Genomic DNA, 121,896 nt, shown 5'->3' with positions numbered 1-121,896 from the left:
CTCCTCAAGGCAATAATATACACTGAATCCAATTTCTGGACTTTATCTCCATTTTTTTTATACATTATCGTATAAGTTTCTCTCCATAAAATGCACTGTTGCATAAAAAGGGAAGGTAAAAGAGGATGAAGAGCCTGGGAACTTGTTTTTATTTCTGTGCCTGTTTCTGCTCAACTTCATGTTTTTTTTTTACTGTTACTTAGAAACTAATATTAGCAACTGTTGACTCAGTGCTGATGCTTGCCTTTTGGTCACATTTGAGCCAGACTTCATTTGCTGCTACATGTTCCTCTATCAGTCAGTTTTGTTTGACTGATTTCCATTTCTTTTCCCACATAGAGATTTTGAACCATTGTGACTCTGATATTTTTGGTACTTGAGACTTCAAAACGTGACCATCAGACGGCAACACAGGTTAGTGGACTCTTATCCATCTTTGAATAAAATTGTGTTTTCCTTTGAATTAATGTGAATGTGGTTTTGGATTTTCTTTATTTTAAGATTTAGATTGAAAAAAATAAAATCAAATTCTGGGCAGAATCGACCCAGTAAAGACACCAATCATCACACTGGGTGGCTCTGTGAAATGTCAGCTGTATAAAGGCCTCCACCATGGTACTTCATACTACACCAGAGTCATTAACTGATAGATCAACAAATAAATGGGAGAAAAGTTCTTATTTTTTCATTATCTACTACAGACAATTCTGAAAAAGGGACATCTGTCAATTAACAAAAACTTTGTTTTATATTTGCATGACATCTGACCAATGAGCTACTAGAACCATTTATTTAATTTTACACATTTATTTATTCATGACAGACACATGATGATGATTTCCAAATACCAAATTTTTGTTATCACTCAGATGATAAAAACCTGATTTGTGCTTTTATCAATCCTGTCTTATTTAAACAAGTTTAGAAAGGATACTGTTACACACTGCTTACTATAAAGTGATCGTTAAGTCAAATCCTTACTTCTCCTCAGCAGTTTCTGGGAATTGTAGCCACCAAAAAGGTAGACAGCATTTATTTTAAACAAAAACTACTCCAAGAGTGCAAACCTCCACCAAGGCAGCTCACTCTCGGTAGTTTCTTACTTTTAAGGAAATAATATTGTGTTTTGCATGTATTTGTTTCGTTTGAAACCCATTTTAATATACGTGACATTTTTTTGAGTATAATTATTTTTTTCTTATTTGTATTCATGTGGGTGCAGTACATGTGTGGCATTTATTTTTGTTGTTTATTAAAATTCATTTAAATGTTTAGTGATAAAGTTAGTTATTTGCAAATGACTGGACACAAATCACTTAATTCTATTATATGACATTATACTACAGTATATATCTCACGAACTTGACTCCAAGCATTATTATTATATGCATTTTGGAGTCAATGCTGTATTGACTCCAAAACTCTTGAAAAGAAAGGCAGATGTGAAATGTAATTGTGAGATCAGAGGTCAAATTTGCAATGATATTTGGATGCAAACTATAATGTGATCGTTAAAATCCCACAACATCAGTATCTTTCCCTAAATGTTGGCAATACGAACAAAAGCAGTAGAATATTAAACATAGTTTTAAGCATATCTTCTGACTTCTTCTTCAGTGTCAGACATCCAAGGTAACGTGATATTTAGAATCCCCTTCTTTTCAATTTTTGATCAATATTGTTAATTATTATTAAGTTGACCTTGATAACCCTGGTATATGTAACCAAATTATAATGTATTGTTAACATGACTCCACTTTTTAACATTACAAACATTTATCAGAATTTATTCAAATCATTTTGAGCTATTATATTTACAGACAGAATGACACACAGACAAATGCTACCCGTTTAATGGCTATATTTTCTTATACAGGCTACAATGAGGGTCACAGCAGCCGTACTCTGGACAGCAGCTGTGTTGGTGGGACTTCAGAAGAGCGCTTCATTCCCTGACAACTTTGTAGACCGATCATCCCAAAACCTCTCCTCTGTCCCAACTGACCTGCCACAGACGACTGAGTTTTTAGACCTCTCTCGCAACTACATACGTCAGCTTCACAATGGAGACTTTCAAAAAACCACTCACCTTAGGTTCCTGAATGTGTCATGGAATGATTTGGAGGAGATCGATCCACAGACTTTTCTTGACACGCCTCTCTTGGAACATCTGGACCTGTCGCACAACAATCTCAAGAACCTCTCAAGTCAACAATACCTGCTACACACAGTGAACCTCCTGGTGCTAAACTTGGCCTTTAACAGATTTCTTACCATGACATTGGGGAGTGAGCTCAGCTCTCTTGTAAAACTGGAGAGATTAACAGTTGGAGCAAAAAACATCAGTGTGGGTGATTTCAAGAACATTGCTAAAGTGAAACTACGTACATTGACGTTATTACTAGAGGATGAACTTTATTATGAAGCAGGCAGCCTGGAGGATGTTCATGCTCAAAGGCTGCAGATAGCCTTTGGACATAATCAAAAAATTGACCGTAATCTGACTGCTGATGCTCTGTCCCTGTTTGCTGAAGTGGAGATGATGAATATGATAGATGGCTACAAAGACCTAAGTAAGCAGCTAAGAGAGACGGTGAAAATCCACACAACGAGTTTGTATCTCACCAACATAACAATTAAATGGCAAGACTTTACTGAATATGTAAATGTGGCTCTAAATACAACTTTGAAACATCTTGATGTTTCTGAAATGAATCTAAAGAATCCTCCTCAATACACAACTGAAGTGATCAAAACATCACAGGTGATTTCTTTCACAGTCAGACGGGCAGTGGTAACAAGTTTCCAATTCTCACAGGAGGCTTTATACAACTTTTTCATCAACATGCCAGTGGAGAGTGTTGCGATTACTGACGCACCAATAATACACATGACCTGTCCCAAGTCACAGAGTCTAATACGCCAGCTGGATTTTTCCTTTGGTGCTCTGTCTGATTCCATCTTCTCAAGTGCGGTGGGTAAAAACGTAGTTGAATGTCAGAACCTGCGTAACCTGAAGAACTTGACTCTAGTAGGCAACAGTCTTAAAAAACTTGAGATACTGAGCCAACGTTTTCAATATATGTCGTCCCTGCAACATCTGGACCTCAGTGTCAACTCCATAGGGTATGACCAGTCATCACAGTGCATCTGGCCAGCAAGCATCACCAATATAAATCTGTCTTCTAATAGTTTGACTGAGTCAGTTTTTCAATGTCTACCAAATGGGACACAGATACTGGACCTCCAGAACAACCAGATTTCGGTGGTTCCGCAATCCATCTTCAAACTGAGAAACCTTTCAACTCTGAATCTAAATGCTAACCGGCTGCGGGAGCTGCCAGGTTTTGGCACTTTCCCCACACTCCACAAGCTTCTGCTCAGGTCAAATTCTCTCCATGCCCCATCTGTGAACATATTGGAAAGCTGTCCCAAACTGCATATCCTAGATGTCAGTTTTAACCCCTTCACCTGTATCTGCACTCTCAGAGGTTTCATAAAGCTCGCTATCAATTCTGAAAAGAACAACAGCCAATCAGGAATTGAGCTGCTGAATTGGCCACAGGGCTATTACTGCACATACCCCGAGGACGTTAGAAACTCAACTTTAAGAGACATCTCGATCCCAGAGGTCTCCTGCAGCATTGGCCTTCTAGTGGTTGCAATTTTGGTACCAGCAGGGACACTGATTATTTTTGTTGTGATTTTGTGTCACTGTTTGGATGTTCCCTGGTACATGGGCATGATCTGGCAGTGGACAAGAGCCAAACATCGTGCAAGAATTCAACAAGCTCGGCCCGAGGATCTGGTGGGTCTGGAGTTCCACGCATTTGTGTCTTATAGCCAACACGATGTTGACTGGGTGCGCAATTCCCTTCTTCCCAACCTCGAAGGCCCCGCAGGAGGGCTTAGAATCTGTCATCATGAGAAACATTTTGTGCCGGGAAAGACAATCATTGAGAACATCATCAGCTGTGTGGAGAAATGCAGGCGCTCTGTGTTTGTCCTCTCTGCTCACTTTGTCAAGAGCGAGTGGTGTCATTACGAACTCTACTTCGCCACCCACCAACGTCTCACTCTGGGCTCCGACAGCATTGTGCTGGTACTGCTTGAGCCTCTGCCTCAATACCTAATCCCATCCAAGTACTACCAGCTGAAGTCCATGATGAACCGCCACACATATCTGGAGTGGCCTCAAGACAGGGCAAAACAAAGGTTATTCTGGGCTAACCTCAGAGCTGCCCTGCAGACTGACCTGCCAAATGCTCCAGTCACACAAGTACAGGAGCATTGGGCAGAGGAAAGACTTGAAGCCTTCTTCACAGATTAACGGGGTAAAAAAGGGCTACAAAAGCATTTGGATACACTGGAAATACCCTGCACCTTTAAAGACCGGGCACCTTTTAGGGTTAATTTATCTCATTTGTTTAATTAGCATTTAATGACCATCTGATATGATTGCAATATATAAATTATGAAATAACACATAAACCTGTTTAAACCATTCAAGTAACATTTAATGGAAACATCCATACAAACTAACAATTCGATTCAAGATTGTAGCAAAAACATTAACCTAACAAAAAGTATCAAAAATGCACTAAGTTTTCTGTCATTACTGACTCCTGCAAGACATCACAATATGAAATGTGGTGGTTATTTATGTTACCATCTCAACTTTGTACCACTGATGAAGAAAAAATACACATACTGTAATGTGAAAATGAAAGCAGTTGTCTATCAGTATTGTTGCTAACACTCTAAAAAGAGAAGTTCACTATGAAGGTAAAGAATAAGCCTGCATGTTAAGAGTTCAGTGCTGGCTGAGAAAGACAAGAGAGCTGGAAATGGGTCTGCAGAGAATCAGCTTTCTTGGTCATTAAGTCAGTCCACTTGCATTTAAATTGTGCCTGAAACCTCACAAGCTAAAGTCCAGGTGTCAGGGGAGCGACTGGATGATGATTATTTTCTCATTAATGCAGAAACGGTGAAGCACAGCGAGCAAGTTTTCCCCACAACGCGACACCTGCCTCTCCATGGCCAGACGGAAATCCTCCTTCACTCCTTTGGTGATTCCTCGAGTCACTGTGTGGTGTCTGGAAGAGGAAAAAAAAATAAATGCAAACATAGACATGGTCAGAAATAGGGTTTTATGAGATACCTTAAAATAAACAGAGGCTTAGATTATATAACCTATACAATAAAAATAACTCATAAATACTTCAGGTTACATTTTCCTTACACACACATAAATCAGCCAAACAGCATTTTTAGTCTTTTCAAATAAAACATAAAATAAAACATTCCATTATAATAATAATAATCAAAACCACATGAAACATGTCCACACATGAAATGAGATCAAGTGTTATGACAAGGCAAAATAACTAAATTCACTATACAAAAACACCAACATTGTCTTCTGTAACAACAACAGTGATGACCACAGAAAGGCGAGTAATGGCTCAAATAAACAAACGCCGACAGAAATCAAAGAACGACTAACTCTTGATGTAAAATGACAGGCCCAAATTAAAACTGGGGGATGACAAGCCTTGAAGCTGGGGATGAAGGAAGGGTGACTGGTGGGGTGGTGGGGGCGGGATGGGGACTGTGGGAGGAGGGGCCTGGGGTACCTGTCCATCGTCTGCACCCCTTGTAGCAGGAGAGTATTTAACTCCACCCCCAGGGCAGGGCTAGGGTTCCTGAGGGACAGCAACATTCAACAACTCTGTCAGTGAGGGTGCATTCAAACGTCTGAACTTCTACAGTAATGAACGAAGGAGTCTGAAAACAGTTTTTTTTTTTCTTCACTTAAACCATGAACTCCTTCTCTTTATAAACGCCCACTCCATTTACAGCTTTTTCAGTTTAAAAGGTCAATTTTCCCCACAGGCCTTGTCTATGTAGATCAGTCAGTAGCACTGTCCTCTTTTAAAAGCACACCAACAGAAAGGGAGAGTGCAGTCACGATGCCAACTAAAGAAAAGCTCATAATGGGAAGGAGGTTGCTTACTTGATCAGCATTCCCTGATTGGGCAGCAGCTCCAGCTGAATTCTACCTCCTTCTGGAGTACGCAGGTATGCAAACTCTTCCAGCATGTCAATGTCTGAGAAAAACCATGAGTTTAAGGAAACCAACATCCAACACATAAAGGAATCACAAAGAGAACTGTCTATTTACACCAAAATAAAGGCAAGAAATGAAGGCAAAAAGGATACTGGTGACATAGTTGAAGAAATTCTCATACTGGAAGCTGCCTTGTTGGCAAATTTTGTCCACTGCCTTTAAAAACAGCATCTCGCCCTGTGGCCAGTCGTACTGCAGGAGCACCACCACGTGACCAAGGGACAGGTCGTCACGACTGTCGGTGAAGGCACGTAGCTGATTGGCCAAAAAAGGGGGAAAAAAGGAAACAAAGATTGTCACAGTCTCATTAAGCCTTACAGCACGGAGCATGTCTCCTCAAAGTCTGCATAAGAAAACATATCCAAGCCCTTGCACCCACTTATTTCCACAGATGTATCCTGTCTATGTACCTTAAAGCAGGCAAGCATCAGCTGGAGACAGAACGGCAGCACAGATTTGCTGGTGCACGGAAGTAATCGCAAGTCATTCCCTGGTTAAAACCAAAGAACAGGGAATGTTAACAGTACTCAAAGCAACATATAAATACAGACGCATGCAACATTGACTCTGTATGAAGACGCCACAAACGTATTAATATCTCAGATTAGCAAAAAAAAAAAAAAATCAAAACTGTTCATAAACAGAATCAGTGAGTAGATTCAGGAAACTTACCTTTCCTCGTTTTGGTCTTGACTCTAACCGGATCCTCTGGGGTCTTTGGTGCTTCCTGGTTTGGGGGTACTAGGCCACTGACAACTTCAAGCAGCTTCTCACAGGCCATCTGTCAAAAGAAACAGCACCATACAAAACTATTACACAAAATTTGACTGGACAAAGGACATGTTGTTAGGCCAAGAAACTTTCTAAAACTTTTATTGATGAGCAGAATACTAATATAGTAAAACTGACTAAATGACAGAGCTGTGATGGACCAGGTCTGTCAGCTTGGTTTAGAGAAAATTAAATAAAAGTGATGCAAGTTGTTCTAAACACCTGAATTTAATCTAGGACATTTTAACCCATTTTAACTATAGTGCCACCTTCAGGCCAGTTGGTGTCACTGATATGTTTTTCATACGTGGCCTGCAGAACATTTTATTATACAATCACATATTTTAAGTAAATATATATGTAAAAAAAATAACAAATAAATTATATATGACCAATTATAAACCAAAAGTTTCAATGTGAATCAATAAATGTTACAGTAGAGTATATTTCCTGCCAGCTGTGCTTTCATAAAATAAAAATAAAAAAGTTAAAATATTCAATCAATTACTGTCTTTATTTTCTTTATTTAAGTTTTCTGCCTTAATATTGTGTGCACATTCCCAAATTTAGTTCATCATTCTCTCAGCTACATTTGTTTTAAAACATACTGTATAAATACATTTGATATGATTTATGAAAAAGAAAGGCATATAAGCATATGCATGTCTCCTGACAAAACCAAAATAATGTATGCTAAGAGTGTGTTTGTGTGCATGTGTATACCCTGTACTCTCCCAGGGCGTAGTGGCAGGATGCCTGCTGTATGAGGGCCCTGTGGTGCTCCAGACTGGCCTGACCTGAGGGACTCTGTGGCCCAGGCTGAGGCTGCTGCACTGCAGCCATCTGGTGCAGGCTAGAGAGGGCCTTGCGGTACTGTCCCTGGAGATAATACATTTGCACATAATCAGTATATAACCAAAGACAACTTAGAAAAGATATTATATCCAAATGTTGATTAATGTGTTAGCTTAAGTGTATTTAAATTATATTAAAATAGCCAGTTTCATCTGCCAACTTCAACCAGTTGTGTTTAGTTTTATTGCGTGCATTTGCCTCATTCTTTAAATTCTATATAACTTAAAATGTACACTCTCCAGCCACTTTATTAGGTATATCTGTAGGTCAGAGGCGAAGGTCCAGATGGCTTTGAGCTGATAGGAAGATGATGGTAACTCAAAAAACCCCAGAGAGGATCATTTAAAAGCCACAGCCTAACTGAGTACTCTTGCTGACCATCTCCATCCCTTTATTGCCACAGTAGCCATCTTCTGATTTCTCTGGTTGTTTCCAGCAGGATAACATGCCATGTCACAGGGAATTTTTGAAGGCAAAGTGGTCAGTGAGTGCCTGCATTGGTATAATCTGTTCTTTCTTATGCAATAATTGCATTTCCCAACATTGATCAGGGCTATTTAATTCAAAGCAGTATTAAAATTATGGCATATTTTGATCCTAAAGCTAAGATAACAAGCTAAAGATGCTGCTGCTAACAAATAAAAGGGATGCAGATGATTTGTCACAAACAGAAAAGGTAAATTAAAAACGACTCTTGCCTGGTATATAATCATGTCGGTGAGGAATATTCGGAACCACAGCCAGCTGTCCGTCTTCCACGCAGCGCAGATCTTCTTGAACTCTTTGAGAGACATTAAAATGTACAATTAATGCAGCTGTTCTGATAACAACCTTTTGATGTAGTGACAACATGACTGAACAGCTTCAGCTCCTACCAGCTTCCAGACCATCATGGGAGTGAAGAAGGTCCCAGCTTTCTCTCGCTGTGCGAAAGCTCTCCAAAGTCTCTGACCAGTTGGGCATGTCATTCTTGTTTACTAAAATGTGTCGACCACGGCCTTTCCCCAAACCTTCCTCATCATCTGAGCTCTATAATGACACACAGATCCAAATGTAATCAAAAGAATTTCCCAATCTGGGATAATTAAAGTGTCTTACTTATATCTAAACTTTTCTCACCATAGTCTTCTCTCTTCCATCTGCTAGTTTGCGTTTCTTATGCGCATGTTTCAGTGCTCCTCGCTCCACCTCCACATCACTGTACACTGAGCTCAAATCCTCAACAAGGATCCACGGCCCGGAACTTAACCCACTGATTCCTAAAAAGAAAAAAATAACACTGAAACCTGTTTGTAACATTTTACTCAAAAGATTACCGTAGATATATTAAATGAAGATGGAGATCTACAAAGGTAGAAGCTAACCGTGGAACAGTGCAGGCTGTACAGCTGAGACGTAGAAGAAGGCACTACGGAAGAGGACAAGTGCAGCACAGATGACCACCTGACTGCAGCACCGGGCCCTCGTCTCTCCTTCTAGACCAGGCAGGTAGCGACACAGCTCCTTCACTCTCTGCAGCATCTCCATATAACTCCTACAGTGCAAATAAACACATAAAAACATTCCTTTGAAAATTTTAACTTTAAATAATCACTTCAAAGTCATTGAACGATCCACATTTTAACCATCTATTATTTACATTTTACATGTGGGCACATTATATTTGTTCTACTATGTGGTTTTTTTTGTTTGTTTTTGATTAAATGAAGATTTTTTTTTACTTATTACCCACAATGTAACTCATATGTAATTTTAAAAAAGGCATTCCCTTAGCTTCTTCCTGGGGTCCTTAAACACTCAATCCAACATTTACAACACATGAACATAAAACAAGAAGGTAGCAGATAGCATTCAGTTTCTCAGAGAAAACATAAATATCTCATAAAAAGCTCAAAGTATAACAAAGCTCATGAGAGAAAACCAAAAAGACACAATCAAAAGAAGCCATAATTGACAACTGCAACAGTATTCCTGCATCATTTATAATTCTGCATCACATATAATGTAGTAACAAAATTCAACAATGCCACTTGCACAGTGTACTTACTAAACTAATGGACTGATAACCACCCTTCTGGCTGAGCACTCAAAGTGCTCTATCAAATCGCACAAACATTCATACAGCCCTTTTACCTATGCCTAAGTGCTTTCTAGCATTCACACACCAACCAGCACTCTGATGGACGCTCTGACAGAAACTTGCGATTCAGTCGATCCACCGATCTTCTGATTGGTAGATGACCCTCTCTACAACCTGAGCCACAACCACCCAAAGGTCATACAGGACCTGGTTGTAGATGACCCTCTCTACAACCTGAGCCACAATCACCCAAAGGTCATACAGGACCTGGTATTCCCAGGCAAACTCTCCAGGCCTGACCCCACTTAGCGTCCAAGATCAGACAAATCAGGTATCCCTGAGTAAAGTATCCTACACTTTATGTCACCTTTGTGTAGGAACAACAGCAGTAGCTAAATAACAATGTGACAGGCCGAGTGATAGATTACCTCTGTCCCTTGTCTCCCTGCCACTCACATCGTGCCCCAACCACAGCAAGAATATCCAGCAGTTTCTCCCAAGGTTCTGCCACCACCGACGATTTTTCTGTCAGGCCATCAATCACGTAACGCTGGGAAGCACGTGACACACTCGGTGACTTCAGAGCCCCACCTTCTTGAGAGCCTGAAACAGAAAACAAGAGAAACAAAGTAAATAGAAAAAATAAATACTTCAAAGGCTTCACTATAAAGCCCACTAGAGAACTGAAACTTTTAAGAGTGAAAGTGATCCCACTGTGATAGCCCTAAAATAGAAAACAAAGAACAAGTTCATCACAGTGTATCTTCACCTTGTATCTGTCCATCCGGCGAGGGTCCACGGGTAACATAGCCAATGTAGAATTCTGCTGCTTTCAACATGTATTTCTGCATTAGGCTGGCAGGCAGGCGCATATCCATGTTGTTTATAACCAAAGGAAGCACATCACACACTGTAGGAGGAAAAAACTGTATGAAGCGAGTGTTGTTTGTTTTTTTCAGATGAAATAAAATGGATTCAAAGACAGTATGTACTCACCAAAAAGCTTCCTGAAGCAGTTGACAGGAGTCTCCAAATTCTCTGATGCCTCTGCTTCCAGCAATGTCTCTCCTAAATTGACCTAACAGCACATCAGGTTCTTTTATAGCTTTTAACATTACATATAGTTTTCAAAAGACAATGCAAATACTAATATTACGCACCCCATGTTGAACCACAGACTCTGGAAAGCGCTTCAGCAGTAACAGCAGCATCTCTGCCTTCTCCAAAGTGTTGAAACACTGCTCCGTGGCTTTCAGCAGCATCTCACACTGCACTCGACCAGGCAGTGTCTCAAAAAGTCCTGAAAATAAAATAAAAAAATACTCTTTCGATTTTCACAAGAAGCATTGTTCATTGTCATACTTTTTAATGCATGCAATGAAGGGTTAAAACCCTCTCACCTCTCAGAAACTGTGCCTGCTTATCCTGAGAGTCACTCCGCAGGGCAGCTGTAATAACACTGATCTCACGCCAAACAATGGGCTGATCTGGAAAGTTTATGAACCTAAAGGGAAATCAAAACTAAGTAAGAGGTCAGACTCAGGATAGGAAACTTGACATTAACGCTAAAAATGTAACTCACATGTCGTACAGCAGCCGCCCGGCTGAAGCTGTCTTTTCTGCATTACGTTCAATGATGTACATTTCATACTGTAAAAACAGGTCCAGAAACACGATGTGTAAGAAGATGTTTTTACTGACAGCTTTTGCAGCTAGAGGAGATGATTTGTGTTACCTGTATGTTGAAGTCTGCAGGGTAAAGGGTCCTGGCAGTGATGAGCCAGGCTTTGGCAGCACAGGGATCATCAGAGACCAGCTCCCGGGCTCTTTTCACCAAAAACTCACAGTCCTTTTGGGCTGACATTCTATACTTCTGGGTTTAGGTGCCGGATGTGACAAAATGTCAAAATATGCATGCGTGTTTTAATGTAGCAGCCAAATGTAACGCTACAGTTAGCCACATTAGCTAGCTAGCGTCAGCTATTTGGTTTTCAGCCGGCATATTTACAATAACTGATCATCAGACCACCGCCTATTATCCAACTATTCTATTTCAATATAACTACCACACTTATAATGAGAAGCGAAAGCAAGTAAAAGATAAATCTCTATTTACCGACGCACTCACTAGCTTTACGATAGTGACGTCACGACGCGTTGTGTCGTTTTACGACAGCTACGTCGAATGGCTACCGGATCAGGTAAAATACAACAACAAAAATAAGAACAATTGTAACACGACTATTCTGATATGACGTACTTAAAAAAATCAGGAAAATTTAAACAACTAAAGTTATTGAGGTTTGCACTGTTAAATACAATAAATTCTAAAATAAATCCCAAAACTACCTCCGAATCAGCCGTTACCCATGCATACGGTTTCGGATCGACAGCAGTGCGCAGGCGTGGAAAAGCGCTGCTGTCACCTGCGTTTGTTAGGACTGCAGACACGACCTACAGTAGTGGCCCAATTACCCAGCAGAAAGCAGCGCTCTACCTGTCCAGGGATAGGACAGCGGCTGGTTTCACTGCAGGTAAAGGTTCAGTTGTGGGCCAGGTCCTCATGTGACCAAAACTACGCGACTCTTCTTTTGCCTGTTGACTTTCAGTGGCAGCGGACGATATTTCCAACCAAACATGGATCAACACTTGTCCGTTTGACTCTCTTCTTGCTAGCCACTTAGCATGCTAGTTGGACAAATGTCTTTGCGTAGCATGCAGTGACTATATATCTCATCACTTCCTCATTTTATCTTAAACGTAAACGTAAGCGAGGGGTGCAGGTACTAGCACCGTTGAGCTAGCGAACCAGTCCATCATTTCTGTGTGGCTGCTACGCTAAGCGTGCTAACTCCTCAGTGATGTGTTTGTCCTTACTAAGTAATTCATACAGAAAATAAGTAATAGTGTTTCTATGTTCGAGAGGTCTTGCTATTTGTACCAGACTTGGAAAAATCTTGTTTGCGCAACCGACATGATGCGACACGTTACTGAATCCTAAAGAAACGGTACACAGAGGGCGTGTTCGCCTAAGATTAGTTTGTGTTAAGATGGTTTGTTTCCGCTCAAATTTGAGTGAGAATATCAAGATCTAAAGATTATGAGTAACAGTTTATTTAGTGCGACAATAATACCTTATTGTGTTAGATTATGACTTATTTTAAAGTAAATGTAGAGGTTTTAAGCAAGAAGGTGCAGTCGAATATCCAAAGTAAATGTAATGTACTGATTGATATAGTTATGCAATAACATGCAAGATGCAGCATAATAAAAGGGATGGTTGGACTGTATTTCTGATTAGATGTCACAATTCTAACAGTGATCTGTATGCTTGGATATGAAATGTCCGTTTTTCATCGCAGGGAAGTTGGGTAATTTCTTCTAAAATATCATGGAAGAAAATCTGCAACAAAGAGGAGCAGAGACACAAAAATATTGGTTACTTAAAACTTGCAGGTGTTTTCAATGTCACAATGCAGTTTCATGCAAAAGCAGCCATGTGGTCGTCTCGTGTTGTAATACTGACTTAAAACTGTGTCAAGAGTCTTTTGGTAGATTTCCTTTGACCTCTCCTGACCTTGCACCATTACCACCACTTCTCCTTTCTGTTGCTTTATATACTAAAGATGTTTTTGACAATTTCTTATAATTTTGGTGGGAACATCCATTTGTACTGCTGTTATTGTATGTCACAGGATGTATGCGTTGCATGTTTTGTATAAATAACTAAACTTAATGCTCAAAGCAAATAAAGGGTGTAGTCCAGCGGTCCCCAACCCCCGGGCCTCGGACCGGTACCGGTCCGTGAGTCGTTTGGTACCAGGCCGCGAAAGTTGAGGCTCAGGTGTGAAATGTATCGTTTTCAGGGTTTTTATCGGTTTTCAGCGTTATTTTGTTATCGTTTTTATCGTTAACTCGGTTTTCCTGGGTCTTTTCACGTGTGTTATGAATAAATCTTCTGTTTTTCGGTACCGGTACTAGTTTTATTTTGTTGTATTTATCCGCGACACCTTAAAGGCCGGTCCGTGAAAATAATGTCGGGCATAAACCGGTCCGTGGCGCAAAAAAGGTTGGGGACCGCTGGTGTAGTCTGTACATAACAGGTTTGCTTCCCTCATGATGTAGCGTGCACGTATCAGGCTGCTAAGTTGTGTAATACTCTTATCAGTTGGCAGTTGTTGCAGTGTAATTGTAGAAGTCTAAGGCAGGTTATTGAGTTGGAAATGTTCAGCCAGCTTTAGGCCACATTTAGAGAATATGAGCCACAGATTTATTTTTTATTTGTACTTCACAAATAATGTCATACTTAATATCTTTGTTTGGGTGAAGAGATGTAAAAAAAAAACACCTGCTGATATTTCTTCTTTCTAATGTGTTTCATAAATTTACAGAAGTGTGTTGATGTGATGCTTGAGGATAAGGCTGTGGTGCACCGGGCCTCTGATGGCTGTTAGCACCATGGACTCCGAGTCAGCGCGGACACCTCAGACCCAAGCCCTTACAAAAGGAGGCCATTCCCTGTTGTCTGCTGGCATTCTGACCACCAGGTTTGGACCTCAAGGGAAGCACTATGTTTGCGGCTCCCTTGCAGCTTTTACCAATATATTGTTGACCTTTCCGATCCAGAAAGTCCTCTTCCGCCAACAGCTGCATGGCGTGTTGGCCATCGATGCGGTGCGACAGCTCCAGAGGGATGGACTGAGGAATCTTTATCGGGGCTTACTTCCCCCACTTCTCCAAAAGAGCACTACAGTAGCCATCATGTTTGGCTTGTATGAGGACTTCTCTAGAGTCTTACTAGACCATGCTGGGAGCAGTGGCATGCCAGAGCTGATTACAAGAAGCTTTGCTGCAGCTTTGGCAGGAACTGCAGAGGCCATCCTTACACCGTTTGAGCGTGTGCAGACTCTCCTACAAGACCACCGGCACCACGGGCGCTTCAACAACACAGCACACACCTTCCGGACACTTGTGACAGAGTATGGTGTGAGAGAGTGCTACCGTGGCCTCGTGCCCATACTACTGCGCAATGGCCCTAGCAATGTTCTCTTCTTTGGGCTCAGGGGACCCATTAAAGAGCAGCTCCCAGAAGCTACTAGCAAGGCAGGTAACTTGGTTAATGATTTTGTTTGCGGAGGGTTGCTGGGGGCAGGCCTTGGCATCATGTTCTACCCGTTAAATGTAGTCAAATCGCGGGCTCAGTCTCAGGTGGGTGGAGCCTTCAATCCTTGCAGAGAGGTGCTGTTAACAGTGTGGAGAGAGAGGGGTGGCAGTATAGCCATGCTGTTCAGAGGAGCCCATCTCAACTACCACCGCTCTCTCCTCTCCTGGGGGATCATCAATGCCACCTATGAGCTGCTGCTGAAGCTCTTATGAGAAGAGGAATGGAGAGGACAAATGAGATCTAGAGTGGAAGAGAAAGTGTTTTAAGGGAGGGGTGTTGAGCGGAGGAACAGAGCCAGTCTAAAGTGACAAACGAGAGGTTGTAAAGTTAAGTCGGTGCACTTGCTGTCCAACATTTCCAGAACTAAAAAATAACAGCCAAGTTGTACTTCTGACTGGGGCCAACAGTCACTGTAAGATAACTGCCTGCTATTGTTACTTTCTGCTGTTGTCAAAGTGTTAAAAGCAGGCAAAACTTGTGCCAGGGTCCAGTTAATATGCCCGTGTTTGGTCTGTGTTGTAAAGTTTGAGGACGCACACAAAACTCCATCAATCTTTTTGAAAGATTTAAAAGGAAACTTTAAAACTTGAGTGATTTCCTGTTTTGTGGGAGAATCCCTCTCTGTGGACATGCTGTTTGCTGTGATGTTTGTTTGACCAAGAGCGCCGCCTCCTGTGAAGATAAGTTCTGCCACTTAAACAGCTTTGTGCTTTTTCCCCATGTTTAGAGCATTGTTCTTGTGCTCACCAGTTCAGATTGAAGTAAGACATAAGAAGGAAAATGTTTAAGTGACTGTTGAAATCAGTATTAGCAGTGCACAAAGTCTAGGAATTTTCAACAAAAGGAAGAAAGAAATAAGAAGTTTTTTTCCCTTTTTTCAATTTTTTACAACAAAAAGGTCTCAGTTTTCACACGTGAGTCAGTTAATTGACATTTTTGTTAAATAATGTTTTGTCTTGATTTATTTTCTGAAGTGCTATTGCCAGTGTGTGGTTTTTTTTTCTTTTCCTTTTTTTTGGTTTTGTGGTTTTGTTTTTGTTTATTTAGTTGTTGTTGTTTTTTGTGTGTGTGTGTGTTTTGATAAGTGCCCTGTGGTGTACTCTCTTGTCAGTTTTTTTTTAAATTGAAATACAGGGAGGAAAAAAAACAGTCTTGATGTGTAAGATGGCAAATAGGAGAAGAAGACCTGTGGTTGAGCTCTGCATCACTACTGCTCTTTTATTGGCTATGAGACAAATGTTCCTCACTGGTTGTTTCCTTTTTTAAAACTTACTGCCATTTATTTTATTTATGTATCTCTTCCCCCTTTTGCTCTCACTTTAATATCTTCTCTTGTCACGCTTGCTCTCCCCTCTGTCTGTAACATCTGTTGACATAATGGGCTCAGATTTCAAGCTTGAGTAGCTGCAGTCACCATACTGCAGCTCTTGCTGAGTTCGACAGCCCGAAGAGGAAAGGCATGCCGCTTGGACACTTGAGAGAGAGGCTTCAGAGTAGTGGCACAGAGAGAAGACGGGGACAGAGGGTAATGTTCAGTGGCACAAAAAGCTCAAGCTGCCATGTAAATGGATCACTTGGCCTATTTCTTCAAGTCTTTTCATTCTAATATCCTCTTCAAAAGTGTATCAAATAACACTGTTTATCACTTTCCTGAAGCAAAAGTTTCTGGATCACTACAAAAATGAAATGTCACGTTAGTAATTGTGCTAAAATGTTTTAAATCTCAGTTAAAACCTGAATAAATACAGACGTACTTCAGGAAAAATGAGCTGACTGTCATTTTTTCACCTAGAGAGAAGAAAGATTTTCCTTTACGTAACTGAGACACACATATGTTATGAAACTGTTTTTGTGTCTGTTTTGTGACCTCTGTCTCATTGCTCTGTACCTATGAGTCATACAATGATAATGTGTAAACTATCGGACCTGTTTTTCCCTTTTATTAATTATAATCCCTTCTTTGTAAGTGACAACACTTAAGCAATGTGCGTAAGTGTTGTCAAGGATTTTTGTTTAAAAGAAATGACATCAAGTCGGCACTGTGAGACTGAGTTTTGGGTCAGCGCAGAGTACTACTTTCTAGCTTACTGTGTCAAGAAGTCTGACAGCAGATAATGATCAGATTAAGGACAATCTGACAGAGGGACTTTAGATCAAGAAGCGCTGAACTGCTGTTGCTTCAAAGCCTCTCAGCTCTCTTTGCACCACATCAAGTGTTCTTCTGACTGCTGTCTTAGATGAAATCTAACTTTTTTATGTGCAAATTTATCTAAAAATCCGTTTTAATCATACTAGCAGAAATATTGTTTGAACTCTGCTAATTGGCTCTCCACATAGTTTGAAGACCAGTACCAAAAAAAGCAAAAAGGGGAGGGGGTGGCCTCATGCATAGATAAACACTGCCATCTTGAAACTGTAGGAAATTAACACTGAAAAAACAGTCCTACAATCTTCATTTGTTATTGTACTGTGCAGAAATCTTGAGCCACCCCTCATTTCTTTATACTATGCTTCTAATAAACCAGATTTGTTATATTGCTCTTGAGCAATCGTTCTCCAGGCTTTGTAGAGGTAGTTTTTGATGTCAGCTGCTTTTGCTCTTATCTTCAGTCCAGTCCTTGTACCTGACCATTTTCAGGCCAATGTTTCTTTTTTATTTGTTAAGCTATCTAACCTATGGATAATTCAAGCATTAAAATGACAGCAAACTTGAGAAGTGCTAAGCTATCTGACAGACAACTTAGCAAAAACCAGTTTTAAATTGTATCTTTAGCAGCGTTGTTATTAGTAGCCTTTTGCAAAACCACATAATTTCCTCAGTTAAATCTGTGGAAAACAGCAGACAGCATAGTTTGACAGGTAGTAAACAAGGTATTCCCAAAGAGCTATTAGAGGAATACTTGGCATATCTCTGCAAGGTGTGGAGTGTGTAAACGTGGTGGAGTCTCTCATGGTCTGGAACATTTCAGCCAGTTGTGTTGGGGATCCTGTCAAAATTGATGGATTTACAAATGCAGAAAAGCCCATCATATTTTGATCTGCCATCTAGAAAGCATCTCAGTGGCAATAGCTTCATTTTTAAGCATGGCAATTAACCCAAGCACACAATGGAGCACCATTAGTCATGGATTGACCTCCGCAGAGCCTGGACCTCAACATTATTGAAGCAGGGTGGGATCATCTTGATACAGAAGGGAGCAAAAGGCACCTAATAGCCAAATCAGAGCTTTGCTATTTCTTCAAGAAGCCTGGAGAACCATTCCTGAACACTACTTAAAGAAATTACTCTACTAAGAGAGTTCACACTATGGTGAAGAATGAAAGTGGTCACACCAAATATTGACTTTGAAGTTAACTAGAATTGTGCAAAATCAGTTTTTGCATTTTATGCTGTATGTTTCATGTATCTTTACATACATTTCAATAAATTGTTGCACCAATTTACAGTTTTCCTTACAACATATAAAGAAATAAGGGGTGACCCAAGACTTTTGGAGGCTATGAGATTCATAAATATTAGTTTATCTGCTGAAGTGAAATATTCACCACAGGGTTGAATATCGGTGTGCAGTGATATCTCTTATGATCTCATAAATAACACTCGATATTTGTGAATGGAGCTTCATGAATTGCTTGTTGGTAAATGAAAGTACACATAGTTCCCAAATATTCAAGACAGCATTATTAAGGTCAGTGTTTCATTTATTCCCAAACAATACATTTCTTGGTACATTAACTTCATGTTTTATGTGGGGATGGAAAAGTGGCTGCTTCTGTAGAAACACAGTGGACTCTCTGACTATGAAATGCTGTTCATACAATGTTCCCGTACAGGAAAGAGTTAGTGACACAGGCACTCTTTACTGATGGAGCCAGCCTAATGAACAACAGGAGACCCTCCTGAGACACAACGTCTTGACGTTAGCACGGTGATGGACGCTGCACAACTACCTTAACAAAATTTCCCTCAGTCATCAGTCTGGAAGATTAAATACACTACCTTTCCCCTCACCAGCTGTCTCTCAGCACTTAAGCAGTCTTTATTTCAGCTAATCCCCTTATCATATTTGAATAAGCAACCGCTGACTGATTTGGCTTAATTAGCTTCCTGTTGTTTGTAGGTGGCTCGAGTAAATCCTTCAAATCGGATGGCGTCATGTGATATGGAGGAGCTGATAAGTGAACACTGTACATCAGCAAACCGATTGAGCAACGTAGTCCTTTTACTGAAAGTTCACAGACATCAGTATAGACAGAAATCTTTATATTGACAAAATGCTAATGCCATGCAACCTTGCAAAATGTTGCATTCCTTAATGCAGAAAGTTTTCCAGAAACAAGACAAAAACCAACATTCCAAACAAAGAAAGCATCCATTATATTCAAGCAAACATAATGCAGCTGCTGTTTGTTTTTAATGTTAGCGCAGAAAAACAACAGAGTATGTGGGGGGGGGGGGGGGGTTGAGGGGTTTATGTTTGCATAGCCATAAACTAAAGTAGGGACAGAATAGGACACAGAGATATAAATGTATATCTACAGTTCTGACCCCAGCATTGACCATCAGCCCATCCATCAGTCAGTACTCAGTTAATAAAGTGGTGCACCCAAAGACGAAACAATGGCAGGGAACAGTTGTGGCTCAGTGTTTTAAGACTTTGGATCTTTGCTACATCTGGATAGAGTTTAACAGTCACTCTTGTGCCTCGTCAAAAAAAAAAAACTACATAAATAAGGTCCCCTGTTTGGGTGGACCTCACCCACACATTCCCAGAAAATATATACTGTATGTAGTGTCCTTTGGATGAAAACTAGAGTAATATTATAATACTGCATACGATTGGGTAATGGGGGTTATATCCAGGAAGCATTCACACAAAGTCAGGTATGGACTGGGAAGGGGTAGAAAAACAGTTTACACAAGGGTACATGTCTCAAAAAAAGGTGCAATCTGTAACAGTCAAAAGTGCTCTCCCTGCTGTGTAATGGTATAGTCGTGACTGTAATGTTGAAAAACTAAATCCTTACAAAGGTGCAAAACCTGCACATATAAAACAAATCAGTTTATTACTATATTTCGCAAGTGAGATACAGAATAGTTCCTGTAGTTTGTCAGTAAACGTACCGTAATCATAAACGTAGAAAATGACAATTTACAGATTACACCTTGTGGAGTGGAGCAATATTTAAAGCAGCAAAAAGATAACGTAATACTGTCTCAAAGGGGAGGAAAAAAAAAAAGTTCCAGTGACATCCATAGTTCTTTTTTTCCTCACCAGAGACCTGCCAGTCACAGATCATGGTGCAAATATTGTAAAAATAAATACATAAATACATACATGGGTAATTCATCATTACATACATACACATATTGTATCATAAAATAAGAGAATTATAAGATAATTATAAAATTCATATGTACAAATGCATAGTCCGTATGCGTCCAAGGAGAGGTTTAGCAACGAAGTGACATCGCTTCGTTTTAGGGGTGTGTTTGGTGTTTGTGTTTCAATGTGGGTGTGTGTGTGATGTGTGTGCTGTGGTGTGGTGTGCATGGCACTTACTGTACAAGAACACAAGCGTTACACACCAGATAGCTCTGTGCTGCTTCTTCTTGTCTTCACCTCTAGAGTCAGTGCGTTATTAGTGGGTAAAAGTTCACAGATCAAAAGTTTAGAGGTACATGTCCGGGTGTGTCCGAGGGCTCTACCGTGGGTGTCCGGAAGAGCTGAGTGAGTGCGAATACAGACGAGATGAGCACAGTGCATCGTTTGGCTAGCAGCCTTACCCCGTCGCCCTCTCCCTGACCCTGTACGGTCCCATTGACGCCCCCGCTCCTACCCCCTGCGCCAGTTCCAGCTGTCTCAACAGCCCCAACAAACTCCCGATACAGCTCCACTATCTCTTTCAGCTTGTCCATGGCCTCTTGGCCATCATTGTCCTCAACTTTTTGAACCAGATTTGTGTTATGGCACATGTCACAACCAGTGCACGGGTTTGTTTGCAGACAGGCTGCCGACAGCTGTACCAGGGCACTAAAACTATTGGATAAAGAACGCAGGGCTTCATCGGGCGCCCAGCCTACCCGCGTGGCTCGTTGACATCCAGATGCTAACCGTCGAGCCTCAGCCTGAAGAAGACTCCTCTCGGCCTCTGTCATGGTAGCAGGTGTCATCCTATTACACTTTAGGCTTGCTTCTGGGGCAGGGCTGTCTTCGGTTCCATTATGATTTAGATCAGGCCCTACTTTTAACTTTGTGCTATCTTGCTTTGCATCTTGGCATGATGTTTGCTTTGTTTGCTCAGGTGCACCTCGTTCTAAGACCAGAAGAAGCTGATCTATATCGTGACGCAGAGAGGCAAAGCCGCCTTTCAGCCCACCATAATTCTTGTTAGTTAGGGAACGAAGCGAGCCGCCGAATGAGGTTGTGGGTGAAACTGGACACGAAACAAGAGGACTGAGTTCAGAAGAGGTCGTAGAGAAAGTAGACAGCGGGCGAGGGTTGTCCCTCAGCAGTGAAAGAATATTGGGTTTGAGAGAGGGTGTTGTTGTAGGAGATGGAGCAGGTGCCGGCTGGACAGGTTTGGGGCGTATGCGACGGGAGAACTCATAAACTGTGAGCTCATCATCAAAGCTAACGCCATCCTCTGTGTCTCCGCTGAAACAGTTGGCGTAAACAGTGCGGCAGCCACAAGCCTCCCGGTGTTGCTGTGGAGGAGTGCTGTCTGCCAGTGAGGAGGTCGGTGAGTCACCTCCAATCTCCATGCTGGACACACCTCCCAACCCGACTGCTGAGTGAGACCGTGATTGAGGCTGCTCTGATGAAACGCTGCTGCTACGTGCAATATTTTCTCTAAAACTTAGATTAGGGTGGGAGCCGTTTGTTCCACTGGCCTTTTTCATGTGTGCCGACAATTCTTGGGCCTCTTTGATTGTTGCTATGACAACTTCAGCTCCATCATCTAAAATGGTCCCTTTGATTCCTGATTTTGAGGGCACACTCTCTTTGTCCTTGACAGGAGTTTTGTTTAGGTCTGATAAGCCACTGGCTACAGACAAACCAGAGCCAAATCCAGATGTGTCGCCATTGATGGAACTAGTGGACGGATAGTCCAGAGTTCCTAATATCTCCTGGGAACGGGTCATGTACCAAGGAAGGGCCTGAATCTTCCCTCTCAGGGCTGAGGCAGGTAGTCTGCCTCCTAGACTGGAGGAGCTGGTTCTCAGGTCAGATCCTGAACCAGATCTTCCAGATTCTCTGCTTTCTAGGCCCCCTTTAGAATTGGTTGAGGTCAGCGAGGTGGTAACCGTAAGAGGCGCATCTGTATTTTTGGGTGAAAGGCTCTCGTGGCTCAGAGAGACCCTTCTAGGTCCTGACTGGATGCTCCCATTACGACTGCTCCAAGGGTGAATTCCATTTGGAGTACTGACGCCATCCTTACAGATCCCTTTGCTTGGATCAGTAGGAGAGACGGGAGAGCTGGCAGGTAGCGATAAGGGGTGAAGATTGCTTGGTGAAGTGGGTTTGGGAGGCACTGGAGGGGGTATTGTTAGCTTAGTTCCTGAATTAGAGCGAGTGATTGGGGTTAGGCTTGCTGGCCTCTTTGTTAGCAGGTCAGTTCCACTGCTTTTCCCCTCAGCTTCAAGAATTTGCGATTCATCAGGAATGTATTTTTCTTTTTTGGAAACAGCACGCGCTCCATTTTCTAGATCTTTACTTTGTTTTGTGCTGCTTTCCTGCCTTTTTGTCTTTTCTTCATCTTGTGATAGCGATTGCTTGCTATATCGCACTGCTGTGATCAAGGATGACGACATAGGCAATCCACCTGATGTGACCGACTTGAACTCCATGGTGTCTGGCTCCATTTCAAGGAGTTCCGACGACAAACGTCCAGAGGCATCCCCATTGCATTGGGCATATGATCTCCCATGCTGGGGAGACTTGGGAGGAATGATCTGAGGTTTGGGAGGCAGCTGTGGTTTCGGTGCCAATGGTGGTTTGACCTTAACATCAGGTTTCTGTGATGGCTTTGAAGGACTGCCTTGCTGGTTGTTGAGTTGATTCGAAGGGTCTTTAAGTGTATCCGCTTCCTTCTTGGCTTTATAGGATTGGCTTTTATTGGCAAGTGGAGATGACAGCTCTTTCCGCGCGACACCTGGAAGACTGTTCCAGGTTCCACTCAAACGATTAGCATTGCGTCGGTCAGCCAGCTCTGCATCTGTGAGAGAATGAGAAAAATTAAATGAAAACAACAGAAAGAGAGGTATTAATGGACCGACACACATCTTCTCACAATTGTCCCATCTCCTTTCAACATATCTTAGTCACAGTGCTGTCACATGTCACCAGTACACAGATAAATATACCATCACAGACAAGGGACTAAGTTATCAAGCATGCTGTAAACAAACCTGAGAGATCAGGAACTGGAGGAGTAAATCTCTCTTGTGCATCGAAAAACTCATCCTCAGAGTCTGAGACATTGTCTTTGACCAAAAGATTCGGCTTGGGGTTGGGTGAAGGTGTCAGAAACATGCTGTCTTCATCCTTTGATAGGCGGTTCTCAGCCTTTCCTGCTTTGCTCCCAGGAATTGAACTTGTTCTTACTGGGACTTTGGGAGGGGTCTTTTTCTTTCTTTTAATAGGTGATCTTTGAAAGGGTATGCTGTCAATCATTCTCAAATCTCTTGAACTAGGAATCTTAGAAATACGTCTAAGTGTCTCAGTGCCCCGATCTTCCTCCTCTTCATCGTCATCATCGTCATCACTGGTAGCCCCAGGCGGGCTTGGTAGGAAGTCAGACTTGGAGAGGTCAGCAAAGCAGAGGCAAGAGTTGTCATTCCCACGGTAATTGAGGTTAGTGGGTCTACGTGGCCCTTGATGGCGTTTTGGCTCCAGGAGGTAGGGGTGGTGAACATCAAAACTCGGAACATCCTCGCCTACGTGCGGCCCGTGAAGGCGAGATTTGGATTTGCTGGCAGCACTGCTCTCCTCAAGTGCAGTGCTCAAGGAACTGCTGGACAAGCTGGAGAAGCTGCTGGTGACTCGCAGGTCAGTGTGGTACCAGGAAGAGTCCAGGTTCATTTCTTCATCCATAACACTGAATTTATGCAGACCACTTCCTGTTGCTCCTCCTTCATCTGGACTCTCATTTCCTATACCTTCTGTTGTCACTATTATCTTCACTTCCTGTTTGCCTTTGTGCTCCTCTCTCTCTTTTCTTTCTTCCTCTCTCCTCTTCTCTTCTTCCTCTCTTCTCCTCTCTTCCCAGTCCTGACTTGCTGGGTCTGGGCGTTTGTAATTCTGAGAATCCATCGGGTCATCCTCATCTGTTGAGTCGTCTGAGTCACTGCAGCAGCGAGACACATAACCTAATAAAACCCAGAAAGTGCACAAACACCAGACAAGCATTGCGAAAGCTGTGTTAGTGCATTCATAAAGGAGAATAATATAAAATTTTTGATAGTAAAAAAAAAAATGACATCTTATCTTTTTTTTTTATCCGTATCCGTACTGGATGGTGACATAAATAAACATGTGAGGTGAAAAAAAGGCTATCAAAAAGGCCAAAGCCAGAAAGTCATAAGTTTTAAGTGAAACAGTTTTTGCTCACTTGATAGGGATTCATAGAACACGCCCTCTATTACGGCGAACCTCCCACACACACCTTCTTCAGCAGGAATCCGGTGCACCCTCACTTTTGGGCGCCCCAGACGGAAGACGTTGACATTGGGATCCACCAGGAGTTTGCAGTAGCCTCCCAGCAGACACCCTAAGTCTTTGGCTGCCAGAGAGTCCATCAGTAAGGCAAATGGCTGAGAGGGGGAGGGTATTGCAGAAAAAAGGTAAAGTAGTAGTGTTTAAAGCGAAAGGGTAAGAGGGGAAAAGTGATGGAGTGGGAGAAAGAGGGAGAGACAGTCACCTTTGCATTCATGAATTAACATTATATATAGCTAGCCTTAGGCTGTATACTGTTATATATCGCATGTATAGTAGAGAAAGAATGCTTGACCTATATTTAGTGTCATGTTCATAAATATATTGTGGTGAATGAACATCTGTGTCACGTCTATATGTTTACGAATAATACAGCCTTGCAACTCGATGAACATGTATATCCCAACCTAAGGCCTCCTCACCTTCATGTCATGCAGCGAGATGCGCAGCAGGCTGACTTTGTCCGACTCCGAGAGCAGCTCCACTCGGCTGATGCTGCTGAACTCGACCAGCGTAGAGATCACGTTGAGCTTGTGGTTGATGACCTGACTCATCCCATACTTGGCTCCCACCAGCAGCGTGACCAACACTTCCCTGTCCTGAAGCTGAAAGGAGAAGGAAGAAAGAAAATAAGTGTTGCAGTCATTTTAATTGGTTGCAATTTCCATCATTTAGCAAATGGATCCACCAATTTACATGAGGCCTTTAGCCCTTACCATCATTGTGGCTGTGTACGACCGTCCCCCATAAGAAATGAGCTCTCCCAGCTGAGTGAGGTAGGCCAAACGAGCCTGATTGGCAGATATTACCTATAACACCACAGAGAAGATATACAGTATGAGCAAGACAGACAAAAAAGGCGGTGGGTGGCATTACCCAAGCCTGATACTGACTATTCACCTTTTTAATTAGCCTCCTACTCAGCATCTATTTTTCCTCCAAGCTGCTGTTCTTCCATATACCGCTTTAAACCTTAGGAAGATTAGCAGTCCTCATACATCTCAGCTAAAACTTAGCCTGAAGTCACTGCTGAACTGTCACTATGTGTCTCTTTACACCTCTCACATTTTCCTTCCACTTATCCATTTACCTTCTGGCGTGGCTCTAGCAGGGACTGGATCTTTTTGAGGTGGTAGCTAATGGCTTTCCTCAGGTCCTTCTCTCTCATGTTGCCCAGCAGCGTAGGAGAGATGAAGCTGTCCAAGCCGAACTCCTTCCTGTCAACGCCACATTTGCAGAGGCATGAAAGTACTCAGTGAATAAAATGTTACAAAGAAATGCATGAAAAGTGAAAAGAGGTTGTAATGTAAGGACAAAGATACACTTAGTATCGGAAGTTAAATTCAGATTTTTCACTGAGCTTTATTTCTTTAAAAAAACAAACCAAAAAAAAACTACCAGTAGATATTACTAAACAGTCATATTTCATCTTTCAGTCCCATTAATTGCAAGTTGTCTTCACAATTATAACTTGTGGGATAACTGTTGTATAGAAAAGTACAGATGACTGCTCTGTACTACAATATATAAATGTAACAATGTATGACAACCAGGCCGCAATCCTTTGAAAAAATGGATGTTTGCTTTGCATTTTGAGACACTTCCACTCTCAAGTAATGGGGCAAATATCCTGCACACACCCACTAAACCTCTCCCATCACATTAATAGATTAGGCATTTAGTGAGCTGCCTCATCCTAGACAAATCACAGTAATTGCAGCAGTGAAAAAATGTCAAGGCCCTATTACTCAAAACCTATAATGAGAAGTACCACAATTACAGTGTCCTACTAGTGTGACCCCTAAACGGAAACTCTCCCACGCAAATGACTCACGTAATACTCTTGATTGAGGTTCTGGTCTGTCCACAACTATCTAGTCTCTCATGCATGTGCAGGGCTGCCAGGCGGAGTGCAGTGTTGCACTTCATCTCCACCGCGAAACGCTCCCGTAGCACATCGCCAACACTCTGCAGGCAGAAATAATCACAGTTTTAGCATTACATAATACACACGCACCTTACAGTGACCTGATTTTTGTCCCAGCACACTCTGCATGTCAGACATTGCAAAGCACGTAGCTCATCAGCATATCTGTAAGTAAACCAGCGACCTGACACTGACAGGGAAAACACAATCGGCGAAGACAATGAAACAGTAAATTGGCATGACATAAGCGGCACTCCCCACTGCTTTAGTGAGCAACAAAAACATGCACAGGCCACATGTAACAATTTCAAGACTTAGCATCATCAGAGCAAGTATGTAACTGCTTTGTACAAAAGAAGGACTAAAGAATGTGAACAACGTGTTATAGGGTTAAGGCCATGAAGATATAAGGAGGGGCTGCATGTTGACTTCAGAGCTACTTTTGCAATATTTTCGAAGAATTTCAGAGCACACTCAGCATAAAGTGGGTACAAAGTTTTATTTTCTGTACATACGCAGAGAAAGGACCAAAGTCTAATTGCGAAATAATTCAGAGCAAAAGTCTCTGAGATGAACAATGTATGACCGTAATGGTGACAACAAATAAAGGAGCTTCTCTGACCTGTAAAAAGAAGTACTCAAAGGCAGAGGGGTCATCCTGCAGTAGGTCTCCTGGGTCTCTGGGGATGAAACAAACCCTGAACAGACACCTGTAATCGTGGGAGTCTTTCTTTTGCACCACCTGGTGAAGACAAAAGATAGAGGTGGAAAGTTGTAGCATTTAATCTTCATACATATCTACGAGATATCTCCACATGGATTCTTTTCCTTCACCCTCTGAATGAGCTCATCTTCATGCAGTAGCAGCAGTTTGGTGATGCTGTACTGTTGCTCTAGCACCAGGGCGAAGTACTCGATGGCCCGGATGGACAGCTTATCCTTCAGAGTCAGAACAATGTCCTGGAATGACAAAAAAACCAACGGCTCACACCTCTTAGACAAACATGTTTCATCCGCTGAGGGCAAAGGGACAAATCTGATTCCCTGTCTCAGATTTCCTTCAGCTGGGAAAACAAACAGAAATACAAAAGCTGCTGTAAAAATAATACCCTGCTCATAAAGACAGAAGCATGTACCTACTGATGGTGACTTACTGACCTTTTCATAATTTTCTTTTTCAGAAACAATATCTCCCAATGAATTACAACTGTTATAGCCAACCCACACTGTGACACCTTTGGGGGAAATCATACCTTAGCTTCTGGTGCACTTAATTTCAAAATAGTCCCACCTGGTCCTACCAAGCATCTCACAGCTACATTCACCTGTGTGCTCAGTCTCGTGGTGGTTTTAAGAAACTGTGTGGGCTTTTTATTGGCTCATAAGAGGACAGTCTTGAGTCATTTCTTTATATGTTGCAAGGAAAATGGTAAGTAGGTGCAGCAATTTATTGTTATGTATGCAAACATACATGAAACATACCATATATAGGGCAATAATAGAGTTTATACAGTTCTAATGAGCTTGAAAGTCAATATTTGGTGTGACCACCCTTATTCTTCACCATAGCCTGAACTCTCTTAGGTAGGCCTTCCTGTAATTTGTTAAGTTGTCTTCAGTTCTCCAGGCTCCTTGAACGACGTTCAAAGCTGTTCTTTGGATGTTGGCTTCATTTTACTCAGTTCTCTGTCAAAATGATCCCACACTGCTTCAATATTGTTGAGGGCCACGCTCTGGGGAGGCCAATCCATGACTGATAGACTTGAACTGTGTGTTGTTTTATCGAGGTATGCTTTGGCAGTGTATTTGGGATCATTCACCATTGCTAATTGCTAACAGTTCACAGATGGCTGTAACTCCTGACCTCCTCCATACATATGAGGACCATTTGAACCAAAAATTTAAAACTTGGACACTGGTTTTCGGTCCAGCTCTTGTGTAGTTTGGTGTACCTCAGTCTTTTCTCCCTGTTTCCTTTCCTTATAAATGCCTTCTTGACAGCCATCCTTCTACTGAGACCATTTCTGATGAGGCTACAGTGAAGAGTAGATTAAGACCCTGTTTCCTCAGTTTCTTTAAGGGCACACTGCACACCATGGTGCGATATGCCTTGGTTTTGGCTAATTGTTTTTTTTGTTGGTGCAAAAATACTATTTTATGCCAGTCAAACTGTGTTATCTTCTCATAGATTCAAATTCAAATTTGAAATTGGTCTATTCCAAATTTTCTGCTGTGTGTAAAGACACAAGGACTAGACTGATATGAGTGAAAAAGTCCAAAGGTAAACTTTGAAAGACCTTTATAAACCCAGAAGAACTATTTCTCAAGACTACGCTAAAAATAGCTGTTGTCAGGCTTCTTATTACTGGGGCACACTGCTGTTATGTAATAAAAATGTCAACCATGAATGATGTAGGGATCTCTTGGGTCACTTAGTTACTATATCTATCAAAAGATAAACAAGTAGCAACTCTTGTGTCCATCAGGCCAATGAGTGAGCTACTTTCAGCTGTTCTCCTATTCACGAGGGCTTCCAGAGCAGGTAGTTTTGCGTGTTTGATATGGCCATTTCTAACATAACCCTGGATGGATTTGTCTCCTCCTGCCCCAGGATCAAACCCCTTTTGCTGGTTAGGCGAACGTGTAACTTGCTATACGATGGAGCCACTCAATGAAGCCACCAAGTAAAAGCTCTAAATGCTCTTTTCGGGTAAATCTTTCTACCTAGGCCGGTAATCCTGTTTATTACATACCTTGACGGTGGTGTTGTTGTCAAACTTGAAAGCCTTTGTCTGTCCGTTCTCTAAATAGACTTTCAGAACATTGGGCAGGAAGAGAAGAGAGTTTCCCTGGTGGAAAGAAGTGAGAGATGTGGTCAGACAGAATCGATATCAGATGAGAAAAGATCAAATATTAAATGATTGCAAGAAATGTTAGCCCATAAGCCCTAATGAAGAATATTTCATTATGTGGAAGACTGAATTGAAAGTCATCCAACAGCGGCTTGTAGCCTTACAGTAAATGCTTGTTTTTTGTTTGGCAGCCTCCTTCTGTATCAGATAAGGTTTTCTCACCTGAGTGTGCCCATTGACCACCACCTCCTCTGCAAAGCGCACTTTAACTGGATTACTCCTCAGACGAGCTCTCTTCTCTGCTGACATAATGGATGACTTGGGATTCTGTAGCACACACACACACACACACACACATCAGCACCATTACTGTACATGAAAGATGAAGCATGGGCTAAGACACACATGAGTAACACTGACGCCAGCAGGCTTTAAGATGCAAACATTCAGAGCTGTACTCAGACGGTCGATACATACATCACAGCACAATGTAAAGTGCTTAATCCTGTCAGAAGATGCAAGCTAAGAGTCACATGCTTGGGAGCACACAGACAGCTTATGTTTAAATGAGCGATGGCATAATGACTGTGTAGTGAGGAGCTTATTAATGTCTTCTTTGTACTCACTGTCATGTGCCGCAGGATAGTCACATTGATACAATCCTCCAAGTTCCTGAACACAGAGAAGAAGCATTCATTCACACAGACGGAGGAGGGATCATAACCTTTCTGCTCAGCTATTAAGTCAGCATCTTCTGCTCTGACCTCTACCGCTAACTCACTAAGCCTTCTACACCCGCAGTCACACATGAATCAGCGTCAAAATCCCAGAAAACAACTAAAATAATTGTCACTGATTTCTTTAATGACTGTAAAAAACGAGAATAGAATTTATTTTGAATTTTCTCTAATTTACACATAATCGAAAGTACACATACAGGCTGAAATGTATACATACAGTCCCTTAAATCTACAGTTTTCTAAGAAGGAGAATTGGAGATTTACACAAGCTGGAAAGATTTCCAAACAATCATCGATCCTAAGTACAAATTATTGAGATGTGTCACCAATTTGGTCTGGAAGAAGACCCAAACTGTCACTCTCAAACAAGAGGAAATTGGTGAGGATGTTCAGGAAAAACCCAAGACCCAAGGCTCAATCTTGAACTGATAACTGCTGAAACACCTTGAACTGGGAGGGTGGCGACCAAGAAAGAGGCAGCTGCCCACATAGACAAGCCAAACACTTCAAAAGTAGTTTTGGAATGTAAACCAGACCATTTATAATAACCAAAAAGACTGGTCAAATATCCAGAATCATGCCAGAAGATTGTGGCTTGATACCTAAAGCATCTTGTTGAACTACAAGTTGCAGAAGGGACATTTAACCAAATATTAGTTGGGCTATATATTTGAGCCTGTGTGGATACCACTGATCCTGTGTGATTTAGAAAAATGGAAAATAAATTAATTTTTTTGCACCCAATTCTTGCTTTCAAAAGTCTTTAAAGGCATTAATTCAACCCTGGAAAAAGAAAAGTTCAAATAAAATATTAAAAGCCCCAAATTACCCTGAGATTCATGCCCATGATGAGTGCATGGAAACTTCTGACCACAACTGTAGATAGATAGATGGATCTCCTCACCTTAAGACATTTTCCACCTGCTCTTCACTCAAATCCTCCATCGCTGTATCATTAATCTGCAGCACCTGGTCCCCTGGGAATAGTATCCCATCTGCAGGACTTCCTAAACACACGCGTTCCCATCAACACACACACAGATGCACAAATTCACACAATGAAAAGAGTGAGTGCTTGCATAAAACAAAAAAACCCACAGCTGCGTACGTGGAGACAAAGGGAGACACACACACACACACAGAATGACACACATGCTTGTTCAATATGGCTGACTCAACAGCGTTCGGCTGAGCTCTCCGGGACGTGAGGGGTTACGGTTATTCTGGGTGTCTTCCAGCCTGGCTCGGCTCTGCTTTCTGTAGCTATTTATACTCATTTGTCTTCAGGCAAGCGAGCACGACTGAGGCACAGCAGTTTCATCTTACTCTAACACACAAGCACACAGACATGCTGAGCATCTGTGCACGTAAACACATGCACCCACAAATTTTCACACACCCAGTCTGCCTGGCAAAGCCCCGTCTGTCCCTGATTTGTGACCCACTGAAGGCGAGCCGTACAACATGGCAAGCTTTTGCACACAAACACACACACCCAAAAGCCAAAGTCCCCTCCTGTTAAGCTTTCATAATAGCGATTCCTCCTCTTCCTCTTTCTATCCTACTTCATCATCCTTCACTTTCCTTCATCATCTACCAACATGGCCTCTCTGACTATTCCCAATCCCTAAGTGTCACCAACTGTTCATCCCCTCTCTACTTTCTGTACACTTTCACACTCATTACTTTGCTTTCTTTGGCCATGTTTGCACTTTGGTTGTGTATTCCCCTCTGGGTCTTCCTGCTGGCATCTTCTCTCTCAATTAAATCTTGTCTTCTGTTATCACTTCCCTCTCCCTATCTCATTCGTCTCTCCTTTTCCTTGGCAGCAGCTACAGCGCTAGTGGCAGGGTGGGACCCTCCTCACTGCATTTATCAGCTTATTTTACAGGATAGACATAAAGTAATGGATCAGCATCTCTCCCTCTCTCTCCCCTGCACTCTGTCTCTCTTTATCAGTCTCTCTATCCCCCCATCAAAGTTGCATAAATGAAAAGTGATTGAATTTAGAAAGGATGAGCAGGTGGCTCTGTTGTTTCCGTGGCTTCTCTGGCACCGTGCCCCGGGGCCTGAATGCCAGGAATGTGTGTGTGCGTGTTATGTGTGTGTGAGAGAGAGATAGAGAGAGAGTGGTAAAGTGTAAATATGCTTGCTGCACGTGGAGAACATTGCATAAAGCAGGTGGCAATTTGGTAACACTGACTCACAGCCACTGCACGGCCGATGTACCTGTGGCGATGTCCCTGACCAGCAGGGGTGCGTTTGTGGTGAGGGTGAAGCCATGTCCAGTGCTGCTGTCCAGGACCGGGTCCCTGGTAATCTGCAATGTCAGCTTGGCCTGGAAGTTCTGATTGGACAGACTGTTGGAGCGCTGCGACCTCCCATCGCCTAGCAACCGCTCTCTGAGGAAGTCAGACAGGGTGATGGGTTATCCAACTGACGACAGCCATGAAGAGATACTATGTATTCAAGTAGTGTATTCAAAGAGGAGAAAGTTTACTTTTTGCTCTTCCAGATCACGTTTCTTATTTGTTCCACAGTGACTGCTGATTAAAACGTAGCACAGAAATCCTGTAAAGCGAACCTTCTCTGCGGCGTTACACAGTATTTCCGGCTCCACAGTTCAGACAGCTCGTATATATTTTAGGCCTCGATGCAGCCTCTCATTTCACTCACTGTCTGAAGACAACTTATTTTAGCTTCTCAACAGTTAAGTCAACTTTCTTCTGATTGGCTGTTCCTCACAAAAGTGGGGTTGCTACACCCACGGCGAGAGCTGCAGTAGAGAGAAACTTTCTAAAATCGAGTGTTTTGATCATTCAGGTCAGGAATACTCTCTATTTAACCTCTTTATTTAGAAACTTGTCTAAATGAACGTTAACCATCATAAGAGTATATATATAACCAAAAATAATGGAAAAGCATGCTAGGTTCACTTTACAGGTGTAAAATAACAGTCACAATAAATACTGTGGTGTAGGATTTACATTTTCAAGGCAATGGAAGGTCAAAATGATATAGAATTCAAGGCGACATGTTGTTGTCTGTTCACTATTATTAAATACACTTAATTTATAAATAATTAGAGAAAAGTATCATATAATCACCTTTCAGAAGCTGTATCTGTTATTAACACTGATTAAATGACACCAACAGATTAACGTACATCCTTAGCTTGAATGCACCCTGGAAATAGGTTTACTTTTGAATGAAAAAATGTCTGACGTTTTCACAAAGGCACGTCAGACATTGGCACTTTTATTGAATCGGTTTAGGTTTTGCTGTGATCTGTGCGTTTTACAACCTCAACATGATTAACAAAAACAGGCCGGGAGAATATTGTGAAACTGCCAAAAGACCATTGGCACCAACTTGATAGATCTTCACTGTGTTTTGGCAACTAAGACCCTGTCACAGGGCAAAGGTCACTCTGGCAGGCCTTCAACGCCCTCTTTATGCAAAGCTTCAACACAAGTCATATGAGAAGGCTGGGGAGGACTAAAGCAAATAAATATATGAGATCATTTGTTCTGTCAGCTGTTGGATTGCTAAACAAGCTGCAGGCCAGGGTAGTACACAGTTTTTAACTGCGGACTTTCAGTGCATTTGCAGCTCTCTTTATGATTGCATTTAATGTATGCTTGTCGTTTATTTATGATGTGCGATGACAGTGATGACAACTATTTGTGAACCGAAATTCCCCTCGGGGACGATAACGAATATCCTTCTCCCCAGGAATTCCCAGGAGGAAGTTTACTGGGATTTCTCAGCAACGCGTTCATTGCTGAGAATGAGTCTTAGTGGACAGCCAAATATGAAGGATTCTTGAAAGCATATTTGTGGTTTGCTGTGGGACAAGTTTGTGTATGAGAGAGGGACAGTCAGGCAGTTCGGGTTTGAATATGTACTTAGCTATGTGGCTCAGTGTGTGGGTGTAGGGAGGAGGTTTGGTTTGTGTCTTAGTGGGTCCATAACAGGTTGAGAAAGGCAGCTTCTTCTTCAGTTTTTGCCTCTTTTTTTTTTTCACGTGCTGTTTACCCTTTTTTTTAGCTATTGCTAACTCACAATGAGTCAGTAAATTTCCTCAGCATGCTGAACAAATACACACCTGCACTTCCCACATTTTTCATTTTTGTGTCACTCAAGAATCTGGCACCAGGCTTAGAAGTACTTAAAGTTCCTCTTCCACTCTTTACACATTGTTTAGTTATTTTTAGCATATAAGTTGGCGTTTGTTTTTTTTTTTAAACTCTGTCATACTGCATACTCAGTTTCTTCCCATCAAAATCCAGCCTCTGAACACCTTTGCACTGATTTCACCACAAAAACATCTTCCCCCTCAGCTCAGACTCCTTTTAATTCCGTACCTGCTAAGTGACTCTCGAGTGCGTCGTATTATTGTCCCCACCACCTGCTGCACCCGACTGGCCCTCCGAGCCGGAGACCTGCTCCTGCATCGCTCCTGCTCCTCCATTTATCTGAAGCGACAAAGAGAGAAAAGTGCATGAACACGCAGAGGGACAGGGAAACGTGGGAGGAAGATGAAAGGATTCAGTTGGAATAAATGAAACTGAGCTCAGAGCTCAGTTCTGTCTTTTTTGGACTGTGCAATCAGTGCGAGAATTGTGCTCCAGCTACATTTGCATCTAGTCGGGCCCTTTTTTATATGCACCGCATGCAGCCTGCCTCGAACGCTATGAATAATCAGATGTGTGAGCAGAAAGCAAAAAAAAAAAAAGGCTGTGAGAGAAAGGGGTGGAGTTTAGTCAGCATGAGCAGCAAAACATGGCGAAATGACCTGATTCTCAAAAACAACAACAACTGCATCATCACACAATAAAAGGACTCACAAGTATGCCTCAGTATGAACGTTCACAACACCACCACTCTGCAGCTGTACATTTTCTGCTGAGCTTGCCCCTTAAACAAGGCAGTGGTGAGGACATAAAGAGCGATGGAGGGCTCATTTTAACCCTGGGGAGTTCGACTGAACGCAAACCAAATCTCAAGACTTACTACGCCCCTCAAAAGGGTTTTGTTTCTTTCAGCCAATCAATACTCTGCAGCTGGAAGAGGCTTGTAGAGCGCCTGATAATTACTTGACAGCCTTTATTTGCGGCATGAAGGGGAATTAAGTTATGCTGAGTTTTGTTTTCAGCAGATACTCCCTCGTGATATACTTCATCTGCTGTTTGTGGCCATGCTGGGCGGTTTCACCCACTGAAAGAGGGAAAAACAAAGGGGAAATTTGGCAGGGACGGGAAAAGCAGTGACCTAGATCTGATCTGTTTGGCTAACGATGATGAATGCCCTCCTGAAACTTAATGATCCATACCTTGGCCTGGGGGAAACCAATCCAAGTGCTCAGTCTGACCGGCCTTCGGAAATATGGAACAAACTGCTGCATGCCAACAGTTCTGTGAAGAGCTTAAAAGAGGCAGGGCTCTGGCCGTCTGCCACACTTGTTCCTAGCATTTTAAAAACATGCCTGTGTCCAATAAATGAGGAAGGATGAGTCATTAAAGTAGGAATTACCTCACAGTACTTCTGAGTTATGCAAAAACAATGCACGTTGTGCTGTAAGCGGTAGATATTAAGCAGTACTACTGTGTGTAAAAGCACATTTATGGGATAGAATTTGTCCTTTTCTTCACATTCACTCAACTTTCTCCCACCTCTGTTTCAGTGTCTCTGCTGAATGGAGGCCAGCGCTGACTAGCCCTCCTTAATGGTAGTAAAACATGCAGTGTAGGTTTGTCCTTTAAGAGGATTAGAGGTACTCGCTCTGCACAAGCCCACACTGGTCAGGGTGTCACTTTAGCACCTCCTGCTTATCCGGATAGAGCCAGATAAACATGGATGAAGAAGGCTGAGTGAGAGTAGGTAGTAGACAGATGCACACGAGGAACCAAGTGCACTTAGTATTACATCTGCTCCCCCTTTGATCACTGGAAGAAACATTCACTATGTGTTAAACGTGCAGGTGTATGGATGGGCAAATACGTGCATGTTCAAGTGCTGGGTGAGATGATTCTTCCTCTCTTCTGTCTGTCATTTTCTCCCTCTTTCTCTCACCTTCATTGCCCTTGCAGAGTCAGGTAGTCATCTCCAGTGACAGTCTCTGTGGGCAGCACTTTTTATATACATACACAACCTAAGCACTCGAGCAACGAGTTTACTATCTTGGCGATCATCAACTGCAGCTCACATTTGCAGCTTTACTAGTAAAGCTAGTCTAGCAGATCCAAGAGGAAATACACTGTGACTGCACTTCCCTCATAGTTCTAGAAAAAAGGAGAGAAAGCAAACAGCCCGGTGTTTCACATTTTCACTGAAGACTCAGAGAGTGCGTGACTCACCGTGATGTAGCTTGTCTCTTCAAGACTCCGGAACAAACATACCCCCTCGCCCTCTGAGACATCAGCTCTGGGTAGGTTGAAAAGAGGTGGAGAGGGGTTGTTGCGATCATCAGGGCCGATGCCAATCTGGAGCTACACCACCTGTGCAGAGCAGAACACTATCAGGGAAACCTGTCAAAACACATCCACGTGACAAGTTTATAATTAGAATGAAGCAGGAAACAACCGGTTTCTGGGACTGATTAACCTCTATTAGCTCAATTTTTAACCTGTTCATTAAAAGAAAGTGAATTCTACTCAAGTAGTCAGTATATTTTCTTGTTAACACATAAGTGTGTCAGGCAAAGCAGATGTGAGCATGAAACAAGTATCTGGTTGTGGTTTTCCAAAAAGGCTCCTCCTCTAGTCCCAGAGGCTCTCTTGCTCTCATCCACTGACTTTCTCTGCTCCTCCACAGCCTCAAAAGCTCATGGCGATGGAGAGAGGAGGCACTCCATCTCCGTCTGGTTGTCTAAATTAAAATTTCATACAGCCCAGTTCAGTTAACAGTTCAGTTAACTGGGTGTGCTCTAAAAGCAGAGAGGACAGCCTGTGAATCCCGATGTGCTGGAGAGAGAACCACTGCCAGGCAAACAGCGATCTTGGCCGATATTAAAAGGGGACAAGTCTTTCATGTGAACATCAGGGCAGATATGTTGGAAACCTAAGCCAGACTCTGGTTTTCAGTGGAAATAAAGGGCTTTGATGTGTACAAGCCCGGCTTTTGAATTAGGAGAAAACACTGGATAAACATTCTTGCTCTCATCTAAGGAAACCACTTTATTCTGCACTTGAATGTTGTTTTATGATGTAAACGCTCATTCTTTGTTGCTTTCTTCTACAAGAGGGAGCAGAAATCAAGGAGCTGATAGTCCCATCACTGTAGCTCTTCCATCGGGCCCTGTGTCCCACACACAGAGCTCTTTCACGAGGCCCATGTGTCCCTCAGACAAGGCAGAGGAGGACCTGGACCCACACAGACTGCAGGGTACATGAATAATGCATGGGGCTAATGCAGCTAGCTCAGCCTCCAACCGCCTCCTTCTGCCACTTTGCCAACACAGGCCAGGAGAAGAAGAGCGAGCACAGAAGGAGAGAGGGCGAATGGGGGTTGGAAGCAGGGGGAGAAAGGAGCGCGGGGGGGTGGCTCTTAGGGGGCTGAGAAAAGGGGCAGGGATACAGAAAGAGAATTGGTCAGGGCAAAGAAAAGAAAGAAAGGACAGGATATTGAAGAGGGAAAAGAAAAGGGGGAGAGTTTTAAAAAGGGTGAAGAGGGCAGCGGCAAAAGAAATGAAAGGAGAAAGCTGCTGGAGAGGACGGGGAAATAAAGAAGAAAAAGTGGAAGGTGACAAAGTCCGTTCATCAGGAGGAGCGGGCGAAAGGGTGGTCAAGTGAAGGCGAGGTTTTTTACCACCGTTTGAGAGCAAACAGTGAGACAGAAGGAGCTGTTAACAAACAGATAGACAACACTCAGACCTGTAGCGTTGGTAGAACCCTCCTCTCTGACTGTGAGAGATCGCTTCAGTTTTCTCAATATGTGCCAGCATCTTCATTTTATCCAAACCCAGCACAGTGGAAGACGGTGACGGGTCTGCTCCTTAATCTCTCTCTGAATCAATAGCGAATCTTAAATGCCATCCTGCACTGTCACGTCCTGAAATCCCCGAGCTCACCATGCAAACAACTCATCAGTAAGCCTCAGAGCCTGCCTGGCCTTTCACTCAGCCTCCCTCCTCTTTTTCCCTTCACCTTCTCACCCCTACACCAGCCTTCACTTTACATGGCGAACGTAGAAGAATGCTGTTAGGTAATAAAGTCTGTCTTCCCTCTTTTTTTTCTCTCTCTTTTGTCTGTGTCTGATTTCTCTAAGACAATCCCTCCCCCGTCTGCTCATTTTCCTCACACAATGTCTCTCTGTCTCTGACAAAACAGCCAGTTATTTAATCCCAGTTGGAGGACGCATGCAGTTCATAGAATTGAGCTTCTGCACTCTATCCTCAGCGGGGCTGAGAGGTGGTACTGAACGGGCAGTTCCTGTGCAGTCAGCTGAAGAGAAAATGGTTTTAAGCCCAATTAGCACTGCTGGGCTAAACCACGTCAGTACAGAAAAACCTGAACGTGGCACAGAGAAGTCGCATCAGGGCATGAATCCACTGACTCGACAACAGATTTTATTTAGAAAGGACCGGTTGGGTGTTTTGGACATCTTGTTCCCAATCTGTCCCGTGCACACATACGCACCCCAACCCCCTTCCCAAGCCGAGCACGACACGCCGGATACAGCTGCACCACATGAGGTGCAGGACAGCGGCAGCAGGGGTTGGTTCAGCAACTCCACATTTCATTTTGGCTCACAGTTGTTGCCAATAAAGTTGGACACAGACTTCAGGGAACATTCAGTCCAACAGCAGCACGCTTGGCAGAAAATACTGCGTGTTTCAATACTGGAGGAGGAGGTGGTGGTGGTGGTGTTTGGAGGGGGGGATTTAATGTGAGACAGCTGAAATGATTCAGATTTCATAAATGCAAAGTTGTAAACGTGAAGAACAACAAGCAGAGCAGACAACACAACCCCCCAGAGTCAGTCAGGGTGCAGGATTTGTTCTTTGTCTTTTACTTAGTGCAACAAGATACTTTACTCATACTGAAGGACTTTAAAAATAAAGTAAATAAATGCTTGACTGCATATATAAGGTGGGGAAACGCTCACAATGTGTTCTTAGAAAGTCAAAAAAAGTTGATTATTTCATTAAATTTGCTAATATACGTCTTGAATGTCTAAATAAAAAGACGCTTTTGAGTGCTCACTGCAGCTCTATGCGTGTAAGTAAGGAACTGTAAGTCGCTTTGTGTAAGAAGCTCAATATGTGGATGTTGTATAACCACAAAACTCTAAAATAATGTTCAACTTTGGTTAAAGTAATTAAAAAGCGACTCCATGATGAATCATCAGATGCTTTTCATTAACTCTTTTCTCCATAAAGACGACATTTGACGACCTTCCCGCACCCTTAATGACAGCTTTTGACACCTCAGTATATATCAATAAAGCTGTGGTTTGACTGCCATTAGAACAGTTTCCGGCCTTTTCCGAGGGTAGCTGCAGAGGCAGAGACCACCCTCACTAATTTCTGATACACACCCAGTAATTTTGTTCTATAAGCAGGCCTGAGATATGACAGAAGCTGCTCAGTTCAGAAAAGTGTTTCAAGTGTTGCTCTTAATAGACTTTCAGGGGGTAAAGAGTTAAAGCGTGTGTATTTATATGGTATTACACATACATACATAGATTGGCAGAGGTTTTTGGAGGTGCTTTAATATCCAGTAAAAGGATACAAAGTAGCAGGAGGCAGAGATCAAACCACCAAACCTGTGAGACGCTCCTACATAGTCTTGTATTTTTAGCCAGATTGGCTGTGGCTCTGTGGGCACCATGATGTGTCAGGCTAATCTATGTCTACAAATATTACCACAGAATTTGGTGGAGACTCTTGAGGCACATGGATGATGAATCCAGCTGACTCTGGAGAATCTCTGACTTTTTGTTTAGTGCTACCATGAGTCTGATGCTTTCTTGTGCCCATTAAATATTTAGATTCAACATCCACTAAGCATGCCAGCATAAAATGCTGCACAAAATTTCTAGGTGATGGTCTGCCATAAAATTAAGTAGAAACATCATCAAAGCTAGCTGTATGGGTTTTTGTTGACTTTCTATTGGTGGAGGTTGCTTGTTTTCCTTATATGATGCGACATGTGGCAGTGGTCCATGCTATGCAATTGCAAAAAATAAGAAGGAATAAAATCACTGATAAGGTCGATTTTAAAAGGAACAGCTTGTTTGCTTGTTTAACTTCACGGCATGTTGTGTTTTGCTGGTTGTTTGTTACTGCAACCTGTCTTCCAGACATAATCCCATCTTCTGTTTCTCATTCCGTCTGTCAGCTCATTCCATTAGCATTATGGAGACCGAGCTCACCGTGCACCGCTTGTTTCATTCCCCCTTTCATCAGCGACCTGGCAAGGCTTGAGCTCCCCTGTGCACTATTAAATAATGGGTACGTTGTGCTGTGTCACAGATCTATATCAATGGTTCTCATGGTTCTAAAGAGAAGGAAACATGCAGACAGACATAAAAAGAGAGGAGATGTCTGATGTCTGAGGAAAGCTTTTGGTTATACCAGGGTGATAGATGTAGCAAGTCTGGAATTTCTGCAACACTTTTTTTCTTTTGCTGTTTGAGTCAATTTCCTTCAAGTCAGTGATCCTTAAGAGGAACACAATACAGGTCTTATCTTTAAGTAAAAGCAATAAGAGTTCAGTCTGTTTGCTACAAGCTATAATAATGCCTGGGTTCTGTAATAACGCAGATACAGCAGGCTTTCAATATTTCATATCACAGCTAAGAACAGAAAACCTGATTATTAAGAGCCGATGATTTGCTTGGGCTTTTAAGGAAAATTCTTTTCATTCTCAAAGTCTTTTGCTATATGTTCACAGGAATGGGGGGTTGTCCTACATTAAGATACCACTGCCAGTCAGTGGTGGCATCACCAGAGAGCTGTCACATGAATGAGGTCACGTCTCCTGTTTCCTCTGGCGACAGCTCCAGGAAGAAACAGGTGTAAAATACTCAATAATAAACCCATCCCTATGATGCATGGATATAGCCCTTCATATATCCACCAGAAACAGCCTCTAAAATCACATTAGGCAACCTGTGACCTACTAATTAGCTGAAATCTTCCTCTTTATAATAACATGAACTGAAGATGAATTCTTGAGCAGGTCAAGTACTGGTCAGCGTATTGGGAGCAGGAGCAGCAAAACACCAGCTCAGCAGCAGCACAGTCTGCCCCGGAGACATGGAGCTGAGACTAAAGATGAAGAGAGAGGGAGAGGATGGTAGACTGGCTCTGGTTAAGTGGGACAGAGGAGCAGTCAGCAGAGAAGATCGAGGATGATGCAGCCAGGCATCAAGTCTTTCCTGATGTGCAAGTTCTGCCCGTCGCTTTTCTTCTCTGGCGGAGTGACCTCAGAGCAGCAATTCCCATCACATGCTTCAGCATACATCCCTGAGTCATAGCACAAAGCCTGCAGCGCTGGCAGGAGCGCAGGCGGCGTGCTCACATGCATACACGCTGAGTGAAAGCAGCTTTATGTTTAGGATCCGCCAAAACGCCATACGGACCGCAAACAGAAGCATGAAAAGAATATATCAATGAGAAGATAGCAATGAGTGGAAGCTGCATTACTACACACGTCTGGGCCGCAACAAAGCGGTCACGTTAAATCACGCCATGCGTTAAACGGAGGGCCCCAGAACAAGCGAAACGCATTGTTCCGGTCTAGTTATGTTGCGCTTGTCATGCCCGACACGACACGGGAGCGTGAGAGAGAGATAGAGCAGGGAGAGAGATGCATGGCCAAAGGACACGAGCGAAGGAAAATCGGAAGAGACGACTGTCTCAGGCTGGCTGCACATCGCCTACGCCCATTCATAGTGTGCGTGTTTTACTACCCAGACTCCTGGCATTCCCCCTACCCACCCCCCTCCTCCTCTGATCAGCCAGGATTTAGTCCGTGCATTTCCCATCTGTAGCTAGTGACGGTGATTTCACTGCGCACACGACAGCGTGGATTTCCAATACCGATGCATAACACATGCGTTTGAGAATATGGTGAATTATAGACCGAGCACTATTTTGTTGAGATTTTGCTATAACTGTATATTATATTGTGTTGATATAATATTAATATACTGGGGGTTGTGAGATTTAACCTCAGCGCCTCTCTCACAAACCCATCACGAATGCCCCTAAAAGCATCGATATCTGCCATCTCACAGGCCAGACACTAACTTTGATCAGCCATGCCCCTCAATCCAGGGGGCTAAACAAAGAGAGAAGAAGAAAAAACGTCACTCTTTTGTTGTTTCCCTTACAGCGTAATCTTAATCGGATTTAAATCTCCGCCACCTCCGTCAAATATAGGGTCCCGGGTGTAGCCCGCGGGTGATGTGAAAGTGACCACGAGTTAAATTATTTTTATTCAGATGATAATCGGTGCAAATGGCAGGACTGTCTGAACGCAAGGTGCCGGTCGGCGCCTGAGTAACCAGCCGGGCGCTCCTGTCCTTCATCAGACAGCAAACGCCGCGAAATAACGAAAGGACTCACCTCGTGGTTGATCGGGAGACAGTCGGACCGGGAGTCTAAGGAGGGGGGGATTGGTGGTTAGGCTTCCCCCCTCTTTTCTACTAAAAGACGAGAGATTTTATACGAGACGAAATCCGTTTCTCGAAAATATCCTCCCGCGCCAGATGATGATGGTGATGTGGTGTGCGGGGGGTTTGGCTAAAAGCTGGATGCTGTCATCGTACTGGGACTGCTCCCTGCCTAATTCTCGGCCCTGAGCTCAGAAATAACCCACCCCCTCTCTCTGCTTCTCCCTCTCTCTCTCTCTCTCTCTCTCGCTTTCTCTCCTTCTCCACCCCCTCGCTGCCTCCATCGCTGTCTGTCCGGGAGGACTCCCCCCCAACCCCCGATCATCCCACCCCTTCTCCACAAGGTCAGTTAGTTACAGCAAATGAGTTATTATAGTCATTGTAGTCAGTAAGCATTCATTTGGGCGTTTCTGATAAGTTCTTCGGTTAGTATGTTAAGTGAAGAACTTATAGAGCAAATCAAAACCATAAAATTAGATTTACTGTCAAATAAATCAACATATAATAATAATAATAATAATAATAATAATAATAATTATTATTATTATTATTATTATTATTATTATTATTATTATTATTATTATTATTATTATTGTGTGTATGTGTGTGTTGAAATAAGATTAATTTTAAAAGCAGCCCACAAACACGGATAGACTGCTGTGCTATACAGGAAATTTGCCAGGGGCCCCAAACGGCCGGGTTCCCAAAGGGTTCCCGATTTATTGTAGGCTATTTCAGCTGGCCTCAGGTAATTTAGTTAATTACAACTTTGCCTAGCATCTGCACCCCTCATACACATAATCACTCAGTTAAATAACAATTGTCCCAAAGCGGAGCCTGTGCTGCTTCCACTCTCAAAAAGATCTATGCACTTACTAAATTAAATGTTTTTAAAGCTAATCACCGAAAAACAGGGTCAAATTGACCCTTGTGGATCACACCCGAGGAACCAACATTATTATTATTATTATTATTATTATTATTATTATTATTATTATTATACGTTTATTTTCTTAACATGATTCTATTATGTTTTAGCAGAAAGACAATTTCCTGAGGAGTATTAATTCTTCTGCATTACACTGGATAAGACTATTTTAAGTATCCAGCAGAACATACATAAGAATAATATAATAAATAAAACATAATTATAAATAACTAAAATAACTAAACTATTCCAATTTTAACTAAATATACGATAAAACTGCTAAAGTCTAATAAAGGCGCCACTATACACGTTCGCGTTCTGATTCCTTTGTATGGTTTGTCCCTGTGTAGGCACCGTATTTCGTCGTAAATTCCGGTGTTGCGTGTTTCCGGTTTAGCTAATTCGTCCATGCGCCTGAAACGGTGAATTTTTCAGGCGAACCAGACCGAGTAGAATTACAGCAGCAATGTTTAAACTTGAAGGGCTGGGACCCAAAATGGACCCGGAGGAGATGAAGAAGAAAATGCGACAAGATGTCATCTTGTCTTTACGAAACTTCCTTATTTACGTCGCTCTGCTTAGAGCCAGTGAGTAGCGTCAGATGACATTGAAAGTTAGCTGAGTAGACCGCTTACGGGTTGCAGCTCATTATCAGTAAACGGTGTCATTTGCTCACCTTCTCTTTGTAATAATCATGCATGTGAAGTAACCCGAGCACATCAAAATGTTGCCCCAATCAGGTATATTATGTTGTGGTTTACAGTATTTATAAATCACATACACCTCACGTGCCAGGGAGTACTGAGCTTGATACACAGTACTGTGGAGTGTAGGTTCATCATTTATTCTTTATGTATTGCTAGGCAAATGGGGGAAATTGTGCAGTGATTTAATGAAACATGTGGAAACATACATAGAAACGGGGTATATAACAGAAAAACACAGGTAGTTAAATTCTAATGAGTTTGAAAGCCTCCACCGTGTTTTACAGATGACACTTGTGTAGCTCCTGACCTCCTCTGTAAATACTGACAATGATTTGAACACAAAATGCCAAATTTGGATTAGTCACTCAATACTTGTGCACAGTACTGTATATGTTAGTGTTGGTGCGTGCTTCTGTCTTTCCTGTTCTCTTCCTATAAGAATTTGTTTACCTGTAGCAGGTAAGACGGTGTCTGTTCATCTGTACCTGAGAGCTGTGTATCTATTTGGACTGGTGCTGGTGGAGCTAATATGACGTTTGTCTGTGTTTACAGCGCCGTATGTGTTAAAGAAGCTGGACAGCATATGAGCGGAGCAGCTGGTCTCCTTCTCCTCCATCCATTCACAGAGAGCTGATTGCATCAGAGACGGCATGGATCTCCAGAAGCAGACGGCTGGTTCCATTACAAAATCACAGCGGAAAATTACCAGCATTTGTCCATCACTGCAGTGGAGAAACCGGCTCACACACATTCAGTTTTGTTTCACTTTGTAAACGTTTTTCTTTTTCTTTTTTTAACTATTATTATTAAAACACATTGTCACCCTTTGTTTATACATGTTTTGTCCTTAATAGTTTCTTCCAGATGTCATAATAAAGTCAATCCATGTTTATGTTGCCAGTGTAAAAGTGTTTCTTCAGCAACTAATATTTGAGAGATATACTTAATACACAGCACGTATTAGTAGCACTAATATGTATGTAGTATGAAACTATAGATAATATACAACTATTTCTGGCTCTCTGAAGATAAATTACTGCTGTATTGTTGCTACAATTTAAAAACAAATACAAATTTGTGATCAAATATTTTGGCTGGTTTGTGCCCGCACTTCCTATATCGTACCATGTGGGGGCGCTGCTACGTAAGTCTGCGGACTAGTGAGACTGCAAGTGATGGAGGCATCAGCAATGGACGCTAAACCGGGCTATTGTGTGTGAGCTCTGTGGCTTACCAACCGCGTAAGGGTGATCACGCCTGCAGTTTGAGGTTCGTTTTGGTGAGGAGAGCATCAGCTGTGCGCACGCGGGATCCTTCGCGTTCCTCCGTGTTACCGTTGGACCAGGCCCGCCCATACTCCAGAGCATCTCTAGAAAAGCCGGTAAATTAGACAATAACGCTCCAAGAGGCTGTTCGCAGCGGATGAGGAGATAAGCTCGGTTTCTTATCGATCGACCGGCCCGATGGATTCTCGATGATAATGTGATATCCTTAGTGTTTAATAACCAGCTCCATTGGCCGTGATGAACTTTCCAAGTCACTTCCAGCATATTTTCAAGCAGCTCAACCACCAGCGCCTCCAAGCTCAGCTGTGTGACTGTGTAGTGGTGGTTGGAGGTCAGACCTTTCAGGCTCACCGCTCCATCCTGGCAGCATGCAGTTCTCACTTCAGGGCTCTCCTCACCTCCAGCGACACTGCAGATGAGGCTGGAGGTTCAGGGGCTGACAGGTGTCGAGATGGTCCCAATGTGATAGAGCTCGATCCGGAGGTGGTGACCCCAGAGTCTTTCTCCACCCTGCTCGATATGATTTACACCTCCACTCTGTCCCTAGGGACCTCCAATGTGATGGATGTGTTACTGGCGGCATCGCACCTGCACCTCAACGCTGTGGTCAAGGCCTGCAAGATACACCTGTCCAGGAAAAACTTCCCTGCCTCTGCGCCTAAAGGTTGGAGGTCTGTGCAGCAGCAGGAGCAGGAAAATCCATCTTCCCAGGTAGCAGGCAGTTCACAGCAACGGGTCACATCAGGCCTGGAAGAGGACCTCGATAAAGAGGAAATGGGAGAGGAGGTGAGTCAGTCTGGTGGGGATGAAGACTGTGTGGTGATAGTGGGGCATAAGAGAAAGCTGCATGAGGACAGGCTCAGTGACAAGAAGAGAACCTGCAGATTTCCTGGAGAAAACTATAAGGAGTGTTCGCCTATTGTTACCAGGAGCTGTGTGAGCCATGAGGAGAGAGGAGAAGCTCTGTTGTCTTCAGGTTGCCTGCAGATCACTGACACACTCTGGGAAAACCAAGATGATGAGGAGGAGAAGAAGTACAAAGCACCCAAGGGAGAATTAGAGGAAATCCAGCTGCCGAGCCAGTCGGATAGCAGCATAGGAGGTGTGTGGGAGAAGGGTGAACATACAGATGGAGACGGTGTGGTCAAGGTAAAGGTGGGAGAGGAAGAGGGAGACAAGCCTCAGATGGCAGTGATTGAGGTGAAAAAAGAAAATCTAAGCTCATATTCTCCAGATTTGTTAACCAGTAATTCTCCTCCGTCTCCACTGGAAGCCTGCACAGATAATTTGAATCCACAACTCAGTGGCGAGAAGATGGCTGCAGCCAGCCCAGCAACATGTAATGTTGGCTCTTTACATTCAGAGCTGTGCACAGATCTTCGCACCGAGGAGCAGGGAGAAACTGGAGATTTGGATGAGGACTCGGCGGATGGTGAGGGCCTGGACAGCCTGTCAGACCTGGCCTTTTCCTGCTTCCTCAATCCCGGCACTGAAAGCGTCATGGGAGCTCTGGAAGAAGATGACAGTCTAGCCAGCCTCACGGCTGCTGCCACAGCTGCTGCCGCCGCCGCCAGCGAAGCTCCTCCAGCTCTGGTAGATGCAGGTGAGCAGGATCAAAAGTCAGACGAGGCAAACAGCTCTACTGCTCAGTCTTCAGACTCTTCATCTTCACTTATCTTTCCGGTCACCTCGGTCCCCTTGCAGCAGCTTCTCCCAACTCAGAGCCCAGGATTTAGTGACACCATCATCCTCCAGCCCACCCAGAGCTCTCTAACAGGGTTCCTGAGCACCGTCAGACCACCACTCAGTGTGGGAGCCCCTGTCGTCCAACCCTCGAGGGCAGGGAAAAGCTCAGGAGCAACAACCTTCCGTCGAATCGCCCCCAAAACGCAACCTGGATCAGAAGCTGGCACAGAGCTTTCCCATGGCTCTGGTGGGGACGTCGCCGATCGGCCACCTCTGACAAGAGCTTCAGAGGATGTTCTCTCCAAGTGCAAGAAAGCAGCTGCTGAGGACCACGTGCTGCTGGTGGAAGGGGAGAAAAAATATGCCTGCAAAATCTGCTGTAAAACCTTCATGAACTTGACTGACTGCAAGAAGCATATTCGTGTCCACACAGGAGAAAAGCCCTACCCCTGTCCCAAGTGTGGCAAGCGCTTCAGCCAGTCCTCCCACCTGTATAAGCACTCGAAGAACACCTGCTTAAACTGGAAAGATGACCAGTCTTTGGCAGGCACTTTGCTCTAAATATGGACTGTTATTTATTACTATTTAATTAAATTAAGTCTATAAAATGTATCCAAACTGATGCAAATGCACTGACGATGGTTTAAATTGCTGCTGTGCTACAAGTTAATGAGAATAAATGATTCATTTGGTCATTTTTATAGATCACTAATCTATTTTTTAACATGAGATAATACAAAATTACACACTTTTGTGCATGAAAGTTGGCTTTTTATTCTTCAGAAAAATCAGATTTCATTACAAAAACTGGAGTGTTATGCTGTTTCAGTAACGGGAGACATGAAGTATTAGCAGAGAAAGTGCAGATAAGGAAGTTCATCATGGTAAATATTGCATTTTAAAATGGGGGAGATGAGTTTTAAGAATACATTATAGTGTATTTTGGGAAGTTTTAGGGTTAACAAGCGCCGATGGTTTGTTATTTAGGCCATTTTTAAAGTACTTGAATATATTTCACAAAAATGCACCGATCATTTCCTTCCTCAAAAATGCACAATGAATATAACAAGTGCTATCAGTGTCAAAAATGACAGATTAAAGTGAAACTATGAAGCCAACACTGATCATGTACCCGACCGTGACTGAACTACATTCTTACTATTCTTTTCATCCACATCACTTCATTATTGTTTTCTGCTGTCAGCAGAAGAGGCACAGCGGCTCACTTTGAGGCTCTTATAGGGTGAGTTCACTGGGCATGTCTGTGCCCTGCAGACCACCCAGCAGGTTTCGCGCTGCCAACGCCGACATGACGCCTCTCGTGGAGTAGGTGGCACTGCCAATGTGAGGTAACACCACTGCATGGGATAAAAACAGGACAGAAAATATTTTTTTTTTTAAACAGTAAATTAAACATTAGAGGTCAGAAACAGACATCTACGCAGGGAACAAACTTTCTGCTCACCGCAGTTCTTTAGCGTGAGAAGCTGGTGGTTTGTTGGAAGTGGCTCAGGTGTTGTGACATCCAGTCCAGCTGCGGCTATCTGTCCACTGCTCAGTGCCTCATATAGATGCTCCTGATTCACCACAGCCCCCCTAAATCAAATAATTCTTGTATGATGATGGGGATTTATTGTTATTAAAAAAGTACAAGGGCACAGATTATTGTTGCGGTCCGATCCTCTACCCCCTTTAGACACACTGGTCTACCTGCTAGTATTGATGAAGACTGCGGTGGGTTTCATCTTGCTGAAGAAACTCTTGTCGCACATGCCCTGGGTTTCTGGTGTCAGGGAGCAGGAAACAACAATGAAGTCGCTCTCAGACACAAGTGTGTCCAGGGGAACTGATCAACAGAAGAGGTGACACAGGACAAACATGCAGATTAACAATCAATAAAATATCCACTATGAAACTATGAAGCCAACACTGATCATGTACCCGACCGTGACTTATTCTTTTCATCCACATCACTTCATTATCGTTTTGAATGAACGTCTTTCCCAAAACCCAGTTTGTTGGAATATAAATGTGAATGTACTCCTCCAAAAATTGTTATGTACAATGTAAATAAGGATATAAAGCAATTTTCTAAGCCCTAAATGAGAACACACATCCTGTTTTTTGTAAAGTGTTTGCTTCCAGTGCCAGCATCGCCTTTAAAAGGAGAGGAACAAAAGGCCTGACTGGGTATAAAAAGAGGATGTGAGTAAAACTGAGACAGAGAGGTTCACCACTCTGTAAACACTACATACAAAACATTAAAAGTACAATAATCATGTCTGCTTCACAAAACAAGGGACAAGGCTGTGTCTGTGATCTTTGGGCCCTTGGGCAGCGCTGCATTTATCACAGACAGAAATCTGCAGTAGAAGTAAATATGTTGCACTTATTGTCACATCTAAAGATGATGGAAATACCAAGGCTTGTGGATGTATTAGTGATGATGTAAGATGGTGTTATCCTAATTTATTTAATCCCTTCAGCAACTTGAGAGTACTGTGATTTGATCTTTATTTTTCTATTCTATTCCATCTATCCATCCATTAAATCTACCACGTATTAAATCTACATCATTAATTGCCAGGAATAAAACCTTTGGACAGGCCTTGTGTGTAAATTTGCACAAGAGCTCAGATGCCATCTTCACGGTAGTTTCTTTGTTTCAATCCAGCCATTTACAGTTAAATGTGGGGTTTAACTGATGTGCAACACATTGCATTCTGTATAATTTACATTTTGTATCCACATGCCTTTGGAAACAGGGTTAAATTAGGTTTACAACTACTGCCCTCCCCTTTCTACCCTGCTGTGCTTTATCATCCCCCTCTCGCTGTGTGCATTTCTCTATTCATTCCTTACCAAACTCTCCGTTCACTTCAGCAGCGTGCGGCTTGGCTGTTCTCCCAGAGTACAGAAGTCTCTTTACTCCGAATGGCATGAGTCTCTGAGCTATGGCCATGCCTGCACACGAACACAAGCAGTTATTCAACTACCATCAAGTCTTAAATGCTAGGAGGAAAATCTGATCAGACTTTGCAAATTAGATATGGTTATGAAGCTAGTAAAGTCAACCTATGCGTCCCAGTCCAATGACTCCTACAGTGCTGCCAGAAAGACCGTAACCACACAGCCAGAGAGGTTTCCATGAGCTCCAGCCACCACTTATGGGAAGAAAAAGTGTGATCACTGTATAAATAATATCAGCAATTTGAGCTGAAAGGTTAGAGAAACAATAATATGATTTTCACTCTTTAGTATAAATGTGTAACCAGGTGAGACTGACTTTTTCACCTCCTCCACTCCCTCTGGTAATCTGCGAGCGGTGGCCAGCAGCAGAGCCACAGTCAGCTCCGCTGTGGCATCAGTCAGGACATCCGGGGTGTATCCAACACGAATACCACTGTTGAAAACAAAACATAGGTATAACTGAGAAGGCATATAGTGTGTCCTGTTATTGGTTAAAAGTGAAGTTCAGTTGGTTCACCGTTTTTTGATCTCATCGATGGCTAGGTGGTCGAATCCCACAGACAGCGTGCTGATCACTTTCAAGTTCGGCCCTGAAATCAAAGACAAAACAGCTAAGCAGTCACGTAGCTGCCAAATAAATGTAATCAAATCCCGAGGTTAAAAGCAACAAAATGGCCATCTTCATCCAGACAATATAAGCTGAATGATTAACAGTGATTATGGACTGACCTGAGGGGTTCAGGCCTGATAAATAAAGTCACTGTCCCCCCTCAGCTGAATTCTACTGATACACTTGAACTACAGGTTACACTAACTCTTGCACATGGTTTAAAGTAGTTCATTGCTTCTGCAGCAGTTGTGGTAACAAAGCATGGCTGAGGTGGCTGAATGGACAAGCCTTTCCAGCTCAGACTTCCAGCAACCCTTTGAAACCAAAAACAGGTGCTTGAGCAGCTAGTTTTAACTTTTAAAACATTTCTCCATTCCAGTGTGCTACAGACCCTGACAGACAGATCCAAATCAGTACTAAACAGGGTAATCAAGTGTCCCACTTTGTGTGGGAATGCACAGCATTTATATCTCCTGTCCCCCACTGTCCCTCAGGGAATGAAAATTAGGAAAACACACATGAGGTGATTAGCAGAAAGAGGGAGATAGGGAAAACTATTATTTCTGGTGATAAATATATCAAAAGCGTTATTAAAAATCACCCATACTCATACTGTTTATTTAGTCTGCTTAGATCTGGTCACCCTACCACCTGAGGGCAGTGCGTACCTGCAGCCTCCAGGACCTCAGCATCGATCTTGTCCGACAGCAGGCACAGAAGACCGTGAGTCCCCTGAATACCTTTGAGAAGGTCTGCCCTCGGGACAGGCTCATCGGAGTCCCACTGAGACACCTCACACCTGCTTCCAACGAGACACGACAAGAACGAGATGCATGAAGTAGCATGCAGGCTAGCTTGTGCAAGCAGAGAAAACTGCGAGTAATGGTGTGGCAACACGAGTGTATAAACATGAATCACAGCGTGCATGAGCCGATCTGCACAACACTGTTAAGGACAGCTTGCTGTTCATTCACACACAAAAACACTTCGTACACTCCAGCCGCTGACAGGATCTTCAGCCCCTCTTGCGGGATGCGCCTCGTTATGAAAACCTTCATGAGTTTTCCCGCTGACTGCATCCCACTTTAACGACAGAAAACCTGCACACTCAAGACTGAAACTTGAAGCTTTTAACCTTCAACGTCAGCAGAGCCCGGGCTACTCTCGAGACGCCAGGAAGTAGTCGAACTCACACTACTGCGCCTGCGTGGTAGGGACGGTGTGCAGATACTTGACTCGCTACTTCTTTTGGCATTCCCATACAATTCGAATAAAATTTAATGATAGCCATAAAAGACATGTATCCATCTGCCTGTTGTCTTATTGGTTAGAGTTCAGAGACTAAGTTAAAGCCTGCTTCCACGTGTTTTTATTCATTTTTGGGGGGACAATAATAGGATTATCATTCAGCAATCCCAGTAAAGGAATGTTTACATCACTCTTCCGATTTTACCCCTTGCCACCCGGCGGGATGAAAATGAAAGGAGTGGACAAAACCATAACAATAAACTGTGGTCGTAAAACGCATGCGCATAGTAATGTCAAAGTACACAATTGTAAAGTTTTTTTCCCCGGGGATCCTCATTACAGGCATGTGTATATGAATTCATAATCAGACAGCTTATGTTGGTTAAATGTGCTATAGGCTATAAATAAAATAGACCTGACAGTCAACACAAAATGACTCAGACAATTGTTTTTTTTTTTTAAATAATGGATGTTTCAAGTATATTTTTAGTTTAATAAAAATTAAAGAATTAATTCACACAACTGCATGCTAAAGTTAAAAGACAGAAATGATTCAGGTTAGCTCACTGGACGAGCAGGTCAGAAGGCAGTGGCCCAGGTTTGAATCCGACCTGTGACCCTTTGCTGCGTGTCACCCCCCCCCCCCCCCCCCCCCCCCCCAAGCTTTCTGTCTGTCTCCACTATCGCTACAAGTCAAATAAAGGCAAAATGGTCCCAAGAAAATATTAAAAACAAACAAAATATGAATAATATCGCACTAGCATCGAGCCAATAATAACAGCGGCGTTGAAATTGGTGGCTCGATCGATACCAATATATCGATTACAACTGTGACCCCCCCCCCAATAACCTACCATCTATCCTAAAATATAGAGGTTACTTGTTAAATAAGGAGTGGCTCAAAACGTATATCCACTGTATATCCAAAATGATTTCTCCCTGTTAGCGACATGCAGTTTGTTGGGACTCACCCTATAAGCTCAATGCTGCCCCCTACAGTGAAACGCACTTACCGCGTGCAAACCTTTTGACTTAATATTTCCTCTTTTGCTGCTTCATATTTATTTGATTCTGCAGCAGCACAGCAAAAGCAAAACGTGTAAAATCTTTCAGCCTACTGCTCTAGAGACTCGTGGACTAGACATGAACTAGATGCTTAATTTTCTTCACGCGCCTGAACAGTTTGCTTGCGTAAGACGTCACCGTCTCCTCCTGCTCGCTCTGTCCGCGCGACGCTGCTCTTCGCTCGCTGGTTTAAAAAAAAAACTCTCCAGAGGAGTAGCCTCTGCGCTCTGTAAATGGTCAAGTCCTCACCCTCAGAAAGCAACAGAGGGCGGAATAAGGAGCTCTCGGTACGGAAGAAAAACAAGCAGGCTCCGAAGCAGGAAATTAGAGTGAGGAGCCAGCTTGGAGAGGTAAGAAAAAGCCCTTCTTGAGGCTTAAGAGGTTATCTGTTGAATGCCAAGACTGGCTGTAAGAGGCTACATATTACTGCTAGCTTGTTTGTGATCACTGCAAAAGGACCTACTCTTTGCGTCGAACCCGTCTGTCAGTATTAACACCATGTAGTTACGATAACTCACTCGATAACAGCTCCAGGAAAGAAATAACTTTATTGTCCGCATGCACCGAGCTGAAGCCGTATCGCATATTTGCTGTCATATTACGAAGGCGTTACCGCGGTGTTCATGTGTCAATAATAGAGCCAAGGTAGCGGCAAGAGGCTCTCTCTCTCTCTTTTTTCTAGTAGTTTAACTTCAATATGCTTTTAACTTCAACACATTTACGCTGAACGCGTCTGAACCTGCAAACCACGGGGAACCAACAGTTATCTAAATTTCTGTTTAATCTTTATTGGCCGATATATATATTTTTTTTACCCCAGCCACATCCTTATATAGACTGCGTGTTTCAGCACAAAACTAACGAGCATGAGGCTCAGTTATCGGTTTATCTGTTTTAATATAATGCCATTTGCAGTGTTGTTTTTGTGGCTGCTTCTAATCGTGTTCGTGTTGTTATGTACACAATAGGGGGTTTTGCAGCGCTAAAGTCATGCCGTTTGATTTCTGTGGGAGGAATGGTGGTAATTGATCCATTGTTATTAAAAGTTACAATCTATAAAATATGACGTTTTTTATATATAAAATAATTAGATGAGCATGCTGTTTTTAGATATTGCTGAAAGTTCTTCTTTAAGTCAATTATGGTAAGATGTTGTAAATATAGCCATGGTTTGCCATTAGTGGTGTAATCCGTACAGAAATATGACAGCACGTGGATGCTATATATATATAATAATAATAATATTTGGATATTGTATTTCCTCATATTGCACAACTACGCTTTACCTGGATTTGTGAAAATGGTTCAGCAGCAATTTTTCCTGACTTCCTAAACCACACTGATACCAAGCTTATTTATTGAACGTAACTGAATTCCAAACATCCATGTTTCATTTCAGAAAATAATACTAGTACTGACCCCACCCACGGCACAGTTTTGGCTGAGGAACCAGCAGAGCCTGTCTAGGTCTGCAAGAAACAGCAGGTTAAGTGCAGACGGACCTGCACAATGGCTCTGTTGACCCTGCATAGGATCCCATCCATTTCCACTGCGCCAGTGAGTTCAGTTATCTCCCCGTTTTGCTGTACACAAACATTTTGCATCGTGTCAGCAGATATGTTGTTTACTTTTCTTTTATAAAGAATGATTCAGAACGTTGACTACAAGCCATTCATGCCAGCCCCTGAAAAGGTTGGCGTGAACTGCAGCGGCTCCTGAATGTGTCCCTTTGTGGATATCATCACTACATTTGCCTGAATGATAACAAGGCAGATTTGTTTTTCACTTGTAGACAGGGATGCGATCGCACTGATAGGCTTACATGGTAGAAATACCACAGATATAACTCTTGTTAAAGCATTGTCAGATGCTTTATGCATATAAAGGCCCACTGTACCTGTTAAATGCATACATCAATACTCTATCATCCGCTTCTGTCACTCACATCTCCTCTTCTCTCATTCTCCTGCTGTATCATAAATATTTTTTTCAGCATTATGTCAAAGGCCTGGCTTTCCCCTCTGGTCTCTATCATTGCAAATTAAACCATAAATAACTTGACTGTGCTTCCGAGTCTCATTTTTTGCATATTTATGTCACAGAATCTAAACGCTCTGCTATCTTAACTTGTGTTCTCTCCTTTTTTTTTTTTTCCTTCTTCAAACCCTCATCGTTCCGCTCCTGGCTCCTGCCCACTTCTCCTCTTCTGTTTCTTTTTTTTTCTTTCTCTTTTTCTTGACTCTGTCTGGACTTGTCAGTTGCGTAACAGGTAATGTTACTGTCTCAAGTTTCTTTCTCTGTAAACCCTTGTTACTACTGCTACTTCTCTTGTTTCTTCCCCCCCTTCCCTCTTTACACATTGCATTTCTCTTTCATTTACTGTTATTTTTTTTTCTGTTATTCCATTGTTTACCTGCTTATTGTTACTCCGCCTCCCTCATGCCACTTAGCTCTTTGTGTCTGTCTCTTCACTGCTGCACCTTATCTGTATTGTACCACATTTCACCCGAGGAACTTTTTCCCCCCCCACTGTTCTGTGGCCAAATTTTATACAGGAAAGACATCACACTCAAACATGTACATACATGTGTACATACAGTGCTTCTAGTGCTTCCAGGATATTTGTTGGCTTCTTTCAGCACCGTTGTCTTTATTAAGTTGGAATGAATTAATTCTGAGAGCATTAGAAACACTGTGTAACAGGTTTTTCATTTTAAGTAGCATTTGAATCTCCAGCATCTTCTCTGACCCTCTTTTGGGAGCTAGATATTTTCACTTTATTGTAGTTGCCAACAGCTTACCTAACAAAATCATTACAGGCTTTGTAAATGTAATTATAGGTAAATCAAAGTTAACGTGGTGAACTGCACACATACAAACCAACCAGACTTTTTTTTTGTTCATGATTCCTGATCATGAAGATTTATTTTTTAAATGTATTTATTTTCTAAGGATGAAGGCCTCCAAAGAAGAGGAAGACTTCAGAAAAGGTAGCTGTAACCCACATGACATTTAAATAGTTATAAACTGCACACCTAGGAAAGACAATAACCAGTTACTTGATGGCTGCAGCAGTAACCTCCTCTCTGTAACTCTGTAGAGAGAGCTTTGCCCTCGTTAAAGGGGCAGTCCTCCTGCTGGAAGATGGCAAGAGCGGGAGCCTTCATCAGGAGACGTCTCGCACCCCGACTTCTCCTGTCAAGCAAAGCAGCGGCGCGCCAGACATGCGCCACACACATCTCCGTGCAATGATTGAACACCTCAGACCAGAAGATACAGTGAAGCTGGTGAGGACTCGTGTCTTTACAAATCATATCAGCAAAATCAGAAAAATGTCACACTGAAACAATTTATTTTTGTCTTTGATCAACAAGTAAACTTATACGATTGTATCACTGGCAAAGGTCGTAAATATTATGGCTTATGATGTTAAGACAACCTAAAGGTGAGTGTTGTTGCACATATTGACTTTTTCAGAGGGTAGGTGACTAAAGGGAAAATTTCAGTGACTCACTACAAGTCCCAAACCTTTAAAGACAGTGAGTTACCAGCTTTTAGGTCCTCAGTATCACTAGCATCAAGCTAACTTGCGTAAATATTATTCTTGTAATATTTATATAGTATGGTATAGGAAAATTTGTGGCTATGTACAGAGCTATTATTTGGTGTTGATGACAGCATTCACGAAGAAAGGCACAATACTCCCATTTAATTTTCTGTATAGTAGCCAAAAAAACTACCTGCCTCAAACTCTCAAATTGGCTTAATAAGGCATCACACAGACTTTGTACTATGAAATTAGCAGCACATAAAGCTCCTCCTGGATAAGATCCCGAAAATATCCAGTCACCACTGCATGTGTGAAACTGCCTGGTTGGAAGCATCAGTAAAATATCACGTGTGATGGGTGGGCAATTTAATCTTGAAAGTATATCGCAATATTCCAAGCAAATTTGCGACAAGAACATTGTTGATGTATAGAGAAAAATACGGAACAACATTTTATTGATGCTTGCAGGCAGCTGGATTTTTAAGAGTAATTAAATGAAAGGCATTTTCAAACTTTGTTTTCCAATGAGCTACTGTCTTTCCAAATTTGAATTGTGAAACAATGTACCAGCAGCAGCATTATAACACAGAATAGGGGCAAAGTCAGGTAGTGTTTGTCCTAAAAAAAAATTTAGTTAAAGTATAAGATAATTGTTTTATTCTTTGGGTTATTAACAGCTGAAGTAACTTAACCTTGTAACTCTTCAGGGGGAGCATGATATTGTCACATAAGAAAACTAAAAAATGTTTTCCATTTGGGTTGTTGTTTCTTGGGTTGAGCTTTTCAGCAGGTTGCTTATAGCCCTCCTTTTCCGTTTGGATTGGTATCATCGCTTTGACCAAACAATATATATTAGTAATTTCCATCCACTGTTTCTGCTTCCTGTCATATGAAGCTTGCTTCAGCATTGTTGATGTAAGACATTTGTTTACTTTTGTGTTGCACATCACTAGCTGCTTCACTTTTATAGCCAGGTTGCGTTTTTGCCTCAAGTGGTGAAACCCCTTTGTTTTTTTTTACTTGCATATTGTGGCTCTTGCCCTCAGACGTGCCCGGGCTTGTCTTATTCTTGCTCTAGGGAATGTAAATGCATGGTGTTGCTATAGCAATGAAATGGTGATATGATATTTTTATGTCACATCAAAATTTAATTCAATTCAGTTTTATTTACAAAGCACCAAGTCACAAACTGTACTTGTAGCTTTTCTTGTTTCAGCTTGTTTCAGCAAAACTATAGGTAGAGGCCTTTAACCGGACAGGAGCCAGCCATGATCTCTGTAAAGACAACATTTACTTACCCTGATTTGAGTTTTCCTTTAAGGCCAAAGAAAATAAACTACGCAGGACATTTTACACCACTTGCAAATACCCAACCTTATTTGGCAACTTTAGACTTAAAAAGAAAACCATGATTATTATTTTTTTTTTTTTTTGCATGTAAAACACAGTGCTCACAAGTTGTGTGTTTCCCTGTCATCCCTCCCTCTGTGTATCTTTTCATGCAGGCGGTGCAGTTAGATTCTGTTAGCCCAGTAAGAGTCAGGTATCTGATTGTGGTTTCCACACTGGCCAACAAACATGAGAGCATCCTGCTGGGCATGGATTTCCCCAACTCAGACAGGTGTGTGTAACCAAGATGAAGGTGTACAGTTGCACAAGATATGATTTCTGTTCTGTTAATAATTCCTGGTTAAGGTTTAACAAGTACAATTTCCTCCTTTGTCTTGTGTGTATGTGTCCTCCCCTTCTGTTTCTAGTGATCATTGCACCATCGGTCTGGTACTGCCAATATGGAGCAATACACAAGTTTATCTGGACGGAGATGGGTAAGAAGCATGTTTTTAAAGAAGGATTAAGGATTATATTCAGTGTAAAAGCAAGTGTGAGAAAGTGATTGGGAGGCTGCTGCACAGACGGTGCAGCCTGATTTCTGGGATTTTGGCCAGAGATAATATGAATGAGTAATGTCCTTATTTTTGGAGTTGAATCATTCTCTGTGAACTACAACAGCTCCTGTCACTCAGTCACATCATTGCATAAGCATGGAGGTCATGTGTTTTTAATAATGAAATGAAAGTAAAGTATGGTTAGTTTCTTTATGTGACTGTGTATTGAAAGGTTAGTGAGTTTAGCTGCTTTAAAGTCTTAATAAATTTATTCTTTGACTGCATTGTAGTGCATGAAGAACATCAAATGTCCATTCCAGCACATTTAGTGTGTCTTCAAATAGCCGGCTATGTCTTGATTAAAACAGTTTGGGCTGCTGATGCTCAAAAGAGGATAGAAGAGCTGATCTCTCAGTAAACTGAGAGGTGTCGGGTTTAAAAACAGTTGGGCTAACATGATGGAGTGCTTAACCTGCTGTGTTTTAAATGCGCGTGTGTGCTTTAGTGTCATCCAAGTGTGTTTGCCATGTCACACCAGTATGTTCCCCCTCATCAGGCTGGATCACACCTCCAACTGTGCTAATGTCTCTCTCAATCGCTGTCCTCGCGTTTTCATTCCACAAGAACAAGAACTAATTCTAATCACACTGAATTATTTCTCTCTTGTGTGTCAGACTGTGATGTAGCACAATGATGCTTCTTAACACTGTTACTGTCTTATTTCTCCTTCTTCTCTTTCTCGTCGTCAGGCTTAATAATGAGCGTTCACATTTCTGTGTGTTTCCTGTAGTGGCTTTAGCGTGAGCTCAGCAAAAGAGACCAGAATCTTTAAACCGGTTTCCATGCAGACCATGTGGTGAGTGATGCTTTTATATCCCCACTGTGGCAGCGTCCAGCTGCTCACTTTGCATATCAATAGCTTTCATTTGCTCTAAATCTCAAGATAAGTCGTTAATACACATAGTGATGTTCTTTTTGCTTTTCCTCTCCCCTCTCTCCTCCTGTAAGGTCAGTGCTGCAGGTGTTGCATGGCTGCTGTGAGCGTGCAATCAAGGCAGCTTTGATCCCAGGCTCTGGGCTGGAATGGGCTCGGCACTACCACCGGCACATCGAGTCCGATCGCAACTGCCTCAATGAGTGGGAGGTCATGAATGACCTGGAGTCGATCCGTAAGGACAGCGATGGACAGAGGTATGCTTTTATTTGTAGTAGCCAAGGGAGTTGATGTGATAGAAAAAAATAATGTACGTTAAGATAATTTACTAAAGTGGCATTTTAAGTTATTGGTCCCAGAGTTGGAAAATTCACAATCCACCACACATAAACGTTGTGTGCTTAAAATCCTATGTTTTAAAAAAAGAACAGCTGTAGCATCAAGTGGAAAATACCTCAAAAAGACTAATTAAACACGGCACTTTCACTGCTTAATGTTGCTATTAATGTAGTAATAATAAGAAACTGTTCTTATTGCTTGTGCCTCCCTGCCAGTTGGTACTAAAATTTCCCTTTTGTTCTCTGGGAAGTTCGGCAGAGAGAGTTTCCAGTGAGATCCTGATCAAAGAACACCTGAGAGACATCATGAGGACTGAAGACCTGGATAACCTCACATCCAAAATGGTGAGAAGTGTGGGAAGCTAGAGACAGGAAGTTGGTTTTAGAAAACAAAAAAGTCAAATTATTAGAGCATAACTGAAGTTAAAAAATGTGACAAAATGCATTGCTGTAGGTGCACGCTACCCTGGAGACTAGGATAGGCTTTGACATGAGACCCTACAAGGAGTACATCGACAATGAGATCCTGGTCACCATGGCTCAGATGGACAAGCCCTCCAAAATATTTGACTATCTATACCTGGTGAGTCATTGTTAAAGGTCAGATAGAGTTAAAAGGCATATTATGTACAGCCACTTTTGTTTGGTCAAAAAAATTGACATGGCTTTTAGTGCCAGGATGTTGTCATGTGACTGTAACTTCCCCTTTCAGATCTGTGTTGACAGCGATAGGGAAGATGGCTCTGTCAGCCCTTTCCTTTTCATCTTCTCTGACCTTTCTTTAACCTTTTTTTTTTTTTAAATTTGGTTTCAGGGCTCCGAGTGGAATGCAGCTAATTTTGAGGAGCTGCAGAAAAACAAGTTAGTAGTTGAACCTGTAACACTTTCTGCAGCTCTGTGTGTTGTGGTCTGTCTCTGTATCCCATTAACTCACTATAAGGGTAAACTATGTTTTGCTCTGGCTCTGAGTGTGTCTCTGCATGTTTTTCAGCGTGGGCTACATTCTGAATGTGACGAGGGAGATTGACAACTTTTTCCCAGAGTCCTTCAATTACATGAACATCAGAGTGTACGATGTGGAAGCCACAGACTTGCTGTCCCATTGGCCAGCTACATTTAACTTCATCAACACTGCAAGGTACCAGAGGCTTTTTAAATCGAGACTTGTAAAAAGGGTTGTAATTGTTCCAGCGGGACAGAAGCTCGGTTAGGGGCTGAAATGTGTGAATCTAAATATCCATAGAGGTCTGTCTATGATGAACTGCTGTATTGTAACACAGACCTACAGTCCTTTAAGTCAAAAACCACTTTACTATGTATCCTTTTTTGCTTTCTTGTCTGATTACAGTAGGAGCAATGACTATATAAAAGTTTTGGGTAGGAGTTGCAGATGGTTTTAAGGTAGTGTAGGATTAGCTCTGAGCCTCTTCTTGTTTGTAGTGATGATGGATAGGTTGGCAGATGAAGTCTGGCTGGTGTCTCTGTGGTCTATAATATTTGTAGACATTGTGATTTGTAGTGACAGTAAGGAGCAGGTGGAAGAAAGCCTAGGGAGCTGGAAGTATGCTCTGGAGAGAAAAGGAAATAAAGTCAGTAGAAACGAGACAAAATACTGTAAATGAGAGGGAGACAGGTGGAAAGGTGAAGAAGAAAGGAGTGGAGATAATAAAGGTAGATGATTTAAATGCACAAGAGAGTGCAGACAGGGTTTCGTGGGTGGAGATGAGTGTCAGGGGTTATTTGTGAAGAAGGATAGCAGCAAGAGTGAAGGGGAAGGTTTGCAAGATGGTTGTGAGACCTGACAGTGACAGTGACAAAAAGACAGAAGGCTGAGGTGGAGGTGGCAGAATGAAGATGCTCTGGGTACACTATGTTCCCATGGTCTGCAACAAGATTGCACAAGTCTTCACAGTCTGACATGTTATACATTCAGAAGTGTTCTTCTGCATACCTTAGTTTTAACAACTTATTATTTGAATTACTGTTGTCTTTCTGTCAGCTCTAATCAGTCCCCTCTGACACTGACAAAGCATTTTCATTCAGAGAACCAGTCAGCTGATATTTTGTCTTTCCAGACCATTCTCTGTAAATCCCAGAGATGGTTGTGTGGTGAAATCACCGTTCTTCCATCCATCTTGCATTATCGAGGAGTTGGAACAGTGTACTTAATATAGTGGCCAGTGAGTGTAAAATATAAAATGTTAGAGAGATTTAGCAGCACTGGCGCACTATATGCGTTACTTTAATCCTTTATAGATGAAGTGCTTCCCCCTGTTTCCAGTCTTTATGATGAGCTATGCTTGCTTCATGCAGCTTCATATTTAATGGACACTGCTGAGAGTGTTGTCGGTCTCTGTGCCCACTTTTAACAGAAAATGAAAGGCTACGTTTCCTCAAATATTGAATTCCATCAAGATTGGCATAACCACCAATTTCGCAGTTCACACTGTGACTCGGCTTCCCATTTCAAGTCTAATCTGTGTGAATGATGTCTACAAACGACGACTGAGTTGTGAAACATCATGACAGGCAGTATTCACACAACGCAAATAGAAAAATACTGCTTCTGTGTTTTCAGTTTACAGTTTGGAGTCTTGAAACAAAACCTGTGAGAGAAGGCCAAGCTACCCTACAATTAAAACTTCAAATCTTAAATTTGTTCAGCTCCTCAGCCAGTTTTAAAGCTGCCACATGTTCACAAACCAGAAGCGTTTTACTGCCGAGCATTATTTTGCATGTGTGTATACATCCCAGCAGTTCTCCCTTCACGACTTAATATTTGTTAAGTAAAATCCAAAATCACTGTGTGAGTTTACGTCTTCATCTTTGTGTATTACAGGAAGAGTGGTCAGGCGGTGTTGGTTCACTGCAAGATGGGCGTGTCCCGCTCTGCGTCTACAGTGATTGCCTACGCTATGAAGCAGCAGCACTGGACACTGGATGTGGCACTGACCTACGTCAGGGATCGCCGGTCCATCATCAAGCCCAATGAGGGCTTCATGAAGCAGCTCCAGACCTACAGCGGCATCCTCAGTGCAAGGTTAGGCCTAGTGCTCTTTTTTTTCTGTTCTCTGTAGTTTGGGAGCTCAGTTGAGGAATGTGCTCCGTGTGCATTTATCATTCCAGCCAGCAGCGCCATAGTGCTCTCTGGAAGCGAAAGTCGAGAGACCAAAGACAAAAATCAGTTCGAAACGAGGAAAGAGGGGAGGAAGAAAAGACAGCCGAAAGTGAAGAAGAAGAAGATGAGGAGGAGGAAGAAGATGATGAGGAAGATGACGGACTTGATGAGGATGATGGCGTAGATATTCCAGATGAAAAAAATGACTCAGGGGAAGACTGTGAGGTAATCAGATCCTGAGCAATTTATCACTTTTTAAAATCCGGATTTATTTATTTTTTTACCTTTACAGCTTTAACTCCTTTATATCTTATCAACCTCATCTAGGTGTTTGAACAGCCTGCCCCAAAGTCTGACACTATCCAAGACCCTGTGCAGACAGGCCCTGTGATTACTGTAAATGAACCAGAAAAGGTGAGCAGACTGCCTGACCTACATTTGTCCTCATATGTTCACGCAGAGTGCATCAAAGGCTACTCATCTTTTTACTTCTCTTTAATCTCCAGGTCATGCCGAGTGTTAATCGTAGTGGCAGAATGAACCTCTACTCATTAATGCAGTCCATCAGCGAGATGGATGATGTGGATAAAGGATATGATCAGGTAAAAGAAGCAGAGTGCTGGTCTCTCTAGCCTCCTCTTTGTAGTTAAGCTGACAGTTTGGAAATGGCTAATTTAGATTGAGGACATGTAGCAAAGCCTGTTGTTTGAAATAGCTCATGAATAAGGTTTTAACTATATGAGTCATGGTTCTTACCTCTCAGCTGTAAAAGGCTGATGGAGCATTGTCGTCACCCCAAGAATGAAGTGATGTAGGATTTTTTATATTGTCATTACTACTAGGAGACTGAGGGGTAGCACTGGAGGCCGTTTTTATAGCAACTTTTTCTTCTTGTGATTATGTTAATATTTCTACATACATACTTATTGGAAAAAACACCCAAACTAGGTTTCATTTTTAATCAAAATCTTTAGTTTGACTCTATATAAGGACCTGTAAGGCCTTCCATCCCCCCTTTTTCACACCTTGTGTCCTGCCAGTAACTATACTACCAAAATAGTAGCTGATTTAGTCTTCTGTGTGAATCTTTCTAGAGATTATGATGTAATCCACTTCAGGGGTCAACATTATTTTTGGCAGCATTTATGGTTGTGTTGCTTTAGGTGCTAATCATCTCACAGTTACAGTTAAAAATATTTATCTGTCAAGTTTTTGTCTACTTTGTACATTTCCTTACATCAGTTCCAATAGTTTTGACATTTGTGAGTCCTTTCGTTGTTATTCCTTATCTTGAAGCGAGGACTGTTATGCCATCACTGATAAATTAAAAAACTGTTGTGAATAAGTAGCCAGAAATAGAAGGTATTGACGGTACTTAAGCAGGATAATCACAGTAGTCGCCGGCTACAACGTGTAGTTAGATTTTGACCGAGGTTTACGTCAGGTAGTCACATAGCATTCAGAGGCATTTGGGGTTGCGATGTATCTGTGGAGTAGATTTCTTGCTGAAGAATTAATCCCAATGTTAGAACTTTGTACTTTCCTACTTTGTTCTTTTCAAAGATGCCTGGCAGTCCGAGGCGGTCACCAGGACAGCGGAGGCGTAGCTATGGGCGCCGGTGTCTCACTCACCAGAAAGCATGTGTGGATGTTTCACCTGACCCATCCAGCCAGCCGGGCGCGGGCCAAAGCAAGCCGCAAAGTGATTAAAAAGATGAACAAGCAGGGAGGTACAAGAGGGACTATAAACGAGGCACAGAGGAGAAAAGAAGGAACGTGAGCTCTGGGAACATGCCAAGGTTTTTATACAATGATCCTAAAGTCTTAATTTATATTTTGCAGGTCTTGGATTGCATATGTCACCTCATACAAGCTATAGTAGATAGTTGATTTTTATAAGGGCCATGCTGCAGTATTGCTGTACCAGTGAAAGCCAGGATATCTGATAGCTGAAATCATTGTGCATTATTGTATTATTATGTTTTATGTTTATGAAGGTATCCAAACATATATGAACCAGCATGTCCCTGCCAAGCTCCCTCAGTCCCTCTTCCGTTTTTTTTTAAGCTCTCCTTTCAACACTTCAGAGGTATCTATGCAATAACTGTTTTAATTTCCTTATACGAGGCTGTATCCTGCCAGCCCAAAGCAGAAAGTGTTCATTTCCTCCTTCTCACAACACATACCGTGTGCAGATATGGAGGATTTCACTGTATCTAAGCTGTGCATTATGGATTATGTCATGGCCAGTTTTATGGCATACGCCAGTTTGCCAAACTGTATTCCTCTGTGCCGGTGTGCCAATATATTTAAAGGAAATGTCGGTTTGCTAGGAACCTTTCCCACCCATTTTATTTTCATCCATTATATTTTGGCTCCAGGGCTACATGAGTGCCTTCAACCTGAGAATGAAAAGTGATTCTGTAATGATGTTTTTAATGTTTTAGCTTAAGTACAAGGTGGTGGTAATATATTGCATTTCTCTTGTACCATTTGCCACTTTTTTGTCATCATAAATGTGACTTTACAAGTTTGTGCACAATTACAGTATATATAGTCACATAATTGCTGATGGCTTGGGTGCATGTTTTGTGTTTTATACCAGCCTGTGAGAAGACACTGTTCAGGGTTTGAGTTTGTATTTATATGGACTTTGAATGGATCAACTTAAATTATTCCATGTTCTGTTTTCACTAGATGCTGATGAGGACATTTCTTATTTTATGCTGGTATTACTTTTTATCCAGTGAACCCAAGCTAAAAAAAAAAAAAATGAAAGCATTTAACCTGCATGCTCACTATTAGGGGAAAAAAAGAGGAAAAAAGAAAACATGCACTTTATAATCCCAACACACTGTTCCCACCGCCTGAGCCAACTTCACACTGTACTATGATTAAAATGATCAGTGATTGGTTTTTATTGTCATCCATTTCCATAGTGTAACAGACTCTCTGCTGCCTGCACCTCACTCTTGTTTACAAGCACCTGAGTAAAAAATAAATTATTGTACTCAAACCAAGAACCTTTATTTTTTGATTAAATAATAAACCAGAGGAGACTGATTTAATATAAAAGAGACATGGCACAGGGACAAGCCTTCTTTTGATTCCTATGTTTTACTGTAGCAGTTGTAATCTTAATATCAGCACAGTAATAGTTAACAAAAGAGAGGGGTAATGGGGATAAAGAGCAGATTTATACAAAACAGCTGATTTGACTGATGAATTAAAGTCAGGTCCCAATGTATTTCCTTCTGGGTTCACTTAGAATTATTCCTCCTGCTTTCATTGCAGCTCTGAAAGACTGAACCTGCAAAACAGAAAAGCCAGAGAGAGACGTGAAGCAAATGCCTACCTAAGTGAAGGAAAATGACAGTAACTTTATTTCCAGTCCCTGCTGCATGTACTCACAGAATCTGAGCGGTATGTCCAGGGAATCACCCTATACACCATCCTGGTGATGCCAGCCTGCTGGCAGCGATGCGCCAGCACCTCGCCCACTGCCTGACAGGCTGCCACGCAGTTTGTAGAAGCCAGCTCCTTCTTCACAGCCCACTCTTTGGTCGAACAAGAAAGCACCGGAATAGGGGAGCAGCTGGAAAACACTTGGGCTGTCACATGGTGTTGGCTACGGGAGAACATCAACCTGAAACAATGACAGGCACGAGAGGAAATTAAATAGAGATAATTGTTCTTTGTGCATGAATATGCTATGTTTCATATCAACCTGACTGATTACATTACGTTTGTGTCCTTTCATACTGACAGTTCTGAACCCAATGGGGTAGAACAAATACAGAATATTCGTATAATCTAGAATAATAGTAGTGAATATAAAAACAGTTATCTTTGTTTCCCAATTTTAGTTATACAACTTAACATTAATTTAAGAAAATAATTAATACATTTAGATAAATAGATAAATGTTTGTATGCTGTAAGCTGTGATCCAATTTGGGGTTGATGCACATGACTGTTGTCTCCATTTCTCTTTGAATTTTGTTACCAACAACTGCTATACTTTTAAATATAATTCTTTCTGTTCATCTTGTGTCTTTGACTGTTTCTTTAGATCAATGCATGTGCGCCAACACATCTCAAGAACATGACTGTGTCACTGCTTGTTACAAAGTCATAATCCTTCATGGACTGAAGTCATTTTAAATGTGTAATTTAGTTTGATAAGGTAACTGGTTACATTACTAATTACACTAATATAGTTACTGTATAACCTTTTAACAATGTTACCTCATAACAGTTGTTACTATAAAGTTAGAAAGTAATTTACAAGTCCATCACAACAGGATGCACCCTCACGGTGGTACTCAGTCTGATTCTGGATTTCACAGTAAGAACTTAAACCTTTACAGACCTGTGGTAGAACTCCCGGTGTGGCCAGGTTGTCTTCCAGCCCCGATCCTTCACAGCCAGAGCCATCTGCTCCAGGTTGCGGGGATTTCTGTTTACAAAGGTCGGGTTCACGGCTTCATTTTCATCCGCGGATGGCTCTGGCTGAGAAGCTGCTTGACTCAGACACCGAGCTGTGTGACAATTAGAGTCTGGTCAGCTTTTATGACTGCACATAGAAAGTTTAAGGCTTTCTAGCCTTGCTTACCCGTCTGGTTTGAAAGCAGGGCTGGCCGACAGCGTTGAATTTGACCTAAGAGCAGCCGCACACTGCGACTAACTTGGCTCAGAGCCATGTCCTCCCGAGCAGTGCTCCCCTCACAAATAAAAAGTCCAATCAATGTGTTACCATCCGGTAAGACGCCAAAAACAAGCAAACATACTATTCAAGAAAAATCCACCGTTACATGAGGAGTCCCATCTTTGACATTCCGATAATATCCGGTTCACTCTGTGCTACTTAGGAAACAGCACAGATAGAAACCGAACACGCGCTTAAGGTTCCGTTTACACTAACTCCGGAACTTAAAACGGTGGGAAACGCCAACAACTTTTTAATTCTACTAAAACTGTCAGGCAACAAGAGTAACCAATGATCTGAAGATTTTTCCCTGCAAAAGAAGTTATTATTATTATTTGTATTATGTTGTATTTACATCTTTTACATTAATGAGCAAACGTCTCGAGCCACCGCTCATTTCCTTATACTGTATGTTACTAGGAAAATGGGAAATTAGTGCAGTGATTTATTGAAACGTGAAAACATACATGGAAATACAGTAAATCAGACAAAAACAGAGTTTTTACAATTCAATGAGCTTGAAAGTCAAAATTTGGAATGACAACCTTTATTTTTCGACACAGGCTGAACTCTTTTAGTCAAGCTTTTTTGTCATTTATTTAAGTCGTCCTCACAAATAGTTTCCAGACATCTTGAAGGACAAACAAAGCTCTCATTTGGATGTTGCTGAGTTCTCTGTCAAGATGATCCCACAATACTTCAGTAATGTTGAGGTCAAGCCATGACTGATAGTTGTCCTATTGTGTTTTGGATCATTGTCATGCTGCTACAGACTGAGAATCACCTTGTTGGTACAAAAAATAAAAATGTATACTTAGTGTGATGTTGGATAGAATCAAAGAAATGGAAACAAATTTATTTATTTATTTTTTGTCACAGGCTGTTAAGAAAAAAACGACCTAAAGACAAAAAATGTTCCTCAGAAGCTAAATATGAAACAATAACAGTTGGCTCCTCTAGACTTCTGCACAGTATTTTCATCTGTGGTAACTATTCGAAACAGTACTGTGGCATATAAATGGTATCACTCAGCTGGCAACAGATACTTCAAGTGCTTCGTTTAATAAAACTCAACATTTAATTTATTTTCTGCTGAAAACTGTTCAATTTTACAGTGTAAACAGGGAGGGGAAAATCCATTCCATTACAGTGTTTTGTACAAAGTGGTGGTTTAACAATAGACACCATCTGTCCATAACACATAATGTATAAACAAACAGTCCTAGTAAGGCACCCGAGAAAAATGTATTTATCAATAAATACTTGGTGTGGTGTTGTTGGAAGACATGACAATGTGGGAACATCTTTGGCTCATAAAAATCATCCAAGTCATTATCTGAAGAATTCTAAAGAACTTGCACTTCAATACTTCAGGTCAAAACTTAAACTTTCCCTTAAACTGCAAAACAAATCCATTCACTAGTGTACTTTCCCTTTTCAAAATTGATGCTTATTATAAATGTTGAGAGAGTGAAAAGCACATGATTACCAATAATTTCTCATGCTACTGATAGAGTAATTAGAAAGCAGTACATTACATTTTGAAAAATAATTAGCATGGGGATACAAAATATATGTTTTATATATGATATGATATGATATGATATGATATAGTGGTAAATTAACGTATAGGGAATCATTCTACTGATGCAAAAATAACAGTACATCATTCATTGATCATTGTGCAAGTTAACTAAACCATTTCATAGCAAAAGGGAACCAAAGGTCGAGTACCATTGTTAAGACGGGGTCGTTCTGATTCATAGACACATAAATTAACTTTGCTAGCAACCCTGAATAAACCGTTGGCTGATCATATAGGGTTTGAGACATTTATTATAGATGTGAAGGAGAAAGGGGTGAGTTTGTAACCATCTCCACTGTAGAACTTGTTCTGAAACTCCACCCTGTGAAAGAGATGGGAATAAGTCAATCTCCAGCAACAAACAGAAACCTCAGAGCACATACCATACTCTTATTCTACAGTGGACTTTTTTTTTGGTAATAGTCCGACTTGTTGTTCCTAAAGGTTAAGTCAATCTTTTCTCCAGCACCACCATCCTGAGAAAACTACTGCATTAATGCTACATACTGTAGGTGGTGTCTCCTACAGTCAAATTCCACTTTGCATGCAGGGTTATTGCCAGAGGCAGCTGTAAAGTCTGCTTAGCACAGTCATTGCCTTCACTACATCTGTCACACGACAGACAGCAAATAGAGTGCAATGTTTACACCAGCATGTAACAAAAACATGTGACCATGGATTGCTGGCTTAAAAAATGCACAGACACATAAAACCTGACACACACTCCGAAATAAAAAATAAATTAAAAAGTGGTTCAGGATTTTACCCAGTCCAATCATACAGCCTATTTCCTTTAAAAATCTTAGTTAAGCAAAGCTATTTTCCCCCTTTGTCTCAACCCTTCTGTCATTCTCACCAGTGCAGACGGAGCGCGTGCAAGAAAGCTGAGAGCCCCTCCATGACCAGAAGGATGCAGACTGTCAGCACAGCGAAGAAGGCGAAAATCACAAAGAGGACTACAGCTCCCACGTAACCTTGCCACGTCAGCGCCTTACGCATGACCATCTCCCACAGCACCTCTGACAGCTCTGTGGAGACACAAGTGAATCACTGTTAGAGAATCACAGCTGGCTGGAAAACAACAACATGAGTGTGTATAACTAGAGAAATAAAATGGATAAAAAAAAAAAAAAAGAACAGTATGAGTAAGTTTCCTTTAAAAGAGGAAGTCATGTGTGTGTGTGTGTGTGTGTGTGTGTGCATCATGTGAGTATGAAGATAAGCATTGTGTTTGTATGTGCAGTGCCACTGACGTGCGTGTGCCAGGCTGAGAGCCCAGAGTCGGAGGTAGGAGGCTGTGTTGGAGATGCAGCCCAAGCAGTACTCGATGGTGTGGATGGCCTGATGCATGAACACATCCGCGACATCAAACTCCTACAGACAGCACAACAACAAAAAAACAAAAACAAAAGGAGTTCATCAGACCGTATTAAAACAGGTAAACTAATTTAGTTACTCTAGCTTCACCCTCACCTCTTCTACTAGCGGCCTTCCTTCGACTTCCCCCTGATGAACATTGATCGAGCCTTCGTCAGACACCAGTGGACGCCTGTCTTCATCCAGATGCTGCAGAGAATTAAAGATCAGTCAGAAAAGTAAATGCAGCTACATAAAAGGAATTAAAATCCAACCAAACGCAGACTCACGACTCGACGTCGTCTTCTCTTGAACATAATGTATTCAAACGTGGGCTTCCCAAGGAGGAGGAATGGCACAGAACACAGAGCCAGTATCACCAGGACCTTCTGCACTATAGCCTACACAGAGTTACAGAGAAGAGGTTAACCTCATTTGACCGTTAATTTATTCACTTCAGGGCTTGCATGTATTTATCTACTTAATGAATGCAGCATTTTTGTCATTCAAAAAACAAAACGGAGACACAACTACATCACTGTTGCTTGATAATGCAGTTAAAGTGCTGATTACTATATTTGGAAAGTCCCTTATTGTGTTCATGTGCTTGTAATAGATGTGGCATCTGGGGTTTGACCTGCCAAAGCAGTGCTGCATTTACATGCTAGACTTTCACAAAATAAAAACCACAAACAACCACTGAAAGATGTAAATATGGTAACAACATACATAAAGACTATCATTCAGTTTATAATAAGATTTCATAACTACTGCTCAGTGTGACCAACTAACACACACGTTTCGGGAAGTGGGAAGCTAAGAAAATGAATAAAGCAAACCCGATATGTTCCTATTAGTGAAGCTCACAAACGACGCACACACCTGTCCTTGATAAAGCGGAGGGTTGTCAGGGTTTTCCGTAAACAGGAACATGTCTATGAAGTGGATCAGTATGCTGGGAGCACTTTTGGACTGAGAAGGAGCGTAAGCAACCCACTTATAGACCACCATGAACACCAGGTAGCCAAACAGAAACAGCATAAAGAAAAGCTCTGGGATCAGCACAAAAATCAAACTGCTGAACTTGCGAAAGTGCCTGTAGAAAAAGAAAAAAAACAACAACAACCAGGGAGAAACAAGGATAAGAACATGAGGATGTGAAGGCAACACAGAGCTAATCTGAAACACACAAAACAGGTGTGCAAGCGAAACACATGCAACCAAAGGGTAAAGATTATTTACCAATAGTTGAAGAATGACAAGCAGACTCCAAAAGTCATGTGAATAATGCCGATGATGACTGACATCTTCATCTTGTAAGAGTTTAGGAATGTTAGTTTGTTGTTGGACATCCCCCAGACCTGACGACAACATCAGAGAGAATAACTGGAGTTACAATCGAGACATATATATACATATTTATGTGCATATTTGATTGGAGGACGATGAATATGATGGGCACACCGGGTCAATGCCAAATGGATAGGGGCTTGTGAAAACGCCAGGCACAACAGGATCCATGGATAAGTACTGGCTCCCTGCCAGCACCGATGAACTGAAAGAGACCCCACGAAGGTAAAAAAGTGTGTTGAAAATGGAGTAAACAGAAAATAAATATTACTTATTATATTATTGCTTATGATTTATTTGACCTGTATTTTGTGTGTACTAAAAATTCAATAAACACATTGTTGGAAAAAAAAGCAAATACGTTTCCAGGGTGAATATACGAAAATGTTCTTACTTCCATATGTTTTTTTCAAACATTGGGCCGACGTGCCAGGCCGAGCTGAAGGTGGCGAGGCCTTTGCTGAAGCACTCGTTGTAAATGGCTCCCGTGTAGATGGAGAAAAGTCCCATCAGCAGAATCAAATACCTTCCACCGAACATCATCCTCCAGATCTGACACACAAAGCGGTCAAGGACATGTTTTAGTACATTAGAATCATTTGACTTTTTTACATTTAAACATAAATGGGAAGCTGTGTGACAAAAAACAGAATGCAATGATTTGGAAATTTGTTAATACGCCCACGTTTTATTTACACAGAAAACAAATATTAAATGTCAAATATTTAACAGCTGGAGGAACAATGTGCAACAGCATCTTAGTCAAAGTTTTAGAGCAACAAATCCTCTCGTCCAGTCAACATCTTTGAATATGTCAGTAAGATAACACTAAACCATGTGGTGTCTGAGGGGGCGGTGCCACACAGCGGGAAACATGGCCGTGTCCCAAATCTTTTGCGTCATCTTGTTGAGATGTTTTGTTTTCCTTAAAATGGTACATGCTTTCAGTTTAAACAGTTAACATGTTTTCTATGTCCTACTGTGAATCAAATATAGGTTTATGAGAATTGCAAATGAATGCGTTTTGTTATTATTTAGGTTCTATGACGTTTTTGGAATTGAGGTCACAGAAACCATTGCTACTTTTGCTCTCATTTTTCTCTTCGGTGATTTTCATGTTGGTTCAACTTGTAATGCCACTAAAAGAATGAAGCCAGAGGCATGTTTGTGCATGCAAATTTCAAACCACATGCAAAATTTACAAGGTACTGGCGGATTCCTTGGCTCACGCAGATTATGAAAGCATTCTGGAATTTCAGTAGATTTTTTGGGGCATCCGTTAAACAGGAAGTGAGTTCATTTGGTTATTAGTGTGGTGAGCAGGTCCTGTGGAACAGAGGAACAATCTAAATGTGGTCTGTTGTTTTACTGATGCTGCTTGGTCTGAAATTAAGTTGCCTTTAAGTTAGACATTTTGTTAAATACAGAGTGTCTCCTCTCCTAAGTTACCTCATTGTTGTTGTTTCTAAGTTTGGGATCCTTTTCCTCGAGGACCATCCAGAGAGCAGTCAGAGTCATCAGTAAACCATGGCCCACGTCCCCAAACATCACCGCAAACAGGAAGGGGAATGTAATTATGGTGAACAATGCTGCAGGAGCATTGAGAGACGAGATTTAGCCAAAGACAAATACCTGAAAGACTTCACTTTGAACACATTTCATGAGGAAATTATTTATGTCATCTAATGACGCACCTGGATTGACTTCACGGTAGGCGGCCACTCCGTAGGCATCTACAATGTTCTGGAAACCTGTTGTGAAGGAGTTGAGGGGAAACAGAGTCGGTGGAGGTGTAGAGCAAGGCAAGCGGTTGTAGAAAGAGTCAACCCCACTACCGCTTTTCCTCTGAGGTCGGAGAACAGGGTGGGATAAAAACAGGAAATTAGGCGATTTACTCATATGTGCTTTTTACAGCTCTATGTTTCTGCTCATCTGTTGTCTCACCCCTCCCTCTCTCAGTGCACTCTGCAGTTCAGGCAGCTTGGCGGTGGGACACCAGGCCTCAGCGATCAGGCATTTGTCAGTGACAGAGGGGCTGCAGAGATTCAGTACCGACTGGATCGCCTTGCACTTCTGGACGCGCACCTTCCACTGTGGCAGAACGGCCACCGCCTTCATCAGCAGCTGCTGCAAGAAGCTTTCTGTCTGTGACAACACCTGAAGTCGCAGAAGGAAACACAAAAAGAGGCGAGATGAATGTTCTAGAAGCACTGTAATATAATATCCTATGTAGAAACTATAAAACCAGAGATTACAGTCTTTTAATTATTTTGATGTGAATATGTAGTATCAAAAACTAAAAGAAAATCACTCACTGATTTGATATCTTCAATTCTACCTTGAAGTCCCTGGAGAACCTCCTCTCTCTCAGCAGAGCTCTCAGGGTATGCAAATGTCTCAGTGCGGAAGCTGCGAGGAGGGAAAATCCAAAGAAATTCAAGTTCAAAACACAGCAAGGTGCAGTTTCAGAATCTCAAAAATAAAAGAAAGAAAAAAAAAATCCCCACCAATCGCAGATCTTCTTGACTTTCTGTCCAATCTGATCTCCCCAGAAGGAAATGAGGAACACGGTCCATTGCACCATTTCCCCCTGCAAATGGAGAAAGAGCAAACTGCTGTGGTAAAACACCTGGAATGAAACTCACAGCAGAAACTCTCTGCGATCCCCTCTCCTTTTCCCCGAGCTCTTACAGTGTCAGGGTGCTCAAGTCGATCCTCCATTTCTCTAAAATCCACAATAATGTAACCGCGACACGCCCGCCATAACAGTCGCTCGAACGAGGGCACCTTCCAGGGGTGGACCACTCCTGCCACAAAACTGAGGGAGAGGAAAACTGTTATATAGAGAGGAAAAATACAACATTTTACTCTTTAACATTTAATTGAGACCTACCTGAGTCGGACATCTTGGCGGTTATCAAACAGACCTTGGCTCTCCACTGCAGGTGGCACCTGTGAGAATAAGACAGAGAACATTCTTTTTTTAGTTTTCCTCATGACAACAATTTCAGAAAATGGAGCAGAAATGGAGTTTTTCACCACGTGTGACGCCGTGAGAGAGTGAGTTCTGGTCAGGACTCCTCGATACTGGGAGAGCTGCGTCAGCTGAGCCCTAAGGCTATCTCTGTTCCTGGACACCTAGTAGGAAACATACACGATATTCCATTAATCCCAAAAATTGTTCTGTCTCTCGTGGTGCACTAAGCAGAAAACCGAAGACTAACTCCTCGGGCTCTATTTTGGCGCTCACCTCCTTGAGCTCCCTGGCGAGTCTCTCGCTCTCCTCCTCTATGGTGATGAGCTCACGGGGCTGAGGGGCAGAAGGTGTCGGACACGGAGGAGGGAGTGGACCCTTTAAGGGTGGCGAGCGATTTATCTCCTGCTCCAAGAAGTCTGGAGGGTGGAAAAGGTGGATGATGAATCATGGAAAATAAAGAAGATGAATGGAAATGGAAAGAGGAGCATTATGAGTCAGTACTCACGGAAAGTCTTCTCGAGATCCTCGCATCGTCTGACCTCGCTGACAAATTTCCTCTGAAAGGAGTTCACGTTGGGGTTTAACTGAAAGCAGAGAGCAGAGAATAAGGTTACTGAGCGAGTCTACATGACCTTCACCAAAACCCATGATGCAGTCTGTTGCAGGTTAACAATTGCACTGGACTCCATGAACTGCACCAAGAAGAAGAAGAAGAAGAACGGCATAAAGGGTTTAATAGACTCACGTCTCTGAACTCAACCAGGCCCAGCTCTCCCAGCTCGCTGACACAATTATAGGCCGAGCCGGACTGAAGAAAAAGCTGCACTAGGCACACCTCCTCGCTGCGAAATATGGAGCCCATGTCTGTACAACACCAAAGAAACAACTTTACACACACACCGTCCTCTGGATACAGCTGAGTGAAAGTACTGCACCATATAAAGAGGAATATGAATTTTTTAAAAAAAAAAAAAAGACAGACAATGGTGTTAACGGTTGGCATCTACTTTCAGTTAGAGCAATAAAAACTACTCAGTGCAGAAGTATCTAAGTGGAAACTTAAGAAAGAGGAAGCATCAGGTCCTCCTGACCAGATGATCAGGTGGGGTTTCCACTGTTGCACGTACATGTGTCTGCCAAAATTAGCACAGGGACTCTTTTTTTAGTTAAATAAAATAATCAAAGATGTACATATATATTAAAAAGCATTACTATATTTTAGAAGGGCACAATAAGGTGCATTATTACTGCTTTCCCCTATCTACATACAAAGCAGTTTTGTACAAGCGCTCTACAGTAAACCCCACCTTTATGAAAGTTACAGTGTTTGATCCTTTTTTAAAAAGCTTACAGCGCTGGATCATTTTTCAAAGCATTGCGGTGCTCGCACTATAGTCAGACTAACCTCATTCATTTGAAGGAATGAGCGGTGAATTGGATCTAACAGTTTCTTCATAAACTGAGCGTTAAGAGTGTCATGAAGGTGAGAAACTGACAACTAAGAATATATACAAAATTACTTATATCATAAAATAGATGTAACATGAAAGGAGCGTGGCTTCAGTTTATAAATGTAAAAAGATCCATGCTGTTAAGGAAAAAGCATTTGACTCCGGGTCTTCTTCGATCTATCGACTATTGTCTCTGCTTCTCAGCTTTTGTTGCCTGGGGCAAAGTTTCGTTTTCTCTATAATCGCTAGCACACAACTCCAGTGAAGGAAAAGCCGAAACACTGAAGCGTTTAAAAATATATATTTAACCCATTAATATCAGCCACATTTAAGAAAGTAACAGAGGGGTTTGGTTTAGTCTCGGCGACAACTATAGGAGATAAACCCGCTTGATAAAAACACAGATTTGAGCTGAATGTTGGAAACCTCACCTGTCTGGCTCTTTATCTCCGCTGCAGTTCGACCTGGTGTCTGTCAGGCAGTCTGGTACCCAGCGGGACGGACTGACCCGGGACTGCTAACCTGGACAAAGCAGACGCGTCTGCGAGACTTGGGGTAGAAGTTCTCTGGCTCCGCACTTCCTGTTTGGGAGAGTCACGTTACTGCAGGAGGCACGTGATAGTTACCATTTGAATCTCGCTCCACCGCGAGAGGTCGAGATTTTAGGATCTTTAATGGCGGTAACGAGTCCAATAAGTGGATGTTTTGCTTAGTTCTTTTTTATTAGATTTTTAGTCTGACAGGAAGTCAGAAGCTTATTATTAATAATTCACGGTTTGATATTAGAGTTAAGCTCATCTGGAGAAGCTGGTTTGGCCGTGTACAGTCATCTGGAAACCGCAGTCACGTGCGTTTGATAAACCCAGACGTGCCCTGTTTTTTTCCTCTCCTAACTTTATTAAATACATACAAACCAAGGCCAGTACCATAATTTGTAGCATGTGATGTCTCCAAAAGATACATGCTAACGTTAGGGACACTATTCAAAGTAAAAATCAACCATACATTTAAAGTGGTTTTTAATTCAGTTCTGTTACATTTAAGGAAACTGAAAAATAGTTCCTTTCTTAGTAGTTTCATTATTATGCAGCAGGCAAAGGAAGAATGTAGAAGTTCACAACAATGAACCCTTAAAATTCAACTGAGATGTTGTGTAGGATTTGCGTAGAAATCACAGCCTCTAAGCATGCAGATATGTATCATAGGTGTGAAAACCATGGCGGTTTTGGGCTTTTGATTTCTTCAAGCTATTCTTTCTCTAGGGTGGAGTGATTGTACAGCATAGATCTTTAATGGTTTAAAAAAAACAAGAATTCAGTGCACATGTTTGAATTTATTGTGGATTTCCTCTAATCCACACATAATCAAGTCTTTTAATTAATTGGTGCTGAAGGTTCTACTGTGTCTTTTTACTTGAAAAGGCCAGCTCATATTAACTTCTTGTTCATGTGATCATGAGTCACTGCAACAGGTAATTCCTCTTTGCCAGCATAAAAGGGATTTGTTATGCAAATGTGTCACTACTTTGTCAGGGGGGTGCGTGTATGTCTGGAAGAAGACCTAAACTGTCACTGTCAGATAAGACGAAAATGGTTACAATGAAGCATGCCATTAACTGGAAACTGCTGGAACAGCAGCATCACTGTCCACAGTGAAGTGAGTTTTAGAGTGTTACGTCACGACGTACTGAGGATGCCAGTCAAAAAAAACAAAACAAAGGGTCCTGCTCCAAAATCAAGACCTTCAAGCTCAACTGAAGCTTGTTGATGGATACCTAGATTGTCTGCTCAAGGCAAGCCTTTCTAAGGAAACATTTAACCAAATATCAATGCAAGTATGTAAAAGAGGGTAAAAACACAAAACAATCCAATCCTCCTTGTATGTAAACCGGTGACAGCGACTGTATCAAAAATAAAGATCACTTTCATCATTTGGTATAAAGCTCAAACATCAAGAAAGCAATGAGTAAAATGCATTTTGATTTGAAAGGAACTTTATATTTTGGATGTATCTTGTAATGACAAAGTAACCATTCTAGCTGAGGACCCCCACAGGGACAGACACTTGTATGGCAATACAAAAGATATTTTATTTAATTGTAAAAGGGCAGATGTGCAACAGGTAAAACAGCAGGTAATAAGAAATACACACCCGGGGGGAAAACAAAAGACAAAAATGTTTAAATGGAATCAATAAAACAGGAAATGAAATGTGGCAAAAGTTTTTCACAGAAGTACATCAATTTCTTACACCTGTTGATCTCACTGTACATGACTGTAGATGCATCTTATCTTACCCTAACGATATTATAATGAAGCTGGTCTACACTAAGAAGCAATTATAGTTTCCAAATGACCCCCTCTCCTTTCATACATACACACAAAAAAAGAAAATACTACAGTAAAATCATAATTGCTGGCAAACAGGAAAGGAACTTAAAGGCTTTTCATGTCATTTTACATCATTTAGATTTCAAACACATAAAGCCAACAAACATGTCGCACTAACCATGCTGCTTCAAATCGCTGACAATCTCACAGATTTCTTCACTGGATTTGAGGACTGACTCACTAAAAAAGATGCAAAGTTAGCACAGATTTCTTTTTTTCTTCCTTTTCTGATAATGAATGTGTCGGAGGTAGCGGCAGCTCTGACACCGACTGTTCTCGTCTTAGTTGCCCTCCTCCCCTCATCTTGAATTTCTGCTTTTATTTTTTTACAAACTGTAAAATTTGAGGCTTCTGTCCATTGCTGTAGACGTCAGGAACCGGGCATTCTCTCCAAAGGCCACCCCAGTCACCAATCCTGTATGGTCTGTGGTTGAAAAGAAAAAGATCAGGGGTAAATGTCACATGCATACTAGTTGAAAATCTCGAAAGAGATTTGACTTTTTTTTTTTTGTCTCCATACCGGTGAAGTTGAGGACCTCAGACCACTGCTTGCAGATGTAGACACGGATGTCAGACCCTCCTACAGCCAGATAGGTACCACTCTGATCAAACACAAGGGACTTCACCTGAAACAAAAAATGAGTGGATTAGGCTCAGAAGCAAACCTAAGATGAGTTGGACAACTTCAAAGCTGGTCTACAGTGAAACGCTGGAGTTCGGCTTAGTAAAAATGAAGAGAACGCAGTGAAAAACTGCTAATCTGGTTCTTTCTGAAGTTAAAACAATTCACCCACCAGCACCCTGACAATTATACATGCAACTTTTCATCCACAGCCATTTATCTCTGTGTGCAATGACAGCCTACAGGTGATGCTAAGACTGTTTCTCAAACACTTAAAAAATTCCTTTAGAAAGAAGAAATCCCTAATTTCTTACCTCATAGTTGTTGTCCAGAGTAATGGTCTTGAAGTTCTTCAGCTTCCTCAAATCCCACAGTTTCAGGGAGCTGTCCTGGGCACCTGGAGCAAACAAGGATAATTAAGTTTATTTTTTTCTATTGACACACCATTTTTATTCTTGTAAGGCTGAAGACACGGATAAATCTCCAAAACTGTGCAAGTCATTGATGCACAAGTCACTTTTGATACTCTAAAGAAAATGTTCATGCAGCTCTACAAGTTTATGCACATTACAGACTGACGGCTAATCTACGCAAAAAATGCTATCAAGTCAGTCTCACCTGTGGCCAGATAGTATCCGTTCTCAGAGAAAGCAATGGAGGTGACAGGTCCAGAGTGACCGGGGAAGTTGGCCACGTTGGTGCGCTCCTTCAGATCCCAAATCTTGATCTGGGAGTCCGCAGTACCAGTGCCAAAAATGAGACCATCAGGGTGGAACTGAGCGCATGTGAGAGCTGAGGGGTGTAATCAGAAACATTATGCCTGGAAGAGGACTGTTATTATGACTATCAAATGCATTAAGCAAGCAAAGAGAAACTTACCACAGCCAGCACTTTCATCAGTAACTTTGGTGAGGACTCTGCCCGTCTGGATATCAGAAAAGGCCCAGTACTACAGGATAAAAGTAATAAGAGTTAGAGCGGTGAAGCAGTTTAACGGCAAAAAGGTCGATCATTCAGTGATTAAGTTCAAGGCCTGCCAGTAATTTCAAGCACGCACCTGATCCTCAGAGGAGCTGAGCAGGTAGTCTCCAGTAGCATGAAGAGAGAGACCAGTGACGCCTGCCTCATGAGCGCGCACCACCTGCACACAGTTGCCCCCGGTGACAGACCATACACGGATGGTGGTGTCTGGAGAGGCGGAGAAGACCACGGACTAGAGGAGAAAAGACGGCAAGCGAGTGAGGAACAACAGATTAAAGGAACAATCGTGTTAGTCACATCTCCATTAAAATGGAGGTGAATGTTTGCATTTAGGTTCTCAGAGGACAAGTTACCTGAGATGGGTGGTAAATGACAGAGGTAACCTTCTTGGTGTGACCCTTAAGCGTTGCCACGATCTGCTCTTCGTTCTTGTCAAACACCACCACGTTCTTATCAGCGCCACCTGGGAGATAGAACAGGTTTAATATCAGAGTCTTTGTCTGGCATCCCAGCAAATGAAATACAGAATGAAAGATTGATTCAGTGTACCGGTGAGCACTTTGTTGGTGTCTGAGGGACACAGATCCAGAGACAGAATACCCGGCACACTGGCACTATGAAGACCCTGAAAGCAACATAAGAGAGAATGTTGATACATTGGATCGCTCGGTGAAACAAATGCATCCTCGTGATCCTGCATAATCTATACTTACAGCATGGGAGGCCACTTGGCGGTATTTGCCGAGATCCTCGGCTCTAACCAGATCCTCTGGGACAGTTTTGCCTCTCTGTAGAGAACCACAGTAAAGCAATTAAATGAGAGCGAGAGTAAATTATGCACAAACAGAGCTTGTGGCAAAACAAGTAAAACAAGTGTTTGCACATTAGCAGCTAAATACAAGAGAAATATAATACCTTCTTTCTCTCTGTAGTGAGGATAGTAGCCTTGTCTTGGAGCTGCAAACAGAAAAAAAGCACATTTAAAAACATCAAGCAATTGTGACAAAGGTCATAATGGTAAAAAATAATCAATTAAAAAAAAAAAATCAATATTACCTTCTGGATGATTTCTGGAGTCATTCCCACTTGTTCACTAATCTCCATAGGCTCTCCACCAGCCCCCTGGTGTAAAAAAGGCAGAATTAAACATTGTTTAAAGGCATGATTTGTCAGTCTGATCATTGTCTTATCAGCTGAAAATAAAGCCCAGCTACTCACTGCTGCAGCTGGCTGAGAGGCGGGCACTGCCTGAGGGGCAATCAATCCAGCCTGGGGTTTGAGCGTGGCAAGAGCTGTGGAAAGAAGAAATCAACTCATTAAAATAAATAAAACACACACATAATATCAATGAATCCAGGTTCATTTGGACCAGACGATCACATTAAAGCCATTTCTACATGTTTCATAACTGTGTAGAAACCCAAACTGCTGTCGACCCACCTTCTCTTGCAGCTGTGACCTCTTTGGTGAGTCGAGCGATGACTCTGCAGGCGGCATCGTGCTGATAGAGGGCGTGTGAAAGTTCTTGGCGAGTAGTCTGCAGCTGCTGCCGCAAGGTGAAACTATGAAGCATTACAGCATCCTAGAACAGATATCAAAAAGAAAAAGTGAGAAAGGAGCACATGTAATATTTCACAAATTTTAAAAAAGGAAGATAAACAAACAAAAACAAAAAAAACAAACAGATGAGGTCTTTAAAGGTTAACAAATAAGTTCGTAATTTTAATTTTGTTTTTAGAAACAACCAGACATGTTAATTAATTTGGTTCTTCAAGCATTTTGCAGTCGAGATTTTAGAAAAAAAATAAAAAAAAATCCCACAATATACTGGATTGTTTGAAATATATCTTTAAAAATGTATTAAACTCACTGGAATATATGTTTAAATGAAATAAGGAGGATAGCAAGATCGAACTAGCTTTTTTGGTCTCAGCTAAAGAATTCAAGTTATTTAAATCAATGTACCAACCAAACATATTTTTTGATCCTCTACTAATAGAAATGCATTAAAATTGATTCTAAAGACCCAGGGTTTGTCACAAAACTTGCAATTCAAGAAAGGAAAGGGGCAAATCTTCCATTAGATTATTATTTTTTTGGCACCGATTAGATTTATAATAATGTGTTGTGACCCATCATACAATGCACAATTGAAAACAAACAAACAAAATAAACCCAAAACAACTGTCCTGTTGTTAAAAACTGCCAGAGAGGGATAAATGGTGCACTGTAACACCCTACAGATTGATTTTACTTCTACATATTTATAACTAATTTATATTGATTGATTAATAGCTGACTTCCTACTTGTTTAAAGGTTCTTAAATGTTGTGTGTGTGTATGTGTAATGTGTTGTTGATGTAGTGTTAAACATTAATAAGAAAAATCAATTTAAAAACAAAATGATACATACAATAGATACAGTATAAAGTGTTCTGTTCTTTGCTATCTCAGAGTTTACAGGACTTACCCATTCATCTTGAAGGGACTTGAGAATGGCAGGAATACTGGTTGCCGATGGTGCCTTTGGTCTAATAGGATGAGCCACTAAAAGACAGGAAACCTCTTCAGAAACTTATCAAGGCTTATTTGCAATAAGATTTGAGCATTTAAGGGCATATGATGCACTGATTTTCTTTTCATATATAAATCTTGATGATGTTCTATGTTTCTATGAATATCACAAAGAGTAGTTCATGAACACCAACCCAAGTTTGCCTCACCCCTGAAGGCCACACAAATAAAATTAAAACTTATTAACAAAAAGCAAATGCGATAAATCGGCTTTTCATAATGATTAGAATATTCTGCTTCTTCTGAAGTTGAAAATAAAAGTTGATTTGTTTGGGAGGTTTTATTTTTCGCTTCACTTGAATTTTTCAGGTATTGTTTGGTTTTTTTATATGATAAATACAATACAGTACAATGCAACACGCCTGCAAACTTCAGCCTACTAAACCAACGCCGAGCATCATGCCACTGATAACGACCTCTCTCACGGAAGTAGCATTACTCTGTATGAGCTTTATTAAGGTCTATTGACTCATAGAAAACACCCAGAAACCCACCTTTGATGTCTACGAGCTGCTCCTCGGACAGCGGCTGTCCGTTCATCGGGTCCGTCCCATTCTCTGCGATGTACTTCTCGATCAGCCTGCGTTCAAACACCTGGTTGGACACCGGAGAGACGCACGGGTGCTCTGGCACTTCATTAGAAACTGTAAAAGAGTTCAGTTCCGGCTTTTTAACACCACATAACTACCAGCAATTTAAATAAACACACAATTAAAAAAGAGAGCTCGCTGAACTATATAAAAGCAGAAGGCGGTACTGCATGGCCGCTAACGCTAGCTAAATCAGCTAGCAGCATTAGCGCGGTACCGTGCTAACCGGCCTCCGTCATATCAATGAATTCAGCTTCACCTACTTGCACAAACCAAAGCCATGTTCCAGGCGGAGTCCTAAAAGTCTCGTCTTAAATGTGATTTATGCTCGCGCTTTACTTTAAAGTTGTTGCAGCTAAGGTAGACTTTACTTCTGTTTGGAAGTAGCACGCTGTCCTTTCATTGCCGCTACAACGAAGATTCTTCTTCTACGCTTTGAGTTAGCTTCAATGTCCCAAACTCTGCCACCTACCGTCATGCGCTGAGGAGAACGATATTAGTTTGAGCCAAATAGACGCTCACGACACCAGAGTCAGAATCAGCTTTATTGATCAAGTATGTGTACACATACAAGGAGTTTTTGCATTCAGTGTACATGACAGAGTAGCCAACGGACAAACAGAGTAACAACTTGACACCAACACGGCACAGACAATAATACATTTATGGCATATTTACAGTGCAAAGTTGCAGAGTGCAAATCTGTTGGAATAAATAAGAGATGGACAGCTAGTTAGTATATATACAGTATACCCATGAGGATTGACTATAAATATATATACGGCATATAGCTATGTACAACAGGACAGAACAGTATATACAGTATGCTTTGATTCAGCATCCGGTATGGTGGATGTTTTAAATACAGAGACTATGTGAGTGTCCTAAATGTTTATTAGAGTGAAGGCCTGTGGAAAGGAACTGTACAGATGGCTGCTTTTTTGGGCAAACAGTGCTCTGTAGCACCTACCAGAGGGTATGGAGTGATATTGCCTGCTTGTGTCCTGACTCTGGATTTGTTTTTCCTGCAGACATCACTGTCCATCGTAGTCTGTTCTTGTCCTGCATGGATGCTGATCCAAACAATACCGACATGAGTGAGCAGAGAACAAACTGGATTATTGCAGAGTTGAATAGATCATCACCTCCTGAGGCAGGTTGAACTTCCTGAGCTGGCGCAGGCTCTGCTCTGCCTTTTTGATAATAGTGTCTATACTGAGTGACCACTTCAGATCTTGGAAGATTGTGGCAAGCAGGCATAATGGAGAGGGACTCCTCAACTCCACTGTTACTGCTACAGTTTTGAGCATATTCAGCTCTAGGCTGATCTGACTGCACCACAGGGCCAGCTGTTCAACCCCACATCTGTGTCCTTGATAAAGCCGATGACCGTCATCAAACATCACAATTCTGACTGACAGGTCTTTTGAGAAACAGTCATTTGCGTAGAGGGAGAAGAGCAAAGAGAAGAGGTCCACCCCTGGGTGGCCAATATACATACAGTGTAAAGACGACATCATCTAAAATGTGTTTCTTAAAGATTATTTTTTTATTTTTTGAGTGATGACATTTTGACATTATGAAAATATTACAAGCTTTGGGGATAAAAGGTTATCCTGCACACAACATTCAAATATTAACTGCAGTATTTGGTGAAACATGTCACATAACTATTATAAGTAGAATTACCCCAAATATTTAATACACTGAATAAAAATGGTTAAAAATGCAGACAAGCTATTTAAAATAATAATTAAGTATGGACAACATGATGGGTGACAACTTAAGTTAAGTCTATATTGCTGTACAGTATTGAAAAATGAAATTTATCAAACGTTACCACAACAACTGGTGGGTAGCCCTAGAGACTGTCTTAAACACAGGAGCAGTGCAGATCATATTGGTCCTGAGGGTCCGGAGGTAGGTAACGGCAGGAGATTTCAGGAGCACCATCAGGCAGTACAATATGAGACAGGAAGGATTATGTTCAACTCATGCGTCAGAAAAATTACATCACAAAGCAAACTATTAAAACCGTGCATAAGGCACAGGTGAGGTTCTTCTTCTCGGTCAGGAGCATAACTTCACCGTTTGTGTGATTTCTCCATGCTGTACGATCCTTCTTCCCTTATCTCTGATCCAGTTCTCGGTTTTATGAAAAGTTCAGATTCTTTGACGTGTAAATACTGCAGGATTCAGAGGTGTCTGTGTCTAGTGGCAGCGTGGAAAAGAAGTCTTGTGATTTGTTCCCCCTTCCCTTATCTCCATCCTTTTTAATTTGGAACTGAACGCAGTCCTCGGATGAGTGGAGGCAGTCTGAAGCTCCGGGCACAGGGAAGGAAATCCTGTCCTCATCCTCATTAGATTTAGCCTGCTAACAAGGGATGAAGACACAAGTTTAAGCAAATATCATATTAATCTGTGGCATCTAAATATTCACAGCTGGAGAGCTGTATTACCTCAACGGTTAAGTTATGACTAGGGGAACTCCCAGCTGTTGCTCTGTGCACATCCTGGTTCTCAGCTCTTGGAGACCCTACCGTTACCGGAGCATAACCCTAGAAATACAAACAGCAACAGATATGCACAAAGACACAATTCAGTTGAATGATTTTAGCTCCCTTAAAAAAAAAGAAGAAGATTATATTAGTTAATCAGTCTTACAGTTTGAACAGGACTGGCTCTTGGGGTCCATTTTCTTGGTGTTCCAGTCTGCTGAGAGTAGCTGTAGTGACCTGGGGGCTGAGGAGAGGGGGGACTGTAGTGCTGCAAAAAAAAAACCCCACAAACATAAATAAACCAATAACGACAAAGACCTAGGAACTCATCCGACTCACAGACCATCACAATTCACCGGTTACTGCTCGTAAAAACAATAAATGTGACCTTCAGTGATCACTGTGTCCAAGGTTCTTGTGGATTGTGGAGAGACAGCCAGATGACGTTTGCCTTGCTATGGCATGAAGGCATGGCAAGGCTCAAATAGAGATAAAAGAAGGCTGAAACAGCAAGCCCTATTTATGTTACCATCTGCTGCTCTGCTTTCACATTTCATGTGAAATGGACATCGTGGACCGGTGTGTCTGTTAAATGTTTAGCCGTGATATCAGGTTGCTCCTTGCTAGTGATGTGTGTGGCATCATCACGCTGACATCTACAGAGCTTCAGTCAAAATACTTTGGACAGAATATATAAAAATATCTACAAAGTATCTGAAATAAAACATACCCACTGAATAAAGAGCTTCTACCATAAGTTTTTTTTTCTCCATACTTTTTAAAGATACTTCAGTTCATCAGACTCTCTGGAGCAAAAAAGAAATGTCAAAAAACGTCAACATGTGGCTCCTGTCGGTGTCAAAGTGCATGCATCTGCAATAAGATTGGCTTGACGGCTTGTAATCATTTATTTAGCTGTGGACTCTCCTGGTTTCCTCACCTGGATGTTGACCCTCGGGGGGTTGGCTGGCAGCGTGCGGTGTGTTCTAAAGCACGTGATGAGTTGGGAGAGGCTACAGTTTGGGTAGCGTTTCATGAACAGGATGAAACCAGCCAGGGACACGAACATGCCAGAAGGGACAGTGACGGATTTGAGGAGCGCTCGCCAACTCCCTCCCCTTTTGTCTGAGAAGATGGCAGACACATGGATTTTAGGAGGAGTGGCAACTATGGATCAAACAACTTCTGACTGATGCATGCTTCCAAAAACGTGGCACAATACCCACCGATCACGTGCAAGTAGGTGGAGGATACCAGGTTGCCATTCCTGTCTTTAACTTCATACAGCCCATCATGCCTTGAGGTCAGCCTTGCAATGACCACCTCGTAGATGGAGCCGTTCCTACTCAGTGAGATGATACCCCTGTAGCGCAGGTCATGGTCCGTTATCTGTCCCTCACGGATGAGCTGCACAGGGCCACGTGGGGGTTTGGGGTCAAAGGGGCCCAGGGAGGATTCATCAGGAAAATGGCCAGGGGTAAAAATGAGATGGGCATGAGCAAGAGGAAGAAATAGAGGCAGGATTATGGACTCTTTGGTAAAGCGTGTGATGTTGAAGGAATGCCCTGCATCCATCCATGTGTAAAATCATGAAAAATGGAGTAGTGGTGAATGTGGAAGTATGAGAGGGCATCAGATAGAAAGGGAAGGATAAAACAAAACCATTAGCACTGTAAAGTCACAAAGTTAAAGGTAGTCAGTCAGCTTCTTAAAACCCACGTTTCTGCTCTGCTCACCACGGACGGTGAGGGTGCTGCGACCCAGCACCTTCCCGTTGTCGTCTCTCACGGTGTAGTTGCCTTGGTCTCCTTGCGTCACTCTCTCCGCCACCCAGACCTTCCCCCCTCTTAGCAGCCGCCCCCGGCCAGCGTCACCGGTTTCGGGGTCTGTCCGGTTCCAAAGCACGACCGGCACAGCCTCAGGCGGAGCGCCCCGGTGAGAGAACTCCAGCATGGAGCCATTTTCGGGGATGCTGTGCTCAAAGGTCTCCCCATAGTTTCTGCGGTAGGGTTTAATGCATTCTGAAGGAAGACGAAGAACCACGAGATAAGTGAAAGACAGAAAGAGAACAAGTTTATTTAAGTACAATTTTGAGATGCAAAAGTTACTTTCTTTTTAACTAAACTGGTGAAAATGAAAGTGATATTGCAAAAGACCCACTCATAACACACATCAGTATACTGTAAATGATCACAAATCAAAACGAAAAGAAAAGTGATAATATATCTTTCTTTATGATACTTTGATGAGCACATTTTCCTGACAGTACTTGTGTAGGGACCATTCGCATTCGTAGGCTATGCATGCTTACGGCAGTGTTCAGCTGCAGGAGAGGTGGGAAAGATTGGTTCAGGGGGCAGTGGCAGGTAAAGTAATGCCACACCTGCTGTATATTTATACCAATTAACCTCTCCTCTTTTTATGCAGCAGGGGTGTGGCTGGCAAACGTTATATACACACACACACAAACACACCTGACATGGAGTCAGAACAGTTGCTACAACTTCTCTGCTTTAAGGCAATGAATACATTGCCTATATGACATCAAAGCATATGAACACGTTAAGTTATTAAATAACTTAATGTTTCAAGCAAAGAGAGGCAGATCATTGAAAAATTATGGCTCTTTTGCATCATGACACAAAGCAATGAAGTTCGCCAAAGAGAGGCAACTGTCATACCCGAAACGATCAGACGGACAGTCTCGTAGGTGAAGCCCATGGACAGCTTGTTGGCATAAACTCCCTGGTCAGCATGACTCACTTCTTTCAGGACTAACGACTTATCTTTGGTCCACTCAAACCGTGGGTCCTTAACCTACAGTTGCATGGCAGATCCATTTTTAGGCAACACAGCAACCAAACACACACACACACACACACAAAAAAAAAAACCCCAAGTGCCAACACTCGTCCACTCACAGTGGTTTTCTCCAGCAGGATGCGTTTCGGCCCGTCGGGATACGGTGTAAAAGTCACGATTCGCGACGTTGAGTCCACCGGTAGACGAAACTCCTTGCCGACGCAAACAGTCTGAACTTTTTCTCGGTCACCTGTCGAGGTGCAAATGAAAGTCAGCAACATCATTGGAGACCATGTGCTGCAGATGAAGGATGCATGAGGGGTAAAATGTGACTTTTGACTCACCTAGTAATTCCCAACCTGCAGGAAAAGTACGAGTAACATAATTAATAATTTTCTTCAGACCTCAGATACGGACTGTAAACTCTCCTACATATGTAAAAGGTTGACCTACTTTTATGTTATTAGGTCATTTAAGGTCATCTATTTTGTAACAGATTTTTAGAGTCTGCTATGTGATTTGACTTTTAAGCTCTTTAATTCAGCATATGTACACGTTTATTAATTGTTACTGTTCACGTACTGACTTTATAATGCATATTTTTCCACTGCATTTTCTCTGGGCACCTCTCACATTTATTATAGTTTTGCATGTTGGAAATTTACATTTGTGAGAATTATATTTCAGAGTTTAAGTGCTAAAAAACGAAAATCTCAGCTCTTCAAATCTGGGCTGGCCATTCTTCTTTGCCTTTGTTTTATTTAATCCAAGACCCTTAAATGAAATGGCTTTCTAGAAACATTCTGCAGATAATGGTGACGTTATCGACAAATGTATTAATTAGTCACTTTTTTTAAATAGTAACATTGACTTCACTTTTACTACGAATAACCTAACCGTAATATAAAGCACCAGTAAGTGCATTATTAATAATTATTTAAGCAGAAAGAAACAGAAAAACTACGGGTAGTCTTATTAAAAACTGGTGCCACACTTACCCAGTGCAAAAGGAAGGGTGAAAAGTGCAGTGTAGAGGACGCAGGAGGACATCTTCTCCTGTAAAAGACAGCGGATTGTTTCATCTGTAAACGTAATTGACATTCACACCAACCCTCCTCTGAAAACAAGCGGCCAGACGGGACATCCGATCATTAATCAACAAGCTGCAAAAGGCAGGGAGCTTAGCGACAGCCCAAAAGATGTCGGTGCGGACTCAAGCTACAGCGCACTGCACACACTCATGTCCCCCCATGACGTCCTGTCCGCTCTTTGAAGTCATGTCCAGTCAGGTGTCCAACATGTTTCCCATCTTCTGAACCATTGCAGCGCTACTACTGGCTGCCGGGTCATCAGTTACCGATCACCAACAAACGATTACTCAGTTTGTGCGTAATGTGAACTCACCTGCAGGATGTGAGGGTAATTTAAAAAAAAAAAAAAAAAATGTTTTTGTGGATGAGGATAAGAGGATAACGACGACCTCCGCAGAGCGCGCATGCCCACTGCTCCCCCTTCTGTTATGGCGAAGGATACGTCGTATTCTCGGCCGCTGATACGCAAAGTGCGTCACATTTTGCAGTTCTTGTAAATACACCGTTAGCCCAAGGGAACATATTTTCCCTCCCTTTTACTATGCTGCTATATTGTAGACTGCCGTAGTACCTCGTCAGATTCTGACTGTACGTGCAAATGAGGAGATGATCTTAGAAAATATAAGAGATCATAACGCGAAATGGAAATCCTCTCACTTAATAAATTTTCCTTCTTGTTAAAAAAAATTAACAAAAGTTAATTAACAAAATTAACTTGTTAGTTTCTACAGTGAGGGAAAATTACTTGATCTCCAGCTCCCCAGAAATAAAGAGTCTCTAGATTTGATCGTTTCATTTTAATGGGAGAGACAGAACATGGACCAAAAATCCAGGAAAGAAACACATTACATAAAAATAATAAATTGATTTCATGTCACTGAGTGAAATAAGTGTTTTATCCCCAAGAACAACACAAGCAAGTGTGACCTGTGGTAGGTACCTATTTAAAATAGGACAGAGCCGTAGGCGCACAGTCAGTTAAGAAGAGTTTAATCTTTAATACAAAATAAAAGTAACAGTGTAACAGCGGCACCTAAAAACAATTAAAAAGCTTTACCTTATTAAAAATGATAAAACTGTATGATTGCCTGTGAGACAGGACAAGCGCTGCGGGGAACCGTTTAAGAACAAATCGACATAGCACACAGGTTAAAAAGGGACGGCAACTCACACATGACCCCAAATGGGCAAAACACTATAGAAACAAAACAAAACAAAATCTTCAGTGCCGTCTTCACTCAGGCCCACTGCTGTGCATGCAAAAGCGGCAAGACAAAAAAAAGGATTTGTTTTCCCTGCAGCACCTTCACCGTTCGCGACAATATATAAAAAAAAGGGTTAAAATACTAAAAGAATCAATATCTGTGGTGCCTACTGATACAGAAAAAATTAAAACAAAAAAACAAAACAATCGACAGCCGCAGCAGTCAGTCTGTCGACTCACACCAGTTTAAAACAAATTAAAACACACTGATGTGTCGGGTCCTTTGCCCGCAGCCAGAAATCCACCTGGCAAAGCAGCAGCTCGGTACTCTGTGAATAAAAGGCAGGAGATCACTTAGCTGGACAGTAAAACACAGGAATATTCCTCAACTGAATTGGTTTTGTTACCCGTCCACAAGTTCGTGTCACACCCTAATAAATGTGGGTCAGTGGCGATGAAGTCCACTATACCGTTCTCACGGGAGCAATGTTTCCCACCTACAAGGGTGCAAATAACTGTAAACCTCTGCCAACAGCCAGAGCTCAAGTGGTACATTTTTGTGTAACCTACCGTTCTAACAGAAGTTTAGAGGAGGACCCGTATCAGACTTTCATAGACAGAAGTTAAGAAACACCAACTTGCCCAACTTCTACCAAGCACTCGCAGCTTCAGGTTTGCAGAGGAATACCCAATTGCCCACACCTGCGCTTATGAAAGGATCAAAGACCAGCTCCGCCCACCAGGGGCGGTCCCAAGTCTCCAGGTCTCACCTGTCATATTCTCCCCCCTGGTTTTTGCATTGGCGACCCGACAATGAAACTTTAAAGCCACGGTCTGTAAAAAGCTGTAACTGAATGTACACTAGGTGGCCTGGCTTCAGCTGATTGGGGCAGATGGTGTGGATTGGAATGGTGGCCAGCTGTTGAGTGTGTCGTTCTTCTAACTGTACCACTTTCAGCTAATGGAGTGGGGACACTACACTGTGGAGTCAGGGTACCAGGTTCAGTCCCTCTGGACTGCGGCCTCATTACTATAGCCAGGTCCTCTGGGGGTTGTTGGGGACAAGGTGCAGAATCCGTTCGTACACTTTGGGGGTCACCTCTTGGGGACTCCCTTCGTTGCCACACATAAAAGTCTCCCTCATCTTCAGACAGGGGTAACCGGTCAGGTGAACTTCTAGGGTTAGGAGTTTGCTGGAGCTCTGCCCTTATTTTCTCACAAATATCAGCAGGGATCGGCTTAATCAATTGTCTATTAACCTGTCTTTTCTGTTCTGGATCATGGAGTGGGGCCACTGTATACACAGGACCAGCGCCAGCAGGGGCACGGACAATACAATATGGTGTAGCGCCCCAAAAATCTTGGATTTTATTCCGGCCCCGAATGCTATGATCTCTCAAATACACTAACTGATGCAATGGCAAGGGGTCAGAAGCTGGGGCAGGTTGACGATCTGCACGCAGCGTCGCTGCTGCTTTGGTGCGGTTACTCACACCTTTATAAGCTACATCTAGACGTTTCTGATGCTCTTGGACCCAAGTGTGCACCGGGCCGTGGGTGGGTTCCTCCACTCTGCCTAACAGGAAGTCAATTGGGAGCTGGGGCTCTTGGCCAAACATAAGAAAATAGGGCGACTCACCCGTAGTTTGATGGATTGTGGTATTGTAAGCAAAGGTGAGCTGCCGCAAATACATGGGCCAATGACGCTTTTGCTCAGGGGGCAGGGTTCTCAACAGGTCATGCAGAGTCCGATTAAAACGCTCACACTGGCCATTACCTTGTGGGTGGTAAGGAGTGGTGCGAGTCTTTTCCACACCATATAACTGGCACAGCTGCTGAACTACTGCTCCTTCAAAACTCCTCCCCTGATCAGAGTGGATCCTAGAGGGAACACCAAAGCAATAAAACCACTCATAAACCAAAACACTGGCCACAGTAGTTGCCTTTTGATCCTTAGTACAAATGGCCTGAGTGAACTTTGAAAACACATCAGTCAGAATCAATACATTTTCACGGCCATCAACGGAGGGTTCAAGGCATGAGAAATCAATTGCCAGAATCTGATTGGGCCTCGCAGCCATGAGGTGACCCATGGTTATTTTAGGTTTCGGGTAAACTGCTTTAGCCTGTGCACAACGTTCACATTGCTGACAGTAATCCTGAACCTCCTTAAACATACCTGGCCAATAACACCTCTTGCGTATCAAGTCTGCAGTCCTGTCTATTCCCTGGTGACCATGGTCATTATGCAAGCCATGTAAAACTTCATTCTTGAGACTCTGAGGGACCACTAATTGGCACACTGGTTCCCCCCCCCCAGCTGGCTGAAAAATCTGCCGATAAAGGACGCCCTCCTTTTCTACCAGTTTCCTCCACTGGCGCAACATTTCCAGCACTGCTGCTGGCAAATCTCTCCTCTCCTGGCAAGTAAGGCCAGTTCCTCTGCGCCAAAACTTCAAAAAGCCACTAATCGTGGGGTCCTCCCTCTGCAAAGTAGCAAGGTCTGCAAGTGAATGAGAGGGTAAACCCGAAATCATAGATTGGATTACTTGCTGGGGTGGTAAAACTGTTTGGACTAAAGAGTCTGGAAGGGAAGTACCAGGAAGCAGTGTTTCTAAAGATACAGTTTGATCGGATGGCTGACACTGTCGGGACAAAGCATCTGCATTGCCATTTGTACGACCCGGACGATACTTAATTGAAAAATCAAAAGAAGAGAGCTGAGCAGCCCAGCGCTGTTCCAAAGCTCCAAGCTTTGCTGTAGTCAGATGGCTCAAGGGGTTGTTGTCTGTATAGACAACACACTTGTTACCCAGCAAATATTCTCTAAATTTTTCAGTCATAGCCCATTTCAAGGCTAGGAATTCAAGTTTCATGGAGCTGTAATTGGACATGTTACGTTCTGTGGGCTTTAGCCCTCGACTAGCATAAGCTATAGGACGCACCTTGCCATCAGCTTGCTGTTGCGAAAGCACTGCCCCCAGACCCCAGTGGCTGGCATCAACCTCCAAGATAAAAGGTTGTGAAAAATTAGCATAAGCCAATACGGGGGAATGCACCAACCGAGCTTTCAACTCTTGAAAGCTATTTTCACACTGCTCTGTCCAAACGTCCTGCAGTGTACGCTTGGAGGGGCGTTTGTGCTTAGTCCCAGCCAGCTCGGCCACCAACTGGTGAAGCGGAGCGGCTAGGGATGCAAAACCTGGAACAAAGCGGCGATAGTAACTAGCAAACCCTAAAAATGACCTCAATTCAGCAACAGAGCTAGGAGTTTGCCAATTAGACACAGCAGATATTTTATCTGGGTCTGTGGCTACCCCATCCTTGGAGATCACATGCCCAAGGTACTTTACCTCTGTCTGCAGAAAACAGCATTTTTCCAACTTGGCCTTCAAGTTTTGTACCCGCAAGGTCTCCAGTACTGCTCCTAGGCGCTGAATATGCTCGTCTACTGTAGTAGAGAAGACAATCACATCATCCAGATACAACAAGACTGGTGATTCTGGGAACCAAACATTCGCTCCATCAATCTCTGAAAGGTGCTTGGTGCATTACAGAGGCCAAATGGCATGCGGTTGAACTCAAATAACCCAAAAGGAGTGCAGAAAGCAGTTTTCTTTTAGTCTGGCTCAGCAACAGGGACCTGATTGTAGCCACTAGCCAAGTCCAAGGTAGAGAACCAACATGCACCTGACAACACGTCCAAGGACTCCTCAATTCGGGGCAAGGGAAAAGCATCCTTCCTAGTCCTTGAGTTCAGCAGACGGTAATCCACACAAAGCCTGATACTGGAGTCCTTCTTTCGTACTACCACGATTGGGGATGCAAAAGGGCTACAACTTTCTCTGATCACCTGACTCTCCAACAGGTGTTGAATATGGGCCTTAACGCTCTCATACTCTGAAGGTGGAATCCGTCGATACCGCTGGCGGACCGGAGTCTCATCTAAAAGTGGGATCTCATGAGTCATTAAATTGGTACACCCTAAATCACCATCATGAGAAGAAAAAACAGATTGGTAGTCACGCAAAAGGGCTCTTACCCTGTCCTGATCCTGTACAGTGAGGGCTGAGAGATCAATTGCATCAATTGCAGTTTTCAGAGGGTTGGGTTCCACACTCTGAGTTGCCATGGTAACACATTTTCCCTCTCCCAAATCTTCCAAGAGCCTGGTCAAGCCATCCGATTGGCTGACAATTTCAACTTGGCACAAGGTGCCAAGCTGACTGCGAGGTGGCAAAATGGCCTCAGTTAATCCCACATTGGTAACTGGGATAAATGCAGTGCCACTGACCACTTGGTCCAAAGCTGGAGAAGAAAGGAGACCATGAGGCAAACCAGCATCTAATGGTTCAAAAAGCGCGGTTCCAGTGTGTGCTGAAGGGACTTTCCGACATGTAGTTGGTACAAACTTCATTGTGCCTGCGGGGATGCAAATTTTCCTTCTACCCTTAACTCTCACTGGGCCACTAACCTGTGCTTCGGGCTGTAGCTGCGCTGTATGGCAACGCTGCAAAGCCTGCTGCCACGGATCCTCCTGCACTAAAGGAAGGTCAAAAAGAGCAGAGCCATGTTCCAAAAACAGCTCCCTATAACACTCACGGATCACATTCATGCCGAGTACTCCACATATTTCTGAGTTGGGGCTGGGCTCCAAAGGATCTCTAACAACTAACACACCACGTTTTGGTATTTGCCTCCCTAACACCTGGCAATCAAGCTCCAGGTAACCAACATAGGGAATATCTAGCCCATTAGCTGCCCGTAACCGCAGCCAATGGCATGCTTTCAGTTTCTCTGGACCCCAGTTCTTAAAATGTTTGGCAAAAAAAACTCTCCGTGATTGTAGTGACCATGGACCCAGTGTCTAATAAACAGGAGACATCTACCCCTCCCATATTAACGGTAACCTTTGGACAGGAGCCTACCAACTTGGGTGGGGGACCAGACATTTGAGCATTACAACTGTTGGAGCCAGTTATGTCCCCATCTGATATGTGGCTCAGCATAACAGAGGGTGCTAGTTTTCCGTCTGCATGGAAAACGTGCCCTGACCAGATGAGCTCCTGCTAGGGGCTGTAGATTCAAAGGCTACTACCCTCTCATTATCACAGTCTTTAGCAAAATGGCCAGGTTTCTGACACCGTCTGCAAATAACCTGCCTTCCTCTCTGCGTGAACCTAGGCTTACTTGATGTATGGCCAACTCTCAACTCATGTGTAAGCTGATCAATCTGGGCCTGCTGCCGTTTTAACATTTCCTTAACCTCTGCTAATTCTGACCCAATAGTATCCCTTGGCACCCTTGTTTGTCCTGTATGCTGAATGCTGTAGACTGCTGGGACAGAATAAGTCCTGAACCGGCCAGGTTCTACTCCTACTCTGCCTTCCCGCTCCCACCTGAGGGCTTCATCTCTTAAAGTATGGAGGTCATAATCTGGATGTTCACGAACAATCCTTTTAAGCTCACGGCTCAAATTTCCATCCCGGACACCCTCTACAAACTGATCAGGAAGCAGTCTAGCAGCCTCAGGAATTCGCCTCTCTGGACAACTTTGAATCATTTTGTCCATGAGAGAAAACAATGCATGGGAGAATTCCCTCAGTGACTCTCCTTCTTGCTGCCTTCTTGCATAAAAAGCTTCCTTAACAGCAATAAAGGACATGGGGCAACCATACTGGCTAAGGAGAATATCAAAAATGCGGTCTGGATCTTCTCTTACTTGCTGGGACCTATATTTTATTTCCTCACGAGCATCACCAGTCAAATGATCATAAATATAATGGGCTCTATCAACAGGGGCAAGTCTACGAGTGCGCATCACAGATTTTATTTCCTCCACCCAACTTTGGACACTAATTTCCCCAGTTCCACTAAACAAGGGGCACGACCTCTCTCTAGGGATATAAACTAACCTCTCTCGGGGAGAGCCCTCCATAGGGGTGGAGTCATGAGGTCTACAGGGGCTAGAAATGCCTGATTGGGACTCCATAATAATAAAATAAAAACCCTCAACAGTAAGTGTGCCTACTGTGTTTAAATGCAGATTACACTTTGTTACCACCAGGAATTACCAGCTGCTGCTTTGCCTAAAAAATAAATAAATACAAATATAAAACAGTTTAAAACACACACCCATAAAAATAAAAAGAATTTTACACAAACCAACTGACTAATCGCTGTGCACACCTAGAGGCTCATCCTGTCGACTCACACCAGTTTAAAACAAATTAAAACACACTGATGTGTCGGGTCCTTTGCCCGCAGCCAGAAATCCACCTGGCAAAGCAGCAGCTCGGTACTCTGTGAATAAAAGGCAGGAGATCACTTAGCTGGACAGTAAAACACAGGAATATTCCTCAACTGAATTGGTTTTGTTACCCGTCCACAAGTTCGTGTCACACACTAATAAATGTGGGTCAGTGGCGATGAAGTCCACTATACCGTTCTCACGGGAGCAATGTTTCCCACCTACAAGGGTGCAAATAACTGTAAACCTCTGCCAACAGCCAGAGCTCAAGTGGTACATTTTTGTGTAACCTACCGTTCTAACAGAAGTTTAGAGGAGGACCCGTATCAGACTTTCATAGACAGAAGTTAAGAAACACCAACTTGCCCAACTTCTACCAAGCACTCGCAGCTTCAGGTTTGCAGAGGAATACCCAATTGCCCACACCTGCGCTTATGAAAGGATCAAAGACCAGCTCCGCCCACCAGGGGCGGTCCCAAGTCTTCAGGTCTCACCTGTCACACAAGTGTCACGGTCTGGCTGGCAGACCGTGGGGGATGTTGGAGAAAGGACCCAAACGCTGGACTTAGTGAAATGAGCAGTGGGTTTATTTACAGTGAGGTAAATGTACACCACACAATAAATCTCCAAAGTGCTCCCTCGACTCCCGTGACGTGTCTTCTCCTAAGTGCTGGTATTTCGTGCTCTCTGCCCCTGTGCCTTCGCACACTCCGTGTGTCTTGCAGTCCTGTGTTCCGCTGTCCTCCTGAGGAAAAACAACAGACACGGCCGTTATGGCACCAACTCCAGCAGGCATACACTGAACAGCACTTTAAACACTGACATGGAGTCTAACTCAACAATCCTGCACCGGAGGAAGCTCCATCGCACTGTTAAGTAGCTCCCCCGACGAGCCTGATCAGAAGCAGGTGTGTGAGAACCTAGGCGTGACCGGCAGCCGGCAGGGCCACGCCCATCAGGCCTGCAGGTGGCTGTCCTTCATCCTTCAGCCACACCCGCAGACACCCACACGTACACACACCAGCATGGAACACAAGAGCACAGTGCAGCAAACATACATCCAATACAATAATAATAACAACAACAACAACAACAACAACAACAACAACAACAACAACAACAGCAATAGTAATACTAAAGGTCCACACTGCTCACGGACCCCAAGTCCCCGGAACCGGGTCCGTGACAGCAAGTTCTTTGTGGAAAAACCCTTGTTGGCAAGCGCAGCAGTAAGATGTTTCTTGTAGTTGGTCACCACGTTTGGACTCATCTCTTTTACTCCTCTTTACAGAAACGCTCTATTGATTTTCTATGGCAGGAATGTCAAACTCTTATTACACCATATTACACATACAGCCTACTTTGATCTTAAGTAGTCAGACAACATCCCTCAGATATCTCAATATAAGAAGTCCAATTTCATTGATACATCTTAGTTTTACTACATGATAAAGACATTTTGTTCTATTTTAATATATAGAAATCAATAGAAATCTATAGAAATCACTCAGCACAACTCTTCTGGCTTAAATGATAAGAAATAAATGTAAAATTACAAAACTGATTTATCTGTGTGCCACATGGGCACACCTGACGTTTGTCTCTCTCCGTTGAAATGAAACAAACATAAAAATTAGAGACTGTTCGTGTCTTTGTAAATAAACAAACTTGCAAATTCAGGAGTATAGGGTGTGTGGTTTATCTTTATTTGGGGAGGTTTATGTGTCACATGAGATAAGTAAAGTCCTTAACAGTGCACATGCTTACACTTTAAATATGTTTTTAGTATAGGTTATATGCATGATTAAAATGAAGCAGGTTTTATGGTACCGGACCAGTTATTTCCCAGTGTTTCTATGTAACATGTTTAAAAACGTCTTGACTGCGATTCCTTTAGAATTCATTCCTACTGAATTCACTTGAAATGGGACGGAAGCCAACAAAACGACGCGAAAGTTGTATTTTTATCCCCTTTAAACTGTTTTTATTTATGATATGGTGGTTTTAAAAGCGATCTTGGAGGCAGAAACAACACAAACGCCTGGTTTGATATTGAAAAGTATCCTGGGAGATGGTCCCTGTATGCAGTTACAGTGGGAGAGGTGGAGCCTAAGCCACGCCCGGTCCTTCTTTTCTCCACCCAGCAGCTGCAGGACGCACAGAACTCAATCACACAACACAAGTACGGTCTCATTATTCTTTTTCTGTTTGTCCACAACTTCTTCTTAGTCAGGCTTTTTAATACTGAACATCACCTGTGTCACTCCCAATAACAGCACGTGTTTATTGTGGACTGATTTGCTATTTTCGGGGTTAATTTTTGTGTGTTATCCGAACATTTCATTACAGAAGGGAATGCGGTACGGATTTGGTCTTGGAAGCTGAGGGAAAAAAACACACAGAAAAAAGAGCCTCAAGTCACCTCGCTGCTCTTTTTCTGCAGGACATGTCGCTTGTGTTTTTGATGTTTTCCATTGTCTTCTTCGGTGAGTAGAGCTCATTCCCACATTCTAACATATAAACACCTGGAATCTGAAATACAACGCTCGATGGTTTGGAATTATTTACAACAAACGTTAAGTGATTTCCATGCCACACACTCCGTAGGTACAGCATGTACAAAGTTATCCAATCTCTCCGTGGAGCCAGGTGTTAAGTGGCACTCTGCCGGAGCGAATTAAAGTGCGTGCATGTTGTAGTAAAAGACGTTTGGTGTTGTGGGGCTGTAGACTAATGCAATTTAAATCAGTAGCAGAACACAGGAAGAACAATACGCATCGTCTCCACACCCATCTGCTATTCCCAGAATTAGTGCTTGGTGCATTTCATTTATCAATAAATTATTTGGGAAACATAAACACCTATCAACGTACATCCACCCATAAATAAAAAAAAATAAATAAGCAAGCATATTGTTTTTATTGTTTTTCGTTTTCAATTAAGCCTTAATTGAATTATGTATACATAATTCAATTAAGGCTTAATTGAAGAAAACAAAACAATAATCTGATTAATTTCATTGAAATATAAATATACAGTTACATATTTATGTGTTTTAAACTATTCACGGTATTTATGCATTGTCATTGTCTTTAGCCGCAAAGTGAAAGGAAATGTTTACACGACGGAAACCAGAAAATTCAGCACAGCCAAGATTTGCTGGTTTGACAAAACATAACCTCAGTCAGAGATAACGGGTAGCACGACGGTGGCAATCAACTTTTTCTTATTTATTTGTCTTCTGCTTCCGGCTCTGTGAGCGCTCACACGTAAATATGGGTGTTTTGCAGCGTCACGTGACTCATCGTCCGCATGTGGCGCTTAAAATGGTCATTTATAATATTTAAAGAAAAAACATATCATATCCATTCAAGTTAATCACGTTATCACTGCTGTTTAAGGTAACAGCTGCAGATTAGAGCTCTGAAACTTTAAACTGGATCTATTTAAACGTTAAAGGCCATTGTCCAATATCCGAATAGGCAGCGTTTCTGCCGAATGGCAGAATCGCATCAGTTTGTCAGCAGATCAAAGTGTAATTATTTTATTGGTTGTCTTGATGCACGCTCAATCATCCAGGTAAGGACATCCCAAAAAGTTAATCATGTGTGAACAGAGTCAACTTTTTGGTATTTTATTAGTTGAAACGGTGTTTATGGTTTATGTTCAGTGTTCATGGAGCTGCAATTCCAGCAGTGCTAAAGAAACTTAGCAACAGATTAAAACCACGTTTAGCAACATTTATACTTTTTAATATCGAATTAATTAATTATATGTGCACATTCCTGTACACTCTGTGCTGCATTCATTGGTTTTTAATAAGGTTTCGCTTAACAGCTACAACATGCTGTAAATAAAAGAATCAGTGAACACGTTGCGTTTCTGGAGGATTTAAACTAAAACCTGACCAGCAGTAGCGGTTTTTGATATGGGCGACACGGGCGGTTGCCCAGGGCGGCATCGTGGTGGGGGGCGGCATCACGGGCATCGGCAAAAAAAAAAAAAAAAATCGCTCGTACTCATGCTGCCCCGACATCATCCAGCGCATATTGGGGATGGCATAGGCACCGATCGGTTTTCTATCGCCCATTTGCTGGGAGTAAGGGCGCCCCCCGTTTGCGAGGTGCGCCTGCTGTTTACGGCACAGGGAGGAGAGGGCGGGGCGGCGGGGGATTCTCTGGCTGGAGCAGCATCTAATAACCAACTCGCAAAATAAAACCAAATAAAAACAAAACAACAAACACGAAAACACCAGACATTATGATACAGACTTATAATTTGCACCGATGTTTTTTCGAAATTCTATACGCGAAAAGTGAGCGCGAGAGCCCTCGGTGCGCCTGCTCGCTGCTGAAGTCAAAGTAAACTTTATTGTCATCTCCGCTACATACAGTCCATCATATAGAGAGACGAGACGACGAGGCTCCAGTTACCGCAGTGCAAGTAAACAAACAGGGAGTGTTCGTCCCGGGCGCCAAACAGGCCAGGACCGCCACCAGCATAAATTACCACAGTGACTCTTACTTTGAGCTTAGCCATCTCAGCATACCTGGCCAAGCCATAGATCTGGCTTCATTAATACACCTCGCTGTTGCGATGTATGGGTTTGAGTTAATGGCTTAGTAGTGCTGATATCTAAAAGTGGCCAGTTGCTGTTCTAAGATGGTCAGCCATTGCTGATTTGAGAATAGCGGCTGATGAAGTGAGTGCATCAGAGGGACCAATCAGGTTGAATCGTTTGGAGACAAAGTTACAGGCAAGGCAGAAATGGTTTAACGGTTTGGAGCTGCTGTGGTGACTGAGCTGAACATAGGGTAATTTACTGATGTGAGATGTTGTTCATGTATTTCATTCAGCTAGTAATAACTTGGTTTATTTCTGATGCTTTATGACAAATGTGAGTTAATTTATCAGATTGAGAGTTATACTTTACTCTGCCTCGTGCTTTGGGGATGAGAGATCTCTAGGAATGCTTTTTTTATGCTGCTGCATTTGTGTAAATTCAGTGATGTTCCAGAACCTTGTCTTCAAAATTACTTTCAGAGTGTAACAAAATGTGTGTGTGTGTGTGTGTTTGGTATATTAATGGAAACAACTGATATTATGTTGTCAGATGTTTGTGGTTTCAGTTACATTAACACTACCTCCACCTGTCTCTTCTTCTCTTGCATCTTTTTGATTAAAGGTTCATCCTCTGGTATACAAACTGATGAGGTGTGCTATGGCAGGAGGTGGCAGTTTCCATCTAATTATATACCCTTACGTTATACTGGACCGATATACTTTACTGAAAGTAATATGGAATCCATAAAAGTTGTTATAAATGATGGGAAGGTGAGCAGCCTCTATGTGACCATTACATTTCTGCAATATGATAAATGTTAGACCTATGTTTGAAACAATTAAATCAAAGTATATAGAATATGTTCTAACCTGAGGAATATATATGTGCTGTCTATCTTTCAGGCAATAGACGCACGCTTCAGAGTCTCTCCTGGCTCAATTTATCTTACAGATGTAGAAAAAAGAGATGAAGGAAATTATTCTGTCTCATCTGGCGGCTACCAGCGACAAGATGTTGTTGAACTGAAAGTCTTGGGTAAGAATTTGAACTGTATTGTATATTTAGATCAAAAATATATAGGTATGTGTTTTAGCTACCTGTTCCTAAGCACAAGTCCCCTCCTTTTTTCCCCCCTTAATCTGCATTTTAAGAATGTGCTGAAAATGTCACAAGGGATTACTACTATACGTGGGAGGACTCTATCCCTAGACGGGCTGAAATCCTGGAGTTTACTCCCCTTCACAGTCCGGACCAGCCAAAGATCCTGTGGAATCGCACAGACTCTCAGATCAGAGAAAGCAGAGCTGAGGTGAAAAACGGTAATTGGCAGCTGTCTTACCTCACTCAGGCAGACAGTGGGTACTACAACTTCAGGGATAAGAACCACTCTGTGTTGGCCAAGGTGCTGCTCATAGTACAAGGTGATGTGAGAAGCTGCCTGTGAGATTTCTGCATTTTACCAGATTAAATGTTCTAATGAAGTCTGATCTGTGTCACTAACAGAACAAACCAGACACTATGAAACAAGGTGGAATGAGCACATTCTCATTGAATACCCTCGGGGTCCTAAGAAGTGGACCATGACTTTTACACCTAAGGGCCAAATGGATCCCGAAACACTGATGGATGGCAGTCTGATCATAAAAGATAATCGCTTTTCTGGCAGAATTCGTGCAGTGATGGATGGCATAATTATAAATTCTAGAGACTCTGGCACCTTTGAGTTCAGAGACCCAGAAGGCAACCTGATCTTGAGTTCTCAGCTTGAAGTGACCCGTGGTAAGCAACAGAGCATTTCTCCTCATAGAGTAGAAGTTCTAACTAACATTAACCCCCACCCTCTACACCATATTCCCTAACTTTCTCCATGCTCTTACAGAAATGTTACCACAGTTTATATTTATGGCTGTTATTGCCTTGATTGTCGTCGCGGGGATCATCTGCTGTTGCTGTTGTTGTAAAAAGTGCTGTAAAAGGGACAAGTCTGCTCCTCAGACTGCAGCCTCACCTGCACCTGCCGTATATTATCATGTAAGTATTCTTTTAAGTGGAAATTAAGACCAGCTGTGTTAATATTTGATGTTCTTTTTTTAAAATTTGAAAATCCTTATTCCAATTACAGATTGAGAATCAACCTGCATGCCCAAGTTACTCACATCCTTCAGCTTTGTCTTATCAGCCTGTGAATTCTCATATTTCTACACAACCTTCAGCTACCTCCTCTGAGCCACCGGTAGGTGTAAAGCTTGATTTATATTCAAGGCAAAGATAAAAGAGAGGTGAAAGGAACTCAGCCACTTTTGTTGTTTTAAAAAGAAATAGTAGTTATTTGTGGATTGGCCCACTAAGTCTTTATCTCGTCTGGGACTGCCTGGCAACTAACATTAGCGCCCATCCTCTTTCCTCTTCTGACTCATGTGCTTTTTCCTAACTTCACAGATGTACCACAAAGTGAATATCCATGAGAACCCCGCTCAGCCTGAGGTACATACACACAAACAAACATACAAAAATCCCCATGAATGCATAAAACTAAGAACAGAAATTTCCTCATTCAGAGGCATTTTTGGCCTGTCAGTGACTGATTCATTTTACCCACTGTGCTTATGCACCTTTTTTCGTTTTACCGATGTCTCCAGGTTTCAGTACCTGAAAACCAGGCTTCCACTCCAGCTCCCTCAGTCGGCCCAGACTTCCTCTCATCAGACCCGGAGCCGCAATTTGAACTGAAAGGATTAGACATGCCTTTTGCACCATCTCTTACTTCAAACACAACTATCTGTGATGTTTATAACTCAGACAAACTAAACTTTCCGTAAACAGTATGCTGAAAATTCAGGTAGAGTTTATTATTGTTTCCATTTTCATCTTTGCAAAGCCATACACGGACAGGAAAAGGACCATGCAGCCAGATGTTAATCGCACTGTGTTGATGCATGATCAGTTTTTTTATCTTTCACACAAAGATGTGCTGTTGTAAAATGTATGGATTCCAAATATATTTTTTCTGTTAACAAGATTGCTTGTAAGTTTGCAAGTTCATGTCTTGCAAACAGTTTGGTTCTGGAAAGCTTTGGAATTTTTAATTTTTTTCCTAAATTTTCCTCAGGTATGAGAACATAAATCTCACTCAGTGTTGTCCTCCAAACATTCTGTTACAGCAGCTTAAGTGTGAATTACAGGAATCAGGGTTTTATTATATTGTGCAATATAAATGCATTTACCATAAATTAGAATTGTTACTTGCATGAAATAGTGTCTGCTTTGCTTCTCTTCACAGGCTATTTATGGATATTTATGGAATGACAGATAATGTAGTCCGGTATCGTGGCAAAGCGTGTAATAGATACGGTGGACCAACGTGCCTATTACATGCTTTGCCGTGATATCAGGCTGGATAATGTTGCTAGCTTTTGCTTCCATGGGTATTTTCTACCTCTGTTATGTGCATCCAGCTCCATACATCACTTGTTTGTAGCTTTTATCATTGTGTTTTGAGGGATGGTGGGCAATTTTTAAATATGCCTTTTTATATTGTCAAATTCTCAAATGCAATACAAGTATAACTGTGGTTCTGTATATCTTTAAACAGAAGCTTGTATAAAAGTTTTATCGGGCATTGAAAAACATGTATCGTTTATATAATGTATGGACAATTCTGATAGTTGTTTGCATTGCATGAAGATGTCTGAATATGGAATTAGTGTAATGATTTGAAAAAGACCTTAAAGAGCTTACATGAATTTTTCAACTCTGTCCCTCTGTCTCGCTCCCTCTTTCTGTCTCACTCTCTCTCTAACACACACACATGCACACGCACACGTGTGGGGACACAGTGGAATGACAACACCACTACTTCTTACATTTTAAAAAATCTAAATGGAAGAGCCCCTTAAAATTTGCATGGAAACTAGAGGGTTAGATTTTCAACATTACAATTAGCATTACAGTTGTAATAGCTTCTAATGCAACTGTAACTCATTTAATTATAAGAGCATTTGTATGTTGACAGACATTTAAAAAAGCTGGTTTTGGAGAGTTTGCTACTATGCAGCTCTTATAGCAAGTTGATGTGCAGATGTTAATTCCTGCATGGATGTTCCTTTGCCTACATGCATGTAGTTTAAGTAATTGCTTGGTGTTATCATATTTCGTAGATAAATATAACTTGGTGTCATCTGCATAGCAATGAAAATGCATGTGTTTTCTAATAATATTGCATGAGGGGAAACGTATAATGTAAAAAGTATTGGTTCTAGGACAGAACTCTGTGGAACTCCATGAAAAATTCTTTAACTTACATTAATAATACCTGTCTACCTGTTCATTCCTGGTCCATTCCTGGTATAAAGCCTGAGAATAATTGCTATGGCATGGGATTAAACTTTTCATCTGATTTTATATATATATATATATATATATATATTATTTATTATGGACCAGTACAGTTCAGTCCAAGTAAAGGAGGCTCCTCAAAATTTGTGGTAAATGTTTGAAGGTAAGCTGCTCCACGTGCTGTGTGACCATGTCTGGTCCGTCTTCTGTTGGAAAACATTAAACCCTGGTATGTGATGATAAATAGAATCTGTTCTCACCTGAGTGAATGTATATGTGTTTACATTTCGGGGAAAGGAACCCAATTCAGAATCTCCCCTGGCTCAATTTGTTTTACAAATGTGATAGAAAAGGATCAGGGATTGTTTTTACATCTCATTTGGTGGCAGGCAGCTATTGTTGTGTAACTGGAAATCTTAATGAGAATTAAACTATCCTGCATCAACCAATCTGTTTGATAATAGATTTGTTTAGATAGACTGTTTCTTATAAAGAACCTTTCCACTTGAAGTACTTTTTTCTACTGTTTTTGTACTTAAGTGCTTTCTATCTAGCATTCACACTTATCATATCGGTGAGTAACTTGGGGTTCAGTATCCCAAGAATCCTTTGGCATGCAGATTGTAACAGCCAGGGATTGAACCACCAACCTTCTGATTAGTGGATGACCTGCTCTACCTCCAGAGCCCTGTTAGTTATGCATTTCTAAATACAAGTTCACTCTGTCTTTTGTTGTTGTTTAAAAAAAAATTATATTTCTAAATTGGATTTTTTCTTACTTAGTGTGAATACTGAAAAGCATTCACAGCATTGTTATTCAAATCTTTATTATTATAATATTTTATTTTTGTCAATACGACTTGTAGTATTTTCTTGGGAAGCATTTATTTCACAATGACTTTTCTGTTTATTTAAAGCAGCAGCAGACAGGTGTGTGTGTGTGTGTGTGTGTGTGGTGCCACTGGATGGTGTCGCTATAGCAACCAGGCTCACACCTGCCTGCTTAATGAGCTCTGTCTGTCATTGCCAAGATTAATCTTAAAAACTTATGTTTCAACTGCTGCTGTGTGCACAGTGTTTGCTCTACAGCCACCATTTTACCCTCAAAACGTAGCCATCGTTGTTGTCTTTCCAACAGCATGACTTCCAAAGCTCAGAGATGTAAACTCTTTGAACTGTGTGGATCCAAGTGGAGGGATAATCCTCTAACCGACCCATAGAAATACATTATATTTTCAGTCAGGAGTTTGTTTCAACAGCAGGAATGATTCCACTTTTTAAATTGCTCCTGTGGCCAAATTTTTGACAGCAGAAACATGAAGAACACACTGTTGTGTAGAAGTCCTCGGGATCATTACGGTTTAAAAATGATTTTGATGGGAGTTAGGGTCTTGGACTTTTTGCCTGATTAAATGTCCCTATGAAGTCTAATATGTGTCACAAACAGAAGCAGAGACTGTGACACAAAGGAGAATGAACGCTTCTGCACTGTGTACCTTTGGATGTTAAGATATGGACTATGACTCTTACCCCTGAGGGGGAAATGGACTGACTGAAGGCAGGGTGTTCATAAAAGATAACTGGTTCTTTGGGGAAATTAAGGCAGTAAGAAATAGCATAAACAAATTATCCTGTAAAAATGAGTTCAGAGCCCTAGAAACAACCTGTCACAGGTAAAAGTGACCCAGGGATTTGAGCACCTGATTGAAAATGCCTGGAGAAAGTGCAAAGCCTTGTGGCAAACGTGTGTATCTGAATTGCTGACCTCTGTATGTGAATGAGAAAATGTCCCTGAGTGACTCATGCAGTGGAAGACAAAAGAATGCATTTGCCAGGTCAATACACGTGAACCACTTTTGGTCACACGTGATAGCTGATAATGCTGTGTATGGGTTTGGTACAGGCGCAGTGTTAGTAAGCAGTATGGCATTTATGGCTCGCAAATCATGTGCCATACGGTACTTTCCTGTCCCATGTTTTTCCACCGGCAGAATTGGTGTGTTCCAATGTGAGTGAGATGGCTCTAACACTCCGACCTTTAACAGGCCTTCAATTGTTTCTGCGATTCCCTCTTCTGCGTCAGGTTTATGTTTATACTGCGGTCTGTTAATTGGTGTCTCTGACTTAAGCTGGAACAGACCCAGAGCATTTGTCCCCATAGGGGGAGAGTTCTAACTATTATAAACTCCCTAGACTCTTTTCAACACCCCAGCTTTCTCTGTGCACTCAGAAAATTTTGATCAGAAATTACAGTAATTGGCATTGGTGTATTATTTGTTGTCATAGGAATTGTACTGGTGTAAAATTTAAAAAGTGCCATAAAATGTCCTCAGACTGCTGCCTCACCTGCACTTGTGTCTCATTACAGTGTAAGTATTCTCTAAAGTTTGCATTAATATCAACTGTTTATTTGAAAATCCTTATTCCAAGTTGCAAATTGCTTGGAAGTAGTGCAAAGAAAAGACTTGGTCTGAATAGAGTCCGTGTGTGAGTGGCCTTGAGTGGTGGAGGTTACTCAGATTGGTGAGGTGGGTGGTCATGGGTGGGTTGTGTGGGGATAGTGTTTGTTAACAGTCTGAATGGCCCAGGGGAGGAAGCTGTTTGTGAACTCTTTCTCATTTCTCCTGAGGTAAGACAAATATGTCCCACTCACAGATAATGTTCCCAGTTTTACCGATCATAACGGACAATTTACTGTGTGTTTCACACCTCCATCCTATACCTTCAGCTCCATATGTCACTTATTTGGGGTATTTATTATTACAATTTGAAGAATGCTGTGAATGTTTAAAAAATGCAAACATAAATGCAAAACAAATAGTATTCTGACCCTGTGTTTTTGTATGTAAGCCAAAAGTCATGTAACAGTCTTGTTTGTTTGCATTACATGAAGATGTCTGACTATACAATTAGTAACAATAAGAATAAATCATCAATGATTTGAAAGCTTAATTGCGGAGAAAAGAATGAAAATAATGGTCCAAGTTAATTGTTTTCACATACTCAGAACGAGTCCTTGTGGTTACTAAGCTGATTCTCAGACGTAAAGTCAAGGGAATATCCTTTTAATTAACAATTACTAGGGTTCAGAAAATAATTTCCTCAAATATAAGTACTCAATTTAGGTCACATTTTATTGAACAGTCAGAGTGATAAAAACCTGTTCAGTGAATAAATCGAACAACACAGACCACATAATATTTGGCACTCTACCATCCGAACATTTGGTCATTATGCTGCAGCTGAAGCTGAATGGGAATTTTCTGCAGAGCATGAACTGCACATAAAGGTGTTATAGTCAATCAGAGGGTGCAAGCTGCAAGTTTTGCAGGAGAAGGATATATAAGGGGTAACTGTGGCTGGTTATTGTCCTGAAAAAAGCCCCAACCTGTTGGAAAACTATACAATATTGCATATAAAGAAAACTATGCTATCACTTTGTGATTTTTTTTAAATTACATTCATAATGGTTTTACAGGCTGGACAATAATAACCACCTTATTGAGGACAGTTATTATGTATGTTCTTCTTGAGGCCTTTTGATCAGTTCCTATCAGGTTTTACAGTTTGGATCCTATAAACACTCAAACAGAGGAGGAATTTATAACATTAGGAAAAGATTTTGTGACATTTTGATATGCTAAATGGTCTAAAAGGCATGTTCATTTTAAAAAAAGCTATGCTAGTTTTCCAAAACGTTGATTCTTTTCATCTGGACCTAGCGTTTTCAGGGGGAGAAACATTTCATCACTTGGATTTCCTTACCTGGATGATTGAACATGCATTAAAACAAACAAACAAACAAACAACAGACAGACAGACAGATTTAATTCCTCCCTTGCAATAATCTGACAAATATGGGTTTGGGTTAAAATAGGATAACAGTGGAGGAGTACAGCTCAAACATTTTGGAAGAGGCAAGTGGGAAGGTTAAGATGTTTTGGGCATGTGCCTAAATGGGAAAGTGGATATATTGGACACATTAGACAGGGGGTGTTGAATATGGAGCTGCCAGGCAGGGGGACAAAAGGAAGACCTCAGAGGAGGTTCATGGATCTAGTGAAGCAGGACATGCAGAGGGTTGGTGTGACAGAGGATGCTAGAGATAGGGTGAGATGGAGGCAGATCATTTTTTTGCTGATGTGATAACCCTCTAAAGTGAGCAGCCGAAAGAAGAAGATTCAAGTATATAACATATAACATATATGTTGGAGCTATTTGTTCTTATTTTTTATTATTTTGAAATTAGTTAAAGTTTGTTGTTAGTTTACTTATATTTTGGGATTTATTTACAAGTTTATTTGTCGGTTAATATTTTGTTTCAATGTTTGTTTGATGTTACTTTGTTAAATTAGTCAGTAAGAGCTGTAGGGCCATTTTGTTTCTATAAATAAAGAGACTGGTATAGGACCAGCATGCACTGGGGTGGGCCTATGGTTTTTTTTTTTTACCAGAGCAGGAGAAGCAGCAAGAAGTAACAAAAAAATGGATCTTGTTATTGCTTGCCAAACTGGATAAACAAACCATAAAAACGCAACTTTCAAGTTTGGACAGTGGACTTCTTTTGCCTGCGTACGAAATAGTATCTTAGTGCAGCAGTGGCTGCATCCTGTTTTAGTTCAATATCGTAATCATTCTATGACTGAGTAGTTTACAGAACCTTCAGTCAGCAGCAATAACTTCAATTCATTGACATTTGCAAGCATTCCTTTATACACAGCATTTCAGTCAGGTTGAGGTCTGGACTTCCATGCTGTAGATTTGCTGCTGTGCTTGGGGTCATTATCCTGTTGCATGGCCTAATTTAGGAGAAGCTTTAGCTGTCGGACAGGTGGCCTCACATTTGACTCTAGAAAACTCTGGCATACAGAGGATTTCGTCGACTGCAAGGTGCCTATCTCTTGTAGCTGCAGAACAAGCTTAAATCAAAAAATTATCCACTGCTATGAATCCTGGGATAGGGTGGGCCATGAAGGATACACCCAAACCATCCTTCAAATCCAGGTAAAAGGAGGAGGCATTTGTGGGTCACATTTGGAGCAGCCTTTGTCGCCTGGCTGTGATGTAATCGGCTATTAAAGGCAGCCTCCGAATCACAAAACAACCACAATGGACCAAAGTGCTGTACAGTACCGAAAATAAAAAAAAATAAAAAAAATATCTACAAAAACATGATACTGAAAATTAAAAAAAAAAATAAGAATTTACAAAGTGCTGTACAGAAGATTAAATACATAAAAACAAATAGAAAGAAAAGCCACAGAAAAGAAGGAAAAATAAAAAACAACTGTATACAAATAAATAAACAATAAAATAAAATCAACTGGAGTTTATCCCAGCTGTCAGCTAACACACAGACAACCAGTTGCACTCACATTCATACCTATGGACAATTTAGAGTTTCCACGCAATCACAGGAGAACATGCAAACTCCACACAGAAAGACCCACAATTTCATACCATAAGGTAAAAATTCTTACCATAAGGTCACCAGTCTCCCAGCAATTCATTTCTCATATATTTGCCCAACAACTTCACAAAAGCTGGAGAATTTATTGCTGGACCAAGTACTCTCATGTGCCTCTTCATTTTCTCAACAAATGAAACCATTTCTCTTTTAACACATAAACAGTGTGGATGCTGAAGAGCTTCATCTGTCATGGAGGTGACCAATAACCCAGTGGTCACTCTGACAAAGCTCCAGCATTGCTGTGTGGAGTATGAGAACCTTTAAGAAGGACAATGACTTCTGCAGCTCTCTGCCAATTAGGCCTGTATGGTAGTGTGGTGGCACGAATGAGGGATAACCGGGGACGGTAACTAAGATGTTGACAACGCCACCTGGGAGAGGAAGTTACACCCCAGGAAAGATTCCTCTAGCCAATGTAAGTGTTACACTGGCTACCAAAGCCCACAGACTCGTTATTAACAGCAGAGGTGAGACAGATGAATTTTACAAATCAAAATTTATTAAGAAGAACTACTAAAAGCATAGAATTGTAAAATCAGAAAGGTACCTAAGGTAGCAGGCTTGAGACGGCAGGATAGTTAATTAAAACACTTTATTAACAACCGATGATTAAAATGACCAGACTCCCTCCCTCGATGCCCTAAAACAATCACAGATTGATAAAATAAATAAACTAAACAAAATAGTGGAGACTGGCCACTCAGCATGCTGATCCACACAGGTATGCACACAGGTGTACACACGGGTGTTCACAGACGCGGACTACACCTTTCTTGGCTGCTGCCTCAAAGCACATTGTGCGCTGTCTATCTTGCGTGCTGCACAATATCGTTTAATATTTAGTATCTACTGTTATCTACTGCTAGCTAGTTTATTGTGATGGTGCTGTTTTTTTATTATGTTGCTTTTTTTTTGTTTGCTTTCTCTTCTGTTTTTTTTTCTCCATACAGGTGATCCAGGTGTTTTGTTTGTTTTTCTTTCTTTCTTCCCCCCCTTCTCACCGTCTCTTCTCCCCTTTGGTTTTCTTTCTCTCCCTCTCTTTCTTTCATTCTTTCTCCGTGTCCTATCCCCCAGTCATGTCTGTCCCGTTTGTAGCAACCGAAAATAAAATAAATTCATAATTATAATAAAGGTCAATCAAATGGACCAATATGGCAAGGCCATGATGATCCACTTGGTAAAATAAATCCGCTTGGCATCGTTCTTGGCCTCAAGACAACAATTCTGATGGCTAAAGATCCAAATCTGACACAAAAAAAATAAATAAATAAATAAATAAATAAAAAGAATAACTTGATGTTTCTGACTTTGCATTATGAATTGTTTACCCACTGACAAACATTTCAAGTTCTACTAAATTAAAAAACAATTAGTGGTAACCTGATTATGATTCAAAAAGAATAATTAACAACACTTCTTGTAATGGTGTTAAAATCAGCCCAGCTTTTATTTTCATATGCAAAAGAGTAAAAGAAAATCAGCCAACATACTGGACACATATAATTGTCAATATAATTGTTTATTGTTCAACACAATAAACAATTATACTGTCACCATTGTTACTGGTATTGAAAGCTTATTGATAATTTGTCCAAGTAAAGAATGCCCTCTCACAAATGTCATGTGACAACCTCATTGGCTTACAGAATTGTGATGTCACACACATTTCGAATCTTACCACCACTTTGATCCTTTGATCCTTTGATCCTAAAACCTTTAAGTAGGGGTGAGACGCAACAACTTTTAGTCCGTTATTCGCAGCATTTATGTGTGCAGCATTCAAACGTTCGCCAGAGAAACCTTTTTTGGATCCTTTTCAGAGTCACTGTTAAAAGATTCCAACATGTCTCCAAGAAAACAGAAAAAAAGAGAAAACGTAAAGCCCAGCGCCCCTCTTTGCAATCGAGAAGACAATACTCAACTGCAGAAGATGTGCTCGGAAGAAATGCATGAGGAAAATCTCATGAACAATCACAATACGTGACACCCGCCCCAGCCAGAGTACACCAGTTACGTCTGGGAAAGTTTTTTTAAACAACGAGCGGAGATTATCTTACTGAGAGAGCACTGTGAGAGAAGGACCGCTGAAGTAGACAGACTGTTCAAGCAGCTTCTTGATCAGGAAGATATTCAAAAGGAGAAAGAAATGGAACTCCTAGACATGCGGGGAAGGAACTTTGAGCTCCAAGCAAAGCTTAATAAAGTACAAGAAAAACCAACAGAAGAAATCCTCCAACAGAAGAAAAACGAGAAAGAGAGGGAAAAAAAGATTCAGGAGCTGCAAGTAAAGCTTGATGAAGCTCTGCAAAAAAATCAAGAACTCCTCCAAGAGAAGAAACAACTGGTCATAAAACTCCAAGGCACTGAGATAAATCAAAAAGTGCTGAAAGGAAGGGTTGAGTTTCTTCAAAAGAAAGTGCAACAGACCATGAAAAAGGAGGATACGGATTGCAAGCTTCAGGACAGCGAGAAACACAAGGAAGCCTTGCAAAAAAAGCTTGATGAAGCTCTGCAAAAAAATCAAGAACTCCTCCAAGAAAAAGAACAAATGGACATAAAGCAGCGCAAACTGCAAGGCATGGAGGAAAAGTACAAAGGACTTCAGGCAAAGCTTGATAAAACACTGAACAAAAATAAAGAGTTGCTTCAAGAAAAAAAGCAACTAGAAATTAAACAGAAAGAAACGGACTCCAAGCTTGAAGGCGTGGAGGAAAAATACACCGCGCTGAAAATAAAGCTTGATAAAACAGTGCAAAGAAATAAGGATTTCCTACAAGACAAAGAACAACGAGAAATAAAGAAGAAAGAAGATAAACAAATTCTCCAGGACTTTGAGAGGAAAAACCAACAGCTGCAAGACCGTTATAACAAACTGAACTCCAAAACAACTGAGCTGGAGGGGGAAAAGAAAAAAGTGCAAAAACAATGCTCAGAGATGCAGAGTAAGCTCAGTGACATGCTGAGAAAAAACACAGAACTGGAGAAACTTTCCAACAACTTGAAGTGCAAAAACACTGAGGTGCAGATGTTAAAGCAGCAACTAGAGAAAACAAACAAAGACCTGCAGTGTACACTTCAAGAACTCGAGAGAAGTCAGCAGCTACAAGACACACACAACAAATTACAACAGAGTTATACAGAGATGCACGAGGCAAAGCTTATGCAGGAGGCCAAATGTAAAGAACTGAAAGAAAGGCTGGAAGAAAAACAAGCCAAATTAGAAGAAGTGGAGACAACATGCAGGAAACTTGAGAAGGAAAATACACAAACAATTGATGAGTTAAGAACCCTCGTCCTAGAGAAAAAAGTGCTCGTGGAAAAGATCATGGAAAAGAAGAAAAAACGCTTCCGCTTCTTCTGGAGGAAGAGCACTCCTGCTTTTTCTACTTTTTCTTCTGCTGATGTCACCCCGTCTTCCGCCTCCACCGTTGCATCGTAATTTTCACCTCTCCTGTCCTCTCCCTTTCTCTCCTGACACCTCTCCCTCCCCTATTTCCCTGTAACTCCCCCCCTCTCTCTTTCACCCTCACCCCCCAACCAGTCCCGACAGTTGACTGCCCCCTCTAGAGCCTGGTTCTGTCATAGGTTTCTTCCTTTAAAGGGAGTTTTTCCTATCCACTGTCGCACCCAGTGCTTGCTCAGAGGGCATTGTTGGGGTTCTCTCTCCTCTATCTCTTTCCTCCTTTCTATCCCTTTCCTTTACCCTCTTCTTTACCCCCCACCCCTCCCCTCCTTTTCTATTTCCCCCCTTTTCTATTTCCTTAATAATTTAATAATAAACACAATTGGCTACATTTTAAATGTGTCTGATCAACGTCTTCATTCAAGAATGAATTGTCTTTCTCACGGAGTTATGTGTATTTTGTGTTTTCCTCGGGCTGGTGATCCTCACGGTCGTTCAGCCCGGGAGTCCAGAGTTTTAGTGTTTTAATCACATTTAGTGTTACATTTTAGATCACCACAATAGGATATCCATAATTTAGGGTTCAGGCATTGTTTTAGTTCAATATCGTATCATTCTATGACTGAGTAGTTTACAGAACCTTCAGTCAGCAGCAATAACTTCTGTTGGAGCTATTTGTTCTTATTTTTTATTATTTTGAAATTAGTTAAAGTTTGTTGTTAGTTTACTTATATTTTGGGGGTTATTTACACGTTTATTTGTAGGTTAATATTTTGTTTCAATGTTTTGTTTGTTTGATGTTACCTTGTTAAATTAGTCAGTAAAAGCTGTAGGGCCATTTTGTTTCTATAAATAAAGAGACTGGTATAGGACCAGCATGCACTGGGGTGGGCCTATGGTTTTTTACCAGAGCAGGAGAAGCAGCAGGAAGTAACAAAAAATGGATCTTGTTATTGCTTGCCAAACTGGATAAAATAAACCATAAAACGCAACTTTCAAGTTTGGACAGTGGACTTCTTTTGCCTGCGTACGAAATATTATCTCAGTGCAGCAGTGGCTTGTGGACTTTTAATTGTGGGATGTTTGGTTTGTCAAACAAAAGGAATTGCCACCACAAAAAGTAAAAAACCTGCCCGTGGACAAAGGAATAATCCTTCATTAATGGATATGTTGGACATATGGATTTCAAGGATCACCGTCGTAAGTACTCCAGACGGATGTTGAGGCCTGGGTCAACATGTCACTCGTTCATCAAAGCTGGTGAATGATAATATTGTTTAAGCCATAAAGGAAAAAGGTGAAGCTATTTGAGTTTAAAGACATTATTTCACTACAAAGACTGATGAACTGAGTTTTGATGTACTAAATTTGTGCATAATAGGATCACTAATTGAAACATGCCAACGCCCTCTGTGGAAATGTTTGTTCACTGCAATCAGCAGGTAAATGGATGTCATGTTTGCGCTTTATGCTATGGATTCTCAGTGTGCTGTGCATCTTTATAATGTTTGAAATAATCCAAGAGGACAATAAAAATGTCGGATATTAAGAGTAAACAAGAGAGTAAACAAGAGGATGACACTCAGATGCAAGCAGAGAAAAGAAGCATCAAATTTACGCCAAAAGGTTTGGATTTGTATATAAAGACATGCCAAGAAAAGCGGAGTTTAATGTGTAAGCAAGCATCTAAGTACATGGGAACATGAGAACGTTAAGGAAGTGTCTTCTGAATTTGGGAAGTTTATTAAATGCTATCAAGATGCAAACGCTTTGCAAGAATCCTTTTTAAGTTCGCCACTGCCAGAAGATGAAGTGAAAAGGCAAAGCGCACATTTTCAGTCTAAGGTGACAGCATTCTCTGTTTTTATGGACAAAGTAAAGGTTTGGTTGCAGGAAGCAGGCGAGCCGTATACTGAACAAAGCAATACTGCTCTTAATGATCAAGCTGTTGAAAGTTTGGATGAAATAAATCCTGAAGACAGTGTCTCTAATATCCCAAGTGTAAAGCCACCTTCGAAAACATTGTCACAGCAAAGTCGAATTTCATCAACATCTTCCGCGCGCATTAAAGCTGCGGCTGACAAGGCAGCGCTCATGGAGCGACTCGCTGCATTAAAGAAAAAACATTTTATTGAAGCGCAAGAGGAAAAACTGAGAAATTATCCTTGGAAACAGAGTTGGCAGCAACTAAGGCAAAGCTTCATGTCTTAAAAATAAACTCAGTTTGTAGCTCTGAGCGTTCTGATGGAATGAACTCTTATTTTGAAAGAGGGCACGTACAAGAAGCGCCGAATTTAAATCCTTGTGCTGATACATTTGTTCCGGCAGAAAGAGATTACTCTGCATCTGAATCACAAGTAATCATACCTAGACAAAGTCAAAACCAACATCGGGTGGGTGAGGTGATGGTAAAAGTTGATGATTCAGCTCAAGTGACGCAGCAAACACAGCCTCAGTCTCCTACTTTGACTGAGAATTGCACGAAGGAGATTGTCAATATTATGCAAAAACAAAATGACATCACTACTTTGCTTGTAAAACAAAACTTATCTTCTGTCCTTCCAGCTAGAAACATCCCTATGTTTGATGGAGACCCTTTACAGTACAGATCATTTATGAATGCTTTTGAAAATGGAGTGGAAGCTAAAACTGATAACTGGAGTGACTGTTTGCATTTTTTAAAGCAGTTCACTAGGGGGCAGTCTAAAGACTTGGTGCATAGTTGTCAGCATTTACCTCCTGAGCAGGGCTATTCCACAGCCAAATATCTTCTTGAAGAACATTTTGGGAACGAAAATAAAATAGCCTCTGCATATATGGAGAGGATTGTGAGTTGTGCACCTATTAAAAGTGAGGATGTGAAAGGTCTACAGTCATTCTCTCTTTTTCTTCAAGGATGTTCGAATCTAACACAGCAAGTTGTTCATATGAAGGAGTTGGATTTGCCCTCAAATATGAGAATGATTGTTATGAAACTTCCATACAAATTGAGGGAAAAATGGAGAGTTGTTGCCTATGAACTGCAGGAACAAAATGGTCACAGAGCAGTGTTCACTGATCTGGTTGCCTTCATAATAAAACAGGTGAAAGTAGCATCAGATCCAGTGCTTGGCAACATCCAAGACTCACAATCTGGAAGCAGCTTTAAAGTTTCAAGTTCCACCAAGCAAAGAAAAAAGGGAAGTAGTTTTGCCACTAATGTCAGTACGGTTCCAGGAGTCAAAACTCAATCAACTGGAAGCAGAACAAATTCCACTGTTCTGCATAGTTGTTTGTTTTGTTCACACAGCAATCATTTACTAGAGAATTGTAAGCAGTTTAAAGCTAAAATGCATCGGGATAAGTTGACTTTTATCAAGGAAAGGGGAATTTGTTTTGGTTGTTTAAAAGTTGGTCACATAAGCAAAGACTGTAGGAGTCGTTTGGATTGCAATGTGTGTCATCAAAAGCACCCAGGGGTTCTTCATATAGAGCGAAAAGATCCAGGTGCACCCTCAGAACAAGCTCAACAGATGACAAGCTCTAATGTCAACTTTTCAACTGCAACCACTCAGACATGTGGGCATATTGGGGCCGGTCATGAAGTTGATGCAGTTTTTCCTATAGTTCCAGTTCAAGTTAAGAGCCAAAAGAGCAACAAAATTGTGCAAACCTATGCGTTTTTGGATCCTGGAAGTTCAGGTACATTCTGTACAGAAACCCTGGCAAAAAGACTGAATCTAAAAGGTAAAAAGGCCAATATCCTTTTGAGAACAATGAGTCAAGATAGGATTGTTAGTGCACAAGTTCTGTCTGGTTTGGAAGCAAATGATTTCATGCCGTTGCCAGATGTTTTGACTCAAAAGACCATGCCAGTTTCTACAGTCAATATTCCCCAGCAAGGCGACATTGATCAGTGGCCTCATCTTAAACCTGTTAAACTTCACAACATTGATGCAGAGGTGGAGCTACTGATAGGCACTGATGCTTCCAATGTTTTAGAGCCATGGAAGGTGATAAACAGTGTGGAGGGTGGACCTTATGCTGTAAAAACAAAAGTTGGCTGGGTCATAAATGGTCCCCTGCGCACTGGAAGTAACAGTGGAAATAAAAACAACTGCACTGCTGTAACAGCCAATAGGATTTCTGTTGAGCGTCTTGAAGAAATGTTGATTAAACAGTACAATCGTGATTTTAATGAAAGCTCCTCAGAGGAGCAGACTGAAATGTCCAGAGAGGATATGTGTTTCATGGATATTGTTAATAGTTCAATAAAACTTATTGGAAATCATTATCACATTGATTTGCCTTTCAGGAGAGAAGGTCCCAGCTTGCCAAATAACCTCTGTGTCGCAGAGCAGCGTCTCCAGAGTCTCAGACGGAGATTTGAAAAGGATGCTCATTATAAGGCTGAATACACTGAATGTGTAAACAACATGCTTGAACAAGGATATGCCGAGCTTGTGTGTGCAGATGAGTTGCACAAAGATGATGGAAAGGTGTGGTACATCCCTCATCACGGAGTGTATCATCCCACAAAGGGCAAGTTAAGAGTTGTATTTGACTGTGGAACAACTTATAAAGGAGCATCATTGAACAGCCAGCTTCTACAGGGACCTGATCTCACAAGCTCGCTGGTTGGAGTTCTGATCAGATTTAGACAAGAGCCTGTTGCATTAATGGCAGACATTGATTCCATGTTTCACCAAGTTCAAGTCTCAGAAAAACACGTCAACTTTCTCCGTTTCCTGTGGTGGCAACATGGCGACACTACAAGGTTGGCGCAGGAATACAGGATGAAAGTGCATTTGTTTGGAGCAGTATCTTCGCCAAGCTGTGCAAATTATGCTCTACAGAGAACTGCAGATGATAATGCACAACAGTTTCCAGCTGAAGTGGTTGATACAGACAAAAGAAACTTTTATGTGGATGATTGTTTGAAATCTGTTGCTTCAGAAGAGGAGGCAGTGCACATGGTGAAGAGGCCGACAGATATCTGTGCTAAAGGAGGATTTAAGCTTTCAAAATGGATCAGCAACAGTCGCACAGTGCTCATGTCAATCCCAGAGGAAAGGAGAGCAAATGAAATTAAGGCTCTGGATTTGGACGCAGATCAACTTCCAGTTGAGAGAGCACTGGGTTTACAGTGGTGCATAGAAACAGACAAGTTCCGGTTCAGAACCTCCCTGCAGGACCGTCCAACAACCAGAAGGGGCATTTTGTCTGTGGTCAGCTCACTGTATGATCCTTTGGGAATCTTGTCTCCCTTCAGCCTGCCAGCTAAACTGTTGCTACAAGAGCTTTGCCGACAAAATTTGAAGTGGGATGAAGTTATTCCCCACTCTCTTTCCCAGCAGTGGCGTGATTGGCTGGAGGATCTCCAGCTGATTTCAAAGTTCAAAGTGGAACGTTGCTTTAAACCAAGTTGCTTTGGAAGACCAGATAAGGCACAACTTCATCATTTTTCTGATGCAAGTCAAGATGGTTATGGAACAGTGTCATATTTAAAGTTGGAAAAGAATAACATCACGCATGTTGCTTTTATCCTGGGAAAGGCTAGAGTTGCTCCTCTCAAGCAAACTACAATTCCCAGGCTGGAATTGACGGCTGCAGTTCTTGCAGTTCGAGTGAATATGCTTCTGCAAAAAGAGCTGCAGGTAAGGTTGGAAAAATCAGTTTTTTGGACTGATAGTACAACAGTACTGAAATACATCTCCAATGAAACCAGAAGATTTAATACTTTTGTTGCAAACAGAATTGCTGTCATTCGAGAAGCAACAGATGTGAATCAGTGGAGATATGTTTCTTCCAAGGAGAATCCTGCAGATGATGCATCCAGAGGCATGAGTGCTGGGGATTTCCTCACATGTAGAAGATGGATAAAAGGGCCAGAATTTCTCTATAAGTCAGAAAAGGAATGGCCTAAACTGGATGTGGAGTACAGTGTAATTTCTGCAGATGACCCAGAGGTCAAAAAGGACCTGACAATGAATGTCATTGTGAAGGAATTACAAAATCCTACCAACTATCTTATCCATTACTTCTCGTCTTGGGCAAAACTTAAAATCTCTGTAGCCTGGCTTTTAAAGCTGAAAGAGGCTTTGGTGTTGCTGCCGCAGAAGAGGACAGAGTTGCTTGCTGCAGGTTTGAATAAGAATGATCTGGAAAGTCAGAAAGAAGTGGAGATAAGAATGGAAAGATTTAGGACCACTTTGAAGAAAGGAAATCTGACTTCAGAAGATTTAGCAAAGGCAGAACAAGCTATTATTCAATATGCACAACAACAGAAATTTAAAACTGAAATGGCTTTAATCAGCAATGGCCTCAAAGGAGTCTCCAAGGGAAGTTGTCTTTACAAACTTGATCCAGTGTTGGATGCAGGAATCCTCAGAGTGGGTGGCCGATTGAATAAAGCAGCCATGCCTATGGAAGTAAAGCATCCTGCAATTTTGACAAAAGATATGCATGTGTCAACACTGATTTTACGCCATATCCATCAAAGGTTGGGACATGCAGGAAGAGCACAGGA

General features: G+C 41.8%; 16 protein-coding genes and 1 long non-coding RNA gene across 24 annotated transcripts in view; 8 read left to right on the top strand and 9 right to left on the bottom strand.

Moving 5' to 3' along the window:
• The first annotated feature begins 294 nt into the window (after positions 1-294).
• LOC146392350 (toll-like receptor 1) lies at positions 295-4,400 on the top strand. The gene is made up of 2 exons (XM_084945645.1): positions 295-414; positions 1,877-4,400. Exon 2 carries the CDS (start codon positions 1,883-1,885, stop codon positions 4,328-4,330), a length of 2,448 nt encoding a protein of 815 aa, XP_084801771.1. The 5' UTR covers positions 295-414; positions 1,877-1,882; the 3' UTR covers positions 4,331-4,400.
• Positions 4,401-4,495: 95 nt separating this feature from the next.
• On the bottom strand, positions 4,496-12,021 carry ints10 (integrator complex subunit 10). 2 transcript variants are annotated; one of them, XM_084945657.1, is made up of 18 exons: positions 11,572-12,020; positions 11,419-11,486; positions 11,237-11,340; positions 10,997-11,136; positions 10,833-10,914; positions 10,606-10,746; positions 10,265-10,439; positions 9,121-9,290; positions 8,876-9,015; positions 8,632-8,785; positions 8,455-8,537; positions 7,625-7,780; positions 6,803-6,911; positions 6,541-6,620; positions 6,223-6,385; positions 6,017-6,110; positions 5,637-5,705; positions 4,496-5,096 (listed from the first exon to the last, which is right to left on the bottom strand). In XM_084945657.1, the coding sequence occupies exons 1-18, from the start codon at positions 11,698-11,700 to the stop codon at positions 4,940-4,942; spliced, it is 2,214 nt and encodes a 737-aa protein (XP_084801783.1). In that variant the 5' UTR covers positions 11,701-12,020; the 3' UTR covers positions 4,496-4,939. The 2 variants fall into 2 exon arrangements, with proteins under 2 accessions (XP_084801783.1, XP_084801791.1); XM_084945665.1 differs by lacking the exon at positions 5,637-5,705 and having other exon boundaries at positions 11,572-12,021.
• A 191-nt stretch (positions 12,022-12,212) lies between these two features.
• slc25a51b (solute carrier family 25 member 51b) lies at positions 12,213-20,470 on the top strand. Its single transcript, XM_084945677.1, has 2 exons — positions 12,213-12,370; positions 14,228-20,470. Exon 2 carries the CDS (start codon positions 14,280-14,282, stop codon positions 15,210-15,212), a length of 933 nt encoding a protein of 310 aa, XP_084801803.1. The 5' UTR covers positions 12,213-12,370; positions 14,228-14,279; the 3' UTR covers positions 15,213-20,470.
• On the bottom strand, positions 18,670-43,093 carry frmpd1b (FERM and PDZ domain containing 1b). Of its 3 annotated transcripts, none has more exons than XM_084945615.1 (17): positions 42,816-43,093; positions 36,598-36,738; positions 34,606-34,716; positions 32,468-32,640; positions 31,143-31,245; positions 30,125-30,170; positions 29,721-29,825; positions 29,400-29,495; positions 27,481-27,606; positions 27,269-27,388; positions 26,554-26,687; positions 25,810-25,936; positions 25,436-25,528; positions 25,142-25,324; positions 24,616-24,817; positions 23,414-24,373; positions 18,670-23,220 (listed from the first exon to the last, which is right to left on the bottom strand). In XM_084945615.1, the coding sequence occupies exons 3-17, from the start codon at positions 34,710-34,712 to the stop codon at positions 20,666-20,668; spliced, it is 5,130 nt and encodes a 1,709-aa protein (XP_084801741.1). In that variant the 5' UTR covers positions 34,713-34,716; positions 36,598-36,738; positions 42,816-43,093; the 3' UTR covers positions 18,670-20,665. The 3 variants fall into 3 exon arrangements, with proteins under 3 accessions (XP_084801741.1, XP_084801760.1, XP_084801751.1); XM_084945634.1 differs by having other exon boundaries at positions 24,670-24,817; positions 42,816-43,092; XM_084945625.1 differs by lacking the exon at positions 42,816-43,093 and adding an exon at positions 38,113-42,782.
• Positions 43,094-44,151: 1,058 nt separating this feature from the next.
• On the top strand, positions 44,152-45,389 carry tomm5 (translocase of outer mitochondrial membrane 5 homolog (yeast)). Its single transcript, XM_084945604.1, has 2 exons — positions 44,152-44,377; positions 45,050-45,389. The coding sequence occupies exons 1-2, from the start codon at positions 44,257-44,259 to the stop codon at positions 45,082-45,084; spliced, it is 156 nt and encodes a 51-aa protein (XP_084801730.1). The 5' UTR covers positions 44,152-44,256; the 3' UTR covers positions 45,085-45,389.
• A 120-nt stretch (positions 45,390-45,509) lies between these two features.
• On the top strand, positions 45,510-48,164 carry LOC146392345 (zinc finger and BTB domain-containing protein 5-like). The gene has a single exon (XM_084945579.1). The coding sequence runs from the start codon at positions 46,021-46,023 to the stop codon at positions 48,028-48,030; it is 2,010 nt and encodes a 669-aa protein (XP_084801705.1). The 5' UTR covers positions 45,510-46,020; the 3' UTR covers positions 48,031-48,164.
• Positions 48,165-48,218: 54 nt separating this feature from the next.
• Positions 48,219-52,263, bottom strand: grhpra (glyoxylate reductase/hydroxypyruvate reductase a). The gene is made up of 9 exons (XM_084945592.1): positions 52,043-52,263; positions 51,718-51,848; positions 50,957-51,029; positions 50,756-50,872; positions 50,545-50,633; positions 50,332-50,433; positions 49,180-49,315; positions 48,935-49,065; positions 48,219-48,827 (listed from the first exon to the last, which is right to left on the bottom strand). The coding sequence occupies exons 1-9, from the start codon at positions 52,126-52,128 to the stop codon at positions 48,706-48,708; spliced, it is 987 nt and encodes a 328-aa protein (XP_084801718.1). The 5' UTR covers positions 52,129-52,263; the 3' UTR covers positions 48,219-48,705.
• Positions 52,264-53,503: 1,240 nt separating this feature from the next.
• LOC146392343 (protein phosphatase Slingshot homolog 3) lies at positions 53,504-67,233 on the top strand. The gene is made up of 17 exons (XM_084945556.1): positions 53,504-53,712; positions 54,762-54,919; positions 56,315-56,352; positions 56,463-56,649; positions 58,418-58,533; positions 58,670-58,738; positions 59,589-59,654; positions 59,807-59,989; positions 60,322-60,415; positions 60,525-60,653; positions 60,885-60,931; positions 61,062-61,208; positions 62,910-63,110; positions 63,197-63,413; positions 63,516-63,602; positions 63,695-63,790; positions 64,752-67,233. The coding sequence occupies exons 2-17, from the start codon at positions 54,872-54,874 to the stop codon at positions 64,896-64,898; spliced, it is 1,872 nt and encodes a 623-aa protein (XP_084801682.1). The 5' UTR covers positions 53,504-53,712; positions 54,762-54,871; the 3' UTR covers positions 64,899-67,233.
• On the bottom strand, positions 66,287-68,068 carry mrpl18 (mitochondrial ribosomal protein L18). The gene is made up of 4 exons (XM_084945567.1): positions 67,803-68,068; positions 67,560-67,728; positions 66,600-66,834; positions 66,287-66,498 (listed from the first exon to the last, which is right to left on the bottom strand). The coding sequence occupies exons 1-4, from the start codon at positions 67,888-67,890 to the stop codon at positions 66,421-66,423; spliced, it is 570 nt and encodes a 189-aa protein (XP_084801693.1). The 5' UTR covers positions 67,891-68,068; the 3' UTR covers positions 66,287-66,420.
• A 671-nt stretch (positions 68,069-68,739) lies between these two features.
• tcirg1b (T cell immune regulator 1, ATPase H+ transporting V0 subunit a3b) lies at positions 68,740-77,220 on the bottom strand. 3 transcript variants are annotated; one of them, XM_084945534.1, is made up of 21 exons: positions 77,046-77,219; positions 75,909-76,027; positions 75,669-75,747; positions 75,437-75,579; positions 75,226-75,324; positions 75,080-75,138; positions 74,878-75,004; positions 74,694-74,776; positions 74,502-74,595; positions 74,131-74,343; positions 73,881-74,031; positions 73,636-73,775; positions 72,581-72,738; positions 72,301-72,391; positions 72,079-72,197; positions 71,719-71,932; positions 71,127-71,237; positions 70,954-71,046; positions 70,734-70,854; positions 70,337-70,508; positions 68,740-69,802 (listed from the first exon to the last, which is right to left on the bottom strand). In XM_084945534.1, exons 2-21 carry the CDS (start codon positions 76,023-76,025, stop codon positions 69,709-69,711), a joined length of 2,478 nt encoding a protein of 825 aa, XP_084801660.1. In that variant the 5' UTR covers positions 76,026-76,027; positions 77,046-77,219; the 3' UTR covers positions 68,740-69,708. The 3 variants fall into 3 exon arrangements, with proteins under 3 accessions (XP_084801660.1, XP_084801669.1, XP_084801652.1); XM_084945543.1 differs by having other exon boundaries at positions 75,229-75,324; XM_084945526.1 differs by having other exon boundaries at positions 75,080-75,324; positions 77,046-77,220.
• A 1,369-nt stretch (positions 77,221-78,589) lies between these two features.
• Positions 78,590-84,224, bottom strand: prpf19 (pre-mRNA processing factor 19). Its single transcript, XM_084945512.1, has 16 exons — positions 84,035-84,224; positions 83,676-83,825; positions 83,078-83,154; positions 82,048-82,189; positions 81,826-81,899; positions 81,664-81,729; positions 81,523-81,564; positions 81,321-81,395; positions 81,157-81,232; positions 80,961-81,070; positions 80,684-80,839; positions 80,506-80,575; positions 80,245-80,418; positions 79,941-80,023; positions 79,525-79,630; positions 78,590-79,428 (listed from the first exon to the last, which is right to left on the bottom strand). Exons 1-16 carry the CDS (start codon positions 84,051-84,053, stop codon positions 79,331-79,333), a joined length of 1,518 nt encoding a protein of 505 aa, XP_084801638.1. The 5' UTR covers positions 84,054-84,224; the 3' UTR covers positions 78,590-79,330.
• A 1,073-nt stretch (positions 84,225-85,297) lies between these two features.
• Positions 85,298-90,597, bottom strand: LOC146392339 (uncharacterized). 2 transcript variants are annotated; one of them, XM_084945489.1, is made up of 11 exons: positions 90,476-90,597; positions 90,070-90,127; positions 89,416-89,430; positions 89,191-89,321; positions 88,951-89,086; positions 88,006-88,290; positions 87,496-87,834; positions 87,210-87,394; positions 86,436-86,537; positions 86,231-86,329; positions 85,298-86,142 (listed from the first exon to the last, which is right to left on the bottom strand). In XM_084945489.1, exons 1-11 carry the CDS (start codon positions 90,566-90,568, stop codon positions 85,924-85,926), a joined length of 1,662 nt encoding a protein of 553 aa, XP_084801615.1. In that variant the 5' UTR covers positions 90,569-90,597; the 3' UTR covers positions 85,298-85,923. The 2 variants fall into 2 exon arrangements, with proteins under 2 accessions (XP_084801615.1, XP_084801607.1); XM_084945481.1 differs by having other exon boundaries at positions 85,298-86,145; positions 90,476-90,596.
• Positions 90,598-90,840: 243 nt separating this feature from the next.
• Positions 90,841-93,719, bottom strand: LOC146392338 (uncharacterized). The gene is made up of 2 exons (XM_084945500.1): positions 91,937-93,719; positions 90,841-91,863 (listed from the first exon to the last, which is right to left on the bottom strand). The coding sequence occupies exon 1, from the start codon at positions 93,541-93,543 to the stop codon at positions 92,188-92,190; it is 1,356 nt and encodes a 451-aa protein (XP_084801626.1). The 5' UTR covers positions 93,544-93,719; the 3' UTR covers positions 90,841-91,863; positions 91,937-92,187.
• A 3,857-nt stretch (positions 93,720-97,576) lies between these two features.
• On the bottom strand, positions 97,577-99,795 carry LOC146392337 (uncharacterized). The gene is made up of 3 exons (XR_014801786.1): positions 98,440-99,795; positions 97,911-98,361; positions 97,577-97,837 (listed from the first exon to the last, which is right to left on the bottom strand). It is a non-coding gene; the product is annotated as an uncharacterized LOC146392337 (long non-coding RNA).
• Positions 99,796-100,024: 229 nt separating this feature from the next.
• Positions 100,025-106,564, top strand: LOC146392336 (uncharacterized). Of its 2 annotated transcripts, XM_084945459.1 has the most exons (9): positions 100,025-100,102; positions 102,802-102,950; positions 103,083-103,215; positions 103,332-103,601; positions 103,684-103,959; positions 104,060-104,211; positions 104,303-104,413; positions 104,620-104,664; positions 104,820-106,564. In XM_084945459.1, exons 1-9 carry the CDS (start codon positions 100,063-100,065, stop codon positions 104,997-104,999), a joined length of 1,356 nt encoding a protein of 451 aa, XP_084801585.1. In that variant the 5' UTR covers positions 100,025-100,062; the 3' UTR covers positions 105,000-106,564. The 2 variants fall into 2 exon arrangements, with proteins under 2 accessions (XP_084801585.1, XP_084801577.1); XM_084945451.1 differs by having other exon boundaries at positions 104,620-104,995.
• A 7,471-nt stretch (positions 106,565-114,035) lies between these two features.
• LOC146392335 (uncharacterized) lies at positions 114,036-115,424 on the top strand. Its single transcript, XM_084948418.1, has one exon. It carries the CDS (start codon positions 114,132-114,134, stop codon positions 115,422-115,424), a length of 1,293 nt encoding a protein of 430 aa, XP_084804544.1. The 5' UTR covers positions 114,036-114,131.
• Positions 115,425-120,128: 4,704 nt separating this feature from the next.
• The window catches only part of LOC146392334 (uncharacterized), an 8,242-nt gene continuing 6,474 nt past the window's right edge, over positions 120,129-121,896 (top strand). Inside the window, exons 1-2 of the mRNA XM_084948382.1 lie at positions 120,129-120,144; positions 120,324-120,595. Coding sequence (XP_084804508.1) covers positions 120,129-120,144; positions 120,324-120,595 — 288 coding nt within the window. The remainder of the gene's footprint in view (positions 120,145-120,323; positions 120,596-121,896) is intronic.

This window comes from Perissodus microlepis, chromosome 2 (assembly GCF_051167445.1).
Source record: "Perissodus microlepis isolate ML-2025 ecotype Zambia chromosome 2, ASM5116744v1, whole genome shotgun sequence".
In the NCBI taxonomy this organism is placed as follows: Eukaryota; Metazoa; Chordata; class Actinopteri; order Cichliformes; family Cichlidae; genus Perissodus; species Perissodus microlepis.
The sequence above is the reverse complement of the archived record's forward strand: the minus strand, read 5'-3'. Positions and strand labels throughout refer to the sequence as shown.

What these genes read in the sequence shown, in the direction of transcription:
- LOC146392350 (XM_084945645.1), top strand. Translation starts at nt 1,883, where the DNA reads ATGAGGGTCACAGCAGCCGTACTCTGGACAGCAGCTGTGTTGGTGGGA.
- ints10 (XM_084945657.1), bottom strand. Translation starts at nt 11,700, where the DNA reads ATGTCAGCCCAAAAGGACTGTGAGTTTTTGGTGAAAAGAGCCCGGGAG. An exon ending in ACAGCCTGCACTGTTCCACG is followed by an intron (nt 9,016 to 9,120) that starts GTTAGCTTCTAC and finishes TTTTCTTTTTAG; the next exon opens with GAATCAGTGGGTTAAGTTCC. An exon ending in TGATGCTTGCCTGCTTTAAG is followed by an intron (nt 6,386 to 6,540) that starts GTACATAGACAG and finishes TTGGCCAATCAG; the next exon opens with CTACGTGCCTTCACCGACAG.
- slc25a51b (XM_084945677.1), top strand. Translation starts at nt 14,280, where the DNA reads ATGGCTGTTAGCACCATGGACTCCGAGTCAGCGCGGACACCTCAGACC.
- frmpd1b (XM_084945615.1), bottom strand. Translation starts at nt 34,712, where the DNA reads ATGGAGGAGCAGGAGCGATGCAGGAGCAGGTCTCCGGCTCGGAGGGCC. An exon ending in CTATCCTGCGGCACATGACA is followed by an intron (nt 29,826 to 30,124) that starts GTGAGTACAAAG and finishes TGTGTGCTACAG; the next exon opens with AATCCCAAGTCATCCATTAT. An exon ending in CGTACACAGCCACAATGATG is followed by an intron (nt 25,325 to 25,435) that starts GTAAGGGCTAAA and finishes TTCTCCTTTCAG; the next exon opens with CTTCAGGACAGGGAAGTGTT.
- tomm5 (XM_084945604.1), top strand. Translation starts at nt 44,257, where the DNA reads ATGTTTAAACTTGAAGGGCTGGGACCCAAAATGGACCCGGAGGAGATG. An exon ending in CGTCGCTCTGCTTAGAGCCA is followed by an intron (nt 44,378 to 45,049) that starts GTGAGTAGCGTC and finishes CTGTGTTTACAG; the next exon opens with CGCCGTATGTGTTAAAGAAG.
- LOC146392345 (XM_084945579.1), top strand. Translation starts at nt 46,021, where the DNA reads ATGAACTTTCCAAGTCACTTCCAGCATATTTTCAAGCAGCTCAACCAC.
- grhpra (XM_084945592.1), bottom strand. Translation starts at nt 52,128, where the DNA reads ATGCAGTCAGCGGGAAAACTCATGAAGGTTTTCATAACGAGGCGCATC. An exon ending in ATCCTGTCAGCGGCTGGAGT is followed by an intron (nt 51,849 to 52,042) that starts GTACGAAGTGTT and finishes CGTTGGAAGCAG; the next exon opens with GTGTGAGGTGTCTCAGTGGG. An exon ending in ATCGATGAGATCAAAAAACG is followed by an intron (nt 50,873 to 50,956) that starts GTGAACCAACTG and finishes TGTTTTCAACAG; the next exon opens with TGGTATTCGTGTTGGATACA.
- LOC146392343 (XM_084945556.1), top strand. Translation starts at nt 54,872, where the DNA reads ATGGCTCTGTTGACCCTGCATAGGATCCCATCCATTTCCACTGCGCCA. An exon ending in CAGAAGATACAGTGAAGCTG is followed by an intron (nt 56,650 to 58,417) that starts GTGAGGACTCGT and finishes CTTTTCATGCAG; the next exon opens with GCGGTGCAGTTAGATTCTGT. An exon ending in CTGTAAATGAACCAGAAAAG is followed by an intron (nt 63,603 to 63,694) that starts GTGAGCAGACTG and finishes TTTAATCTCCAG; the next exon opens with GTCATGCCGAGTGTTAATCG.
- mrpl18 (XM_084945567.1), bottom strand. Translation starts at nt 67,890, where the DNA reads ATGGCTCTGAGCCAAGTTAGTCGCAGTGTGCGGCTGCTCTTAGGTCAA. An exon ending in CCTGCTTTCAAACCAGACGG is followed by an intron (nt 67,729 to 67,802) that starts GTAAGCAAGGCT and finishes ATTGTCACACAG; the next exon opens with CTCGGTGTCTGAGTCAAGCA. An exon ending in GGACATACCGCTCAGATTCT is followed by an intron (nt 66,499 to 66,599) that starts GTGAGTACATGC and finishes TCTGTTTTGCAG; the next exon opens with GTTCAGTCTTTCAGAGCTGC.
- tcirg1b (XM_084945526.1), bottom strand. Translation starts at nt 76,025, where the DNA reads ATGGGCTCCATATTTCGCAGCGAGGAGGTGTGCCTAGTGCAGCTTTTT. An exon ending in TTAGAAACAACAACAATGAG is followed by an intron (nt 72,739 to 73,635) that starts GTAACTTAGGAG and finishes TTTGTGTGTCAG; the next exon opens with ATCTGGAGGATGATGTTCGG. An exon ending in CTCCGCTTTATCAAGGACAG is followed by an intron (nt 71,238 to 71,718) that starts GTGTGTGCGTCG and finishes AACTCTGTGTAG; the next exon opens with GCTATAGTGCAGAAGGTCCT.
- prpf19 (XM_084945512.1), bottom strand. An exon ending in CCTCTCAGCCAGCTGCAGCA is followed by an intron (nt 81,730 to 81,825) that starts GTGAGTAGCTGG and finishes TTTTTACACCAG; the next exon opens with GGGGCTGGTGGAGAGCCTAT. An exon ending in CACCAACAAAGTGCTCACCG is followed by an intron (nt 81,071 to 81,156) that starts GTACACTGAATC and finishes TCTATCTCCCAG; the next exon opens with GTGGCGCTGATAAGAACGTG.
- LOC146392339 (XM_084945481.1), bottom strand. Translation starts at nt 90,568, where the DNA reads ATGCGCGCTCTGCGGAGGTCGTCGTTATCCTCTTATCCTCATCCACAA. An exon ending in CAGCACCCTCACCGTCCGTG is followed by an intron (nt 87,835 to 88,005) that starts GTGAGCAGAGCA and finishes GGATGGATGCAG; the next exon opens with GGCATTCCTTCAACATCACA. An exon ending in GTCATAACTTAACCGTTGAG is followed by an intron (nt 86,146 to 86,230) that starts GTAATACAGCTC and finishes ATCCCTTGTTAG; the next exon opens with CAGGCTAAATCTAATGAGGA.
- LOC146392338 (XM_084945500.1), bottom strand. Translation starts at nt 93,543, where the DNA reads ATGTTTAAGGAGGTTCAGGATTACTGTCAGCAATGTGAACGTTGTGCA.
- LOC146392336 (XM_084945451.1), top strand. Translation starts at nt 100,063, where the DNA reads ATGTCGCTTGTGTTTTTGATGTTTTCCATTGTCTTCTTCG. An exon ending in GGTGCTGCTCATAGTACAAG is followed by an intron (nt 103,602 to 103,683) that starts GTGATGTGAGAA and finishes TGTCACTAACAG; the next exon opens with AACAAACCAGACACTATGAA. An exon ending in TCAGCTTGAAGTGACCCGTG is followed by an intron (nt 103,960 to 104,059) that starts GTAAGCAACAGA and finishes ATGCTCTTACAG; the next exon opens with AAATGTTACCACAGTTTATA.
- LOC146392335 (XM_084948418.1), top strand. Translation starts at nt 114,132, where the DNA reads ATGGAACTCCTAGACATGCGGGGAAGGAACTTTGAGCTCCAAGCAAAG.